The 144,179-nt window shown below is 37.3% G+C and overlaps 1 pseudogene; it reads left to right on the top strand.

Moving 5' to 3' along the window:
- The first annotated feature begins 24,608 nt into the window (after positions 1–24,608).
- On the top strand, positions 24,609–85,431 carry LOC107528689 (ferritin light chain pseudogene; annotated as a pseudogene).
- The last annotated feature ends 58,748 nt before the right edge of the window (positions 85,432–144,179 follow it).

Genomic DNA, 144,179 nt, shown 5'->3' on the forward strand with positions numbered 1-144,179 from the left:
AGAGACACAGAGACAAAGGGGATGGGAGACTTGTTTTGACTCTCACACTAACTTTATTAGTGTGAAATAAAGTCAGCATGGAAATGGGTAAGGGTTGGACTCCCTCATTAGAAGGGATTTTTCACATAACTGTATATAGTAATAGCACATTCCTAAATCCCTGACCACTTACATTAAGGGTGTATTTCCTGGCTATGCTGTGCAACGCTGGGAATGAAACCCTCACTGAGTTCATGATTTGTGAAACTTGGTGGTCATGCTGCCCAAGCCTTTTAACTTTCTTCTTTAGCATGCCTTGAGACCTGCATTCTCTTCTAATTTCCACCCATGAAATCACACATGAATGCTTTCTCTCTGCCTGGCCTTTTGGGACTGGTGATTTATTTGGATGTTGGACCTGGGCTTTTTAATTTTTTATATATACATCAGAGAGAGGAAGTCAGAGGGAGAAAGAGAGATAGAAATATCAATAATGGAGCATCACCATTGTCATTGATTGGCTGCCCCCTGTATGCCCCTGAATGGGGATGGAGCCCACAACCTGGGCAAGTGCCCTGACCAGGAATCGAACCATGATCTCCTGGGTCCTAGGTCAATGCTCAACCACTGAGCCACGCCCAGCCAGGCTGGGCTTTTTAATTTTGCCGACCAGTTTACTTACATCATTCTGTTTATCAGTAAGACCTTATATTACTGTATACTTTCAGGACATCAAATATCTGGCTGCACCCCCACTTATTCTGGTTTTGACATTCTGGGCCTTTATTGGCGATCAATGACTGGAAGCACACCAGTTAGGTAGTTGGTGTTAAGGGGGCCTTGGGCAACAGCATGGAGTTTCTACAGTAAGCTTTACCTGTCTTTTCTCACTGTGTCTCCAGAAAACTTACCTGCACAGAAATTAGAGCTTTCATTCCCAGTGTTCCTCATCAACCTGTTAGAACACGGGGAACTATTGCCTGATCAGAATTACTTCCAATATGCAAAGCCAAAGGTTGCTTGGTCACCATAACATATTCTCTCGCTATTTAGGTAAGAGATCATGAGCGCTCAGCACATTTGTCATGGTGCTCTCTTCTTAAATCCATGAGAGTGATCGCTAGTCAGTCACATGATACGGTATCACCACGAACTTGGCTGTAACCTCACATTCTTCACCGGAGTCCAAGCAGCTTCTAGCAACTGATAAGCACTAGGATGTAAGATGAAAACTACTTGCCATTTCAAATTGATGACATAGATTTGGCTGTCTGCCTGGCTCTTTATTTCAGTTTCGCTATCTCTTGGTCTAGCTCCTCTGCTTCACTTGCTGCGGCTCAGTCTTGTTTCCCTTTCAGGCTCCTGCTATAGCCTTCAGCAAGTGGATTTCACTACTCACGTTCCTCTCTCCCAAAGACCTGGACTTGTAATTAGAATCCTGGTAACCACTACACATTTCTCCCAGGATAAATAGATTTATAGTAATATATATATATTTACATATACCTTTATATATAAAAATATATATTTATATATTTCATTACCTCATAATCTGAAGGAAACTATCAATAAAATAAAAGATAAAAAGATATTTCATGAATTTAGAATAAGAGCAAAAATAAGTGAACATCAAAGCTAATCAAAAGAGAAAATGATTGGGCCAGATAGATACATGAGAAAGTGATGACGGCTATTGCCAGCATGTCTTCTTTGCTTCCTTTTATTCATAAAAGGATAATTATTATACAGTATAGTTCATCTCTCACCAAAAACAATTTTCTATTAAACATTAAACTTGTTCCAAGTAGCTCTATTCCCTCTCCATCTCGCTGGAGGAAATGGTAAGGGGAGAAAGGGTAGAGAGAAGTTATAAAAGGATTTCAATTTCCTTTAGTAGAGTACTCTCTGATTATTTTCACTAAGCTTCCCTCAGATAAATAGGCTCAGATATTCTATCTAAATCTTCTCACTCTGCACTTTGGCCCCAAAATATCTATCTTGCCTAAACTTTACTTTCAATGTTTCTTGTTTTCAGAGGTACAAATACAAAGGAAATCAAAAGAAGTCTTCCCTTAATCCTTTAATATATTCTATTAGAACTGAAAATTTCTTAGAAAAAGATACTATCTCAATGATGTTTCATGTCTTGGCTGTTTGGAATGAGAGGTCAAGAAAAAACCCTGTTATGTTGTGACCTTTCAGAAGTACATATTTTTGTATACTCCTGCTAACAGATTCTTTCTTTCAGTTTATGTTTTATTTGTGCACTGGAACATATTTCTCAAAATTAGGCTCAAAACCAGTTAGACCAAACTGATTAGATCTTTGACTTCAAACATGTGAATGTCTGCTGGAAAGAAACATTATAAAAACGTATTTCTACTCCAAATCTAATGACTATCATCACATAAACAAACATTTCTTATCAAGTAGAAATTTAGTCTAAACTTTTTTTCATTAAGTGATTTTAAAAATAGTGTTCATAGGTTATGATTTAGGTGACAGGGACTCAAGTCTTTTTTGTTTCATTTTATCATATTTCTTATAACCTGTAAACAAAGACTAATTTGACTTTGATCCTTTGATCAAATCACAGAATGCTAGAAATGTCAGATGAAGGCTACTCCTTAATCGCTTGATTAAATTATTAAAGAAACATTCTATTGTCTCTTTAATCACAAAAAAGACACATCACTCTCATTAAGAAGCAAAGGAAAGCAGAAACAAGGTTGGGATGTAGAATAAATTTTCTTGTGGCAGTAACAATTTTAGGGAATTAAAATTGAATTGTATAAGTGTATTACTTGAATTATGTCAATAATGTGATATTTGTGTGTGTGTACATTCATGTTATCTATTATTTAGGTACATAATAAGGCTCTAAATGTGGCTCACAGAATCTTTATTCTTTTCACGATTTATTTTTATGTGGAAAGGAATGTTGTTTCAAAAAAAGTAAAAAATAATGCGGTGACTCTTAGTAGCCTAATCATATCCATGTTCTCTGCTCCCTCTGCCCGTTAGGACTATAGCGAGGTTCAGATTAACTCATTAAGCACCAAGAGGTCCTTTAGCAGGTGAATGAAGAAATAAACTGTGGCACATCTAGACAATGGAATATTATTTAGCACTAAAAGGAAATGAGCTATCAAGCCATGAAAAGACATGAATCTTAAATTCATATTACTAAATGAAAGAAGGCAATCTTAGCAGCTAACATACTATATGATTCCAACTATAGCACATCCTGAAAAAGGCAAAACTATGGAGACAGTAAAAAGACCCCAAGTTGCCAGAGGTCAGAGAGGAGGTGGAAATGAATAGGCAGAGCGTGGAGAATTTTTAGGGCAGTTAAACTGTTCTGTATGATACTATTACAGCATTATCAGAATTACTTACGCTTATTTTCTTCAATTATACTTCTATTACATTTGGATTTCCTAGGGAGAACTTACAATCTCAAGGGTCACTGCCTTTTCTAAATCATCTAAACTGTTTAGTTAATTAAACATAAATTTTAGATTTTCATGTTTGTAGTTGGTAGTTAAAGAAAAAATTTGTATATAATTTTCATAAATAGTGAGGTGGATTTTCATGGTAATGAATAAAATAGTTAAATACCTTCTGTTATCTTTTATCTATATTCATTCTTTAATTTAACCGGCTACCAAGTTCTCACTCTGCTGTCATTATGGACTTGAACAATATTTTCATGTGACAATATACAAAGGCCACTTTGGAAAAGACATACGGCCTTGTTCATATCATACCATAAAAAATTTCTCCTCCACATAAGTACCCCAAATTCATCCAAGATGATTAATAATTAACAATCAGGTTTTATCTCCTAAACATTAACGTGTTTTGACCTGTGTTCTCTGGGCCTCAGACGTTAATAAATATTATATAAAAAATATATGTAGGAAATGCTGAGTAAAGTAGGTTTCTTTCTTACAGTATTTTCAAGATTCTTTAACTTGCTAATGTGCAAATGAATCTCCAAGCCAGGTCAGTGTAGCATATTTTACCATGGAGACATTTTTCTTTGTGAAAGAGAATCCTGCAAGATGAGTGTACCATAGGATTTCCTTTGGAAAATGTGGGTCTAGATATTCAGACAATTAATGTAGATGTCACTTAATTTTATACCATTTCTAAGTTATAATAGATTATAATTTTGAGTAGTAAAATCTCAGAGAAATGTCTTTCTTCTAAATCCTAACAAAAGTATAAAAGATTCCAAATCAATTTATGACTGATTTGTTCTGTCCCTTTGTTTTGTAAATCATGAATCTAATAAAAGACCTGGCTTATGAAACATAGCATACATTATATCTTAAGATTTCCAAATATTTTCACAAGAGTTGGCATTCTCAACTGACAAAATATAAACTTGCAGAGGGTAGAACATATTAGTATTCTCTCAGGAAGAGGCTGTTAGCTGCAGAAATGATGTCCAATTTAACATAATTGGTTTGCCTTGCTCTTCTACAAAAGGGGGATATTAATGTCTTCACCAATACTGTCAAAACTGAAAAACTGTATGCTTATCATAATTTTAATTGGAAGAATAGCAGATGCATTATTGTTCTAATCTTTACCACTATAAACTTGGAAAAGGACTCTAAAGTTAAACTATTAAAATCTATCCACAAGTGATATGATCAGCCATATGTGAAAAGGAAATCAGAACACTGAAATAGTGAGCAAAGTGTCTAGAAACTATCAGTACCTCTTATTACCACATACCAAGGAAAAGTGACCTAGTTTTAATCTCAGTGATTATTCACTATATATGATTTAAATTTACTATATGGAAATCTATCCAAGGACATCTTACTCTGGTGACGAACTACATGATTGCAGTTAGATTTTAGTCTAGAGGGTGGCCTAAAGTGAACTACTTATCAGTGTGTCCTTGGGAGATTATGAAAATATAAAAATGCCAGCGCTCCTCATTTGTAGATTCTGGTTTAGTAGGGTTGGGATGGCTGCCAAAAATTTGTATTTAAACCAAATCCTTAATGCATCAGCCTGGTGCCTTTTCTGTGAGCCTGAGTTTGGAGCCTCTGTGGGGTCCCAGGAAAGCCCAAAGAGCCAGAAGCGAGCAGCGTGTACCTATGAGTAACTGCAGGAGAGACCACACAACTGGGGAACGTAAATACACTCACAAGAAAACTACAGTCTGTGTGGGTCAGAGATAATTAATCAAGTCGCCAGGTATTCACCTTTCTTTGTTTTTATTCAAGCCTTCAGTCTACTAATTCAATATACTGAATTGTTAGGTAACAGGAGTGTTTCATCCTGGTTGTCACATGAGTCTTGTGGTCAAGTGAAAGTCAGATTCTCCATTATTTCAAATTAATAAAGTCAATTAACCTGATTCATCCACCTTCGGCCTGTCGACAATGGAACCTCGAAAAATCATGAGCTTAACCCTGGGTTATAATAAATCCCTTAAGAAAGTGACACCCTGGAGTTGGACATTGGATTTGCTGCTCAGTTCCTGAAGGGGAGGAAAAATCGCAGCTCACGCAGCTCATCCTGATCTCGTGCCTGCTGCTCCCTCCTCGTGTATCATCACAGGTTGGGGTCGCTGAAAAGCAGAATGAGATGGAGAAATTGGGCAGTTGTTAATATTATCATCATTAATTGTTATTCCAGATTTTTCTACCTGATGGTTAGGCAAAGCTTCCCTTTGGGCTCTTGTCACGGTACATCAATAGAATGCAGGAAAAAGTGGCATATTTGATCAATTTTGTCATTTCCTTTTTGTATTAGCCACAGAGCCAGATTATTGACCTTGAGCAACAGATGGAAACAAATTAGTTTGCTCTTGAGTCCTAGGAGCCCTCCCCGCGGCCTCTCGGATTTCACAGGCACCTGGCGGCGGCCACGGGCCTCCAGGCCGCGCTCCGGCCGCCGGGGCGCGTCAGGCTTCACGGCGAGAATATCTGGCTTCCAGAATCCATGTTCAGTCCTCGATACCACAGTACCTTTCAATTGCATTGTAAAGTAGTGAGAATGAAAAGGCAAGTCGTTCATTTATTCGTCAAGCATTCATTAATTTTCCCCAGAAGCCCAGCACCGTGCCGGCTAGGCGGGGAGCGCCCCGCACGCAGACGCCGAGCGCCTCTCTCCAAAGCCCTTGCGGGACAGGCGGGGGATGAACTGTCCGCGACCGGCCGCAGCCCGCTGCCCTCGATGCGGTCCCGGTGCCGGCCCCCCGGAGCGGTGAGGGCTGCTCCTCGCCTCTCTCCGCCTGCCCCGAGCTCTGCAGTTTCGGGGGCAGGAGCAGAGTGCAGGCTCCCTCGGCCGGGCGGCTACCGAGCAGCTCCAGCCCCGTGCGGCCTGACGCAGCGCGGGCAGGCTCCTGGGTTGCGGGTGGCGGCGCGCAGAGCGGGAGAGGGGACGCGGGAGGCCCTGTTTCAGCCACCCAGGGCCCCGGGCGTTTCTGCGTGTGCTGTTATCTCCTCCATGGGCCCTGTAAGACTGACCCTGGGTGAAGAGCAAAGAGGATGAACACAAAGATTTTTACAGGGCTCCTTTTCACCCATGGACCATTTGTTGGAATGTAATTGCATGGCCTTGACCTAAATGCACAAGGTTGGAAAATGTAGATACTTTGTGTTCCTAGTAGGAAGATAAAATGATTTTGTGAAACAGAAAGTGGTTTCTGCCCCATTGTTAAGTCGTTTGATTAACAAAATCATACCTAAAATGCAGATCAAAAATTAGTTTTCTAGGATGTACATAGGCATCGAGAAACCCTGGACTTCTCATGTATTAAAAAATGCATCCACCCAACACTATTCTCTCGTATTCCCTTATCTACTAATACTTAATTTCTTACGTAGTCTGAGCAGGCATGGCGAGAATTTGCATTTATGTTCAGCCTCCCACAATTCCCTGGAATGCACTGCAGGACCTTGAGGTTCAGAAGTATTCAGGAATCCTCCTTCATCTCTGTCTCAGAGAAAAGAGATCTGTCCAGTAATATTGTCTCTGCGTCATTTACTAATCCCCCCCAAATATATGTTTTATGTCTATTATGTATAAAGCCACACACAGACACACACACACACACACACACACACACAGTGGTCAAAATGGACATGATCCTTGCCTCTTGGAACTTACAGCTTAGTCAATGGCACTTGGGGGGGGTGCAGATATTAATCAAAGAGTGATATGAAATAAGTATAATTCTAAAAGCTGATATGTAGTATGTAAGAAATTACTGAGGGATGTGAGGTATATTAAATAATATCACAAGAGGGCTTATGTAACTCCTGAATGATGTTTGAGAGCTAAAAATAAATGACTGTTACTAGGAAATTAGGAAAGGGTCTTGAGCAGAGGAAATACTCTCCTCACTCTCACTCCCAGTACAAATGACTGGGGGCCTCCACTTACCATCTTCTGTGAAGCCACATATCCTACAGTAGCAATTGTGTGTCTAGATTTTCCACTAGTGTCACAGGATAGAGAAAATCATGCAAAACCTTTTGAAGTCTCTGGCGAAAGAAAAAATTATTCCCTGTTGATGAACAGGAATCTTTTTTCTCCTGTGAGTCTAATGCTTTTACTGTTTTGATCAGAACTTTAAGTCCTATTTAGGTTGGGTTTCCCTGACCTCATAAATCCTCTAGTGCCCCTTTTCTATTCACTCCTAAGTTTTGTTACACATTTTACAAGAAATGGCAGGAGTAAAACATTGATATAGTAGTTCTATTGACATTCAACTATAAGAGGATCCTAGAAATAAATAAGTCTAAGTGTTCATTTAAGTGCCATAAAGTGCTTCAAACAATGAAGAAAATAAGCTGTGGAGTAAGGACATCACTCCTCTAGTAGTCAAGCCAACACTTTACAGATAGGAAAAAGAAAATTATAATTATGTTTCCAAAGAGCTTTAGCCAATTGGCGTGGAGCTCGCTATTATTGATACCAACTGAAAGTCAAGAATTGATTAGGGATTTGAAGAATTACTTTTAATTCCTGTTTTATTTGTAGAAAATGAAATATTTAGATTCTTCAAGAAATGACTAAGCTGATCACAGGTACAAATAGCCAAAATACCACATTCGTTTTATTTCCAGCTCTAAAATATAAGAACGTAATTTTCTAGCAGGTTTATGAAACTCAAGCACAGTTGAAACTGTAATGCACAGCAATGACATGTAATCAAGGTTGAGCCTATTAGCTAAGTAAATGATTTTAATTCATGTTTGAAGTATAAACAGAGTGTAATAATGAGTTTAATTTGGTCCCTGCTTGGATACCAGTTGCATTTTGTCTTTATCTTCGCCATTAGCAGGGTGCAGGGAGGAAATGCTTCCAAATGTTTCTCTTGTGTTTCATTTTTGTTTTTGTTTTGGTTGTTGAAGAGATCTTTCTTTGAAATAATTTATAACTCAATGAAATATTTGATTTGACAGGATAACCGTGACCCACATTCCAAGCAATGTTTTTAAAACCTTCAAAGTAAAAGATAAAAGATGTTCCATGCAGAACATATAATATCAAACACAGAGATTAGAAAACCTGCTTCCCCCCCTGTGTTTTGGGGTAGAGCGTAAATAAGCCATCCACCAAGAGATTTCAGAAACATATTTTCCTCTTGAAGAAGTGACTGCCATTTATATTACGACATATTAGAATCTTTCTTTCATCTGTGACACGAGATGAACTTTCCTGGTTGTACCAAATATCAGGAGCTTGATTCACTGTCACTCTAAGGAAGGGTCTACACAAATCTTACCCTTCATGTTGTAAATAACAAAAGTCCCTGCTGAAGGCGGCACAAGCAGTAACTATTTTATTGGCTCATATAACTGAACCACCTACGGATAAAGCAGTGGGTTTAATTGTTCAGCATGTTTGCAAGGCTGAGACCCCACTTCTCTACATTCTTTTCTTTTGGGGTGCTGGCTTTGTCCTATGGTGACCGCCTTTCAAAGTAGCAAGGGGACTACTGCTAGTTTTAGGGCAACATGATTTTTGGTTCATACTCACCGAGGACAAAAGAGGGGTTTCTTTCACCCATAATAAGACTGCTATGGTTTGTGTTATTTGGACAAAATTAAGAAACTGTCATGAATTTAAGATTGAATTTATGATTCATCCCTAAAGCCCTAAGTGCTGTGAGGAGTAACTAACTGGGTCACCTTGAGCTCTGGGTAATCAATTCGCACAGGGTAAAAGAGGGGTGGTAAGTTGTGAACAATGAAAACACATGGCCTATCAAGCACTCCTTTTCCTGGCCAGTCCTGGATTTGGGGCATTCTATTTTGATAAAATCATTGCTAGACTTCTGCCCATAAGATAGAAAGTAATTTTACTATAAATTCTAAACTGGACAGAGCCCTCAAATTAATCTGGTATCCACTAAACCTGACTAACCTTACTAGTTGCAAGGTACACAGTTTTTGTGGTTTTCAGGTGAAAGAATGATACTGTATCACCAAAGATACATATATTTCCTCCTAATAAATTAAGAGAAAATTTAGAGAAAATCAGGTCTTAAGTGAAATTTGGTAATTTTAAAAAGCACATATTCTTGTTCCTCAGGGGGTAAGATTGGGAAAAGCAAGGAGAATTTCATTGTTGGAAAATAAACCTGTCTCACTATTAAGGTGGCATAACTGTCACATTGTCTTTTTGGAATTACTTTTATCTTGCCTTGAAAAGATAAGGACCTTTGAAATTTTTATGCACTTTTAAACTTTTATGTGTGGATGTGCTGGAAACAATTCTTCAGTGGCATTTAAAAGCAAATTAATTAAAGTTATGAGACACTATTAAAATTATGAGTTTGATCCTGCAGCACATGGAGAAGGCGAAAAGAGGTGAAAGGAAAGTGTCTCCTGGCAGGCAAATGGGGCCATAGCAGCTACAGCAGGAGGAAAACATTCGTGTGCTGCTCACAGCGACCACAGATGTTCCTGAAACAGGAACATTTTGCAAAGGCTACTTGGAAGTCCCCAGAAGCAAACAGCGGTGGTTCTCAAACAGGGGGAATAAAGTATTTAAGTGTAATTCGGGGTTTGTACCCAAATATACAGAGCAGACTTACATCTCTTTATCTCACCCTAGAAGACGTGCATCGTTCCTCTGGATCTGCATCTAAGGTGCAGGAGGTGTGGGTGGCACATTAGTTCTAATCGCCTCCCCCAGGGATTGTCATCTGGTCCCCTCCTGGGGAAACACCGAGTTTGCTCATCAGTATAGTCAGTCCTTGCTCTAAAATAGGACATGGCTTTGCTTACTTAGCCAGTGCAAAAAAAAAAGAGGAAAATATAAGTATAAAATTTATGGCTATGTCTCTGTTGGATAATAATTCCTATGAAAACACTAGTTGGAATTACTTCCCCAAGAGTTGCCTGGCAAGGTTTTTTATGTTCAGACACGATGCTCTGACTGCTAGAAGCAAATGTGGCTTCAGAGTCAGTGAGTGAAGGAAGCCTGAGTATCTCCCACATCTAAAGCATAAGGCCCAACGCCCTCCAGGGTCGGAACAGCCAGTGGGAAGACGAATCAGCTTCATCATTTGTGCCATGAAGACAAAGCCACCAGTTGACTTACTGGGTGAGAGGCAGAGAAAGAGGGGCTGAGAGAAGTGGAAGGGGAGAGGAGGGGGGCTGGGAGGGCAGGGGGAAGGGCAGGGAAGGGAAGAGAAAGGGAGTGAGAGATGGATGTGGGGGGAGCCCGAGGGGGGAGGGAAACAAAGAGGGGGAGGAAGAGGAGTCATGGACTAAATGTTCTTCTCTGTCTAATTTCACGGGTTATCTTTAGTCCATCTGCAAAAATTGAATATCTATTGTGCGTCCAACGTTTAATTCAGTCCTTTGCCCATTTTTTCTTTGCCCTTTTTCCATCCTGCTGCCTGGGTCTGGCAGCAACTTGAACTCCAAGTTTCAGGGCTCATGACCATCTCAGGGAGAGTGGTGACCTAGCACCCTAAAAACTTTGTGTGGCCAACACTAATTCCAGAATCGACATCTCTGGACTTTTTCAAAAAAGAACAGCACATTTCTATTTGCTAACTTAGTGTTATTAAGATTTTCTCTTATATAACAGTCATACTAAATCTTTAATGACAGAAGTGATCTATTTGTACATAAAGGAACCATGACAGACAATTTTTGGTTTGTAAATCTAATTAGTGTTATCATAGGAAACTTTTCTATCCATCAGAGGCTCTCAAATCTTATGGATAAATTTTTTTTTTTTAAATCCCACACACATTCGGCAATGATTAAACAATAACAGGAATATTTGCAGGTGGAGGTGAGGCTAAAGAGATAAAATTCAAGAAATAGAAAGGTTTATAAACTTTCTTGTGTAGTAATAAAAATAGGAAAGTTATTTCTAACAATATTTACAATATTTACAGTAGAGCATTAAATGTTTAAATATTTATATCACTTAAATGAAAAAATGTAGCCTTTGATTTGTGAATGATTAGGAAAGAGGTGCTTCCATGTGATGTTGCTTGTCACTCCTAGGTAACTGTTAATAGGTCACCTTTCTAATATAACAGCCCTGGTTGTCTACTAGATGTTTTAATGTATCGTAATTAATTTTCTTGGACAGAGAAGTAAAGAGAGTAAGACAAAAGCCTTACCATTGAGATGGGATGAGGGTGAGATCGTTGCTCAGCCTCGGAGGTGTTGTTATTTTGATGCAGAGCTCTCTGTCTAAGCATTCTGGAGGGATGATAAAGTGCAAAGCATGTGGCCTAGAGCCCTCAACAGAAGGAACACAATTTGATTAATGAGATGTGATGTATGGTTGATTGATTTCAAAGCACATTTGGTGGTTTTCATAAATGATCCATCTTAATTTTGGATGTGTTATCCATATATTTGGCAAATGTCATTGGTTATGCCTATTACACAGACATATTTTTCTATGAAAAGTCTAATTTTGCCCATAAATTATCATTTGCGTTTAGTTCAGATCCAATTTTATGTAGCTTCCCATAAATATTGATCTTGATGGAAATAAGAAGAAAAGCTCTTTTATGACCATTCTATATTGTTAAAGTTAAATCTAAATACTGCTAGACAGTAATAGTGCATCATTTATAGTGAGTTTCTTTTTGCTTTATTTGTATTGTCTTTTATTTTTTAAATGTTTTCCTTTATTTAAATTGATTGTGACTTCATTTTCATTGACTTTTTTTGCCTTTACTAGTTCAGAAGCCATAGTCTGTTTCTTTCACTCTAGTGTTCACACTGAAGGACTTTCACAACATGCATGATTCATTTATCAAAATCTAATGTCATTTGGTTATCGTTACCTTAACCCTTCTCATGGAAAATGCAAGGAACTTAGAAAATTTAATTATTTTTCACCTCCTGCTGACTTATATGCCTTTTCTGTGTACATTCATATATGTAAATGTATGTGTGTATATGCATATTTACCACCAACACTTTATTTTATGCAATAAATATGTGTGCTTATTTACATATTTAGCATCAATGTGCTGTTTCTTCCTTTTGGCTTATTAAATCTTCTATCTGATATTATATTACCTTCCTTTAGGGCATGCGTGCTGGTTGGAAATTCTCCCAGTTTTTGTGGCTTTTATTTCTCTTCATTCTTTAAAAGTATTTGGAGGATTATAGAATTATGGTTTAACAGTTGTGTGTTTTTCACACCACTTATGTAGTTCCACTACCGACTACTGCCTTCCAACATGACAGTTAAGGAGTCAGCTGTCACTCTTTCACTCTTTTGATTTTTTCCCTTGATTTTCTTTCTTCGTTTTTTATGGCTCTCCTATGATGTTTGTAGGGATGGGCTCCTTTTAATTAATGTCATTCGGATGCTGAATCTGTGAATTGATGTATTTCATTCATTTTGGACACTGCTCAGGCTTTTTCTCATCAAACATTCCCTTTGTGTCTCTTTCTTCTCTTCTTGTCTTCAAGTAGAGATGTTCGGTATCCTCGCTGCTTTTGTCGTATCCTGTCCTCTCTGTCTTAATTTTTAACTTTTAATCTCTCTGTCCTTCATTGTGAATAGTTTCTGATCTTTTTTTAAGTTCACTACTTTTCTCTCAGCTATGTTTAGTAGAGTATTAAACTTGTCCATGGAATTCTGTTGATTTTTCCCCCAGTCTATTATTTATCTTTTTCAGATTGGGTAAATTATATATTAAGTTCTTGAGTTTACTGAGTCTATCTCATCTTCACTTGATTATTGAACAAACGCAGTGAACTGTCATTTTGGTTATTGTATTTTTCAGGTCTATAATTTCAATTTGATTATTTCTTCAAATGTAATCTCTACATTTAAGAATGGATTTGGATTTACAGAAAAACTGTGAAAATAGCACAGAGAGAGCCCATATATCTCACACCCAGTTTTCCCTATTATTACCATCACACATTAGTATGGTAAATTTAAAAAAGAACCAACTAATGAACCAATATTGATACATTATTATTAACTAAACATCATACCTGATTCAGAATTCCTTACTCCTTACCTAATTTTATTTTTTGTTTCAGAATACCATCTAGGTTATTAGTTTACTTTGTTGCTCAGATATTTCTAGCTTTGCACATTGGGAGATCTGTCGGTTGTCTTCCAGGTCTCACTGACATATTCCCATCATCATGCACTTATTTTAAACACTTTACTATTTCCTGAAAGTTAGCTCCACGCTCAGAACTGCTAGACACCACCCAGCAGAGGTCTCTCTGTTGGGCCCTAGTGGAACCATGACCCATGGCAGGGGATGTGAGTGAGTGAGTGAGTGAGTGAGTGTGTGTATGTGTGTGTGTGTGTGTGTGTGTGTGTGTGTGTGTGTATCTGCAGTTTTTCCATTGGTGTTTCACTGGAGAATAGCTAGTATTGACAATTTTTTTTTAATTTATTATAAGAGACTCTTTTTCCAGTTTTTGTTTGTTTGTTCAGTTAGGAGGAGTAGGGGAATCAGTTTTTCATGAAGCTTCTTTTATCTGCGCCTGTTGGCTCTTCTGTGTCAAAGTCCTCTTAGTGCCCTGTCCAGGATATATGGGGGCAAAGAAGAAACTCAGGGATCTTAGAACTTGAGAAACAAGGTGACAGCCTGTGTGTGGTAATTTCAGTATCTGAAGGGCTGTAAAATATGTTACCATTTTCCTTGTCTGTTGTTTTTGCTAGGTCTCAGTCAGAGTGGCTTTTTCTCATATGTCTTTGTCATTTACATTGGCTTTGTGGTGGTTATTAAGTTAAAAAAAATATTTGTTTAAATATTTTCAATACTAGGATGATGTTGCCCAAAATAGTTAGTTATAAAGAAAGTGTTTCTTGACACAAGACAATGGACCTTATTTTGTCAAAATTTGATGGTTTCATTAAGAAAAAAATGCTGGGTCAAATTTATAAGCTGAAGACAACTGTTGCTCTACAGAAATAAAACCAGAAAATGCTATAAAAATTGAAGAATGTTAACTTTATGCAGAACCCAGCATATTTAGCAAATAAGTTTGAATATCTGAGTAAAAATAAGCCTGGCACTTCAAAGGGCAAATTCTAATACTTTTTATACTCTAAATAGGTTGAGCAAAAATATAGCTATAGATAAATGATTTAATGCTAAAAATAAGTTACCTAATTTTTACTCGATTAATCTCTTAAGGGAAAGTATTTTCTTTTAAATTGACTTTACAGAACAGATCAAGTATCATATTCTGTGTAGAATGTGAGTTCAAACTTTAGTTTCTTTACCTCATGTTTGAAAATATCCTTAGAAGCTTAGAAGAAAAAATTTTGATGGTATTTCCCAAATATCCTCAAGAGGAATTTAAGCTCTCAGAGGCTATTAGAAATTCCAACTTGAGACAATGGAATTGATTGTCTGAGGTAGAGAAAAGAAGACATTTTGTTGAAGATGAGAAAGTCAAGAAATTTAGTAGCTAGAATGTTGAAAAAATGAACTATTTTAGATGTTGAAGTCAACAAAGAAAATAACAAAATAGAGAAGGGATGGAAATCTGTAAACCAGAAACTAAGTCTTCAATAAATGAGAATTTACCCAAAGGTAAACTGGTAATAGCAAGAGGAGAAAGTGATACAGGCAGATAATTCCAACATCAAAGAGAAGGACATTTTCCAGAAGACGGGTGGAGAAAACATCTGGAATAGGCAGTAGGAAGCAAGAATACCAACGATACCTCCTGAACTTGAGATGTTTTAGGGAGGGAGAGAAAATAATCCTGTCCTTGAGAGGGCTTCCAGGGATAAAACAGGGACCCTTGTTTCATTTCAGGCAAGAAGAGAGTTTATGAGAACAAATTGAGTGTGTAGACATGTTGAGTTTACAGGAGGTAAGTTCCAGAGACCAGAGGGACAGGTTTCAGAAGAGAGGTAAGGACATTTCGGGATGACACAAGAAAGGAAGGGAAGGGGAATGCAAAATAAGGGTTGGCAGGATAGCCTGAGATTCGGTAGGTTAAATTAGAAGAAGAACATTAGGTTTATTGAAAACTTTTAAAATAGTCCTTAAAAGCACAATAGAAATTTAGTGCATTATAGTCCCAAAGCTTAGCTCACAGGTGTGAGGATTTGGCACGGGCAATGCCGTCGTCCCCTACTGCAGCACACAGCGACATAGCAGATAACCCCCACGCTTCCCTTGCTGACACACGACAGCTTCACCTCAGCAGGTAAGCATTAGGCAGCCGGAGATTCTCTTAAAAGAAGCACCCTAGGCTCTAACAGTAACAGTGTCTGGTAAAATCCACTTTCAAGAGAATATGTGTTGAGAACAGGAAGAGAGTGTGGTGGCTGGAAAAATGGAGTTTTAGGTCATTTTTTTTAAAGTCTGATCCCTGAATGTTGCTCAATTAGAAGAAATGTCAGTGGCCCTGGAGGCTCAATAATTGGCCACTCCATGACCTTCGTTCGAATAGAAAATATATATTTTCTCACCTTTCCAGTTTTGGGCTCAGCAAGGGTGGTGAGTGGTAAGTTTCAGACATTAACTTGAATGAGAATAGACTTCTGACTATAAATGATTTGGGCCTTATATGTGAAACCACTGTTGTTTTCTATGACGTGTTGCTTGAAAACCTAAGATATGTCCCAATTATTGACAATGGCTCCCATCACATGCTAGTTTTAGTTGCTAGAATCAGTAGCTGTTTTCTGGTTCGATGGGCTTTATTTCTTGCTTAATGATAAGAAGAAAAGAGCTTAGGTTTTGTTTTTTAATAAAGACTTGATTTCTTTTTCCATGTGCCTTTGAACAAGTTGTTTATTGTCACTATACCCAGTTTATTCAGTTTTAAAAAGAAGGAAATTATTCTTTTCTCAAACTTTATCTTGAAAATTGTTGGATAAAAATATAAACTACCCAGAAATAGTGCTAGCTTGTATTAAAGACTCAGTCAATATTAGTCTTTCTAACATGAATGTTTCTGTACCAATTACATAGTTTTAATGTTGCAAGAGTTAAATCTATATCATAACAAGCTCAGTAAAGCAAGAGATGATTTTATGGTCCCATTTCCAGTGAGTTATGCCTTCCCTATACACAAACATTTCAATGTTGAGCATCCAGTAATAGTAGTGTAATACTGATATTCTAAATTTAGAATTATAAAAGGGAGAAGTGGAGTGATGTTTGTTGCTTTTCTCAGGTCAGAGGCATCAATAAAGTTGTTTTTATAATTAGTTTAGTTAGAAACCTAAAGTATTGACAAAATCAGTAATATTATTTCTTCTTGTTGCTGCTGTGAAAATTAGATACTATAGATTCCTATATTTTAATGCAGCAGTTTGCAGTAGTGGTTAGTAATGAAAAATCATTCAGTTTAAGTATCACTGTTAGTTGTATGGCAATTAAGCTCACAAGGACCAAAGCTCATATTTAATTTGCATAACAAGCAGAAACATTAGAATGATAAACAAATTTAAAAGGTCTTATTATTCATTACTGAACTTATTGAGGCTTGGAAATGTCAAAGGTAAAATGTTATTGAATTATAATTAACTATCTTAATAACAGATAGTAGAGATTCTAATTTCACACAAGAACCCATTGTTCTGAGTAATTTTATAGGCAAACATTCTACCTCCTCTGTTTGTAAGACAAGCTGGTTCTAAACAGAAAGTATCAATCTTAACATTTCCCATCATTTATTCTTTTTATTAACAAATATTAAACGTAAATCCTCAACCAAATACTGTTGGATACCAGGGCTGCAACCCTGACCCTACATGCATGTAGGACCCGATTAAAGCCTATGATTAACCCTGTCCTTTGTGTGGCTAATAGGAAGGTAAACAAATAAAAAATATGAACTCACATGGTAATTGGAAATATATGCAAAATCAAATCAAGGATGGGGGGGAGCAGAGTAGGAGAGATTATTGATGAGTGGCCATGAACAGGTGAGACCCGCTAGTCATGCTAAGGCAGGTTGGGGCACAGATACTCTGAACATTTCTAATCTGATCTTATGATGCTGAACTTCTGGTTCTATAACTGACTTACAATCTTTTATTTGACCTTCAAGTTTTGTGTTTGAAATTGGCCTTCTGGCCTGTGATTTTGGCTCTCTGTAGATTCATTTTGGAATTGTATTTTCTGGCTTTGTCAGAGGACAGCTGTGAGGAACCTTGGGTATGTGCTCAGTATCTCAGGGAGCACCAAGGAGACCAGGTACCACCCCAAGTGCAGCCTCACATAAACTCTACGAGAGAAAGACTTATCAAGGAAAATCCATCAGACATTTATAGAATTAACAGGATGGAAAGTTCAGAAATAAATTCTTATCATGATCTGACACAGTTCTCTAGAGCTGTCTTTGAGGGGAGAAGGTGCTGCCGGTAATATTGCACAAATGCTATGGAGTCTTGTATCAGGAAGGAAAACAGGACTCGGGCGCTGAGGAAATTGTGGGGGAAGTTATTACTGCTTGATGCTAATGTATTCACAGGTTAAATAAGTTGGGTACTATGTTTAATTCATAATGGACCACCTTTTTCTAAATGCATTCATGGCTTGTCTAACTTGGTGTTGTAATTGTTGTCGTTGGGTTTTTTCTGGATTAAACTGGTTCACTTGGAATTGTTTCCATGAGACTCAATATCAGCCTTGGAGAGAACATCTAGTGAGCAAGCTGAATAATATTCTGAATTTTTAAATAAATGATGAGGTTGTTTGCAAACCTGAAACCAAATGCTTTCAGATTTTTTAATTAAAAAATTAATTTAAGATTAATTAATTAATTAATTAAATTAAAGATTAATTTTAAAATATGACAGAAAAATGTGTTATGGGGTTTTGAATTTATGCTCTGAGAAATATCAGAAAATATCATGGAAATTAAATAACATTGCCATTCATTACCAATGTCTTTATGAAATGAAATTCCAAATGTTCCAGTGGTCACTACTCCACATCAGAATGAGACCTATCTTTAGATACGGCATTCTTGACATCAAGATTCTACCTTTATCTTTGAAATGGGGGAACATTTATTAAGGGTTCAGTAAACCTCTTTTATGAACCTCTGTCTGTCCTAAGAGATCAAGCTGCTTTACTTAAAACTTTGAATCATGCTCTGTGACAGGATCCTTAACTGATGTCCCAGGGAAATTGATTGGAAAGTATGAGGTGATAAAATGTCTCACCATTAAAAAGGAAGGGCCAATAAAACATGTAGAAAATATAACCTCCACATCCCTTACTTACTTCCAATTCTTAGTTTATTTTCCTTCAAAAGAGAAGTAGTCTTTTCCCCCTATCTCTTTAGTTAAACCCTGTAGCACATAATTGAGTATTTAGGGTGAGGTAAAATAGCTAGAACCACAGGTGTGTGTGTGTGCATCTGTATGTGTGTATCTCTACATAGGCCATGGAAATTATTTTGAGAGAAAAACATCTTTTTGGGAGGGATTAGAAAGCAAACATGTAATATGGGGCACATAGCGAGGGAGGCTGCATTGGAAAGTACACTATTTCTAACACTAACTGATCCCCAGCAGGAGTAATTAACACTTTATAACATGGCACCCAACTTTATAGTCTTTCAAACAGCAGTTTGCAGTACACTTATTTTTATTTGCTGATTGGTGAGCCCTCTGACCCAGCAAATAGGATAACATCGATTCAAGCCTCGCTCCTCATTGTGGCCACGCCGCTGGAATCGGGGTGCCTTTCGGCCCTAAAGGGAGCCTAATCTTATTTTTCAACTACCAGCAAGAGCCCGCTGAAGGTAACTGGGAACTCGGGCACCCACGTGACTTAGCTCGTTGCATGTGGAGGTGGGTTTGTTCCAATCTCATTTGTGAAAGATGTTTTTGCTTGCTACATAAAATTTTAGGGTGATGGCTTAGTTTTTGGTCATTACTTTAAAAATGTTTCGCTACCTTCTCTGCCTTGTTTCCCAGGAGAAATCTACTATCCTTACCTTTCTTCTCCTGCAGACATGGTGCCTCATTTCTCTGACTGCTTTTAGATTTTTATCTTTATCGCTGTTCTCATGGTAATTTGCTTCTGATCTGCTTTGGTGTAGCTTTTTTTAAATGTTTCTTTCACTTTTTTAATTTTCTTTTACTTTCAAACTTGGATCATATGAAAGTCCAAAATAGAGAAATCTTTGGACACTTGGACTTTATTGAGCAAACTGCATCTGTGGTTTTATAGTTGTGGAAAAATTGGGGGGATTATTTCTTTAAATATTCTTTGGTCCCTTCTACTCTGAGGTCATATTTAGGCTGTTTGAAATTGTCCCACAGCCCAGTGCTTCTCTAATAACGTTTTTTCAACCCCCTCTCTCTGTGTGCTCCACTTTGGGTAGATTTTACTGCTAAATCTTCAAGTTCACCAGTCTTCTGCAATGTCTAATCTGCTATTACTCCAATCCAGTGTGTTTTTCAACTCAAATATTTTGGTTTCCTTACAGACATTTAATATGTATTTTTTTAAAAAAACTTCCATGTTTCTGTGTACTTGATTTTTTTTATAGCTCCTTGAACACAAAGGATACAGTTATGAGAAATGTCTTAATGACCTTGCGTATAAAATCCTTCATCTGTATCCTATCTGGATCAATTCCGATTGGTTGGTTGGTTTTCCATTCCATTGTGGATTGTTTTTCTTACTTTTTGCATTCCTGCTAATGTTTATTAGATGCCAGTCATTGTGATTTTTCCCTTTTGTATGATACACATTTTTGTTTTTCTATAAATATCCTTGAGCTTTGTTCAGGAACGTAGTTAATTTGCTTTGAAATAGTTTGATACATCCAGGTCTTGCTTAAAGATTTGCTAGATAACTTGGTTTTATTACAGAATTAAAATATTTCTGAGTACTTTCCCCAGTGACTGTGAATCATCAAGTTTCCATCTTAGCTGGTAGGAATAAATATTCCCTGCCCTTTGTAAATTCTGAAAATTTCCCTCTAACCTGTTGGATGTTTTTTGTCCCGTTCAGGTATATGGTATTAGTACTCTTCAGGAAATTCAGCAAGACCTGCAGATTGACAGGTTCTGTCTGTTCATCTGTGTCCTCTCCGGTACTCTGTCCTGTGTACTCTGGTTGGCTCGACCATCTCAGATGCCCAGCTTTATCTCCTCAATCCAGGGAGACCAACAGTCTCTGCTAGGTCCTCCTCCCTGCTCCGTCACCTAAAATCTCTGTCCCATAGTAACCTGGGGGCAGTTGTGGGGCTCATCACATGTGCCTCCTGCCTCTCAAAAATCGACTAGCCTTTATTGCCTAATGTATAGTGTCCTGAAGACTGTAGTATCATACATATTGTCTGGTGTTTATTTATTTCTAGAGGGAGGTAAGTCTGGTTCCTTCCACTCCTTCTTGCTCAGAAGTGGATGCTGTTGGTGCTTTGTTTTTGATAAAGATTCATACGGGCACTATGCACACCTATGAGGCAGTGAAACTGGACACTGAAGGTCAGTGAAGAGAGCTTATTTATCACAGACTGGAACTGTAAAAGTGAACAGGATACAGTCCTTAAGAATTCATTTGTAGTTCCAATAATGTCACCATAATGTAGGAGCTTATCTCCTTATAGTTTGGTTCTGGGGAGGAAATTTAAAGATTTTAATATTTGCATAAATTTCATTCCTAGACTTTTTTTTTAGTATAATTGGTAATATATACAAAAGAATAAAGGTAGACATTTGGAGAACAGCTTGAATGAAGAGAACTTAATTAAGAGTTTCTAAATTATATTTATAATGCAAATTTTAATATTTCAGAAAAAGTCATCTTTAGTTATATTTTCTACCAAGTCTGCAGTCTAATAAAGAATGACATTTTATACTATTTGTGTAACCTTTGCTTCCTTAGCGATATCATGTATTTCCTAAGTCATAAAATTCTTAATGGTAGTTTCTCTTTTAAACTCTTACAGAATCTTTTCTGCATAATAAAATTCATGATCTATCTATATATTCAGAACTTGATGCAATTATCCAGACAAATAAAATAATTTTAAATTTTCATTTGGATTTTTCTGTGCATTTCTAAAGAAACCTTTGGTCTTTAATTTTTTATAATTTTATCTCCATTAATCCCAGACTTCAGGTTAAAAAAATCACTGGTCTTTTAGCATACACAGTTCTGAATGGTTTTAAATAGCTTCCCACTCTGCCTCCATCTGCTAAATGCATTATGTTTTGACTAACTGATTGGCTTTTTCTGTGTTGTTTATAGGCATTCTAGTGGCAGGCATTTCTCTGCTTGAAAAAAGAAAGCTTGCTTTTTACATACTAATCAATAGAGAAGCATGTTTTCACTAATAACAAACACTTGTATAGACTTAAAAGCCCACACATTACTTTCATAAGCATTCCTCCCTGAACCTCCCCAACACCTCCAAGTTAGGTTTAATGATGACAGTTTTAACATGTGAAAGAATGGTGACTACAAATGGGAGGGTGATAAAATGACTTTCTGAGTTTGTGGCCCTGGGCAGATGATAGGCTTATGTTTCACAACTGAAGCTTCTGATTCCAGGTGCACTGCTTGTACTTTTAAAGTATACATAACACTTCCAAAATAATTTTGTTCAAGATCTCTTTGAACTGCTATTTTGTAAAAAAATGTTCAGCTTTTGGCCTACTGTGATGCCTATATACATATTTTTAATTTGGCTTTATCTTGCTCTCCATTTCCAAAATCAGTTCTCATTTTACATAAAAATGTTTCACATATACATCTGCACATATGAGACACCCTTTCAGTAAGATTTGGGTTTCTTGTAATACTTCCATCGAATTTTCAGTGATTATACAGGGTTTGGCAAAGGTATACAGTTGTTCATATGGAAAACAGGGCAATATTTAATAGGTAATAAAACAAGAATAAATTGTTTCATATGCTCACAACTGTAAACCTACTTTTGCCACATCCTGTATTTTACTTCTCTGCCTTTTAATATTTCCATGATTACTTGTCTTGAAAGTTTAGAGACATTCATAATTCAAAGAAGGAGAGACTAAGGTATAAAATATAACTAGAAAATTGAGTCATAAGCTACTGAGAATCATTTAATTACAAAGGACGCATTTCCATATATAATAATCTCCACACTCTTTCTAAAATCATCTTCAAATTTGACTCTAAAGGATATAAGATTTTTCCAACACTAAGCTTTAAAAACAAATATATTCTTTTGTTCAGCTTTAAAATAAAACCATAAATTAAAAGTATGATTTTAGTACGACCGTGAAATTTACTAAAGGGATCGCTCTAAATGGAAGGATCACCTGGAAAACCTAAAATGTAAAGACTCTTCTATTCAATGAATCTATTACTTACCTAGGAATTGTGAATGTAAATGGGTTCAAGAGTGTCCTGGGGTTTCTCTGTGGAGCCTCAGAGTCCAGTGTGAGACTAGAAGGAAGAAGAGGCAAGAACTTGAGGTTTCTAAACTAAAGACTTTTTTTAAAAATTGAAATATAATTGACATATAACATTATATTAGTTTCAAATGTACAACAATTATTTGATATTTGTATGTATTGTGAAATGATGGCCACAATAATTCTAGTTATTATCTGTCACCAGTTACAATTTTTTGTGTGACAAGAACTTTTAACATCTACTCTCTTAGCTACCCTCCAATATTTAAGGCAGTGTTATAACCATAGTCAACACGCTGTACATCACATCCCCATGATTTATTTTAACCTGAGCTTTATGGGTCCATTTAACCAGTAGGGAATATTCCAGGCTTTTAAATAGTTTTATTGTATGCCTTGAGGAGTTACCTAGTGCAGGAAACATTCTTCAGAGAACCATATTTCATAACATATGTGCAAAAGTGCAATAGGGAAAGAAGCCCTCTCCAACAAAGTTTGGAGATCATTCTGTTTACCTCATGAAAAATAGCTATTCACTAATTTGGGAAGTATAAAATCTTTATAAAGTATATATAACTATCTACTCTATGAAACTGAACTAATAACTGGTCAGTCTTTTTAACCTTCATGTATAGGTAATATTTGTATCTTAATATTTCTCCCAAATCTTGGACAAAAAAGTATCCTACAATTTTATTCAGAAGACATGGTTCTTTCAAGCACAATAATTTAGTTTCCTTAAATCAGTTGCTCTGCTCTGAAACTACTGTCCTGAAGAAAAACATTGCAAGATCACATAAACCTTGTAAGTAGATCATTGACGCCCCCATTTTTTTCATGATTTCAACATGGAAATTCACTTCACGGCTGTAATATGAAGTACATATACATGTATAGAGCACTACACCTGCCCTTGTTTCTTCCACCCTGCATGGCAGAGTCATTTTTCCCTTTTATAAATAGTATAAATGCTTTCACAAACTGTAAAAAAAAAATGATGTGAAAATAATTTGGAGAGCTCGAGCATGGTTTCCATGGCTACATAAAAGACTTTATTAGTGTACATTTACGATACTCTAGAAAAATGCAGTTTCTGCTTTTCCAATTATTGTGCCCAATATTTATTTCACTTGAATTTGAAAGAACTATAATCTTAGCGTTTAGCAGAATTTGGTTTAACAAATCCATGTACCATATATCCTTTCTGGTGATTAAAATCAAGAAAATCTTTCTTTTTCCTTCCTTCTTCCCTCTCCCTCTCCCTTCTTCCCCCCCTTCCCCCCCCCCCCCCTCCGGCCTTCCATAGGAGAGCTGATTGTGAAATCTCAGCAAAAGTCAGGCATTACCTGATCAGTTCCTACAACTGAGGCCTTGGAAGTGTGGCAACTGTATTTCTATTATGGACCTGGTGTGTTTATTACAGAAGCCTCTGGCAGCTGTTCTGCTTTGAGATCATCTCCAGTCTTCTCTCCACACACATTTTCAGAGATCTATGTAAATGCGTTTGAAGAAAAATAAAAGAGCACCTACATTACTGCAGGAGCAATGGTGTCTCCCTGTCACAGTGCCTCAGGAGCTGAGTGGCCGGGCTGGTCCTCTAGGTCAAGTTAAGGAAAGAGCAAGAAGGAAAGCTCATTGTTCCAACTTTATTATGTTGTTTATGTCAAGAATTCAAATTTGAAAATAGTTTCTCGTTTAGGACAAGCTGTGCGGAGTGGGACAGGGGCTTCCCTTGGTAGGATGTACACACTGCAACGCATGCAATAAGCTACGTGGCCCCAAGGGATTGCATGTCCGTTAGTGCCGAGGATACTGAGAAAAAGAAAAGGCACCACAATGCAAAGTTAAGAAGCATGCAATCTGAACATGGAGAAGAAGAGACTCTGGAGCCAGAGTGGCTGGATATTGCGGGAGAGAAGAGATGTGAGAATATCCAGGTATTTCCTGGTGGAGAGAGAGAGCAGAGGCCTAAAGCAGTGGCTCCCAAACATGGTTACCCAGTAGCAGCACCTGGAAAGCTTCAAAACAATACCCATTTGCATGTGTGATTTGCAATTGTGGCTATCATTATATTTCTTTGGGACAGCACTGGTCCCAAAGAGAAGAGCAAAAACAATTTCATTACTCTAGGAAAGCACCACTATTTCAAATACAGGCAGTCTTCACTTGTTCAAGTTCTGACATGTGTGGATTTCAGTTTGTGTTATTTTAGTTTAAATAATACTAGCCCTCAGCAACATGATCTAAGTTTTAGTTACCATGGTATATTAACTGTGAGTTATTACGTGAGGTATAAATTTCACTGCTAGCTATTCATTCCACAAATATCTGTGCACATCATGATCAGTGACCAGTTGTGCCAGTTCCTGCCTTCCCAGCCTCCTGGTGACTGGTCACTGCACATCTGATATTCAGTCAGCATGCACGGGCACTAAAGCATGGAGTTGTGTCGCCTTCTTATCTCTGAACGATAACTCACATGACCCCAAAATAGAAAATCAAGAGAGAATAGGCCAACAAACATGAACCTGCAGTAAATGAAGATAAAACGATAACGATGGAAGTGAAGTTTTAATTAAATGTATATGGAGTCATAAAAGAAATAGGTGATCGCAGAAATGTAGGCACTGCCATCATTTGAGAAATCCAGATATGCAGCCAGAGGCATTCAGTGAAGGCCAACTTACAGACTTAAATGGGGAAAGTATGATAAAAAAGATGCAGAGGAAGTGACAGCCAAAACTTCAAATCCCTGGGACTTTCTGAAGTTATTTTACAGCACTGAAAGCATGAAAACGATAAAATGTTGGAGACTGATGAAAATTTCTAAAGAAATATGACAATTTGCCAAAGCAAAGAAAAGAAGCCTATTCCATAGCCTACATTATAAGGCAAAAAGAAGGCAATCACTGTTCAAACTATTCTTGATAAGTTTTGTTGTTGTTTTTTTAACAAAGAAATAAAACACTTTAACTCTCATCGTTTCTAATGATACACTTAATGAATATTAGTTTTACTATTTTTTTCATTTCCTATACATTTATCCCTAAGAGTAAAATAATTTTAATGTTTTGACAAATATTTTTAAGGTTACAGAACAAGAGAAACAATAAAAAACATTTTCTATTATTAAGAGAATTTTGCAGTTTTAGCTTTGTCATTTTCACAGTCCTACGGTGAGACAAAGTGAGGACTGTGTGTATTAAGATGAGAGGAAATGTAGCCTAAGGTTTCTCATAGAAAGGTTATTGTTTAATGCAATGAAAGCATATTAAATCCTTGTGTAGAGTCAGTGTGCAGAGTTACTGCACTGTTCTTTGTTAACACTCACTAATACTGCCCAGTGGCGTCAATAGAATGGACGTTTTCTCCCTGATGGGACATTGTGATGAGATCCAGGGGGAAGCTCACTGATCATTTCTCATAATCCACTGATAGAGTTGAGACTAGACTATTGATTCTTAGGGCAAATTTTCGTCAACGGTTTGTCTGTTTTTTCATAATCTTAAAAAAGGAGAGCAGCACAGAGTTTGGGATTATATTCTGAAATAAGTACCTCTACGTACTGGGGATATTCTGTTATTAGTTCAGTACAAAGGGCCTTATGTTTTAATGATGAGCAGAGTAGTAATAATTATTAAAATAGATTAGCTATTAATTCAGTTACAGGGATATTGATGGCTTCAAATGGTACACATATTCTGAGAACTGACATTTTACTTCAGTTTTTCTTGGTTTGAGATGCTGAGTCAGCCAAGGAAGATTTGGGAGCAAGACCATGGAGTAGATCTATGGGCACTGCTCCTATTTGTTTTTGTTTCTTGTTTTGGATCTTGGTGAGTATCCCTTAATACTGATCAAAGCGAGCACTGTCTGGAGTACTTATTGGTTTCAATCTACCTCTTTTTCCATTGGGAATTATTTCACCACAATATGTGGGATCATATCTGAAAGTTACCTGCTTTCTCTTCTCATTAATTCTTCCCTTTAGCTTTCTTTATTATGTCTATGGCAAGTTTTTTTATTTTTAATATTTTGACATGAACTCACTCATAGAATCCTTACAGGGACAATGTGAGACAGGGTAGGCGTTTATATTTCCCTTTGTCACATGAAGAAAATGAAACCACAGGGAACTGGGTGACTATCTGTGAAGTCTGTAAGAATGTACCTGGCTGATTTCCAACGGCTGGGAGCATAATTGACTAAGGGCCCTGGCTGCTTCCTCGGAAATTTATCACAGGAATGCTACGGAAGGCTCATTCCTAGGTAACTCCAGGCTCCTCAGAATAGCTGACTTTGATTTGAGGACTCCCCAGTGGCTGTGTTTAATCTTCCCTGCACTGCCCGCCAGTCTAGGACACTTCTGCCCACCCTTCCTTTCCACTCCTTGACTCTGGGTCATACCATCTTGGTCTAATGGCTTTCTCAGCCTTTCTAGTCTTTGACCCATTTTCTTTCCTGCAGGCATTTCCACTAATAAAATTAGAGTAGGAAGAGCTACTACAGGCTTTCAGAAAGTGAACTATTGCTGGTTTTCAGAAACACAAGAAATGCAAACAAATTAACTTGATTCTGACGATTAATGTCCTGTAACAGCAAAATGTAGCATTTGCAGGAGGTCACAGGAAGGCCATTAAAAATCTATCTTACTCTATATGCCTCCACATCTACCTGCTGGAGGAGAATATGGCTTCTTTCCCTCTTGTCCTTTTCAAATTTAAGAGTGCCTCTCATTGATGTAACTAAATTAGAGCCCATCAGGCAAAAGAGCCTGGGAAGTGAGGTCATTTTACTAAACCCAGTCAACTTCATTTGTCCCATTTTTATTGTTGATTTTATTACTTTAAGTTGATTCAGAGTCAAACACTGAAATTCCTTAAAATATGATCAGTTTAAGGTTGACATCACTCCTTCTGTTACCTGGAGGTTCATCTTTCAGTCACTTGCATACATTGTTTTCTAGCTCACCTATGCTCTGCAAGTGACTCTGTGCTGAGAGGTAAGAGGAGATGGGTTTAGAGAGAGCAAAATGGGTCCCTGCCTCTTTATCAGTCTGAAGGCAAGAGGTCTTTATTTTCTAACTTTGTGTTTTGCTAACCTTTTTCAGGGGTTGCGAAATGGTGGTAATGAATACTTAAACATTTCATCTTCTACTGACAGCTTGCTTAACTTCTTCAAGGAAAAAATCAGAGTGTGGTCTGATGAAAAGCCAAGATATTTTGTATTTTTTCTTTTTATCATATCCTCAGCATGACTCTCCTGTTGAAGAATTTGTTTAATTATTGAACATGTGCCACCCTGAAGCCATTTATTATTCTAGACTCTGAGAATGAAGTGGAAAAGTAGGCAAACATGGCCCCCACTCTTGTGGAACTTTTATTTCTAGTCATAAGAGCCATCAATAAATGGTTAAATCAATTAAATTAAAAAAGAAAGATAGCCTGGCCAGGCGTGGCTCAGCGGTTGAGGGTCGACCTGGGGTCCAGGCGATCGGGGTTCAATTCCTGGTCAGGGCACATGCCCGGGTTGCGGGCTCGATCAATGATTCTCTCATCATTGATGTTTCTGTCTCTCTCTCTCCCTCTCCTTTCCTTTCTCTGAAATCAATAAAGATATATTTAAAAAATAAAAATAAAATAAAAAATAAATAAAAACGAAAGATAATTTCAGACCAGAGTGAAAATCTATGAACACAATTAAATAATGCAACATGAAAGAGATAATAGCTGGGTTTGGGCAGAGCATAATCAAGCATGTTCTGCCTCGTTAAATAGTTGCATTTATTTGATATCCAGAAGAAGTTTCTAGCTACCTAGGGGCAGAACATTCTAGGCAAAGGAAGCAGCTTGTGCAAACATTTTAATGCAAATTCCCTGACAGAAAAGAACATGGGATGTTTGGTAATTCAGAAGGTCAGTACGGCTGTTTCACAAAGGAACAAGGGGAGGGCGAGAGCTATGCAAGATGGAATTTGAAAAACAAGCCAGGACCTGCAGGGTTCTGTAGCCTCGTTGAGTTTGAGTTTTACTCTAAGTAAGTGTACATCATTGTGGCCCTGAAAACACAAGTGTTACACGCTCTCATTTGCATTTTTAATTAAAAAATGTGACTAAAATAAGTAAACCATGTTTGTTTTTTATCAAGCTTAACTCTATGTAATCACTACATTTTGAAAAACATTAATTTGCCATTATCTTTAAAGTAATATAATGAGTATTTTGAAATGGGTTTTGGTTGTATTGCTCTTAGTAATACATACAACACTCTGACATTAAAAATCTGAGAGTTGATTTTTTTTATGATTTCCAAAATTGTGCAAAAATTTGAAGACGATGACAACACAGAGAGTTTAATTGTTGCTTGTCAACTGCTTAAATATTAAAGATTTATTGATTACTTGTCCTGGAAGTCTCAACAGAGATCCAGACTGATTTTAAAGTCCTGAATGAATAATCTTTGCAAGAAAAATTGCAAAGTGATAAGAGGCAGAGAAAGGGGAGCGTGTAATATCAGGGAAGGGAAGTGAGTAAGCATTATGTGGAGAAATCCATCAGATAAAATTTTAGAGTTCGACACCGGAAATTACTTGCCTTGGCATGCTGGAAGATTCCCGTAAGAGAGAGAAGCACAAGCTTTACTTTCAGCCTCACAGCTCACAGAACGAAAGGGCCCCTCCTCGCCTAGAGAACGAAACCCAGCCCAGAGCAAAGGAGAAACACTCTTCCAGAAGCCTCGTCCCAGTGATTCGAGTTGAGGACAAAGGTTCATGAACCCTGATCCCTGTGCCAGGCTGTGGGCAGGGCCCCCCTCCAACCTGCCGCAGAATAATTCACCCTGTTGTACTTATGGCCACTCAGCAGCACAGTCCCTGCGCTCAAAGTCCTTCTCTTAGCACATTGTGCAGGGCAAATGGAGGTGTTTTAAGTTCCTCCAGGAGAAAATAATAACAAGAAACATTAGCCTCCTTTTTTCCAGACGTGGGTGCGAGAAGCAAGGTGGGCAGGCGGACACCTGCAAGCTGTGCCCACAAAAGGGCTTCTCCCCGAGCTGAATGCAATTTCCATCTCACGACTTCACTTTCACACTTTCTTTTCCTGTGTTCCTTCAGGAATATGCTTTAATTCATTCAATCAGTCAGAATTGTTGAACGTCTGCTTTTCTGTCAGGCAATTTGTTTTCAACATTAAGTGAGTTGAGTATAGAGTAAGTTGGAGTTAAGTACTTATGTGTTTGGGAGTTTGGGAGGGCCAGTATAGTTATTATTAGGGTCATATATTTACCAATTTATTATTTTTTTCTCTTCTACAACAATGTATTTCTTTTTTTCTCCTATAAGAGTGTTAAAAAACAGGTGAAGTGCTGCATAACAGAGGTATTTTATGAAAAGTAATATAAAGCTTATACAAATTGCACTTTGATTTGGGGTGAGAATAAAATTCTACTTAAATAGTTTCATTTCCTTTCAAAATGATCGTTATATGAAATGTAAAACTTACCTTTCTTACTTAGCATTTTATTAAAGATAAGTGCACATTTAAAAGAATTTTTTTTCAAAAGTGTAACTGCCCTTTTCCAATATTCTGCTTTATCCCATTGGACACCTACTGGGTAAATGAAAATGAGTTACCATTGATTCCAGCAGCAGAGACAGCACATATCTCAAATCAGTAAAGCATTTCTCCCTGAAAACATAACTTAAAGCCCTTACACTGCTCAGCCTCTAAACGTCTATATAATGTTCTTGCTCTCCTTTATTGCCAAAAGTCATACTTCTGTTATGAAATATATAACGAAGGGCCTTTTCTACTTTTGAGATATAATATCTCAGACTGGTTATTTGATTTCCTGTGTCAATCTTGCTTCTTGCTTTAAAATACAGATAATAATGCTTACCACTGGTCTGTCTTAAACCTTGTAGGTTGCCTCCTTCTAAGAATCAAGCATATGCTTTACTTTGGGGGTTCCTAAACGTTTTTATTCCCTCCTGTACCCCAACCTGGCTGTGACCCCAGGTTTCTGGGAAATTATGTTTGCTAAGCACACACACTGCTTCTGTATTCATGGAAACAGTTCAGTCTTCGTCGGGAGACCGCACAGTTCAGTCACCAAAGGGGACGCGGGAGAAGTCCTCTCAGCAGCACACGTATGGGACTGATGCCATTCCACATCCTCTGGTTGTAATCACTCCTCTAAGGAACAAGGGTCTGTCTGTGCCCTTGAAAATATCAGACCCTTCAGTGGTGGGGCTCATCACTAACCCAGGCTCCAGGGCTCACAGTCCTTGGGGCTATATGCTCATGACCTCCCCACGACCTTTTCTGTCCCTACATATTCAAACCACACACTTTGAGCTCTTACAGGTGCACCACTGGCTTTCATCTTGGCATAAGGCTCAGAGATAAAGTCTTACAGCCACTCCATCATCCATATTTTCCCTTAGAAAAGCTCAAGTAGTTAAATCTTAGGATTTTTTCCTGTTTAATTAACATAAGAAAAAGCACTGGGATTTGTTTAAAACCAAACCTCTAAAAGTCAGCATAACTTCTCTTTACAGAAAATAGGAGAAAATTAATTTGAACGTTCAAAAGTTTTGGTGACTAGTATTGGTGTTTGAATTTTTTCTCAAAAGATGAATCAGACCGAGCTTGAAAGCAACTCCCAAGGAGCAGTGGATTAACAGGCACAATTCTCAGAGCCAAACACTTGCAACTTTTTTCATGATGCCTTAATTTGAAGGAAAGCACAACAAATTATTTCTGACTGAAACTCACGATTCTTATTTACCCATGTCCCACACAGAAGCAGCGATTCCAGAATGTGTGTGTATGTGAAACACAGAAATATGATTTTAAAAGTGATTATGTTTTAGTTATGTGAAATACAGTTGCCAAACTTCACATGACAAACGTGCTTACCAGAGTGGCAGGGACGCCGCAATTGTTCCTGCACTGGTTTGAATTTAAATACCATGGGCCATTGAATTACGGATGGAGAGCAAGTATAAGGGGCTGCTGCTGAGGGGCTGCTTGGGGTGGCACAGTAAGGGCATCCTTGACGCTCACTGATAAAAACAGAGCAATCTTGGATAGAATTTGGGGGGAAAATTAGAAAGGCATAACTGAGATCAAACCAAGGATAGACATCTCCAGAGATCAGAAACAGAAAAGAGAAACAGAGCAGTGGGTGAGGCTGGATCCACACCCACCCGGACAAAGCTTTTCCCTGCAGGTCGTGGGACTGAAAGAGAACTGAGGTAGAGTCTCCAAAAGTATAAAAGTTAAAAATGACATAGCATTATTTTTCACCGAATGCCCTGAATCGACAGCTTTATAGGAAGCAGGGGGCCTAGGGAAGTGGAAAATACAGACATACTTCTGGGGATCAGGAACAAAATCGAGCCACTCTCTGGCTCAGCAAACTGATGTATGATTTCTCCAATGAAAAAAACATGGGAGAAATACTGTCATAAAAGCTGGTTATAGACAGGGAACGCTAGGGTTAAATGTAGGCAACTATAAATTATTGAGTAATGAGAGGTGAGTATAGAAGAAAGGAAGGTGAGGGGGCAGAGAGCGAGCGAGCAATAAAACCTTACTACTCAAAGTGCACCTGCACACCAAGATTCCAAAATAAATTCCTAAATAAATGCATAAATAAAGCTAACAAAATCAACAATCAATTTAAATTTACTCCAGGTTAAATTAGTTTTAGGAGACAGTGTGTAAAAACTTAAATAACATACTTAAGATGTTCATATATGAAGAAATGGTATCTAATTAAAATTATGAGGTAATAAAAATAAGATAATCATTACATCAGCCACATCATCATGTTAGAAGATAAAGATAGAAATATGAAAGAACCGTTAAGAGATATACTAATAAGAGTAACAGGAGGTAAAAGTGAATCAGTAGTGTCTGAGCAATGGCATGAAGCCTCAAGTGCGTGGGTGGTCTTTCCCGTTGTAAGTGGGGGGGGGTTCTTGGGGTACCGCTGGAACAAGCATTTCCGGAGGGTGAGATATGGTTGAAAGCTTTACTTCCATAGAATTTCACTCCCTCGGTAAAGCTAAAATCAAAGGCAGTGCCCAGAGTTTCCACTCCATGTTGCAGCCAGGTCCAGTTCCGCATCAGACTAGCTACGGCCTATGAGTCCGTTGTGTGTGGGGCACAGCCATGGGCCATGTGGGCAAAGCAGGGAAGTCAAGAAGGGGCACCCCCTGAACAAGAGTCCAAGGGCAGCCAAGAGGAGCCAAGGGAACCAAGAGCCAAGAGAACTAACTGTCCCAAATCTACTAGTTCTTGCAGTGGACATGCCCATTCTGGCTAATGGCCTGTTCCCAGGTGGGACAGACAGGAAGCACCTTCACTAGTCCCCCCAATTTACTGGGCATGTATCTATCTCCCCCTGCGCAATCCCTTCCCTCAGCGATCTGAGGGGAGTGAACTGGTGGCTCCGTGGCAAGTGCAAAGCTGCAGGTCCCTGGCAAAGCTGCCCAAATGACAGGCCCAAAATATTTGGCCTTCCTTTTGCTCCGTCCCTGTTATTAATAACTAGGTTAATTATAATGGTATCACTATTATATATATATTATACTAAAATCAAACAGTGGCAATTCAAGAAAATTACACATGAACTTCATTTATAAGCATAGATTTAAGCATTTTATGTAAACTAATAAACTGAATTTAGCATTTTATAAAAAGTTCATGTCAGAAATGCAAAGATTAGTGAATATCTGAAAATTTATTGATGAGTCGACAATTATGATTGGACAATTCACAGAAATGGAAACCTGAATGAATAATAAACATTTAAAATGACACTCAACCTCATTAGCAATCAAGGAAACGCAAATTTTTAAAAACAGTAACATTTAAAACCGTTAGATTGACCAAAATCAAATCATACCTAACTAAGCCATAGATGAAATAAAGGTGACAAGGAAGAGAGGCCTGTTTCGGAAAATTTTAGTGAAGCTGACAGATATTTTAAATAGGAGCTAATTGAAAATTACAATTGTCAAAACATACACAAACTCTTTTCCTTCCAATAGAAAAAGCCTGTGTTTGAAGTGTATTAAGAGAAGACACACAAAATAATTTTTATGTCAGGTGGGTGTGCACTTCTAGTTTAACAAGAATGCTCTCAGGTCAGGCTCCTTCTAGTCTCTCTGAAGTCTTTCCATTTTCCATTCTTTGACCCTCCTTCCCATTTCTGAGACTCCAGAAGGCTGCTGCTGCATCATTTTCTCTCTACTACCTTGAAACAGTGGTTTTAAAAATCTGCTTTGAAAAGCCCTAGGAATTGTATGCAGGTCCCTCCCTGATAAGCACCCGCAGTGAAAGAGAGAGATGGTGCCCACGATGCCATTCCACCCAAGCAGGTCTGCTTCTATCAGTCTTATTTGTTTATGCTTCTAGGCATGATTGTTTTTGAGTAAAAAAATAAAATTTGAGAACAAATGTGTTGGCAAGTCCCTAGCTAGATCCCTGGTTGTAACATTAGAAAAACATGTGGATACTTTGCTATAAAAATGATATCCATCTATAATATATCTTGCTGGAATTCATACAGTAAAATGAAAATCCATACTTTAAAATGTGAGGGGAAAAATGATTTCAAAAGAAAGTTGATAAAAGTTAGGTTTGAAGCTTATGGTAGAATTTGTATTTCTTATAGTTTCTCAGTTTTGATTCAACTAATGGAAGACTAGAAAAATAAAAAACTACGTTCTAGCCTGGTTGGCATGGCTCAGAGGTTGAGCATTGACCTAGGATCCAAGCAATTGGGGTTCGATTCCCGGTTAGGGCACATGCCCGGGTTGTGGGCTCGATCCCCAGTAGGGGGCATGCAGGGGGCAGCTGATCAATGACTCTCATCATTGATGTTTCTCTCTCTCTCTCCCTCTCCCTTTCTTCCTTTGAAATCAATAAAGATATATTTTAAAAAATAACAAAAAAGCCTAGGTTCTACATGACACTTAAACCCTCAAATTCCAACCAAGGCCCATACTGAAATAGTAGTTGTTTTATTAGTAATTATATATCTTATAATACAAGGATGGACAAAAGTAGACTTACCTTTGTGAATATGCAAAACAGCTTATTCTTATATTATTACTTATTAATTATGTATCATTTATTTGTGTTATAACTGTAAACCTACTTTTGGTCACCCCTGTATATATAATTATATATAACATATTATATTATATATAAATACATGTATAATTACTAATAATTATTATACTAATAGTGTCTTAGGTATATTTAAAACTGTGTGAGCCTTGTTATTAATATTCTTATATATGCATGTAAATACCCCACCAGGGCAAAAGGTCTGCATCAGGAATGTTCATGGCTGTAGTTTTGCATCCTGCAAAAAGAACTCTAAAATTTGGGTAGATTGGGAAAGAGTAGTGTGTTCTACTGACTTCTGAAGTGAATTATTTTCAAGATGACAAAGGAGAAGCACCATTTCCAGAATAAAAGGATAATCCCATTGCACTGGTAACCAGAACACAACTAAAATAGTGTTTTGTTCTTGACAACGGACATTCAGAACATTGACAAGTGGGTGCATGATCAGAGGAGACAACGAAGTTTATGGAGGGTCCGAGTGCAATGGGATATGCTGTCATCTGATGGGCGTTAGAAAGGTTTCAATGGAAAGTTTAGTCAAGAGAAGCCTTGGAACGTGGTGGTAGAAATTTTAGCTCTTTCAGTCAAAATAGAAGACTATAGGATAACTGAAGCTTATTAGCTGGAGGGAAAAAAGAAGACAAACTGTTGGAAGTTTTACAAGGCAAATTATACGGACAGAAACAAAAATCATGTGCATATACGTAAAAAATAGAATGTACTCCTTTATGAAGTCCTATACTTCACTTCTTTTCACACACACACACACACACACGCACACACACACACACGCCCCTAAACTTGGATTACATCTGTCCAAACTGTCGGAGAGGAATTCCTATCTTGGAAATGGATTTGCCCTAGAAAAACTCAAGGTCCCTTCTAACTCTGAACTTACATAAAATGCCATCAGAATTCTTTGAAAAATGCTGTTTGAATATTTTAGCTCTCCTTACAACTCAAGTATTAGAAAAGCCTGGGCTGTTTCAAGCAGTAAGTATACATTTATATATCCAATTATTTTATATACATTATCCCACCTTGTTCCATTCATCTGTTCATTCACTCAACAAGTATTTCCTGAACACTATCTGCTAACTATGCTAGGCTCTAGGTGGACACAGGTTGGGCTTCGGTGCCAGTTATTTGGGAAAGGTTTACCAGGGAATAGTAAGGTTGGACTGAGAAAGAGTGAAATGAAAGAAGACGAAGCCTGCACAGCACACAGGAGTGCATTCTCCAGGTGTCTTTGCTATAGGCACCTGGGACTGCATCTCTTTGGATTAAGAGTGCTGAATAATAATATATTTCAGAATTGTCTGCCCAAGAAGCAGAAGAGCAGAGGCTCTATCCATGCAGTCCTGTCCCCCACTGGTTAAGGGTGGCCCCATGGCGTGCTCACTTTCACGCATATCCCGACCATACTTGCATGAGGGCCTGGCAGGTTTTCATAAGCATTTTAGCCATGTAGTCAGGGGAGCCTCGGGGCAGAAAACCAGAGCTCCAGGGTGCAGCTGATGGCAGATGCTGCAGGGGACAGCTTCGTGAAGCTAGTTGCTGTGACCAGGGCTGGGTACAATGCTGACCCAGAAGACTGTGAGGGAATCTATGGGAGAAGAGTCATTCCACACTTACCCTGAAGCAGCTCTTACCTATCATGAGAATTTGGTCCTTTTACTTTGCCTTTCTCTGCTCTTTCCAATTTCATGTTTCTTATGAGGAAAAGATCCTCACATCTCCTGTAGTAAGGAAATTTGTGTGACCTCTGTCTACCTCCTGTTTATAAATGGCACTTGGGACTACTTTTGCACATCTGAGGCTCCCAGGCAGAAACTTTGAAATTACCACTACATTAAGCTTTAAGCAAACCACCTCCCTGCTCTGTTGTTATTTGGTGTGTGCAGCACCAGTGTGTTGGTGAGGTGGTGGCGATGTTTGTCTTGTCATTTACATAAAGAATGAAATAAGAAGACTGGAGGCTGATAGAAAGAAAAATAAGATGACTTGACATTATAGATTCAATATGGGTTGTTGGTCTTGAAAGAAAATAGGTACTATTTGAAATATCTAGGTATCTTGAAAGAAAATAGGTACTATTTGAAATATCTAGGTATCTTGAAAGAAAATAGGTACTATTGGAAATATAAGCATATCCAGAAATTGCCACTCCTTGTTTTGTGACATTGGAATGTTATATTCCCAAACATGACTTAAAAATATACAAGTTATCTTCCTTTGTTGTATTTTTGTGAAGAGAGCTTACATGTCTCTAGTTAAAACTGTATGTGGGTTCTGAGTAAGGAAAATGTGTACCCATTTGTTTTGCTGATATTCTGCAGTGTGAAATAGTTTGCAATAATGGAACAAGAAGAGTAGAAAAAGTTAATTACTATTATTAACTTCCTGTTAAGAATTTAGTGTTTTTAGAACATATCAACTCTTGAATATATAATCAAAATTACTCTTAATTAAAAATGAAAGCAAAATGACTTCTAGAATATTTTACAAAGTTACCTTCAGTGTGCTATGTTAATCATGGTTGACCTTTAGTGACATTGACACACACATTTCTCACAAAAGTCAGGGCAGAATTCCTTTACCTGTTTACTTTTGAAGGGAATGATAATAATTTCTATGAGCCATGATCAGAACTGTTATTTCTAGCAAGACGCATTAGACAACCATCCAGGTGTTTTTATTTTTAAAGCATAGCTGCATTCAGACAGGAAGGAAGAAAATGTCTTATGAAATCAGGAGAGGTACATGGGGTAAAGGAAGAAAGAAAGGAAAGGAAAGCATGAGTGGGAGTGAGCATGAGAAGAAGATGGAATGCGCTGGGTCTCCACAGAATAAAGTCTCTAGAAGCAGGAGGAGAAATCACAACTCCTTTTGGGGGTCCCACCACTGCAAGAGGGAGATAGGAAGTGTACATTGACTTGATTCCCATATATCCTGAATCTGAATGAAAATAGCCCTAAATTATCCCCCGTCTTCTACTTGTTTCAAATCCACTTTAGCACCCTAAGAAGCTTACTCTAATGGAATAAGAGCAGAAGCTGCCACCCAATATTCCGCTGGTTGAATTCAGGCCTGAGGAGTGTCTGGCCAGCATTCTACTTGTTTTTCATGGAAACCAAGTATGTGTTGGCTAGCTCTCAGCTCCCCAGTTGGCCTTCATTCTCGCCATCCCCACTGCTGCCCAGCCCGCTTCACTCATGCATGCATCTTGCCTGGACTCTGGAGGTCCTTGAGTTTCAGAGCTTTGTACAGAGAACAAATCACATGCAACAAAAACTAGATTGGTCTGTGGAAGAAACAGCTGGAACCCAACATCATCGTAAAGATTGCTTGGCCTGGAGATGGCAGCAGGAGAGCAAAGTCATATTAAGAAGTTAAGTTAAGCAGGGCAACCTCTGCTTCTTCAAAAGGAGGGGGGCCTCCGTAGACTCCACCCTGGTGAGAGCTCGGGCAACTGGAGCTGACTGTGATCACCGAGGCCCCAAGAGGCCCCCAGGAGGGCTGCGGACGCCCCTCTACCTGCCACGCAGCGGTCTGGGCGGGAAGGCGCGTGGGAGCAATGGCTCCATGGCCTTGGAGGCGGGGAGGGCAGGCCACTTTACACTGTGCTGCTCTTGTCTGAGATGTCACCTGTATGAAACATGAAACAGAGGGTATTTGTATTAAAGTTTTCTATGCTGGCAACTATTTATACACTATGTCAAATGTCTCCTAAGTAGCTATAACTTTAAAACACTCTAAACATTTTATTTGCCATGAATTTTTCATCTTTGTGTCTTGTTTCTTTGGCATAATTTATTAAAGTGAAGTATAGCAGTTCTTACAGTTTAATTTGATTTTCAGGATATGTCATTTCTTATCTACACAAAAATTTCAAATTAAATGCTACTTTGAAATAAGAATTCCAAACATATATTTTTTTCTGAGATGTGGACATTTATTAATAAAGTTTTCTCTACTTCTTACAAATAAGTAGGTGCAAAAAGACAATCAAATTGAATAATACTTTTTTGTGGGAGAATATAAATGATAGCTAAAAAGTCAAAGTTTATTTAAACATTGGTGAAGTATTAAATTAGCATACCTAAGACTTCAAGAGAACTTAAGTACCAGTCACCCTCAGAATCTTTGCATGGTGCACAGAATATATTTTTATCTTTTGTTGCTTACTTATCTCTCCAATTTAATCTAATCTTTTCACTACCCTCTGACCCTCTCTCACCCTGACTCCTACTTTATGGAAAAACTTATAGTCTATAGATGTTCCGGCTGTCTCTTTGAGCCTTTGCAAATGTTAATTCCCTCTTGGTTCTTCACCTCATTTCTATTCTCTCATTAATCAAGGTCTTAATCATCATTGGGTGAACTTTTTAAAAAATGGCTAGATAGTAATTATTTTAGGTTTTGTGGTCCAGAGAGTCTCTGTTACAACCACTCTACCTTCCTATTTTAGCAGTAAACCAGCCACACACATACGTAAATGAAGGTGCATTGATGTGTTCCAGTGAAACTCACACAAACAGGTGGCCCAACAATGGGTCATAGTTTGCTGATCCTTGTTTTAGAACTGAATTAAAATATAATTCTTCTGGTGCGCATTCACTGAGCTCCATATACAAACAGGCATCATACTCTATTGTAATTTTTGGATTAATTTTCAGAATTTCAGAGTATATTGCTAGACATGAGACACTAGAGGTTACAGCAAATGGATTAATAATTTCTCTGCCACCTGGCCAGTGTGGCTCAGCAGTTGAACATTGACCTATGATCCAGGAGTTCACAGTTCAATTCCCGGTCAGGGCACGTGCCCGGGTTGCAAGCTCAGTCCCCACTGGGGGGGTGCAGGAGGCAGCTGATCAATGACTCTCTCATCATTGATGTTTTTATCTCTCCCCCCTCCCTTCCTCTTTCTGAAAATAATAAAGATATATTTAAAATAATAATAATTTCTCTGCCATAGTATATGATAATTGTTCATTTGATATGAATAAACTAAGACACCTTTGTCTATTTTGAGGCATGAAGAATACATATGAATTCATCAAATTTATTTTTATTTCATTTTTTTAGACTTTTTATTGATTTTTAGAGAGAGAGAAAGGGAGAAGGAGAGAGAGAAATATCAATGCATGGGAGAGCGAAACGTCTATCAGTTGCCTTCTGCATGCCCCCTCACCAGGGATCGAGCCCCCAACAAGGGTATGTGTCCTGACCAGAAATGGAACTGGCAATCCTTCAGTGCAGAGGACAACACCCAGCCAACTGAGCCACACCAACCTCCAACAATAGAGTGTGGAAAAATAACAAAGCCAATTTTCAGCACTGCCTAGAAGATTACTATGTCTCAAATGAAGAATGTCCGACTGATCTTTTTCTATTTTGTGAAAAAGAAAAACAACTTTATTTTTTAATGTGAAAAAAATTTGTTGGAAGTTTATGATTATGAACTGAATTCTTCTCTAGAAATTTGGATTTTTATGCAGCATATATGGGGTGAGAGTAGTATTGGGTAGTGTTATCTAAATGTTATTTTAAAACTAGTTATGATTTTTTATCAAAGGCTGTAACAATTCAATAGAGAGTGTACATATTATGTATGTTGATAACACCAGGCAGAAAACCCCATTTAAATCCTAGAGGGAAAAGATTAAAATATTTCATTGACATTGGCAGAAGTATATAAAGAAGTTATGTTTCAATAGACTAAAGCACAATATGACTATTTGCCTGAGAAAAAGTAGACAGATACAAAATTAAAAATAATTCCCATGACCTGGTACAGTAGGAAGAGTTTCTATGGAAATAGAACAAATGGTGATTCCATCACAAACATAGAGCCTTACTGGCCACAATAATTAAAGAAGCCCATTTGACCTGGCATATTAACTACCTTCAAATACCTTTCTCTTCACAGAAGCCAGAGTGACATTTTAAAATCCTCTAATAAATGTCTATGGCACTTAAAATAACGCCTTCACACCACAGCATTCTCTCCCAAGCCCTGCACCACCTCGCCCTGCCAGGCTCTCTGATAAACACCTTCGCCTGCACTGCTTGCCCAGCTCCAGTCCCACCAGCCTTTTGGCTGTTTAGAAAAGGAGGCATTTTCACCTTAGGATTCTTCCTCTTGATATTTCCTCTATTTGATAAACTCTTTATCTAGATTTTTGCTCCTTCCCTTCATTCAGGTCTGTGCTTAAAGGTCACCTTCTTGGAAGACCTATCCTAACCAAACGCTTAAGGACCCTTTGCTCCTACTCCATAATGCATGACTTGAACACCATCTGACTTTATCTTATTTTGTTCTTTCTCTTTTTTACTTTCTTTTCTTTCCTTCCCTCACTCCCTTTAATGGCAAAGGACCTTCGAAAGCAGCAAGCATCCCTTGATTATTTGTAGCTATCCACACTGAGAAAACCCCCATAATTACAAGGATGTTTATGAGAGCAGCCCTGCTATTTCAGGGAATTACATTACAGCTCACACTAAAAATAAAAGGGCAGCACATTTTACATGCTGGAAGCTGGTTTCCCTTGATAGATGACTTGCTTTTTCTATAGACTTAAATTTGTCCATTACCATCTGCTCTTCAAGTACTCCAGAAAATACAATATTGCATTTTGAATTCCCTTGAAAGTAAGTTATTCTTCCTCCCTACAGATTTCTTTGCTGGATTCATAGCCTTACCTGCATACAAATGCCCAATATTTGAGGAGCTCTAGTAATTTTGTGCTTCATTGTAGAAAAAACTTGGGAGAGCATGCAGGCAATTACTCCCATAATGCTTTGGGTGTGATTGAAGAATGACAGAGGGATTTTTGTTTTAAGGATGGCTTTTTAAAAAGCATTATTGCTGAAGCAGCTATATAGTTTTTTTGTTGTTGTTTTTCTTTATTTATTCATTCTTTCAACAAAGATTTATTGAAATATTTATCCTTGAAACTGTTTTAGAAGGAAAGCATATCCTCTCTACCTAACACACTCTGCAAATCCAGGTGGTCCACACTAAAACTTTTTTCTTGGATATTTGGTCCTTTGGTTTCATTTAAAAGTCGCTTTGATTAAAAAGACCTAAATCTGCAAGTAGCCGTGTTAATTCTTTTTATGTGGTGAATTCCCTAAACAACAGGCTTCGGGGCAATCCCCAGGTCCTTGTCCTCAGAGAGGAGGAGAGAAGCAGGAGAATCAGGGTTTGAATACTGGCTGGACTAGAGCCTTAAATGTAGTCTACAGTATATAGGTATTTGTTGAAGAATATGAGAGGGTGAGCAGAAAGCACTAAGGTAAATCTTCCCTGTTGTAAGATATTGCTCTGAGCCAGCCTTTCTTCCAGGCATTTTGACTTTGCCTTTGACTTTCAATTCAACTCAAGTCCAACTTCATTTCACTCACTGGGCCGGGAATGAAGATGCTCCCTTTGCTTGTGACACTGATGACTTCCCAGGGGTTCTAAAGCATTTTCATATAGATCTCGATGTGAGGACAATCAAGGCATTCCTCCTGTATCATTAATTAGTCCTAAAACACTCTCACTTTAAAAAAGTTCACTAGAGGTTACTGTAAAGTTTGCAGACATTTAGAAATGGTGCAACTGGTGTGCCATGAATTGGTGAAGGGCTGAGAAAGTGAAGGAGTTTGCATGTGAGGTGCTTATCTAAGGATCAGATGAACCCGATAAAACTTCCCGATGTCTCATTTGTGAAACAGCAAGGGGTAGTTTAATGTCCCTGGAGTCACCTCTCACGCTGTGACTCTGATTGCAGCTCTCTTCTTCTCTTTAGGCATAAAACAGGCAAGTGTTCAGTGCCAAAAGCGAGGGAAGCTGCAAAAGCTCCCCACTGACTTGGAGGGGGGGGCTAAGGCCACCTGAGACAGGTTCCAACATGGGACCTGATTGCTGACCTCATTCCTGTGCAAGCACACCACGGAGAGAATCGCACTTTGCCACCAGCACTGGTATTTTTCTTTTCTTTGTTTTTGCATAGCAAATTAGAAAAACTCATTATTTTATTTTTACACCATTATTTTTAGATCTATCTAGAATCCAATCACTTTAAGGCTGAATGAGACCTCGAAAGCAATCCAGTCTTTTTCTAATGCATATATCGCTTTGTAACACCCATTAAACTGATTTATCAGCTCCAGCACTTTAAACGCCTTGGAACTTACTGCGTCATCAAACATCCTATCCCATTCCATTTAGCAGCTTTGAGTGTAGAAAGTTTTTTTCCTTTATTGAGTTGAAATCTGTATCACTTACCCCTCTGTAATCTGAACCCATTAGTCCTAATTTTGCTTTCTAGAAGTACACACTCTCTCATACACACACATACACACAGAATGCTCTCATTTACTTGGCAATCTTTATCATATTTTAAGCCATCTACTATATACTCACAGGGCCCTTTTAAAATAACGAATCATTCCAAGTTTCTGCAATCATTTTTTTTATATATATTCACATATACACACTCTTTTAAGAAATAGAAGAAATTTTAGAAATAATCTAGTCTATTTTTTTCTACATAGACATTTCTACATGATACTAATTCTGGAGATGGTACTAGTACAAAGTTCATAATAAGATCCTGATTTTTAGTTCAGTCTTCTTAGGCCTGTGATTCCTGACCGTGGACGCCTCATGCTGGAGTTATGTGAAGGGAACCTCATGATAAGTGACACCTGGAGGAGTGGTTGAAATGATACAATATGAAACTCTGCCCTGGTGAGTCTCTGTACTCAGATTTCTGTACCTGACTTCTGTACCTGGTCCACCTAATAGTTATTGTCTTTGAGGAGTGACATCCTGGGGGGAAAAAAAGTCTTCCCACACCTTCAACAGTTGATGGTTTTAAAATTATCTTTCCTTCAAACACCCCAAGTCACTATTGAGAGCACTCTAACTTTAAAATTAATATCAGTGCTTGTCAAATATAAAAAATACAAGTAATAGCAAGGATACAGAAAACAAAGCTTACTTAGGAGTAAATGCTATATAAAAAATGTTTTGAAAGGATACGAAAAGCTATTTAAGCTATATTTTTCAAATCTGGAAAGACAACCAACCATAAGTTAAAGAAATAAAGAAATATATAACTTTTGCTTAAAATTTCTTGCATTACTACTCAATACCTTTTCATTTTGACCTATTACCTGTCACCACTCTTTTCTTCAAAACCTGAGGTTTTAGCAGTGTAAGATAAATATCAAGAAACCATGGATATTTACCAACCTGATCCTACTTTTCCACATTTTTATCTACTTTTTATTTCCATGTTCCCCTTGATTTAAAAGCTTTAGCTTTGTGCCTGACAATGATATAATTTATTATAAACTTTTACATATATTTAGGTTACATGTAATGATGAAAAAATAGCAACTTTAAAAAATGTAAGGTAAATCTCTTATTATAGTCATTTATTTATTTTTAATTTTAAGGCTACCCTATTATGGGTTTAATTTAGAGTGTTCCAAAATTGAAAGCAATTTATTTGAATAAGTGTAAGAAGCACAGCCCTTAAGTAAAAATTGGACTATATCCTTTGCTTGTAATTGGATGTCTTCCAAATACAACTTAGTAAAAATTGGTTTATTCTTTGTATAAATTGGATATAAAATTAAAGGTATCAAAACAGTTTTAGGAATATCCTAGAGCTAAAGGCATGCCAGTTATTTAAGTTTAAAGATCATTTAACAGTACAACTATTAACATTCCTATACCAGAGAAATTCCTTTTCAAACACTGGATATAATTTTCTCTTGAACATCACTTTTATAGCATCCAGGCTGGGTGCTACACAAGTATTTATTTTGCCAGGTTGCCAAAATTCTCAAGGCATTTATTCTCAACTTTTTAAAAAACAAATTTGCTTTTTCCTAAATTGCTTCTGTACTCAAGAGAGCCTCAGTAGTTTATCTTAAGAAGTCTTAAATGTGTATTATTTACCACCCATTTTCATGTTGGAATTTCTTTTCCTTCTGGTTAATTGGCCATTAACACTAATAGTATGTGAACAATGGGCATAAAGCACCATAGAAACCTAGAGAAATTCTATGAGTATTTAATGTTTAATGCGTGTGTTACTGAGATTATGAAAACACTTGTTTACTGCAAGGCTCTTGGGGTCAAGGCTGACTATTTGTGGGAGGAGCCACGCTTGGCCTCGGCACCCCCCCCCCCCCCCCCCCCCCGCTCTCCCTCACTCCTGCAGGTGAGCCCCAGAGGGGATGCTGCCCTCCGCCCGCCTCTGGGTTGATTTATATCCATCATTTTCCTTTCCTGGAAGTGTCATCTGTCCTGCAAATCAGCACGAGGCCCCAGAATTAACAGCTGGGAGGAATAAACTGGTGTTGAAGATGAACAGCCCTTTACCTGGGCGTGATGTGTCACCTATAGTTCACTTTTCATCGTCCTGTCCGGTAAAGTTTATTTGGCTATTTGTTCTACGTTCCTGCGGTAGAGGAGCTAATTGACCTGCGGTACAGTTTGTTCAAAGGGTTATATCAGGAGAAGGTTTCTGCTCTCATTCATTGGAGGACCGCTTTTTCATAACCTTTCAAACTGAGAAAAATCTCCAAGATATTTTAAAAACAGGCTCAAAACTGTCTTTAGTGCCCTATAATTTGAATGAATTTTTAAAAATTAATACATGGATTCTAATTTATTATAACTTCAACTAAAAACCAAAATAAACAATTCCTCAAGTACTTATGCAGAAACAAGGGGTGAAGACATGGGGCCGCTCAGAAAAAAGGTGCATCCTAGACACCCAGAGGCATGTTCATAATAATGATCGTTCACAGCAGCATGTGAGCCACGCTACAGCAGGGACACACTATATTTACAAAGTAGTTGGCAGACGACTTTTTAAACTGCATTTACAAAGTAGGGCTTGGGGCAGTGATGGAAACTTCAAGAAGCAGGGTCGGCTCTGCTCTGGAAGCAGTTGGTAGGGAAGGGGTGCGTTTCAGGCCACAGTCGCTCCTTTTGAAGTAACTTCCTCAGGCAGGTCATCGACTTGTTCGGAATCTACTTGCTCTTTTGTTTGTTGAGCTGTTGGACATATCTGACTTCAGGGGCTTTCTAGCCAGACTTAGGCTTCATTTTGAGAACATTAATTTTAGACCAGCAATAGATGTTTTTGTTCCGCAGAGGATAACAAATTCTACCAACTCCGTGGTCACCCCCTTTTTTTTTTTTTTTTTGGTGAAGGGTTAGTGAGGGGGTGAAGGGTGGGGAAATTAGAGGGCAACACAGAAGCATCATATTTGGGACGTAGAAATTTAAGATATTTATGGACCTGAACAGCAGCTTGTCAGTTCAATGTAGAATTAGCAATAAGGCAACAGCTAAGGCTTTTCAATTCTAAGAAAAATAAGATTGGCCATTCACCCATTTTACAATGCCCCATAGTTTTAGAAAGGGGAACAGGAAAATGCCAAGTTGAAATACGAGCTGGGGAAAAAATGTGTAGCATAAATGCTTGAAAATCCAGCATGTTATAGGGTTCTGTGGTTATTTCTTCAAATTATTTTGAAATAATTTTAAATGTACAGAAAGTTTGAAAAACTGAACAAGACATTCATGTATACCCTTCACCCAGCTTCTACAAATGTTAACAACCTACATAGCCACAGTACAAATTTATAATCAGGAAATTAACATTGATATGGTATTATTAACTACACTACAGGCCTCATTAGCACTTCACCAGTTTTATCCTGTAATGCCATTTTTCTGTTTTAAGATTCAATCCAAAATTCTGCATGGCGTTTAATTGTTGTGCCCCTTTAGTCTCCCTCAGTCTGTGAAAAGTCTTCAGTATTTCCTTGCTTTTCATGACTTTGACTTTCTATGAGTACTGGTTAATTATTTTGTAGAATAATTTGGGATTATTATTCAAATCTGCACTCTCTGATGTTTTCTCACGGTTAGATTGAGGTTATGTAGTCTTGGCAGAATACCGCAGATGTTGACTCTCTCTCAGTAAATAATTTTAGGGAGTATAACATGTTGATATGTTTTATCACTGATGAAGAGATAAATGTTGGCAAAGATGTGAGAAGAGGGAACCATTATACACTGTTGGTGGCAATGTAAATTGGTATAGCCACTATAAAAGACAGTAAGGAGGTTTATAAAAAAATTAAAAATAGAACTACCATGTGATCCAGCAATCCCACTTCTGAATTTGCATCCAAAAGAATTAAAATTGGGATCTCAAATAGATATTTGCTCTTCTATGTTCATTATAGTATTATTCTCAATAGCCAAGATACGGAAACAAGCTAAATGTTCATCAACTGATGAATGGGTAAAGAAAATGTATTGTATACACATACAATAGAATATTACTAAGCCTTAGAAAGAGAAGGAAATCCTACCATTTGGGACCACTTCTAGGATGGGCCTAAAGGACATCATGCTAAGTGAAATAAGTCAGACACTAAAGGACAAACACTACATGATTGTCTGCAACCGACAACGAAATTAATTGACAAGCATTTAAAATGTAGCTTTTCTTTAAGGTGTATAATGTTATCACACTGTAGTTTAATTTGCATTTCCATAATAACCAAAATAATATGTATCTTTATGCACTTCTTGGCTATTCATGTATCTTCTTTTGAATTGTCTATTGATTTTTTTGCCCATTTTTATATTTTTAAATTGTAATGTATTTTATTGTTGAGTTGTAGGAATACTTTATGTATTCTTGATTCAAGTTCTTTGTCAGATACATATTTTCTAAATGTTTTCTTCCAGTCACTGATTTACACATTTTTTATTTTTTCCCCTCTAGATTGTGTGAGAGCTCAGACTTATTTAGAATTGTGTGACAGAACTCTACTTCAGCTCTTTGAAACAAAAGAATGTGGGTTTTGAGAATTTATTGTAAGAATATAACAATATCTTATAAACTAAAAATAGGAGATATTATCAGGTCTCAGGAAAGAACTAGAACAATACACTATGCAAATTGGCGATCCCTCTCCCTGTTTTTGTCTTCACACTGTCTTTACTGATTCTCATTTTCTGCATCCCTCTTCCACTTTTAATAACCATTCTGATTACCCTGAACACACCCAGATATTCTAGGATAATATTTTTATCTTAAAGTTAGCTGACTATACCCTTAATGCAAACTTAATTCCCCTTTTCCATGTAACATGACATACCTAGAGGTTCTGGGATTAAGATATGAACATCTTTGGGGAGCCACTATTCTATATACCAAAAATGAATTTCTCATCTCTAACACAAGAGTACTAATAATTAAATTTCTCAAAGTTTATAATTTAAGGTAGTAATAATATCTGAATCCAGCCTTAATTGATTTTGATACTACTTTTAGATTAAGAGGGGGAATTTTATACAGAATCATTATATATATAAAACCAAATAGTTTCTGGAAAATTTTTGGTTAATCTTTATGGAAATTTTGAAATGTCATTCAAATGTCCTGAGTACATTTATCTCTTTCTTGCAGGTGGAAATCTCAGGGGAGTGTCTCAATAGAATATTCATCAGCTTTCCAGGTGTGCTCTTTCAGGGTCCTGGTCTCCACTGACTGGTCAGTGCCAAGGCAGGGGGTCATTGTCATTGTGTCTGGTCCTGAGGCAGCCAGGGCACCACTTGTCTGGTTTTGCCACTTTTGGGGGCCTGGAGCTGAAATACAACTGAGGCCTAGATGTTATTTTTAGGGAGGAATGTTCAGGGGGGTCTAAACTGCATGACCAGCTACATGCTGGGGGTGGATAGGTTCCCCTGGGGACAAGGTTCTTGTTTTCCCAGTTTTGCCCCTTGCTAGGCATCCGGGGCTTCCTGCCCTGGGGAGTTTCTGTACCAGGGGTTCTGTACCTGTACCAACTAAAAAAATTTACTTATATTATTTTACTACTATCTTTAATGTATTTAAGTTTGTTTTATATTCTGAACTTTTTATCTCTTTGATCTTTACTCAAGAAAGTTTTGACTGATTTTACAGCTCACTAGTTTACTTCTCAAGTCTCTCCAGTCAGCTAGATAGTAAATCTATTAAAATATTTCATGTTTAATAACAATTTTGTATTATAACTTTTTATTCTCTATTGGTTGTTTTCACTCCTTTTGTCTGCAGAAGACATTAAATTGATTAATTTAATTCTTGGTTTTACTTTTATCTATGTCCTGAGTTATAACTATTTTGCTCAGTTTGTGTTACCTTTCCTTTGTTTTGGTTTTCCTCTAGTACTTTGTGATTCTTGGTTGCAAGGTCATCTTCAGACAGATATTCTTTTATTAGACATCCAGGGAATTCATAATTGTCTTAAAGATGCTTGGCCTTGACCTTTTATGACACAAAGTTCCCAAGACAGGTTTTCCATGGTTCACCTATTATTGGACCCTGATTCCATGTGGTTAATTTATTTCTGGTTTTATTTCATCAAATGCATTATACAATTCTAGATCTGCTTTATGTATAAGAGATCTTGCTTGAGTTCTCAATCAACAAAAATTCACTTCACTTGAATTATATTATAGTTTCTGTTTTTGCCTTCATGTATGTTTCATGAGAGTCCCCCAAATAAATCACAAATTCTGTTACATTAGCCCCACCCCCAGCCCTTTGATACTTGACCTAGCCCAGAATGTTAAGAAATGTGTTACTTCATTTCCAGTCTATGGAAATTTTTTCTCCTTTTTAATTATGGCAATTTTTGTTTGGCCATACCCATACTTATTCTTACATTTACATATGTTCAGGTGACATTGTGGGAGGTTTGAAAAGCTACAAAGTTTGCAAAATTGACCAGGAAGTCTTTTTGCTATAATTTTAGTCAGTTCTTTCTATATTTAAGTTTTACCTGTTTCCTCCATTGCTCTCAGGTTGTTAACTGTAACTTCCTTGTCATCACTGTGGCTAACTTAAGAGTTCTTTAATGCTGATTAATTTTTAATTCATTCATAGTCAAAAGGTTAGGTGGAATTTATAAAATTATCACTATGACAGTAAAAATTTTGAACTAAATATCAAGTGCTCCCTTGTACAGTCACATCAACAATTCAAGTGTTTTGTTAAATCAAGTCAAATCAAAAGATGTACAGATATCTCTTTGTATACTTATGGATCTTTCTTGATTGTTACCAAGTTCTCACTATTGCTCCAGATTGCTAAGTGTGCAGGGTAAGTGACCTTCGGGTAAGTGACCTTCAGATAAATGACATGTTACTGCTTTATTTTCTCTTCATAGGACATTTGAGACATGATTAAGTAAAGAATTTTCTACTGTAGAAAAAAAAAAATGCTGCACCTTTCCATTTTAGGTTTTATTCTAGCTATATAAAATAAAAATTATTTTCAAATCATGTATATATATTTATATTTTTACATGAATACCAAAAAACTCACAAAATTTATCTTATTCCAGGCACTGAATTTCAGCCAAGCTCATTTAAATAGAAGTTGGCTGAAATTCTCCTGAGCTAACTCAAATATTGGCTGAGATGATAATGTGTCCTCATTTGTTCAGTACAAATTCAATAATAATGTGGCAATTTTGCCACTAAAAAGCTATTTGCAAAGGTATTCAATGACTATGGAATATTTAAGGACCAGCTCAAACACTTCGTTTTAGTCACCTTTTTACTGAATCCATCTCAAGTGATTCAAGGACCTTGAGACCTGCTGATGAATGCTTAAGTGAGGAGCTTTGAGTACATCCTTAAAGTGAGGAAGCATTACTACTTAGTGACATACATTTAAATCAGTAGAGAATTAGAAATACAGAGTAATTATCTTCTACATTTTTTGCAATTTGTGAGCAATAATAGTCAACAATTATTGCATCATTCTTTGTTGAGTTGCTTAGGATCCTTTTACAATTAAAATTCATGTAAGTTGGAATAACCTACCTGGTTAAAATAAAACATGGAGAGCATTGTGTAATAGAGAAGATATACAGAAGGGGAACCTCAGGGTAGAAAAAAGGGAGCTCTTCAATTGGTCTCCTTAACTCTTTTTCTCCTTGCTTGGTCTTTAGTTTCCTAGGGCTGCAATAATAAATTACTACCAACCTGGTGTCTTAAAAGAAAACAAAAATCTATTTTCTCACAATTCAGAAAGCCAGAAGTCTGAAATTGAGGAGTCAGTAGGGTTGGTTACCTCTGCCATAATTTTATTCCCTCATAATGTTGCAATTTTGCTGTTAACAAGCTTTTGTTTTGTACGCTCAGGGGGAGAAACTTTCCCATGCCTTTCTCTTAGCTTCTGGTGGTTAGACAAAATACTTGGCACTCCTTGACTTGTAAACATATCACTCTAATCTCAGCCTTAATCTTCATATCACTTTCTTTCTTGGTCTTTGTGTCCTTTCTGTTCCTTATGAGGAAGGATACTATCATTGGGTTTTGGCCTAACCCTAATCCTGTATGATTTCTTCTCTTAATCCTTACTATAATTACATCCATAAAGAATATATTCCCAAATAAGCTCATGTTCTGAGGATCCCAGTGGACATGGATTCTGGGGGTGACACTATAAAACCCACTATACTTGAGATTCTCTTTCTCATTGCTGTTATCATCAAAATCAGACACATTGTGTGTGTGTGTGTGTGAATGTAGCTACACTGTTTTAGCATAACTGCTTTCCTGCTATAATTGATTGGCTTATTTGAAAACCTAGGTCTCTGCCAATAAACACTTCTCCTGTGGGAATTTAAAATTGAATGAAGAAACCCCACCTCTGTTGTGAATGGAGGAGTTGTAAATAAAACTATGAACGATCACTTTCTGCCAAGTGGACGAAAATAAAGAAAAGTTGGCACACGCAGAGAAGAATGAAGCCAAGAATCACAAGAGGCCAAACTCAAGAGAGGGAAGAATTATTATTTTATATAAAGTCTATTCCTCCAGTTCTTTCCCTAGGCCTGATAGCGTCTCCTCTTTTTTAAAGTCTCTAATAATATTGTTATAGCCCTACTCTCAATCCCCCAAACCCAACATCTTTTGTTACAGAGAGCTCCGATGGGGCTTTCTTTTATGATATTGAATAAGTATGAACTCTTAAGCATCCTTGTAAAGATGTGGACAAATATTACATATGGGAAACCTGTGCCCTTGGTCAGGTGAGGAGAGAACCAAAGTGAGTGAAACTTAAAGGAAAGTGCAAACTAAGAAGAGAGTTTGGTTCACTCACATGAGTGGCATATTATTCTAGAACTCTTCTGTGCTTGGTGATTGGAAGGCTCTATCCCTTTTCTCATTTTTTGTGAAAAGAGAGTTCATTTATTGAGACATACACATACCAGTAAGCCCACAGATGGCTAGTAGATTTCTGGGGAAATTAGTACTTATTTGTTTGATATAACATTTAGGGAACTTAGAATATCAATACAGATATTATAAAAATTATGTTGAATATAACTTGGACACTAACATTTTAAGCCCACTAAAATTTATTGTATCTCATAACAATTATTATAAGTCCATAATTTAACAATTAGCTAATTAAGAGATTCGATTCAAATTATGAAACAGTCATTGAGTACCACATATGTGACTGATGCTCACAAAGTACAAATCCTACAGAGTATAGTAAAGGGAAAACTGGAAATCTTAGGGAACTTAGCAGTGGCCAAATTATGAAGTATGAAAATGTCGTGACTCAGAAAAAATTGTTAAGATTTAATTAACACCTACTATGTGCCAAATACTATTCTATGGATTTGTGTTGTAATATATTTAATCATTAAGGCAATCCTAAGAAGAAGGAGATATTTATTACCACTTTATCAACAAGAAAACTAAGGCATCTAAAGGCTAAACTATCACAAAATTGAGAAGCAGTGGGAAAGATATTAGAACCCAGGCAGTATTTCTCCCAGCAATTTCAATATCTGATAAGAAATATTGGAATGGCAAGCTAACTCTGGCTGTGGGTAAGAGATAAGACTTCCTAGAGAATGCAGCATTCCAACTTAGTATTTTCTTTTTAGCAGCTTTATTGAGGTACAGTTGGTAAACAAAAAACATATTTATTGAATGTATACAATTTGATGAGTTGGGACATAGGCATACAACTGTGAAACCATCACAACTTAGTCTTTAAGAGAGGAATTTATCAAGATTTTAAAATTGAGTGAGAATAGTTTGGGAAGAGAGAACAGCAAATGCAAAGGCACAAGTAAGTGAACAAAAATTGACATATTTTTAAATAAGGAAATGAGGAAGAAGATTTAAGTCAGCTAATGAGACCACTACGCACTGATTTTGAACAGTAATAAAATGAAAATATGTTTTGAAATTTCTCTGTGTAGCTGTATTTCCATTGGTTTCATAACATTTAAATATTATATTTAATTATTTTTCTTTTAGCTTCAGTTTAGTTTAGTTTTTACTTTAATTTAGCAACCCTTACTTTAACAGTTAGCTTTGCAATAAACCCCCCAAATTATGCATCAATTCTACACACCTGGATTCTCCCACTGACAATGCTTAGTACAAAGTGTTTTTAATGTCTAAAAATGTATTTAGTGTTCATATTTTAAGTACATGCATTTTAATTGCAGTACATTGTGCATTGTCAGTTTATAGCACGAAGACTTCATAAGTGAACACACGTATGTAAACAGCACCCAAGCGATGAAGCAGACCACTACCAACATCCCCAGAAGTCCCCCTGAGCCCTTTCCCAGTCTCTATTCCAAATGGGAATCACTTTTCTTTCTTCTTAAGCCATATAATAGTTTTGCATGTTTTTGTATTTTACATAATTGGAATCATATATAATGTGCTTTTTTGTGTAATTCCTTTGGCTCAACATTATGTCTATAAGATTAATCCATGCAATTGCTTGTAATATTGATCACTTTTAATTTATTACAGTTTCCCATTTATCTCTTTTAGCAACTTAAATATATCCATTTTTTAATTTTTGTCAAGCTAGTCCACAAAATTAATTTTATCAGGAGTGAATACATGCATCTGTTATTAATTTGGTTAATTGGCCTAGCATTAGACTTCTTCCTGTGTTTGGAAATTTTGTGTTTCAGGGTTATTTTGAGGAAGAAACTTTCTAAGTTTTTTCTTCTTTTCTTTCCTATTTAAGAGTGGGATGGTTGTAGGGGATCCTTAACTTCCCTAGATCTTCAGGTCTCTAATCCAAACCCAAGTTTCCTTGGAATGTTTTAGCACTCCTACTCAGGTATAAGTTTGGTGGTTTTGATCTTACAAAAATGATTGTTTTATAACTTTGTATATGCTTATGTGGTTGCTGAAATTTGTATTTTGGTTGCTAAATGCCTTTGGTCTAAGTTATTGGCACTGTTTTCCAGGCATGGGAGCAACATTTTGAAATAAAACATTATCCCACAATTAATTTTTAATCAAGTTAAATTAAAACATAGGTGAATTTCTGTTCACTTCTGATTCAAAACAATTTTTGGCACCTATCCAAAAATGTCCAGCTTGTGGAGCAAGTATGTAAAACAATGATAAAATCTAATTTTCAATAGTCCATGGTTATTGCATTTAGACCTGTGTATTTACCATAGGTGATTTATATACAGTGCATTTTTCTCAGCTCAGTCTTTAAATTTGAGCAACTCAAGATGTTCCTTTACATGTGACCCTACACTGCCATGTATTTTAATTCACACTTTCCTTAAGCTTCTTCATTACAGCACATTTACTGTAATAAAGAGTTTTTCTTATCTTAGGCTCTCAGAAAAAATACGACACACAAATGTTATGTCTACTTTATTGCAGTCACCTGTCACTACCATATGTGTCACTATCATATATCATGAATTTGGCAGATCATGATATATTTTTCCATATACAAATTATTTATGTCATCTTATACAGAATACAGGTACAAAATTCATTTTCAGGTGATGACTAAAAATAATAAAACATATCAGGAAAAGTAAGATTTTTCCAGATTTCTTTTCTAGAGGCAATTCTTGATAATTTTTCCTATTTGTCTCTGTCTAGCTTTTAATTCGTATATTCAAATATCTCATTATTTAGATTTTAAGGAAAGCCTTCTCTGTTACTGAGTGAACTCCGCTTCCTTCAAAATCAGATCTGGTCAGTTTGCTGTGTTTTATTTTAGGGATCACAGTAGGGCCTTTAAACCTTATTCTGAACTATTCAGAGTTCACTTTGAGAATTTGCATAAAGACATCTCACAGAATAAGTTTGGAAATAGTGTTGCTGTGTGGTGTTAATATTCTAGAATGCTAATTAGACTTCAGAGGACTCTTGAATGTTTGGTAAATTCAGGGTGCATTTTTCTTCCACAGAGATAGATGAATGTGCCAATATCATAAACCATCTGAGAGGCAACATTATTCAGCCAGAAGTGTCAATTATTTTACATTTTACATATATTTTGCATCTCATTGTGATATAGACAGATTTTTAGTTATAATTTGAGACAAACATCATGTTTGTCTCCACAACATGTCAGGATTTCTTAAAAAATAGCACTTTAAAGCAGACTGATTATGATTTATTTTTGATAAATGTACATGGATTAGAAACAGCCAGAGCTGAAAACTATACACTCTGTGGATATACTGGCTTGATTTGCCTTTTGCTAAAACAGATTACATTTCACAAAGAAGACTAAACATTTTAATAAATTGAATTTGGAACCTCACTCTTAAATTTTCCATGAATAAAGTGGAATTAATACTTTAGCACACAAACAGGCAAATGCTGATGGTAGTCTCTCCTGTTCCAGCAGGGCTGTGTGCTGAATAAAGGTGTAAGTTAATGGATTTGGGTTCTCTTGAGAGAATGAAGGCATATCACTGAGAGTGGATAGCGGACACAAATTGTCAAAAACCCAACCTATATCTTTATTGGTTGGCAAGAAGTACCCGACAAAGGGAATTTTGCTTTTTAAATCAAAACAGAGCAGTAGACAAGTCCTCTAGTAAATGTGCTGGAAATAGTTGCCCAGTGGTCATGTAACTGTTCTTAGAGATTCCACCCTACTGTAGGCTCTGCGTCAAAACCTGCCCGAGAACCCCAGGAGCATGGACTGTCTCACTTGCTCTTCACTGCTTCCATTTTCCAATTTTGGGCTTACTTATTAACTCATTCACTGAGTGAGGAACACTTTAGGAAGAGAAACATGAAAAGAAAATACAAATCTTGCCTGGCCATCATGGCTCAGTGGTTGAGAGTTGACCCTTGAACCAGGCGGTCACTGTTCTGTTCCTGGTCAGGGCACATGGCCCTGGTTGTGGGCTCGATTCCCAGTAGGGGGTGTGCAGGAGGCAGCTGATCAATGACACTCATCTTTGGTATTTCTATCTCTCCCTTCCTCTCCCTGAAATAAAAAAACACAACAAAAATGTATAAATCTCTAAAGTATGACATGGAAAAGGCATAAATTATTAGTACCAGCTGTACAAATGGGAAACCCAAGAGTAGGGGGATTTAAAGAACTTGCTCAAAATCAGAGAATGGAAGTATGAACTTAAATTCAATTGTGTATATATCATCAAGGGACATATTCCTTACATATAGCATAGCCAGGAAAACTTTATTGTAGTGTTGAAAATGTTCCATAACCTGCTCAAATCTTCAGTTTACGGCATTCACTATGCAATTCTATGTGATCAAATTTTAGAAACATACTGATTAATAGAGAAGTGCCCTTTAATTTTACATCAATACCCTATTAATTCTACAAAGAAAAACAATGCTGCATTGCTGAGGGTAATGTAAGATTGTGAATAATAGATGAAGGTAATGGTTTTAGAGGACTGTCAATTCTTTGAAATCTCCCCTGCAACCCAGGAGTAAGCCTAAATTCTAAGGCAATGGAATTAAATTTATTTTAGAGCATTCATATTTTAATAGAATAGTAAGATTTCAATATAATTTATCCAAACATTGATTCTACAAAAATGACATACACACACAAATGTAAATATAAATTAAAAAAAATTATACATACACTCAAACTCAAAATATTCATACAATAGCTTAGGGACATTTTTATCATACTTAAAATGTTACATATCTTTGTATAATTATATGTATATAATTGTATATATTAAAAAATGCTAAAATTCAATTAGCCTTACCTAATGTTTATACAATTATATATAACCATTTTTTGAATTGCATTTGTGATTTTCTTAATTTAATAACCAAATTTGAATGCTAAGGCTATCCAATTTAAAATCTGTTTGATGTAAAAGTAATATAGCATGTACTATCTAATTTATAAAAACAGTCAAGGTGAAAAGATTAACCAAAATAATAGGGAGAAAGCAGAATAATACTTTTGCCTCACATAGGAAATATTAAAACAGTTATTATCCATATGTGGATAGATATATATATATATGTATATATGTCATCTATCTAGCCATTCTGTTAACAAATAATTCACTGACTCACCCCTTTCTCCATTTCCCTCATTCCAAGTAGCATACTTTCTCTCTCAGCTCTGGGTGAGCATGTGACTCAATTCCAGCTGATGTGAGCGAGGGAGATTTTCCAAGAGCATCTGGAAAGGTTCTGGCTCTTCTGATGAAATGAATAGATGGATCTGGCACTGCCCTTCCTCCTTACTCACCAACCTGAATGTGTTATCCTCAAGGCTGCACCAGCCGTCTTGATAATACAGAGAAAAGCATAGGGGGGGAAAAGTCCAATGCTAATAACAGAGGCGCAGAAGGACAGAAACTAGGACCTTGATGTTCAGTAGCAGAACACATGCCATGAAATCTCTGCCTCTGCACTTCCTGCTTTGACTTTAAATCATTATCATCAGGTGGGTTGTGTGCTGTTTGTGGCCACAATCATTCCAATTGATGTATGTGCGAGTGCTGGCTTGCATGTGTGGGGTGTGTACGTGTAACTTGTAATTTCTTCCAACTGCTTGATGCCTCGATGATTTGTGTTCTTTTTTCTTTAGCAAGGATAGTCATACTAGGTAAAACATTTGTTTTTAAATCAAATCTTTGTTTTTATTGAGTTTTTGTTCACAGAAAAACTGAACAGAAGATAGAGATTTCCCATACACCAACCGCCTCCACACATGCGTACCCCCCTCCCCCTTATGAAAGTCCTCCACCAGAGGGGTACATTTGTGACAATTGATAAATATACATTGACACATTGCAATTACTAAAAACACCTCATCTTAGCAAATTCTATTTTTTTTCCTCATTCACAAAAGAGAAAATGAGGTTCAGAACTGTTAACTAAGTGACTTGCCTGAGGCTGCTCAAGTAATAGTTGCCAGATTTGGGATTTCAATCCTGTTGAACTGGCCCCAGAACCAGAGCTTCCCACCCTGCGTTGCACGGGCCCCTACCATCGCCATCCCCTGGTCTCCTCTGTGAGCGCTGAAAGGAGAAGCCTTTCCTCTCCACCCCAACTGGGAACATGCATCAGGCAGCTCAAACTTTTCACAGCTCTGTGCATGTGAGCAGATGGCCCTGAAAGGGCACCAGGAGTGCTGATTTAGGGGTTATAACTATATTTTAGTGAGTAGGAAAATTTGCAAATATGGAATTTCCAATACAGAATGCCTGCATAAGGGTAGACTTTACTAACATTTATGTAGACAGGTAATAAATAGACTCTTCTGTGTTCTAAAATACTGTATCTCAAACAACGCAGGTACTTGGTCTTAATAAAAGTCAAACATTAGTCATTGATATTATTACCACACATTACCTGACATTTGATGGATTTAACTAAATTATCTTGTGATTTGGGCTGGATATAGAAACATCTGAAGTATTCTAGCCTTGTAATTACTTCTTTTTTGAATGGACTCATTGTTTTAATAAATTCTCTCTGCACCTGTCCTTTTATAAATGTCTTAGACTCTTCAACATATGATCTCAAATGTAATGCAAAACACCTGCCCTCAATTATTATCTTTTTAAAATTCATGTTTTTATAACAATATTAAAATGCACTTTAATTATGAAATTTCAGGTGTTTAATTTTAGCTAAGAAGTTATCTTTTGATGTTATAATACTAAGGAAATTACTCTACACTCTACACAAAATCGGAGGGATTTTAGCCTAGGAAGAGGCACAAGGCGTGTGCAGAGAGCACTCAGAATCTTTTCAAAGGTTTTTTAAAAGACTATCCTGGAACATCTTGATTTTGGAGACATACTCTACTTTCCTATAAAGAATAATTAGAATTTTCTTTTATCCATTTTCTTAAAAAAAAATTCCCTTAACAACATGCTACAGGTAATTTCCAACACTGAGGTTTAGGAGAGAATTTATGGTAGATGGTGTTATGTAGCCTGCATTGACATGAAGCCAAGATGAAGTATACTATTTAGGATTTAACCTTGTCTGCGGCGGATCAGCTGGAGTTTTAGGGATGGGTGCAGTGTCTGTCAACAGCGTATCACACTCGATCCTCCACTGTTGTTTCCAAGAAACAAATGAGGGTATTTCTGTCTTCTGTACAAGACAGGTGATCTGGGAATGATCAAACTGGATCTAACTTTCATGTTTCCTTCATACTTCTGGGTCTCCTGCAACAGAAGTCTCTTTTGAAACAAATGGAAGTCCACTTGTGGCTGATATACACAGGGTCAAAAAGAGGGGTGTTAAGGATATACCTCACTTTGTAGTTGCTGACTTTCTTGTTGTTTAACATAACAATGTTCTTAATCTTCCTGTGTTCAGCTTACAATTAGAATAAAAGAGCAATAAAAGGCACTGAGCTGAAACCAACTTAACAGTGACAAATACCAATCCCTCGTAACTGTTTTAGGCCCAGGCCTGATCGGTAAAAGTAGTTTTCTATATGAAACTTCCATACACATTCTTTGTGTGGTTTCCAACTGGGAACCATTTTGGGGTAAAAAGAGAGTAGCCTTAATGTGGTGGCAGTAACTCATTTGTCATAGATTGAATGTTTAGGTCCTCCCCAAATGTATACGTTGACGTCCCCCTTCTGGCCCCCGTGTAACAGTATTTGGAGATAGGGCCTGTGAGGAAGTAACAAAGGTTAAATGGGGTCACACGGGTAGGGCCCTCCTCCGGTAGGGTTGGCACCATTATAAGAAGAGGAAAACACACGGAGTCCTCTCTTCTCCGAGAAGAGGAAGGGCCATGGGAGGTCAAGTGGTCATCCCCAAGCCATGGAGAGAGTCTTCACCAGAAACTAAACCCTGTGGGGACCTTAATCATGTACTTTCCAGCCCCCAGAAGTATAAGAAAGTAAATTTCTGTGGTTTAAACCACCCAACCTATGGCACTTTGTTAGGGCAGCCCAAGCCGACTACCGTGCTCCTGTTCGCACTGCCAGCCAGACTAGGAAAGTGAATTACCTCCTAGAGAACCTCTTGGGATCCAGAACCACATCAGTGGAATATTTTCTTTCTTTCCTCAAAATGACTGTTTAGAGAACCTTTCAAAGAAGAAAACACCAGTTTGTTCTTTTCTTTTCTTCTCTTTATAACATTTTTATTTTAAAACATTCTTGTAAATAGGTTAAATAATGTTAATGAATATAAAGTATGAAAGTTCTCTTTCACATTGCTATTCTCATTACTCTGCACAGATGTAACAATAGGTATAACACTAAGGTATGGATTCATCTGGATGCATATTTATGCATTATATGCATAAAGCAACCTAAAATACTCATATATGTCAAGTTAAAATTAGATCATTAGGATGGCCGCTAATCCAGTATGACTGGCGCCCTTTTAGGTATGGGGGATTTGGACAAAGAGACGGGTAACACAGGAGGAGGACTGTGAAGTCACGCAGGGAGAGTGCCAGGTGAAGACAGAGGACAGAGGGACACGCCTGCAAGCCAAGGTCTGCCCAAGATTGCTAGGAAACCACCTAAGATTGCTAGGAAACCACCCAAGATTGCTAGAAAACTGCCCAAGATTGCTAGAAAACCACCCAAGATTGTTAGAAAACTGCCCGAGATTGCTAGAAACCCTCCAGAAGCTAGGGAGTGAAGGAAAGATTCCTTTTAGGTTTCAAGGGGAGCATGGCCCTGCAACATCTAGACTTCAGACTTCTAGCTTCCAGAACTGTGCGATAATAAATTCCTGTTGTTTTAAGACACTCACTCTGTGGTATTTTGTTTGGTCAGCCATAGGAATCCAAAACAATGTTATACTTCAATAAAACTGTTCTTTTGTTTAAAAACACAACCTTACAGATAACTGTTATCCTGTGTCTCACTCAGTCCTGGCTATGGAGAAGAAATAGTAAAATAAAAATTAAATACTGTGATTTAAGAAGTAAACCACACCACAGTATATATTTTGAAGATCCATTCATAAAATGGCTTTTATTGATGATTTCTTTCTTATTAAAATTCTTTACTTTCAAAACCACTTGGGATTTTCTCAAAAATACACAAAACGTGATTCTTTGGGTTCTTTAATTTCTAGAAAGGAAAAGTTACAGAAAGGGCAATGGAGGATCTTTCCTACTTTCCATTAAATATCAGTGAGTATCTGCCAATCAAAAGTAACAAGAAATTAAGATAAAATATCTCTACAATGAAAGTAGATGCCAAAACTAAACCAAGATAATAGTCCCTTTGCTTATATACTTGTTTACACAGAATTTTAGGAAGCACTCTGTTTTATAACATAAGCTACACCTATTTTTAGCTAGTAACATTTCACATTCTCATGGGTAGTGCTGTTTTTCCTTGAGAAACCACTAAGGATATCTGCAATGTTATTTTTATAAATCAAGGAATTATGAAATACCAAGTATGGCCCAAAAAGTATTCTAGACGCTACAAAGGAGCTGTTCAAAGAAATACTATTTTCATAGAAATGGTATTTTTAAAGTAATTACTACTACACTATCTATACCCTTATAGTGGATACAATAAGGAATTATGCCTTTGCCCATAATTTAACCATTTAATTCTTATTCTTCTTCACCTTCCCGAGAATTTCCTGGTATTGTGATTTGTTCAATTAATAAAGAATTTCTTGCTTCCTCCTAAATGCCCCTTCCTCATTCTGGCAGCTTGTCCGCAAATGGCTGTTTCTCACAGCACTTTCCACTTGCCCACGTCTGTTTACATCGACTCCTGCAGCTTCTTGCTTTCGCCTGCAGCTTTGTAGGTTCCATCCTGCAACCAGAACTTGGCACTGTCCCCTAGCCCCGACAGGCACTGCAGGCCACTGCAGGCCATACGTTGTTTATAAATGCCTCAGACACAAACAGTACACTCATTTTACAGATGCCCTTTAAAGCACTATATTTAAGCCTCAAAAAACTCATTAGTACTATTTCTGGGTGATAAAAATAGCATTATTGAAAGGGCTAGATTTATGTAAATCCAAGGGTAGGGAAATGGGAGGTACCCTTCAAGGGTGCAAACAGGAATTCAAATCTGAAGAGAATAATAATTATGAAACTGATGAAGATCAGCCACCCTTTTATCACTATGAGCCTGTAATTTTAAACTAAATATAATATATAAATGACAAAATGTTCTACTCCCCCCAAAACTGGGGTCTAAATTCTAAACAGTTGTATTTATTATTGGACACATACACTAAGAAACAGGATTTTTTTTTTCAAATTTGCACATTTTAAGTTATTTTCAAGTGCTTAGTTCTACATGGAAGTTCATTCGAAGTATCTACAGCTAAATCATTGAACTATGCCGCACACAGACTTTGCTACATACGATCCTTTGGAAATTAAGATCAGGCTTGGGACAAAGTTCTTTCCTCCAGTTCCCGTGGAGCTACGTACTCTGTTTAAACAGTCGATTTGAATAAACAATGATAGCACAGTGATTTCAAGATAAAGAAAAAGAAAATACGTTGCTGCAATTATGTTATTTTTATATGAACACTTGACAACTTTTATTTTTAAAACTTTAAAGATTGAAATGAAATGAAAACCATAAGATATATTTTGTGTGTCAGTTGAGTATTTTAGGTTCATATATAAGTGGGGGAAGGTAGAGGAGGGTAAAGGTGATAAAGGTGAGGGGAGACTTAACTTGGGGCAGTGAATACACAATACCAGATACAGATGGTGTGCTATAGACTTGTACACCTGAAACCTATACAATTTTGTTAACCAATGTCACCCCAATAAATAAAAATTTTAAAAAATATATTTTAATTTGAATAAGTACTTTAAAATAGATCTTCTTTATTAATTATTTTAAAAGGGGAAAACATCAAAAACTAATTATTATTACTGGTTACTACATGAACATTACTGAAAATAACTGTCAGATAGAGGAATTTTTGGATACCTCATGTTGAGTAGCTAGGTAGGCCGCTGCTCAGCTGTATGACCCTAGCCTCTCTGGTCTTTGGGAGCCTGGTTTTTCAGCCCCACACCCGGCAGACATTAGCTGAAGGTCATCCCCAATGTAGAGGGAGAGTAAACTTTCAGGCATCTTTGGATAAGGGAACTAACTCTCACAGGGGGCAATTTTTCTAGAGAAGGGGTAAGTCGAGAAGGCTAAGATGATAAAAAGCTGAGCTTTTATCAAGTTCCTGTAGATGGTACACTGGTCCAGTAAAAGAGGTCTAGGAAGGGCATGGGGAACATTTACTATGGATTGGATGGTGGGGAGGAAGCTGTCTTGCTTGCACGACTTCTCAGCTTTGGTAGGTTCTTAACTCTTTGAGGGCTGGACCTTCTTTCTATTCATTACTCTGTGTCTGTGTGTGCATGTGTGTTTTCTCTACCTAACGTTTAGTATTCAAGATAAAAATAAATGAATAAATAACTATATTAAAATAAAATTGAAAATAAATTGTTTTAATATTCCGCTGGACTTTTAGCAACTTGCAAGGATGCTCTTAAAGGGAACACTCATATAATGTTGGGGTAAAAGACAGAACCAATCATCCCTTTCAATTCTCCTGCACAAGAATAGCCCAAGAAGTAAGTTCAAACTACACAATTTAAGGAGAGAAAGTAAAAATTCAGAGCTATTGTGATCTGAAAAAATTTATAAAGAGAAGGAATATTTTCAATACTGTCAACAATTTATAAATAAGCATTTAAAGCTTCTGTCCCTGTGGTTTTACTCTATGACTGAATAAAACTGCTAGTGAGTTATCTTCCATCAAGAGATGTGTGAGGTTTGGCCCCTGGGTCACCCGTGTTGGCAGCTCATCTGTACACTTTAAATGAAACGAATGGGCCACTTTTGTCACTAAGAGGATTTTTGAAAGACATCAGAATCCTTGCAGATCTAACCCCTATTACCTCTCCCAGATAGATATTAGAATTTTTTTTTAAAAAAAAGAGTTCAATACAAAGACAGAACTTCTGGGGAAGACAAAGAAATTGACCTGGAACGAAGAAGAAAGTGAGCCAGAAGGCGAGGTCTCGTACAGGAGGAACAGCACAGAAAATCTCTGACCGCAAACTGAAACATTTGGTACAGTTTGGCTGATGTTTCTATATTAAAGGCTAAATAATGATTTTTCTAAGATCTGATTTCCCATGTCATTGATTGTACACATATTTTCCTCACAAGGAAAGATTTTTGTGAAACAAGGAAGCTATAACTTCTGGATGCTTTAAGAACCAATGATCATTTTATTAATGTAGATATGTATCCTATTTTGAGCAAAAGTTCTGAGAGATACTTTGGAAAAAAAGTTCCATTTGGAAAAATTTTGTGAACTTCTTATATAGGTTGATCTATCAAAGTCAGGAAAAGATTTTATTGCCTTAGGTGATAATAAAGCCTTCATAATATTATCAAAACATATTTTTAGAAGACCACTTTCCCCATTCAATTCTTTTTCCTACATTCTGTCCTTTATCATTAGAACTTCCATGAGCCTGAGAAACAACCACTGCTTTTTACTGTGTTCTACATATCAAACTCCAAATTTAGGGGAAAAATAATTGAAAAGAAAGAAACACATAAAAATGATAACCACATCGTCAAATACATGCGCAGGCCCTGATATTTTATGAGGAGTTAATACATGTTAGAGTCCTTTATGCTATTTGTTGTTTTTATTGGTATTTTTTAAGGTAACTTTTCTTAACAGGACAGGAGACACACAGTTTTGGACAAGACAAATCCAAGTGGCCAGGCAGAGCTCAGTTGTTAGGTGGATGGCAAAAGCAGCCCCGGCTCAGAGAAGGGCAACCTCTGCTTGCTGCGTGCTCACTTCTAGCAGAGGGCACTGCGGTGAGACTTGTCTTTCAGGCACATTTCAAAGTGCTTTGGTGGAAACGGGAAATGCACTTTTTTAAAGTGTCAGTGCAAGTTTTGTTTATTGGACTCTGTTAGATGAGCAAGTGGATTACCTTTGCGGATTATGTTAACTCCAGGGAAGAATCCTTGTGGTACGTGTGCATTTTCTAAAACTGAAGCCAAAGTGGTTATACTTTCCAAGGTAAGGATGAAACTACCATTATTCCCTCGTCAATACCTAAAGGCCCCTCAGTCAGCAGAACTATACTGTGAATATCCACAAGGGACACTAGAGTCTTACATACGCATGGTTAACAACTAAGTTCTGATTCTTCTCGTATTGACTGGACTCTCATATATTAAATAAAACGGCCTATGTAGCAAGTATAAGAAGCGCCTTTTATTTCCAATATGCTGTCCTTAGCAGAATTAACTGTCATCCTATCAGAATGTTTATGAATCATAGAAAAGCAACCTTGTTAGTAGTGTACTATATGGTAGACCCTTTAAAAATCCTAAAAGTGTGTTTTTAAAAGGAAAATTTTCTAAAGACGTTTCAGTTATGTAGGTCTAGTAAGAAGCAAAATATTGGGCCACATGAGATTCATTCTGTAAGTCAGAAAACAGCATCTTTAGAGAGTTTGTTTAATGCCAGGTTTTCACGCTAGGCTGGGAGCTCCCTGTGAGCCGGGCCCTGTCCAGCTCACGGCTGTATCCCTTGTGCCTGGCACAGCGCCTAGAACTTGATAGGCCCAGAATAAATGTTTTAGGGAAATAATAAAAAGTCAAATAGAAAATGTAAAATCATGACTAATGTATACTGAATGAGACAGCACTTAGAAAACATTATATATCAAAGTCCTATATATTAGAAGTTTTTAAAAAAATCTACATTGTGGTTGTCACGCACAGGGCGTAGTAATGCCCAGTCCCGCAGGGGGACCGTACTACAGAGTAGCGGCTAAGAAAGGGCGCGACAGGACTAATTTGGGGTGCCATGGCCGGCGAGTCTGAGTTCTTGGAAAATGCTTGTTCAGCATTTGTTCCGGGACTGTGCACGGTGACTCCAAAAATGGCTTAATGTCTCCACTGCTAAACACGCCTTAGGAAAGAGGATTATAATTATGAAAAGGAAAGCATCAGTGAAAAAGGTGACATGGGTGATAGCTGGATTCAGTATACCGGAACAAAGTGTCTATATTTTTAGTTTGGATTTTCTGAGTTGCTGAACTTAAAAATTAAATTTTTCACTTACTTGCTTGATTAAAATCACAGATTTTGAATCCAGTGGATAAGTGCCCTGACCGGTTAAGGATTCAGAAGGATTAGTAAGAGGGGCATGTCTACGCGGCGTCCCGAGGCGAGAAAGGAAAGAGCACCCTGTGTTGCAACGAGCAGAGGCTGTTTGTAAATATAGAAGGAATATGGTATGAATGGAAGCCTTCTATGCAAATAGTTATAGCTGCAGAAAAGAGGGGTGATTGTGACAAAGTAAATAAATAAGAAGCCGTGCAAAGGGTGCAAAGGTGGTAACCATGTAAAGAATAAGAAGATGCGTGTTGGGGGGTTGGGGGTTAGACAGAATCCTTTCTCTAGGATGCTGTCAAACCAAGAAAGAAGAAAATATAGGTGAATTAGTGGAAAGACCTCACAAATCCAGCTGCTTCTGTCTCATTTTTATAGATGAAGAGACTGAGGCCACAGAAGTAGATTAATCTGCTAACTGTCCTTAACCTTGGACAAGGGCCTATGCTTACAGAAGGGGAGAGCTGGTCCTCTCCTTACCATGTGCTGTCCTGTCATAGTTGTTATAACAACCGCTGCTGTCCCATCATCATAGTTCTGAGGTAGAAAGCATTATCTGTGCCTTTCTATAGTTTAATGCAGTGGTTTTTCCTTCTTAAAAAATAACATTTATTTAAAATGATGTTTTAGAAATAAATTTAACACAATAATCAAAGCTTCTTTACATGTTAATATTTATATTTTTAAAATTATTCCTTTAAAAAACACTACTGTTTTCTGGTCTTGATGACTGCATGGTGTTTTTCAGAATGTTTTAAGTAACATTTTCAATATAACACTAACGTGGTGTTTTATGTGCAACTTAAATAACTTTATGTTTTATTCTATGATTTTATATACTGCTCCTCTGACATTTGCTATCCATATTTGAACTCCCATATTATTGCTGGCTTCGTAGATTGCAGCTATAAAATAGTATGCAAGACTGAGCATTTACCACAAATTTCAAAAAGCTGCCAGAAGAAATAGGCTCCAAAATGTAATGTTTTAAAGTGACTTAGTAAATCAGGGATTTCAGTAAATTCCTTTTGTTAGAAAACTACTGTTAAAATTGCCCAGCATTTAGAATAACAAGTAGGACTAGATATTTGTAATTGCCCTGCCAATTTTGAAATAATTCAGACCACTACTGTTTTAGGTAAAGTCTTCTGAAATATAATTATAGCTTATTCTAATGGAGCTTATGATATAAAATGTTCCAGCTTAATTTTCTTGATAATTCACTTCTATTAAAAATATTCATAACTGTAATAAATACATTATCAATTTCCTTAATATAATCATGAGGCCATATTACATATCTATCTTCTCTATCTCTCTAAAATGCTTTCTTAACAGTACTTTTTTTCAGTGTACAGAAATATTCTTAGAGGTCATACCAATAAAACTCAAAATGATCTCTTAAAATTCCATTAAGTGCAACAAACTGAACTGAATTGGCTTATTCTGAATCTTTCAGAATAATAACTTCTAGGTTTGCGATTGGGCTTGCATTTATTGCAGACATTTATTTTGAGTTTTAATAGTCAGATCCTTTCTTATTATATATTTTTTTCTCAAATACACCATTTTACAAAACAAATAGTCAGAATATTAAGTTATTCAGAAGAATAAGAGGTCATCAAGTGTTATAGGGCAAGGATTGCTTTTTGAGAGAAATGTGTCCAGAATTGTTTTGGGGGTCAAGCAAAGTATAAATAACTAAAGCATAAATAAAAATAAATTACAGAAATACGAAAGTGCTATTTTAGACTAAATATGAGGCTTTATTTACTTGGTCTTACCATCCCTCTGAAGCCAATAATGACTGGAACATATTCGAGGTCCTTTTCAGTTTTAAAATAAAAGGGTTTAAGAATATGCTTGCATCACAGACTATTTAAATTAGACTTTGGGGTTTTGTGGTATTAAGATCTAATTTGACTTATGTGTCAACCAGCTCCCAGGATGGCTCCCAGGGACTTACACTTCTCATTAGTAACATTTTATGTGATCTCCTCCCGCTCTCTGGTTTTCTGCGACCCCTCAGTCTGGGAAAGGTGAGCCACCAGGTCATGAACAGTTTTATGTAAGAGGCCCATGCAGCAAGGAACTAAACTTTCCTGCCAACAGCCACACAAGTGGATTAAGAAGCAGATCCTCCAGCCCCAACAAACTGCAGCCCTAGCTGTTAGCTTGACTACAACCTCATGAGATTTTTCTGAGCCAGAACCATCCACTTGGGCCATTCTCAGATTCCAGACTCTCAGAAAATGTGTAAAATCATAATGTTTCTTGTTTTAAGTGGCTCTGTTTTGGAGTAATTTCTTAAACGGCAATAGGCAAGCAATACAATTGACAAAGAAAAGAGCAAGGCCTAAAATGTCACACCCTTTGGAGCAAATCGGGATCAGTGAGTTGGGCATGATTAAGTGGTTTGAGGCCCATGAGCAAATTATTTTGCTCTGAACGGAAATGGTTCTCATATGCATATAAAAGTAGCTGAACTAGAACCACCATATGACCTACAATTCCACTTCTGGGAATTCATCTGAAGAAAATAATAAACCAATAAACATAGGTTCCATGCCTCCCACTTCTGGACAATCCCGAGTTTATACTGACAAAAAGTACTAGTCTGTTTTCTGTTCATTTCTCCCGACCACTCTATTTTTCTTCATGTATTTCCTTAGCCCTAGCCATGCAATTCGAGAATGCATTTAAAGACACACACCGCCCCCCCCCCCCCCCATACCAGTCCATATTTTAAAAGGAAATACTTTTAGAAGCAGAGCTATAGCCCTGCCGGGCCTGGCTCAGTGGTTGAGCATCGACCTAGGATCCAGGAGATCGCGGTTTGATTCCCGGTCGGGGGCGAGCAGGAGGCAGCCCATCAAAGACGACTCTCTCATCATTTATGTTTCTATCTCTCTCTCTTGCTCTCTAAAATCAATAAAGATATATATATATATATATATATATATATATATATATATATATATTTTTTTTTTTTTAAACAAAAGCAGAATTATACACATCCCTGGCTGGACTACCCGGCAGTGTTGGTATGAACCACTTCTCACACAATGTACATTCTGGAACACGCAATGTACATTCTGGAACACGCAATGTACATTCTCATGTGTTGCCAGGCACCTTGGCGAATGGCCCATTGGAAGCAAGTGCACCAAGAAGTGGAACCATCCTAATCACCTTCCACTTTTATGAAACATGTGACCAGACAAGTCATTTTGCTTGGTGTTACAAATAAAAGAGAGACAAATAGATGAAAGTTCAAAATAAATTGAAATTTTATTTTATTTAGATAAAAAAATAAGATTTGAGAAACTCTTTGCTATGGTTTTAGTAAATTATTTTGTCCCAAGTATATTAAGTAGTTATCTGGTCATGTATTTCAGGTTGGGTCATGGTCATGGTTGACTATCTATAAGGCTGGGTCTTAATATCTATTTGATCTAATAATTGATTAAATATTTGGATTTCCTATCTTAAACTGAAGAGATAAAGTTGGTGTTGCAATTAATGGTGTGTGTTGGATGCAAAGATTCCACCACTGATTTATTTCATTAATTCAATAATCGTTTCAGCTGCAATCACATTTAGTCACAGGCAGCTAATGTGGCAATAATGACTTCTGAGAGAAACTAATGCTAGTAGCCTCTAGCCATCTTTGCAGATAAGTGTCATGACACTCAAAGATCAATCCAGAGGAGCATAAGACTTTGGTGACTTTCATAGCATAGCTTGCAGACAGCAATTGTACAGAGCGCAAAGACTGATTAAGGAGAAGAGAAACTAATCAGATTCCTCTAGTCTTACAGTTTTAAAAGACTATGAAAAATAATGGTCTGCAAACCATACAACTACAATTATCCTAAATTAGCTCATCTAAGGCCAAAGTAATAACATCAAGCATTAAGTTTTATTTTTCTTTTGTTTTACATGATTTCTAAAATCATTGTCAGGGAGGTAGCTCACTCATTCTAAAGAATAATGGAAGAAAGAAAATGACATAGAATTATTCTTAAAGTATTTTAGACTCATTGTCTTAATATGTATGAGAATTCCTCCCCTATCAAATAACTATGACATGGATAAACATGAATTAATGCTTTTTTAAAGAAAAGTGCATTTCTCAGACTCTTTGCCTTAAACAGTGGATGAAATATTTTTAGTACTTCTAAATTAAGACACAATTATTTTCTTCATAGCTCAATTACTTATAAGGATTCTTTATTATTATTATCACAAGTACTATGAAAATAAACACTTTCCTTCCCCCAGTAGTTTAACAACAGATGCCTGCAGGTTAAGGCAAGTGGAAATCTGTTTCAGCAGGGTTTTGAAATCAGTTATAGTGTCTGAGGCACTTTTTGTGTTTGTGCATATGTTTTTATGTTCCTAGATTCTCATGTACAAGTGGGAAATTTCTTTACTGTAACACTTTTATCGCATTGAGAATGAGTCATGACATTGAAAAAAAATGAGGTCACCTGGATGCTAATGAAAGACCTGTAAATTCATATTTCTTCCAAAACTGTGCCCTGAACTTCACACAAGCAACTACATATTTGGCATTTTCACTTACATGCTTAAAGCCATTTCAAATTCGAAATATAGAAAATAAAACTTATGCTCTCCCTACGCACTTCTCTCCTCTGATAAAGCTGCAAGACAACTATTGTGACCTCCAAAGTATTCTCTGCACATACTCATGCTGTCTGCCAATTGTTTCACTTCTGCTCTCTGAGTCATCTTTTACAGATGCAAATCTGATTATGCAATCAGTTCTGAAAACTCACTCAAGCCTGAGATCTGGTTCTTGACCATCCTGAGATTCTTCTATTTCGATTGGTGCCTAAAGATAAAGATCACATATATGCAAGTTCAGAAAAGCACACTTACCTTTTATCATCCCTCTATCTTCATTCTTTGGCTCATAAGGGAAAGCCTGTGATGGGTGGGAAGGACCTTGCTCTTAGGTGAGGGTGGGCCTCTTCCGGCAGAGGCCAGTGCACCTTAGGCAGGATCAGGAAAATAAGAGTTAGGCTCGTAGCTTGATGGTCCCTAAGACTCTGGGTCCTCATCCAATCAAAGGAGATAGAGCCTGGCCACAAGCTGGTCCCAGTGGTGTCAGAAGAGACCAGGGTGCATATACCCAATGGGACAAAATTTTCCATAAATGAGGTATAGCTTTTCTTTGTAGGGGAGGTTAATTTGTTATAGCCAAAGTTCAAGAAGTTTTTATTAGATATTCCCAGCTTGTTGATTCTCATTGTCATTAGGAGTAATTAGTTATAATTCTCATTGCCTCAATTTTATGCCCAGAGGCTTTTTTTAATTAGTTAATAGTCTAGGGATCAATTTAAAGGGGTCTTCTTACCTGATGTTAAAAAAAAAAAAAAAAGGCCAGGCAAGCCAGCACTGGTCTTTCTTCCACAGATTGGATTATACTCAATACTTTAAATTGCTTTTAAGGCAAGGGAAAAATAAATCCTACTACAACTTACAATGGCCTTGGCCCTTTTAAGTTTCTGATCAGTTTTATGCTTCTTTTAGCCTCAATACCTTTGCAAATGCCATTGTACTTTCCTTGAGACATCCCCTTCTGCCTTCGTGTGGTTAGTGCATCCTTCAAGACTCAGTTTTAATCATCTCCCCATCCAGGGTGAGGTCTTATTTCCATATTGCATATTGTGTCTGTGCACTACTCTTCTACTGCAAAGCATTTACTACTATGCTTATACATGTGATTATTTAATTGATGCCCATCTCACCATTAGAATGTAAGTTCTATGAAGCCACAGGGCATATATATTTTGTATGTGGTACCTTGTATTAAGTAGTGCTTGATGAATATTTGTTAAATGGATCAATTAATTTAAATAAGAGAACAAAAAAATAACTGGATCTTATAAATCTTTAAACATACACATCAAGTGTAAAAATATAATCTCTACTCAGGTATTAGTTATAGGCAGTCAGATACTGGAAAAGTAAATGCCCTTGTTATATACCATTTTAAAGCTAAAACTTATAAAGAAATGGGAATTATTGGACTCATACAAATAAATAATTATGTACCTTGATACTAACTTTAATCTAAAGAGTAAATATTAACTATTTTCATGTCCGGAAGTAGAGTATATTAGAAGAATGAAATGAAAATCAACTGTCTTCAAGATGTGTGTGATATCAATGTCTCCATTTCACAGGCTTCCCCAAGGACTGGCGCGAGTGAAGGCATTTATGTCATCTCTAGTGCACAGGTAAACTCCAGTCAAGACTTATCTTCACATTAAAATATTCTAAGGAAAATATTTTTGAAAGATGTGTATATCTTATTAGAAAAACATACACTACTCATGATAAATAACCTAATCTATGCATCAGTTAAAAGAAACAAATAACAAATAACTGCCCATGTGAAGGACAGTTTTGAGCACTACTTCTCTTTCCCTCCAATGAGAAAAAAATTAAGAAATGTAGGGCATTTGAAGATCTAACCCCCATCTGGACTATTTCAGTTGTATGACAGGTAAAGCCCAAGGGATTTTGACAGCATGTTTCCCCTACTTACTCTTCTGTATTACGCAGGATTCCTTTGACAACACAACTGAAGCTTATTTCACTACGCAACCAAACACTCAAATGGATTCTGAGGCAAAATTTGATGTCAAAGAGATTCATCGTCCAGTGCAAAATAAAATGTCAAGTTAAAGACATTTTAAACCTTATTGGGCTATATGGCAAATCTAATGAACACACAAAACAACTATTATCCTTTTAGACATAAATTCAGGGACCAGCGTTAAACATCATTAGTTTTGATCGCTTGAGGACTTAGAAATTCCTTTTTCTGAAATATTGTTTTGTAGAATATTGAGAAAAATTTTAATTTATTTCACATAATTAGCATGAGAGAGAGAGAGAAGAAAAGTATCACAATTTGCTGGATTATAAAAAATAAAAAAGCCAAGGCACACATATGCTAAGAAATTAAACTCTAAAAAGAATAACTGAACTTGAAGTGAGTGCTACACCAGAGATGAAGAAGTTACTTGGTGATAGTAGTAGATGAGAAAAAACATCTTGTTTCATCCAGTTTCAAATATACAACCTGGATTAACAGATTTAAGATGATGTCTGTCCTGTGGCAGATGTTCAATATTAGATGAGTAAAATGAACATTACAGATGTTATAATATGTCTTTTAATGTTAAAACTATATTAATCCTACCTAGCCTATAACATAACATTTTTGTGTTTACTTAAGAAAAATGATTTCTTATAAATATAGATATAATTTGTTATATCATAGCATTTTAGAACCTGACCAAAATACTTACACCTAGAATATTCTGGAAATTTAAGATATTTAAATTATACTTTGCTTGTGATATTAATTTTTCCTGTGATATGCTTTGCCCAACTAAAGATACAGAACTTTGGATATTTCATTTCTTACTTTTTGAGTTTGCATAATATTAAAATCTATGGTCTCTTTTCTCTTACTCTTTTTCTATGTACATTATAGGTAATAGCATTCAATTTATTTTTAGGGAAAGCTATAAATTGTCTAACAATTTCTGCCCACCTTTTTATTACTAAACTAGACCCTTTTCTTTCCAGCTCAGCAGGGAAAGACATTGTATTATGATAAAGTGGTATGTGAAATAAAATGTATGGATATTGATTTTAAACTCTAAACCCAACATTTTAGAATGGTAAAGAGGTTGACTTCTAAGCACAATATATTCCCTCATTGCTACTGACCAACTACTTCCCATTACAAAATGAGATGGTCCCAGGGTCCATTATAAATTTCTGTCAGTGTTTGTAACTCATCTAAAAACCAGGCTCTGAGACAGAAATTCAACAGATGGGGATTTGGCTCAGGAGTACTTTATTTTAAAATTTAGTTTAAATTGGTTCAGCTATTTCTAAGAGGCGAGTAGTTTTAAAAAATTTGGAATGCAGCATATCTATTTTTGCATGTCTGTAACTAGTAAATTAACTTTTTCTAAAATAAAAATTTTGTTAAAATAACCTTGAATGCATAAAGTTGGTGAAAAACCTAAGAGAAATTCAAAATATTTTTTTTCTTAAGATAATTTAAAGTCAATTCAATATTTATTATGGTTAGTTAAACTTAGTAATGATTCATTATACTGAAATTAGTAATTACAACATAGGTAATCCCATACCGATTCAGTATAATAATTCATCAAACTATATATGATATTATACACTAATATAAAATATAACATATTTATGGATTTATAGCTCCCCAACTTCACATATGTATTAGAATTACCAATTTGGAGGGGAAAATCATACAAATTACAAGAGTAAAAACTGAAAATTGTAATATAATCTCTCTTTCATCATGAGGTTGCATACTAATATGTCATTTAATCTCTTCTAGACAGAAGCTTAGTAGGGAAACTGTTTTGAATGACTTATCCAGCAATTGGGTGCAGTTAACTGTGCCATTCACGCCTTCCCATCAGTAGTACTTATATCTAGTAGGCTGGTTTAAGATGATAATCATTGACTGTGGAACACAGAAGAATTCAAGGACTCACCACATATTAGTCCCCCTTCACCCCACCTCCCCACCCCTTTTCCTCTGGCAACCACCAAGCTGCTGTCTGTCTCCATGAGTTTCAGTTTTGCATCCCACATATGAGTGAATCATATGGTTCTTAGCTTTTTCTGAATGACATTTCACTTAGCATGATATTCTCAAGGTCCATCTGTGTTGCTGCAAATGGCAGTATTTCATCTTTTCTTATGGCCGAGTCGTATTCCATTGTGTGTATAAACACCACATCTTTATCCAGTCCTCTATCTAGAGATACTTTGGATTTTTTATGTCTTGGCCACCCTGAATAATGCTGCAGATGAACATAGGGGTGCATATATCTTTGCAAATACATGTTTTTTAGTTTTTTGGGAAGATACCCAGGAGAGGGGTTGCTAGGTCATATGGTAACTCTATTCTTAATTCTTTTGAGGAATCACCAGACTGTTTTCCATAGTGGCTGTACAGGTCTACATTCCCACCGACAGTGAATGAGGGCTCCCTTTTCTCTCCAACCTCTCCAACACTTGCTATTACTTGTCTTGTTGATAATCGTCATTCTAACAGGTGTGAGGTGCTATCTCATTGTAGTTTTGATTTGCATTTCCGCATTTGCTAGTGAGGTTGAATATCTTTTCATATATCTGTTGGATATTTGTATGTCTTTTTGGGAGAGGTGTCTGTTCAGGTCCTCTGCCTATTTTTTAATTGGATTGTTTGTTTGGTGTTGAGTTTGATGAGTTCTTTATATATTTTGGATATTAAACCTTTGTCAGAGCTGTCGTTTGCAAATATCACCTCCCATTCAGTCGGCTACCTCTTTGTTTTATTGTCAGTTTCTTTTGCTGGGCAGAAGCATTTTAGTTTGACATAGGCCCATTCATTTATTTTTGCTTTTATTTCCCTTGCCTTTGGAGTCAAGTTCATAAAATGTTCTCTACGACCAAAGTCCATAAATTTAGAATCTATGTTTTCTTTTATTTAATTTATTGTTTCAGATCTTATATTTACGTCTTTGATCCATTTTGAATTAATTTTTGTACATGGGGACAAACTGTAATCTAGATTCATTCTTTTAAATGTGGTTTTCCAATTTTCCCAGCACCATTTATTGAAGAGGCTTTCTTTTCTCCATTGTGTGTTTCTGGCTCCTTTGTTGAAAATTATCTGCCCATATACATGTGGTTTTTATATCTTGGTTCTCAATTCTAGTCCACTGATCTGTGTGTCTGTTTTCTACCAGTGCCCTACTGTTTTGGTTATCGTAGCTCTGTAGTATAATTTAAAGTCAGGTAGTGTGATGCCTCCAGCTTCATTCTTTTTTCTCAGAATTGTTTTGGCTATATTGGCATGTAGTTTTCTTTTTTGGTGTATTTATATTTATAATATACATGCAAAATATAGGTAATGCTAATATTTTTAAAATCTCATTCTTTTTAGATAGCTCTTCTTATTACTTTTTAATTTTACTTTTATTATCTAATTACTTCATGACTGATTTTGTTATTTCATTCATTCATTTTCTCATTCTCTGAATTTTAATTATTCTAGTCAGAAGAACCTACTTATAGATCCTACTAGTTATGTCTTCTGAGTAATATTAACTGTCATCCTTATAATTTTCTTGCTCTACAGTTCCTTTGGACTGGATTTATGGCTCATTTTATAATTTGAATGATTTGAATACATGACTAATATTTTTTATTCTTTTCCTCCTTAATAAGGAAAGCATGTAAAGGTCTGTGAGTATTCCCCAGAGTAAATTTTGATAATATACTACAAAGGTTGAGACACAACTTTATTTTTTTTTTTTCCAGATAATTCCTACATCATCTTAGGTACAATTATTAATCCGTAAAACTGTATAAAAGTTACATCTGTAAAAGAAAAGTTTGAAATAAGACTTGTTGACAAAAAATAAACTAGATATGCTAACATCTGGGAAGAACACATCTGGTAAAACTACTGCCAAGATCCTAACGTGGAAAAAACTTGGCAGTGTATGGGGAGAACCAAAGCCTTACAATGCATTCATTCCCATTCCCTAAATCAAGCCAGGTTTTTTCACTCATAGACCTCCTTGAAGAACCTTTACCTAAATAATTACACCAATTTCTATTTCAGATTTGGTATATTTCTCGAAGGAATGTGAAAATAAGTTAATAAGTTCCAAAAAACAAATCCAATTTCTCATTGAGCAGACAAAGAAAGAGAGTAGGCCATTAAGGAGGACCATGGTAGATATAGTTAAGAGAAACTTGCTCTCTTTTGTTAAGGGACAACAAAGTAACAAAACAATCATCTCCCTAGTCAGCATGGATGCTTTGGCCAAAAATGGAAATAAAATCTTTTGGAGAAGGGATAATCTGAAAAGGAAAAATCTAATTAATGCATTTTCATATTAAATATGATTGATTTTTGCCAACTACTCCATGTGAATTTCTCCAATGAATACTCTTAAACGCCAGGCATTAAAATGAGCTCATCTTGATGTGCCAGACACTATCTTCCACCCCATCAAAAACAGAAGGCAAAAATATACTTATACTTTATTATATATTCTATCCTTTTACTTTCTCAGTAACAAAAGCAAAGGATAATAAATCTTTAGAATCAACACTTGATTCAATACATCAATGTATGTGTTCTAATATTTTAGTTGTCTCTTTGATTCTTTATTGACCCTAATTCTGATGAAAACACAATACTTAAATGTATAATAGAATAATGTCTCAGAACCTGAAAATAAAATTACTTTTTTCAAGAAAACCCAGAGAGTGTTAGATATTTTCTTAAAAGTCATTACCTCCCTCATTAGTTTTCCAGGTTACTGTAACAAACTGCCTCAAACTAACTAACTAAAGAAACCAAAAACCAAAAAACCAACAACAAAAAACACAAAAAAATTATTCTCTCACAGTTTTGGTAGCTAGAAATTGAAATCAAAGTCTCAGAACTATTGGTTCTTTCCTGAAATCTCTGAGGGAGAGTCTGTTTCAAGATTCTCACCCATCTCCTGGTGGTTGCCATCAATCTTTGGTTTCTAAATGCATGTCCCTCATCTCTGCCTCTGTCATCACATGGCAGTCTCCTTGTGTGTGCCTGTGTCCAAATTTTTCTCTTGTTATAGGGACTCTAGTCATTGGACCCTAATCTATTCTGATATGTTTAATCAGGGTTCAAACATATCTCTTTGGGGAACACAAGTCAACCCACAACACTTCTTCTTTAACTTCTCTTAGCAGTTGTGTTAGGATTCTGAGACACAAAACTAACAGGATATATATGTATATGAAATAAATGTGTAGCTGGAAAAAAAAAAGTGTTGGGGCTAGCTGTAGGGCCTTGTCAGATTATAGTTAGGAATATCTACATGGCTCTGTAAGCATCAGGTATTTATAGCAAGGAAGTTATTTTTATCAGCTATATGTTTTTGAAATGTAGCTGTTTTGACATGCAGAGGATATATTGAGGACATTAGTGGCTGGTGTCAGGGAAAATTAGTAAAAGGTTATTGCTATGGTCAGTTAAGAGAAGATGAGGGGCTGAGCTACTGGAGTAGGCGTGAGAATGCAGGAAATGAGATGAATGGGAAAAACCTCTTTCATGAGCCAGGGCATTTCATGTAATGTATTGAGTGCCTATTAAAACCTTAGGTAGTAAGTGAAGCACCCCAAAAGCTGTTGGCAAAGAAGGCAAATTTATCATTCAATAAGTGTCAAGCATTTCCTCCCTATAAAGCATTTTATAATGACATGATCTGATATTGTAAGTGTCATAATGTTTGCCCAATCTCCATTGTCTTCACCTTCCTCTAACTTACCTTCAACACAACAACTACAGAAGCAGTGGCTAAGGAATTTAGGCCAAGTGGTGGGAGCTGGAAGGGATGCTCAGGGTTAGAGCAGGATCCAGAGAGGTAAAGTAAAACAAATAAGGTATTTTGCTGACCTTAACTCTCCCAAATAGGGTTTGGTGAAAGGTGAAAATAAAATCATTTTTAAGAAGTGTCTTCTAGTTGCTATGTAAAATTTCAGTAATATACATGAGTTAGTCAACCTCAGACAAATGCTGTAGTATCATTTTTTTTAATTCTTTGAAAGTGATAAATCATAGTTAACTTCAGAACAACCTAGCTTTCTAACTTCAAAAATCTGGGACTTGTTGCTAATTAGCATTGATAACTGCTAAATATAACTCTCACATTACTCTTCAACAACTCAGCGAGAACTGAGATTTTTCAGTAATGATCTTTTAATCTCCTCATTTCCCTCGATCTTCTTTTAGCATGAATTTTCCGCTTTAGCCTTGAGTTACATTTCCAGATTTTTATTTATATTAAATTGTATGCCTTTGTACTCTGTAAGAACATTAACCCAGATATATTAGTATGCAGTTACATTTCTCTTTGTTTGCTTTCTTTTCCAATTAGCCCCTTTATTTAAATTGTAAAACTAGAATTTCATTACTATGTTTTAATTAATTAGCTTTAATGTCCACTGTAAAGTTCTACCAACTTTCCTGGCATTGTGTCAGAAGTTTGTTTTTATATATCATTGCCAAATGTTCTATAAGTTAGTAGTTCCCAGTGATGCATCACACATTTGATACCAGAAGAGTTGATAAAACACCATAAGAAACAAATGTAAAAAGAAACTTGCAATGTAAAAAAAGAATGTTTATGGAAGCACATTCAGCAGAGGTGTGAAAGCTTCCCTAATGTTTGCATGAGACTGACTGAGGCGTGTATGACACTGGTTGAGAGATTCCTTTGAATACACAAACTCATGTGCCTGTAATTATGCATTTTTAAATTATGCATGTGACTCATTGCACATTCTGCATTTAAGCATCATTACTACTGATTCATAAAGTTCTGCTGTAAGACTGAGGTCTGCTTTATGATTTAAACATCAGGGAATCTGGTTTTCCCTTGGCACCCCTCCTCCACCCCCCTCCCAGGGCTTCCTATCAGCACTTTCCATGTGGCAATTTGTTACTTTAGCAATAGAAAAGCTATAGGGATGCTGGCACTCCCTGGAAGTAGGGTACTGCTGTAACAAATACCAAAAAATGTGTAAGTAGCTTTAAAATTGGGTGAATAGAAGCTGGAAGAAGTTTGAGGAGCATTATAGGAAAAGCCTAGCTTTCCTTAGTCTGTAGTAGAAATATGGGCATTTAAAGAGGCATCTAGTGAGGGCTCAGAGGGAGCAGGAAGCCTAGTAGAGGAAAACCTATGTTGTCCTAGAAAATAGTTAAATCATCACAAAAAGACTACTCACATAAATATGGATATTAAAGCCACTGCTGATGAGAGTTCAGAAAGAAATAAAGAAAATGTTATGGAAAACTTAAGGAAAGGGTATCCTTGTATATAATGGTAGAAAACTTAGCTGAATACAGTTGTGTGGAAAGCAGAAGTTGTCAGTGATAAACTTGTCTATTTAGCTGAGGAGGTTTCCAAATAAAGTATTGAAAATATGGCTTGGTTTTTTTCTTGCTACTAATAGTAAAATGTGAGAGGAAAGATAAAAATTGAGGGATGAACTGTAAAGCAAAAAGGAACCAGGACTAGATGATTTGAGAAATTCCCAGATTATCCAGAGTTCAAAAGATGCTAGTATTAGGGATTCGTTGTCAGGAAAGCATGATATGGAAAGAAAGCCAAAGGTATGGCTAGACAACCTTTTGTTAGTGCCAGCAGGGCTCAAAAGATGAGAGCATCTAACCACACAGAAGGCTTTTTGAGTAGGCTAGGCACATGAATCACGATTTCCCTCAGTCTGTCAGCAGAAGGCTGGTTATGATAGGATTGTCCAGAAGAACAGTGGAGGAGCCTCTTGTCTAATAGAATGACTTACCTTGATGTAGGATGGGGACCATCAAGATTCTTGAGAATCTAAAACCAGCAGAAATGCTGCCTGCTTGGACTGAAAGGAACAGAGAGAGGAGATGTGACTACAGAATCAGAGGTGAGAGTGTTGCAACTACAAGCCAAGGAATGTTGACAGCCCCTAGGAGCTGGGACAGGCAAAAAAGAAAGAAGAAATCAACACTTCCAACACCTAGACTTTGGCCCAGTGAGACTACGTCTGTACTTTTGACCTTCAGATAATGTGTAACATAATGTGTGCCTGTTTAAGTTACTCATTTTGTTATAATTTGTTACAACAAGAGCAAACTCTTAGAGATTTTTATTTCCCTGGGACTTGTTATTACATAAATGGATAAAAGAAGGCTTGAGTGGGTCCCTGACAGTGGATTGTGGGTAGGTTTGCTGTGGAAAATACATTGCTAACGATTATTTTTAATAATGGTATCAGGTTCTTTTGCCAGGTTATTGTCAAGAAGGTTCAATCCTGGTAAGAATGTAAGCTCCCTGAGGGAAAAGGCTCTGCCTCTCTTATTCTCACTGTTTCCCCAACACCAAACTCCAGGATCCGGCCATGGTAAGCACTTAACAAACAGTCATTGACTGACATATTTGAATTAATTAATTAACCAATTAATTAATTAAATGGTTTATTATATCTCAAAATTTTATTTCACTCTTTTGCTTTGGCAAAAAAATTCCATTCTTGGTTAACCTCTAATGACTTCATATCTTAAGTAATGGAGTTCCATCATAATCGGGCCCCTCAACTTCTTTTCTCTCTACTCTATTTTCCTTTCCAGATTAATCTTTTAAAACAGAGCTCAGATATATTACTATCCTGTACTTCTTAACTGCCATTTAAGGTCCTCTGACTCTAGTTTCACCCTACTTTTTTAGCCTAAACTCACTGTCCCCCTATAGATAGTCTATTCTAGTTACTTTTCCTTACACTGAATTTCCCCACCTCTTCATCTTATGTACTGGGAACATTGTGTCCTATCACTACCATCTCCACCTGTCAAAATCCTACCTAACCTTCAGGTATCTCCTTTAAGCCGTGTTTCTTAATCCCCTCAACAGACACCTTTCTTTTCTTAGAACTTTCAGAGCAGAAGAGGACCCATGTCTTACTCATCTCGTTATCTCTGAGGTATTTGGAACAGCAGGTAGAGATTTTTAGAAAGTTCAATCCTGGCACATCCATGTATTTCAAGAGTCTAAATTCTGCCAATCACTCAGATTCTAAATTATCCTATTGGTACTTATCCCACATGAGAAGAATTACCTTTGTTTTCCCATCTGTGTGCAAGGGGGCAGGGAGGAGGGAGAGCAATTGCAAAAAAAAGTAACTCTGGGAATAATTGAGAGCTTCTTTTTTTTTAAGCTTAGATCAGCATTTGGTGAAGTGAGACCTTCTATTTCATGCTACTCTTTTATTAAAATGAATGTCAAACATTTTAGAAATTCTGGATTTAGGCATGTTGTCAACCAGACATTGAGCCATCACACCACATTTCATGGAGTTAGTCCTGGAACGTAACAAGATACGATGTATCTTATCCAAAATCATAACCTGAGTCATTACATTAAATAGTCTTCATACAAACAAAGAAAATCTCTGTGCCTTTTATACTATGACAAATTGGATTAAAATTTAGAGAAAAAAAAAATAGTCCAAAGTGGGAATTTTAGTGTTATTGGTTGGAACTCAAGACACTGAAAAATTTAGGTATATGGACTTGAGCAAACTCTAGGAGTTGTTTATTTATTTATTTTGAAATGTACAAAGCAATGTTCAGCTGATATCAAATCTATTTTGTTCACATGGTCACCCACTGAATAAGAAAATTGAATACCGCACAAAATTAGGGCTAAGCAGTTTGCTCTCTCTCCCTCAAAATGTGTTAGCCCAGCGATTTGTAAGAATATTCTATAAATATTTACTTCTTAACAGAGCAATTTATTAAAAGGCATGATATATATAGAAGAAATTTTTAAACATAATCAAATTTGATCTTCTCATCTTTTAAGTGATACATTTTTTTTTTTTTTTTTACTGTTAGCTGGTCCCCAAAGCATATTTATCAAAGACCCTGTGAATAATAGTGAACACAGGTTCATAATAATACAACAATTATCCCAATATCTATTAAAGTAAATTTCCATTATTTCAGGTCTTATCAAATAATTTGGAATCCAGATCAATTTAGTTAGGCACTGTGTCGATATTTGCCTTATCTTTTGTATCTCCAGAAAAGTTTGTTAAAAAAAAGAAATAATAGAAATCCAATGTAGAAGGAGAAGAAGAAATTTGATATATTAATTTGTTTTCAACCACACAATATAGCAAAGGAAATTCCCAGGCCCTCACGTTGAGAAATTGAAGTGGAATGTTGAAGCCTGACAGCCTTCTGAGTGATGATTCTATTTCTCTACTATGAGGAGGCTCCAAAACAATAAATCACATACACACATTGTTCAACATTCTGGCAAATTTAAACTGTCAAATTATTGTGAACAGCGGGGAATTTTATCTTCCTTAGAATAATCCTGGATGTATGATTTCATAAACAGCTTTTCTGCAGGTAGTTTATAGGAGACAGCCTTTGTTTATGTCTAATTAGGCCCCTTGAAAGCTCTCTGACCTTGGCAAAAATCCCTTTATTTATCCGAGCTCACTTTTCTCATCTGTATAACATCTATTTCCTTAGAGATGTGTAGTTGCACAACTTAAAGTATATTAAAGTTGTTTAGACCATTCATGGATTCTAGTATTAATAATCAGAAACTGTGTACAGGTTTTGTATTCTTTAAATATCTGTACTGTCTTGGGTACAGTTAAGTTCCCTTTGAAATAAATCATAGTAGGAAAAGCATTCCAAAGCATTTGTAGTTACTTTGCTGCATTTAAATCCAGCGGTAAGACAGATGGCAAACACAGGATAATGGGATGCTGTGATCCGACGGTGTATTCCATAGAGGGAGAGGATGTGCGCACCGGGGGACTGCTAATAAGTAACTACTTTTTCATTACAGGAGCAGCACATTCCTTCAAAAACAACTGGTATTTCTATGGGAAGTAAATGCAAATAAAAATAACAGCAAGTGAGGACCGTATGAGATGTTGCGTGTTTCACAGGCAGCACCCCTGCGTGGGCCAGCATGCCTGTCACTCCTGTCTGAAGAGCGAGGGAAGGAGGGCCGGGGGACCCAGGTGCATCGCTCACCTCTCTCAGCGACTAAGTGGCAAGTCTGTCTTGCTCAATGCCATGCTTTTATCGCTATGTTATGACACTGCCCAAGAAATGTATTTGCATAAAAGAAAGTAAAATATTGTGTACTTCGGATGATGGATGAAGCATTTTATTAAAGAGACAGACTTATTTCTGCATCTCCTCAGCACTTTCTGTAATAAATCTTTCCATTTTGTAATAAAGTTTCCATTGTCTCATGTTTTAAAATATTACTTTTTTTCTAAGACTGAAATTTAAGAAAAGATTGCCACCTTGAGTGATTTATATGCTAAAAAATATAAAATGCACCTACAAAAATCAATTATTCCTGTTTCAGGTTTTTAAGGAGCCTAAGGTTCTGAGAGACTGTATTTCTCTCTTTGATGCTATTCAGTGATCACACTTGACAATGTAACTATCTCCATAGTTTGTTTAATTAATTATGCAAAATAGAATATTTGCCCACTCATTTTAGAAAACTGTTTACTCGTGTTTAAAACAAAACAAAACACTTTTGACAGTGCCCTTGGCAGTCCCCCAGATCTGTTTCTTGCTTCAACAGTTTGAACAGTGCAGACTCAGCGACACCCCTCCTTCCAGCCTCTGACCACCCTCCGGTGTCTTTTCCAGCCACCACCTTTGGAACCACCTCGGCCATCTGCAGCCTCCGAGACCAGCCAACATCATTTTTTGACTTTAACTCTTTATTGCCAAACAGCCACGAGCTCCCAAATCCGTCAGAATTATTCCACCGAGGCAGAGGCTGGGGCCAAGCGCCTGGCCGGCCTGCGTCTGGGCCCCCACACCTGCCTCTCTCTGGGCTTCTACTTGGAGCGTGACCATGTGGCTCTGGGGGGCTGGGCCACTTCTCCCTCGGGGTGGTGGAGGAGAAGCGGGAGGGTACTGAGCGCCTCTTAAAGATGCAAAACCAGCTCGGTGGTGTTCATTTCTGGGACCTGCAGAAGCCGTCCCAAGGTGAGTGGGGTGAAACTCAGGATGCCATGGAAGCAGCCATGGCCCTGGGGAGATCCACAGCCAGGCCCTTTCGGACCTGCGGGCCCTGGGCTCTGCCCACGCAGACCCTCGGCTCTGTGATCCCTGCACAGCCACCCCCTGGAGGAGGTGAAGCTCATCACCAGATGGGCGACACAGGACTCACCTCCAGGCTGGCGGCCCCCAGGCTGGGTGGCGAGTGTCTCTGAAACGCTCACCCTTGGAGCCCAGAGGCCTTGAGGAGCCCCCTGCATCCCTCTGGTGTCTGGCTTTTGCCTGAGCCTCTCCCTGAAACCAGCAGGCATCCTTTTAACCGCCCTGGAGCCGTCTCCCACACATTGGACCGAACGGAAACAACAAAGCTTTTTGCAGATAAAAAGGAAACACACACACACAACCTTTTAACACATAATTAGAACTTATTTTTTAAGTAGAAGAAGGGAAATAGGCTTGATAGAGTGCTGATGAATCCAAAATATTTGTGTTTCAATCTTTGCTATTTCTCAAGTTCAGCTAACTAAAAATTGGTATGATTAAACAAAACACATAAATAAAAGATTTATTAATTTAGCCTAGGAAAGATTCTTTTATTATTGTTTTTCTTAGCTTTTCACTGTTTTTTTAAGTAGTGAATTTCCTTTTATGGTATGAACACTAGCCTTGAGACTAAAAGAGGAAAGATTTTTATTTTGTTATATTAAACATGCTATCTGTTAAACTAATTCTCAGCACTTATAGCTTTGAAATGTATATTCCACATTAGAGGTTTCCTAAATTTTTTGTGTTAGTAAATCTCCAAAATTGTTCTATTTGCATATTTCTATGGAGCTCATCAATATTATGCTTTTAGTGTTTGCATATGTATTTGTGTGTGTATCCCATGTGGACAACAGGAATTTGCTGATGAAAATACACGCACTATCACTCTTTTTTCAAACTGAAGTACCATGATAAAATGGACAGTGGACCTACATGATTACTGTTTAGTTGCTCACTTTTTACTTACTAATGACCTAGATAATGAAACTGACGTTTGAGTAACCAATGGATCCTTAATTTGGCATATCGTGAATATCACTGGTTTACTTTTTGATCTAAGATTCTAAAGCATGTATATACATTAGTGACAACTTTAAAAACAGGGCAATAACTTTAAGATTCTGTCAACGAAATCTCAAGGCACTTTGCCCCCTGTATAGACAAGGATGGTTGTTCAATAGCAAATAAGGTTATGGTGGGAGAGTAATAAAAACGTGTAGTAAATATACACTGATCTAGGTTCGCACTGTAGAGAGAGGTGGAGAAGGGCTGTGAGGCCCAGGCGCTTGTGGCCCTGGTAGCTGTGAGGCTGCGGCCTCTTCCGAAGCTGCCTCAGCTCTAGGAAGCAGCCTTGCCCAAGTCCATAGCCTTCCAAGAGCTGGCCAAGCCAGTTACTGCTGGGTCAGAAGCGTAAGGCTTGGGCATCTGTCCCAGTGCAGGATATTTCTGATGGATCATTTTAGCTCCACAGCTCCCTACGGGGCTGGCTGAAACTACAGGGCCTGCCTTGTAACACATCTCCCTTGGCCCTAATAATCAGCCCCCACTTTCAGCTCTGCCGGAAATTCTGCTTCCCTGGAGAACAGTCCAGCCTGCAACACAGAGATCAGAGAGCTGAGGGCGCACAGAGGAAACAAGGATCCTATTGTGGAATTGTAAAAATTTTTTTACATTTTAAAATTATTCATTCCACTTTTATTCCTCAGCATTACATGTATATGTATATGTATATGTATATGTATATGTATATGTATATGTACATGTACATGTACATGTACATGTACATGTATAATGTGTGTATGTGTATATATATTCATATGTATATGTAGTTTTAAGCAAGCTTTTAAAAAATTTAATGTCAGCCGTGGCCAGTGTGGTTCAGTGGTGGAGCTTCTCCTGTGCACTGAAGGATTGCCTGTTCCATCCCCGATTTGGGGTGTGCAGGGGGCAGCCAATCAATGTTTCACTCACAGTGATCTCTTTCTCTTTCTCTCCTTTCTTCTCTCTGAAAACCAATTAAAAAAAAATCTTTAAAAGATATAAATAAATAAATAATTTAATGTTATATGTGAGCATTCTATGAGATCAGTACGTATTTTAGACAATTTTGTGTAAGTTTTAGGATAATACCATGCCAACATATATTTAAATATGTCATATTATTTGGCACTCAATTTTGCTTCCTTCAGATTTCTCTTATTATAATCATGTTGCAACAAATTTCCTCTCTGTAAACTTTGTGCATGAATGTTCCTCTTTAACCCTTCCTATGCAATTCTGATTATTATAAGATTAAATTTTTTTTATACGTTGAAAAGTAAAATAATTAAATATTGACTTGTACATAAAAGAGCTACATTTTAAAATATAACTTGGTCCAATAAAATGTTAATAAAGAACAAAAACCAGAGCCTAAATAAAATTCAATTTATTATAATAGATTTTGTGAATTATAAGGGGCATTAAATTAACCATGAGCTTTTTATACAGGCCCTTTATTTTAGGAAAAAGGTAGAATTTTCTAAGTTTAATCTCTCTTGCCTCCAATTATTTGTATTTCACTTTTTAAAAGAAATTAATGTGCCTTGGAAACTATAAAACTGTTAAGGCAACCTTTTTTCAAACTGTTTGAATTAATTTTGCCCTATTAAAATTTTTCTACAACTTATAATTGGCTTCACTAGCTTTTATTGTCATCTCTAATACTCAGTTTATAACCCAGTTTAATGGTGTTAACCTGAGTTTCCGGGTGATCTGTAATGCCTGGGATTGGTGGTTTTCTAGTACGTGTTAGAGCTATGTATTTTTAGCCTTCTAGGTAGATGACAAGTTGGTAGGAGTTACCTAATACTGATGCCATTGTAAGGAACCTAATCGTTAATAACAGGAAAGGGGGGAAGGGAAGGCCAAATATTGCAGGCATGTCTTTGGGTAGCTTCATCAGGAAGCTACAACTTTACACTCCCAGAGGTCCAGCAAAGGGAAGGTAGATGCATGCCCAGTAAAGTTGGGGGGACTAGCAAAGATGCTTGGGGTCAATCACACCTGGGAACATTGGTCATTGGCCGCTGCCAGAGGGGGAGATTTGGGACACTTAATTCCCTGAACAAAGGAATTGGCTCTCTTGGCCCTCTTGGTGCGCCTGGTCTCTCTTGGCTCTTGGCCTGTTGCTCTTGGCTCTTGGCTCGTGGGGCTCTCTCACTCTTGCTTTCTGTATTAGCTCACACGGCCCATGGCCATGTGGACCCCACACACAAAGGACTAATGAACTGCAACTAGCCTGATGCTGAACTGGACCTGGCCGCACATGGAGTGGAAACTCTGGACACTGGCTTTGATTTCAGCTCTACTGAAACCCCATTTACACTTCTTCCAGGACTGGGGTAGGGGAAATGGGACTTTGAAAACCTGGGGATGTAATTCCATGCAAATAAAACCAACTCATCCTCCTGTACGAGCCTCAGAAAATTCTTTTTCTCAAGATATTGTAAAGACTCCACCCTTAGCACTCAGTGGGGAAGATGACACCCCAACTTTCCTGATAACAATACTACCTTTTTTTATTCACCTGATGTGTTGCTGATGGAAAGGTCTAGGTAACTTAAAATAGCTAAATCCATAAATTTATGTGGATTAGGAAGGGAAAGCTACTTCCAAGAGATTCAAAAAATATAAGTCTGCAAAGAAATCCCTCCCTCAAATACTTCTGCTGATGTAAAGAAAGGGAAATTCCCTCATTCAATTCCCCTCCCATGCAAAAGCATACAACCAAATCCAACAGCAAATAACATCATAAACACAGAATGCTAAAGCTGTCAATATAAGAAATCGTTTAAACCTGTGGAGAATTTTTCTGAGTCTATTTGGGCCAAACAGATGACAATTGCTGGGAAGCAAAATCTCAATGGATTGAGAAAATGCTCCTGAGAATGGCAGTTTTGCACTTTATTTTATACATTACAATCAAAGGTGGAGGTATAAGGTTACATGTGAAGGGGGGAAAGCAAGGCTGGGAAATCACTGGGATTGGATAAAAAGGAAAACAAACAGACACATACTTCTTTTACATTTGTGGGTGTAGGAGAGTTAACAATTAGCATGATAACAATAACAATGAGAAGCTCTGTGGTCTCTGCTCTGGTGTAGTGAGGAGTCCAGGTAATAAAAGGAAACTACTGTCATTCCAAAGGTATGTTATGGACAATGGACAGGCTCAGTTAAGGTAAAGATTGACCTTTGTCAGGAAAGATACCAGCCTAGGACTTGACTACTGGCCATGACTCACTGTTAGAAACTTTTAATTTGAGATCATCCTATGTGTTTCTTTTAGGTCTCTAAGTTTGTAAGGCCTGCCATGTGGGCCTCCCCTGAGCTTGTCAGATTTAGTATGTGGCCCCTTTTTATCCACAAAGCCAAACCATTGAGAACAGAAGCCCGGCGGGAATACTTACTGCATGAGGTCTGGAACAATTTCTCTTGGGCCCCAAATGACTCTACCCCTATTAAACATACTCCCTCACCAAGGAAAAAATCTAGTGGCTGCCAAGACTTTGGAATCTATTCCATTCACAGTCCCTGATATGATTCATTTGGCATCTGACTTTTAGAAACCATGAAACACATGGACAATAAAGACTCCTGCAGAATCCTCCTGTGTTATTAGTCTGGAATCATTGCAGAGGGTTTGGACAAATTTGTATGTATATGGACTCTTGGAACTCATGGGCTGTCTAGCTAAGGAATGTGGGGCTGAGGCTTGTTCCCACTCGGTGTAAGCCCACTCAGCTAACCATCTTTAAATTGTGCTTTTTCCTCTGGAAGTTTCTGGGACAAATGGCTTGGTTGGCCTGTGAACAGATCTTTCATCTGAAATCTCCTTTCTGTTTCCATTATCTTTTAAAATGATTTTGAAAATGTATGTAGCCACTCATATATTTTAAGATGAGTGAAAATGTTTTATTAAAATTTTTAAATAGTTGGAAAGAATACATAATTTGTAACAGAATATTATATCAGTTTTTAAAAAATACTCTGTCACATAAAAATATCATAGTTCCTAAGGTCTATTTTTATTGATTTAGATATATATAAACAAAATGTTTTCACAGTGATATTTTACGCTGCTCTTTTTCTTCTTTAACACATATTGCCTTTGCAATCTAATATATTTTGAGCTCAGAAGTCATTCTATCCAGCAGCAAAGGTGACAATCTGGACTTGCAATTGACATCTGAAGGGGGGGGTCTTGTGGGACTGAGCCCTTATCTTGTGACATCTGACACTATCTCCAGGTATACAATGTCAGAATTGAGTTAAATTATAGGACACCCAGCTGGTATTGTAAATAATTGCTTGACGGGGGAGCAAACTCCACACATTTGGTGACCAGAAGTGCAGTGCTCCGTGTGAATAACAAAGGAGACACAAGAGGACAAACTTCTTTCTCCAAAACACAGGGGTGGGCAAGAGTAGGTGTATCTAAGTGCACTGTGCCATTCTTTTGAGTTAATAAAGCTATTGTAAAAATCATAACCTGCATGTCTTTTTTCACAACTGTAAACCTACTTTCACCCACCCCTCTATACAAACATTCAGAATTAAATACATTGTTGCTATTATTATTTTGATCAAATTGTTAACCATTATATCAGTTAGCAATTAGAAAAGTAAAAGATTTTATTTTACCTTCATTTCCTTTTAATTCTTTGTTCACTTTTAAGAAGAAAAACATTTGTCTATAGCTAAAAGAAATTTTGCAGTTTATATTCAGAAGATATACATATCACAGAAATTCTCATTAAAAATAATAAAAATAAACATTGTACGAGATGTTAAATGTGGAGCTACTTCCTAAACAGAGTTCTATCCCTTGAACAATAGAGCAAAGGCATCTAAGCCACATGTGCCATTTTGGCTCTCCCATCTGTTTCTTTAACAAAAAGTTTCATCAGTAAAAGAAATCTAAAAGATAAAACTGAATAATAAAAGATCATGCTTTAGCCCAGCCAGGCGTGGCTCAGCGGTTGGGCGTCCACCTAGGATCCAGGAGATCAGGGTTCGATTCCCGCACGGTCAGAGCACATGCCTGGGTTGCGGGTTGCGGGCTGCGCCGATCAATGACTCTCTCATCATTGATGTTTCTATCTCCCTCTCTCCCTCTCTCTGAAATCAATAAAGATATATTTTTAAAAAATTTTTTTTAAAAAGATCATGCTTTATACTGACAACGTATTGCTCAGATATATGGCTTGAGTGCTAACAGGGCCTAAAAAACGTGTAGATAACAGCAAGTGAAATGGATAATCTTTATACACTTTGACCAAACCTATTTACAGAGAGAATGGGATTTGGCAAGATGGGGTATATGTAATTGCTCTTCTGAGCACAATTTATCTCACCTAACAGTATAGTTAAGTCCACAGCATTCCCTTAGCAATAATCATTGCTGAGTATTCCAGAAATCCCAATCGCCCATGCATAACTCAGGAAAACAAACAGGTTCCTTTGGATTTTCTTTAGTGCAAAATCTAGATCCAGATTTACTGTTTTATGAACTCAATGATCCCACCTCACTGATACGTAAGAAACACATGTATTTACCTGAAACGCAAGGCCGAGGTGCTTTATGCTTTACTTTCCTGCTTTATGATTTTGTAGTATCTCTTTAATAGAAACAGCGATATCCAACATGGATGGACAATTCAGATTTCAAATCAGCAAACACATTCATCTGGGCATTTATTAGACACATTTAAAGTTAGGAACATTAATCTTCTAACAGTGAAATTCGGTGTATTAATCCCTTCACTGTTAGAATAGCATGGTGGACCTCCAGTAGGAGTAGGTAATATAAATCTGTTTCAAGTGCCGCTTTTTACTGCTTGTGTAATAATCTTGGACGAGTTGCATACCTTCTCAGACCTTCACTGTTAACCACACATGTCAACAGGGTAATTTTAGCCCCTGTGCTATTTACGCCATAGGCTAATTATGATTTTCAATTTTTTTAAAAAAAGTCAAAAGCCTTTGCACTTGATCCTGACCTTGTATTACTCTGTGAATGTACCCTAAGCATCAGTACTCAATCCCATCATTTTGTGGGTCACTAAGGGTGTGGCTTTTGACCGTGAGCAGCAATGGTTGCCCTTCTCTGTGTCACTGTCTTCAGCCTCACCAGCTCTCCCTGCTCCTCAGCTAATTATCTATTACAATGTTGCTGACCAACCCTTGTGATTAGCACCTGGTCCCTCATAGTTGTCACCTCGGGCCAGGAAATGAGGTGGGATGACCACTCTTCAGTTTCCGTGCATATTCCTCAGTGTCAGTGTTTCTCACAAGCCCAAGGCCATGTTTTCACTCTAGGTGATAAGTTCTTGACCTCGGTGGAGCTTTAAAAATTGCTGATGCCCCAACTCCAGATTCTGATTTCATTGGTCTGGAGTATGGCATAAACCTGATAATTTTGTAAAGGTCCACAGGACATTTTAATGTGCTTATAATGATTAAAACTATAGCAGGTTCTAGAAGGTCTGAGGAATTGAAACATCATGTTATTATTCCTTAAAGAACTAGTTATATGTTTTATATTTGTATAAAGTCCCAGTTTTCAGGCAGGAAATTACTGAAAGATGCCTACTGTTTTCCCCATGAATTCAAGTAGGTAGAAAATATGTCATATCTTAGAAACTGTTCACCCTCTGATTTCACTGTAATAACAGTGATTTTTATAACTGCTATATACAAGCCAGATACATATGTTATATTTTGACCTACTGGGAGTTTTGAAATTCCTAGAGAGAGAAACATTATGAGAAAAAGCTGTTTCATATGCTACTGAACATTTTAAATAGCTTTTAAAAAACTAAGTTAGGATGTGGTATAATACACATATATTTGTTAATAATGTTGTGTAATAATATTATTCTTTGCTGATGTGTTTGTTGGATATGATGAAGGGCTGAGGAGTATTGTAAACAGATTTGGATTGAATAGCTTTTACCCTAGTTTTCATTCATGTGCTAAAATATATTCTGTTTATCATAGGGGTGTATGGGCCATGCACAAGGTCCTTAAATAACAGATGTAGAGCATATAGGGCGTGTGGCTGATTATACCATGAGTTTCAAGATGACAAGACAATATGATGAGCCTGAGTGCCCTTCCTGTCTTAAGAAAAATATTCCTAAAATTGAAGAATTTCTACTTGTAGATTTTGTTTTTCAGAGACATTTAAAAAGCAGATATTTGTCATGTGGGAACACGGATTAACATATCAGCACCAACTGTGACAGATTATCCAGCTGTCACCTATCAGAGCACAGCGATGTGGACAAATAAGGCACAAGAAGGTGATATTTTGATGGAGAGTTTGGATACAAGAAAGGTCCAGAATGTGAGACCCGCTTCAAAGAGAGTGAACAGGGGGTGGGAGTGGGCAGTGTGTCAAGGCGAAGGGGAAGAACCCAGGGATCTGAGCAACCAAATCTCAGACTAAGAGCTGACGTACAGAGTTGGAGAGAGTAAAAGGAAAGGATAACCTCCTACTTCATGGGTAAAGGTAGCCGTGTATTGGGAGGGGAATAAAGAATATAAAAGCTCACTATCTAATAATGGTTTCTGGTGTCCATTAAGGCCTTTAATTGTGTGTAAGAATTTTCTAAAAGAGAGAGAGAAATTTAGCACATTTTAGGACTTGGAGTTAAGAAAAAAATGAAAATTGCTCTCAATTCAAAAATCACTTTTAATCACTTTCACCCCTCCTTGCCTGCTTATCAATTGTCATCCTAATGTCTATTCCAGATGACACTGTATGCCAGTGCTAGGCTGTACTCTCCTCGAGAGCAGTGGCATCTCATGCATCTTTTATTTCCCTGGTCTTTACAGAGTCCCTGACATATAAAAGGCGTTCAGTAAATCCTGACATTAGCTGAACCAAAAGCACCCTATCTCCGCCGTGATCTCCTGGTTCTCTAAACTGAGTGAAACTGGGCATAATCATTGTTTCCCTATGAAAGCTCAGGTGGTGGCACCTCAGAGCCTCAAGCGAAGCACCATCATTCCACAAAGAGCTAGCATTTTGGTTACAAACTGTACTTGCATCTATTAATTCAAGATGGCCTAGTCGAAGTAGCAAATATGTTTGAGAGCATAGTAAAGTAATAGCCATGAATAATCGTTCTGCTTCCTGTCATATCGATAAAGAGAAAAGGAGAATACTGTGGTTTTTTTTTTTCTGAGATAAAATGCTTGATCTCAGTGTCAGTGGTTTTGTGTATTAAAAATCTTGACATTAATATTAAAAAAGGAACATCATTGAAGCTATCAGGAATCTGGACCATGGCGAACTTGTGAGTTGCTGTTAAATACATGACATGTTTTCATAATTGTAATCAGTTAAACTGCATAAGTGAGTGATACTGTTTAAATTAGGAAATGAAAAGTCTGAATTATTCTTCTGTAAATTTGCCACTGCTTCGTAAGGAAGCTAAAGGCTTGTTGAATGCCAGAAGTCTCCATAGCCACTGATTGTGTGCTGTTTACAATCAATCTATAATATGCATGGCTGCTTCCAATAAAATATTAATGCAATCAAGCCCGAACTGTTCTCTTTTGCATCCATCTTCTCATCCTGGGTCAAGCTATAAAGCTGTTTTATTAAAATGAGCCAGGCTGTTTAACTGCATATGTGTAAGCTTGGAAATCTTATCCTAAAACATTCAAGAGATTTTTGTGTGTGTTGGGACTGACTCATCATCTGTAAATTTTTATTTTCAACAAAGTATTATTGTTGATATACTTTGATTTTTAACACAGTTATACCAGGCAAGATAGTATGATTTGGGAGATGATAAACGTACAAAGAATAATTATATGAACAACATGCTCTCAAAGGAGTGCTACGGGCCATTGTTTCTAAAGAGGAGTGGTGCTCGTTGAGGGTCTGGGAGAGTGTCAGGATACACAGGGCTGGGGAGCAGGGTGGGACCCCCTTCCCCCCAGTGCTTCTGATCCTGCCCCCTCAAAGGTAGAGAGCCTTTGTAAAACCAGTTTAGTAAGAGGAAAATATCATTTATGTTCAAATGGCCAACTATCAAATTAGAGAATTTTGTGGTACCTGAGCGGAAGTTTTTAAGACTGGAAATTGAACAATGGAAAGCTAAAGGGCAGGCACTTTCAGCTGCAGAAAGAAAAAAACAAGGAAAAAAACACACAAACCAACAACAGACCTTTGGGAATGATTATGACCTGTAATAATTGAGCAGGTGTAAGTGAAAAAAATGATGAAAGTAGTCTCGCACAAATGGATTTAGAGCATCTTTGAAAGGGAAAGATAAAAAGCTTTCTGTCTCAAAAATAAATCCCATGAAGGCTGAGATGGTGCTGGTAGAACTTTAATTCCCAGACATCACAGAGATTATACTGGGCCGAGAATTTCTTTTTCCTGGATATGATTAGAGCAAACCTAAACTTCCTTCATTGGCATCAGATATTCCACACTTAGTAGCAAGAGAAGCCCCAAACTCACTTCACACTGTGTCCTGCCCATGTGTTCACTTAACGGGGTTACTGGTTTCTGTTCTAAGCGGCTAACGGACTACTGCAGTTAAACAACTCCTCTCCTCATTAAACCAACAGTCTAATTGATACTGATGCAAAAACTAATGCCTTACCAAATAGTCTTTGGTTTATGCCTCATGTCAAAACAAAATGCAGCTCGGCTGACATAGTTCAGTGGTTGAGCATCGACCTAAGATCCAGGAGATCGCAGTTCGATTCCCGGTCAGGGCACATGCCCGGGTTGCGGGCTCGATCCCCAGTCAGGGGCCTGCAGGAGACAGCCCATCAATGACTCTCTCATCATTGATGTTTCCATCTCTCTCTCCCTCTCCCTTCCTCTCTCTGAGATAAATGAAGATATATTAAAAAAAAAACAACAAAAAACAAAGGCCACCGTATCTGACTAAACAAAGCTGAGTTCACTGATTATTGGGCAAAGAGGAGCTATATCACGTAAGAAACAAGTTTTGTGGGTCTCCCTGTAAAGAAATGTAAAGGGTTGTTGGTTCAAGGTTTCTCAAGGTATCACTGTTGACATTTCGGACTAGATAATTTTTCATTGCGAGTGTATGTATGTGGGGGCCCTACATGCTGTAAGATCTATGCAGCATCTCTGGCCCTAGACACACTAGGCGCATGTTACTTCCGCCCTCTAGGATGTGGCGACCAACACTGTCTGCAGACATTTGCCAATGTCCCCTAGTGAGTAAAGTCACCCATGTTTGACCATCACTGGGAAAGATAAAAGACAAAAAGAATACCAATTTAGGCAATATTCTGAGTTTGTCTTTGGTTGATGTACGAAACAGACTGCAAACTCTTTTTTACATACAGTCTTTTTTTTTTATGTTACAAAACTAGGTGTTTAATAATTAGAGATCACATTTTACATTAAAATAATTACAATCTTTCATAATTCAGTAAGAAAAAAAGGGACTTCTCTTTCTCACCAGTAACTGTTAAACAGCCAGTGGACTGTAAGATAATACTTCTTTTTTTTAATTTATTTTAATTTTTGTTTAAAGTATTACAGATGTCCCTTTTTCTCCCCAATGACCCATTCCCCGTGTTCCTTCCCCCTCCCCAGTCACTCTCCCCACCATTGTCCGTGTCCTTGGGTTGTGCATATATGCATATAAATTCTTTGGTTACTCTCTCCCCCTCCACCTCCCTGTCCCCCTCCATCCCTCTGACATTTCATCAGTCTCAACTATGCTTCCATGGCATTGAATCTATTTTGCTCATCAGTTTATTAAGTTCTTTAGATTCCAGGTATAAGTGAGATCTTTATATGATTCAGGTGTCAAAAGCAAGGTTACAGCTCTCCAAGAGGTCCAGAGATGAATGAGACTTGACAGGCAGTTAGAGATGCATGATTGAGGCTTGACATTTTTTTCTTTACAGCCTACTTTATGGACTCTTCCTATTCCTGAAAATACAAAGGGGCCAGCATTGGGTTATATGTTAATAGCTTCCAGGTCTTCACCACTATGTACATTATTACGGGAAGATGTTCTATGAAGTGGACTTAGATGGATGTTCTAGCATTCGGTCTCAGCGGAGCAGCAGAAGTTTCTTCTCCTTTTGATAAAGAAGGAGTTTTTGTGCCATCTGACAAAAAAGCAGTTATACAGTGTTAGTTAAGACTCTGGAAACCAGACATCTGAAGATGTGCAATGGATGAAAATAACTACAGTCATGTGAGCTGGAACTAAAAGATGCTCAGAGCCGCACTGAAGCTTCCGCGATCTTGAGGAGAACAGGTCCCAGAGACCTTCAGTGTCTATATTTTTCAGGCAAATGCTTTATTATACAGCACTGACATTACATAAAATTGTTCAACATATATAACCCTAACCCTAACCCTAACCCTAGATCTAACCCTAATGCTAACCCCAAACGTAACCCTAACCCTAACCCTAACCCTAACCCTAACCCTAACCCTAACCCTAGGTGTAACCCTAATCCTAACCCTAACCCTAGTTCTAACCGTAACCCTAACCCTCAACCTAGGTGTAACCCTAAACCTAACCCTAACCCTAACCCTCATCCTAGGTATTGAATCTAACCCTAATCCTAAACCTAATAGTAAACCTAACACTAGGTCTAACCCTAACCCTAACCTTAACCCTAGGTGTAACCCTAAACCTAATCCTAACCCTAACCATAACCCAAGGTATAACCCTAACCCTAACCCCAACCCTAAACCAAACCCAAACCCTAACCCTAGGTCTTACCCTAACCCTAACCCTAAACTTAGGTCTAACCCTAACTCTAACCCTAACCCTAACCCTAGCCCGAGTTTTACACCTAACGCTAAGAATGTCCATAACCCTAACCCTAACCCAAACCCTAACCCTAGGTATAACCCTAACCCTAACCGTAACCCTAACCCTAAACCAAACCCTAGGTCTAACCCTAACCCTAACCCTAACCCTAACCCAAACCCAAACGAAAACCCTAGGACTAACCCTAACCCTAGCCCTAACCCTAACCCTCACCGTAATCCTAGGTCTAACCCTAACCCTAACCCTAACCCTAAACTTAACTCTAGGTTAACCCTAACCCTAGGTCTAACCCTAGCCCTAACAATAACCCGAAACCTAACCCGAACCCTAACCCTAACCCTAACCCTAACCGTAACCCTAACCCTAACCCTAACCCTAGGTCTAACCCTAACCCTAACCCTAACCCTAGGTATAACCCTAACCCTAACCCTAGCCCTAGCCCTAGCCCTAACCCTAACCCTAGGTCTAACCCTAACCCTAACCCTAACCCTAGGTATAACCCTAACCCTAACCCTAGCCCTAGCCCTAACCCTAACCCTAACCCTAGGTCTAACCCTAACCCTAACCCTAACCCTAACTCCCTAACCCTAGGTATAACCCTAGCCCTAACCCTAACCCTAAGCCTAACCCTAACCCTAATGCTAGTTCTAACCCGAACCCTAACCCTAGCCCTAACCCTAACCCTAGGTCTAACCCTAACCCTAGCCCTAGCCCTAACCCTAACCCTAACCCTAACCCTAGGTCTAACCCTAACCCTAACCCTAACCCTAACCCTAACCCTAACCCTAACCCTAACCCTAGGTCTAACCCTAACCCTAGCCCTAGCCCTAGCCCTAACCCTAACCCTAACCCTAACCATAACCCTAACCCTAGCCCTAACCCTAACCATAACCCTAACCCTTAACCTTTCTTCAACATGCACAAACTCCCCCTCCATCTTCTGTCTCTTCCTGAAGTGACCACCACTTCACATTAGCAGACCCTTGGCTTCCTCCCTTGAGGACATTTCCCATTGGGACTATGGTGGAAGGAATCCCATTCACTTCTTAACTAATACAGAATTTTATTATCACCCATCTAAATTTCTGAGTTTGATATTAACTCATTTACACCATGCTTTCCATGTTCTTGTTTTAATCACACCCAAACTTCAATGTATAAATCTCTTTTCACAACAATTTGTATGGAAAGGAAAAAGAGTTCTACCAATTTTTCTTATTATAGGTTCAACTGTAGCAATAATATGGAACTGCTACCTCCATAAGGCTAATTTGTCTGGGGATTGCCAAGATAGACATACAGTATAGATAAATAGGGAGATGGTAGCTCCCAATTTACTTTGAAGTTCAATGTTTGAGGTTGCCTAAGCTCTGGCAACCACATTTAAAGAACAAATGTCAAAACCTCAAGACTGTAGAAGGGAGGAGAGCTAGAATGGTGGATACATCTAGAAAGCATGTGGAATACGAAAGATATTGTATTCAAGGGCTATGCTTTTTCTACTTAGTTATATTTCTATCTATAAAATTTAAATATGTATTTCTTTGTATTTAAGTAGAAAAGAGAGCTATGAACACTTAGGAAAAAAAGAAGAAAAAAAAACTGTATTAAGGGCAGGAAGAAATTGGCAGGTGGCTAAGCATAATAACCAGGTAGGAAAGGGTCTAACAGGGTGTTCCAGAAGGCCGGGTCAACCACAGGCGGTGAGAGGAGAGTTTACAACAGCGGTTCAGCGTTTCCTCTCCTGAGAGACAAAGCCTCTGATGACTGTGCTAGCAACAAGGCCTTGCTAATCAGTCACAGTGACTAAGGGGCAACATTCTTTGGATGAGGCTTGATGGGTTTAGGGGAAATCTGGGAAGGTACCAGAAAGAAGTTGGAAGTAAGAAAAGCGCACACACACATCTGTACACTGCCCCATGGCGAGGGAAAGGAAATACCCCCCCCCCCCAAGGTGACGAGAGAAAGCCTACAATCTCTACAGGGTAATATTTTTTCAAAGTATTAAAAACATCAAAAGGCTAAAGCTTTATATCCAAGAAAATTACTTTGATTATATGTGAATGAAACCGATGAATGAAGTTGGTTGTTTTCTTTAAATCCTATGAAAAACCTGCTGAGTAGTAGCGTAGAGGTGAAGAATAGGAAACCGGGACAGGCCCAGCCGGCATGACTCGGGGTGAGCCTCGACCTAGGACCCAGGAGATCACGGTCCGATTCCGGGTCAGGGCACATGCCCAGGTTTCAGGCTCGATCCCCAGCAGGGGCCGTGCAGGAGGCAGCCGGTCAATGACTCTCATTATTGATGTTTCTCTCTCTCCCTCTTCCTTCCTCTCTCTGAAGTCAATAAAGATATATTTTTTAAAAACAAGCTGAGATAGTATCTGAAGAAGAACAGCAGGGTTGATCAATAGGGAAAAAAAAAACTACTGGCACATACCAAGGGCACTGACTACTAGGCTGAATTTAATTTTTTTCTAATTCTGATAGAATAGAGCAATAAACAGTTATTATTACTCCCATCACCATCACTACTAACTGTAGTTAATGTAAACAGAATAAACATGGAGTCTCAGCACTAAATGATAATTCTGTAAATCACATATCACCCTAGTTAAAACAATAAAGCATCCTATATACCGAATGCATCACAATTTATTATTTATTCTGCATTTATTAGGCAACCTTCTTATGTGCTCTCAAGTCATAAGAAAACTGAGGTGACTTAAAATTTCTAGTCTCTCACTATTTGTAAGATTAAAGGTGTTTATTTGCCTATTTGTGGTTGTGCATTCAATAAATTAATCTAATCAGTAGGAGAATATGTATGTTCTTTGATGCTTTTTATATGGATGTGAGACCCAAAGTGAAGTTGACAGAAATTACAAAATAACAATAGTAATTAACATATCAGCACTGTTGTGGTATTCTCATTTTATTTATGAGAAAGCTCAGGCACAGAATTAATAAGCCTAAAAATCAAGCAAGAATAGGGAAATTTAAAAAAAGTGAACTTAAATCTTCCAGAAACAGATATTTAACCTATCAAACTGGCTTCTTCAAGTTACAGTTAATTCAGGAACATGTAAAATTTTGGAAAGTGTCCCTATCAAACTTTCCCAGAACTGGAAGATGTCTCCTGGGAAGGAACTCCCAGTTTCTACATCAAGGCCTTTGGCTCCTTGGCTGAGTGCGGAGGTGCTATGCCCTGCCCTGTAAACACCATCATGAAATTCTCTGACCTTGCCTATGACAGTAGATGCTACACACAAAAAGTCACATGGGGTCAGGGAGGCACTACTCTGCCTAAGAGGAACTTTTCTTCTTTCCGGTTGTTTTTCACTGGGCCCGTTTCCCAGGGTGGGAGCACTTACCATAGCTGTAGGAACCAAGGGACGTAGAGGGGGGCATTTCACACCCTTTTCTGTTATTTAGAGGAAGACGGCAGAGCAATAGATATAACCAGGGCTAAAGTGAATGGTCTATCCCGCTGGGCCTACATGTGTTCATATTCTTTAGAGCCACATCACAGCAACATCTGACACTGTCATGTCCTCAAATTTTTTCTTCACCTTCCCAGTTTCACTTTTGTGCATTCTTACCAGAGGAAAAACAGGTAGAATGCTAGCCTAGAAAAGGCTACAGGGGATAATTTAAAGTATAAGGAAGTCATAATAATGCCAAAAGCTGAAGAAATTAAAGGAGATAAAAACTGGCAAGTGTCCATTAAACTTTAGCATATCATAATTCAATAAATATAAAGACTGAGGAGAAAATAAGAAATGATAGATAAAAGTGTATATTATTGTTTAAAATAATTTTGATGAACTTGAAACCAACATAATATTGAATGCCAACTGTAATTGAACAATGAAATAATCTTGAGGAGGATGAGTGGTAAGATAGAGCCCTAGCTAAAAAGGGTAGTAAGCTTGGGCGTAGTTTCTTGTTTTAAAGAACCAAGAAACTTGTTTCTTGTTGGTAGAGACTTGAGTATAAAAGGTGGACAAACACAGATAGAGAGAGGAGGGTGACGGGGTTGTCATATATAGCAGAGGTGCCAGACAAGTTTTGGGTGGGAGGAGGGACATTATTTCCAAGAAAACCAAAATGAAACAGAGAGAGCCTGATTGGATGGGCATGGACAGGCATGGCAGTGAGAGCGTGAGGATTTAAGGGACTTCATTAAATTTCCTAATTTCCATTAGGAAACAAGAGCCAAGGACATCTGCTGAGAGTGGGAAGAAGGTGGCATGGCAGGGCTGAAAGGAGTGGCGATGATATAAATTACCAAGTGAAGGAAAAGTTTCTAAGAAAATCTGAGCACACAACTATAGCTGGAGATAATGAGGGTTTAATGACTTCAGGCCAGACAACTGTGGATCTGTTCCTCCAGGACTTAGCAACGTGGGCGGAAGGATTGGAGAAATGAGCTGCTGGATTTATACGCGGTTGTTACTATTTTTCTGGACACAAATGGGTATTTTTAGGCAATGTATGCTAAATTCAATACGGAAAATAAGTGAGAGAGATAAATTCAGAGTACCTGCAGCTTTGACTTCTGTTGAAGGACTGTGTGCCAGGTGCTGTGACAGAGGAATGTCCCCAACTTCTCAGAAACCGCACCTTGAACCTACTACCCAGACAACTAACAAGCCAGGATCCCACCGCGGTTACTGGCAGGGGCGCTGCGGCCAGAAGGCTTGGTTTCCAGACCTGCCTCTGACACTTCCCAGCAGCGTAGTGTAGGGTCAGTTTCTAACTGCTCTGTTTCCTTACCTTGAAATGAGAAATAAAAGTAATTGTCTCCATTATCTCATGAATATTCATTGAGCAATATCTAGAACTGTGCCTGCCAGGTTACCTTAAGCATTCTATAAATGCTGGTAGTAATTAGACTTTAAGATGGTCACTTTCTTAAATTCAGTGCAATCTCCAAACGATGAAAGCAGAAAGTTAAACATATACAAGGAATGAAGCCAAGAAATAATTATTTGATTTTTCTATTAATTTTATAAATAACATATGGAGTATTCCACCTCTCAATTCCATTAACTACTGAATTGAGGATAAGGTTCAGGTTTAATTTTTAAAAAGCAGTTAGTTTGCTCCAGTAGTGACAGAACCTATTAACTTATTGCCACTTACTCTATCTCTTTCCACATGGACAAAATCTTAATTCAACTCTGAATATAGCTGTTCCCAATGGCTAAGGGTTGGTTTATTGCCAGCTCATTAGATCGGTTTTGAGATTTCCTGCTGAAATATGGTATTTTAATGGCAAAAGGTCTGCATATGCTAGGTAGAGCAGGGTATTGAAATTTGAAGAGAATGCTCTTTCCTCTCTAATCAGAAGTAATGAGGTGCTTAATTAAGAATGATTGGCACACCCTTATAGCCGTTCATATGGCAAGAGAATAGGCAATCGATTCCTAAATGCCCCATGTTCCCCCTGTTTTATTTGCCCACTAGTCTTGGAAAAGTGTGTGGGTCTGTGGTGGGTTGAAGAGGTGACCTTGCATAGAGACTACATTCAGCAGTTGTGCTCTGAGTAATTGGACCAGCAACCCCGGCACTGCCTGTTAGAGATGTGAAGCTGGAGGCCACGTTTAAGATCTACCCAGGCAGTTCTGTGTTTCAACAAGATCCCGGGGATCCACATGCATGTTAAGGTCTGCAGAGCCCTGCACAGCGAAGAGCTCACACTTGCTGGGGAAATGAAGCTGATTGAAGGTCTCCACATTCTGCCTTTTCCCATTCTTTTGGCTTCTGACTAACTAGGAAGACTGTTGAAGCAGATCTGGGAAGCTGGAGAACAAGTCAGGAAGGCGCTCCACCCCACCTGCCTCCGTCTGACCTCTCTTTTTCCACATCCGAGTAAAAAAGAGTGTGTGTTCACAGGCTCCCTGACCTTGCTTCAAGTGATGGATTTTTGGTTGAAGAAATAGGGTGCGAAGGCTGTGGGTACCAGTCCAACTCATCAATTCTGGCAACCACCGCTCTGAAACAGAATCATAAAATATGACCGAACCTACAGTTTGAAGACCAGGGATAATTTTTCCTATGACAAGAACATATTTTAAACCCACAAGTTTGTACTGGGTAATATGTGCTTTATCAATAAAGACAGTGGTTGTGCCAAGCTGTCAGCTAAGTGAATTTAAGGGAACAAGGAGGGATGGGACAACATAGCCCAAAGATATTTGTTTAAGGTTACAAGTTAAGTATTCCTTGTTTTGTTTGTGTCACTGGCTTGGAAAATCCTCACACTTAGTAGAGAAGGGGAAATAATAATTTTGGTTTTCCAGAACAAGATTTGAGATTGAAATTGAGTTTGAAATGGCACTAATCATCTCAGATGATTTTTAAATAATAAATCAACTCATTTTGAAGTATTTCATAAAGCTGAAGTCCCACACTGGAATGTGAACAAATTTTTTCTTCATCAAGTCCAAGTAGCATATGTATGTCTGAAGTAATTTTTAAATAGTATTTTCCTCCTGGGGACTAGGGTCTTTAAATACAGCAGATAGTGGGCTTCCTGTTGCTTTACCATATCAATTTCTAGAACCACATTATGTTATCTGTGTTACTGTGCAGATGAATTGAACATTTTAGAAAGTTAACCCATTTTTCTTGTCTTGATATATCTTTTGTGGATTAATTTCCATCTCAAAAATTACTCTGAAGCTCAAGGTTAAGAAACAGTTTGAGAAAAACGAAGAAAGCCAAATGAATGAGACAAAAAAATAGCATGATTATGAATAACTTGTAGTAGTTAATTGTCAGTTTTATTATGCTATCCATTGAGAATTTGGATGTTAGATAATCAGACTTTGGGGATTCAAGAAATACTTGAGGTTTGAGGTTGAATGTTTACTTTGTAAGGATAAACACTATGTTACATGGTGATTGGGAGCAGTGCCTTTCAACACTGGAAGAAATGCAGGGTACAGACCTGCTCCAGCTCAACTGAGTCAGAATCTTTTGGGGTGTGTGCCAATGCATCAATATTAAAAACGAACAAATAAAAAGCTCTCCAGGTAATTTTAACTACAGAGTTGGGACCTACTTCCATCTGTTGGAGGACATTGATGGACTTAGTAGTTGATGTATATAAAAGGCAATTCTAACTACAAATTCCTAATATGGAAAATTCTATTTATTTATTATACATAATGTCTGGGTATAAATTCCAAGTGGGTAAAAGTCATCTTACAAGACTGTGATAATAAAATCTCTGGTTGAGTGAAATACTGGTTTAATATATAAAAATTACATCCTGATAAAATATATGAAGGCATTTCTTTTTGGAGAGATCACTAATGTCATTGTTTCTCACTAGTCCAACTGACATTTTATTGACTTTTAAACTTTATACAAGGGAGGATATAGTCTTATAAGTGTCCTTCTAAGAGAAATAGAATATAGCTTTCAGCTTGCATCACTCCATCTACAGCATAAAAATATACAGCTGACCTTGAACAACACGGGGGTTAGGGGCACCAACCCTTGTGCAGTCAAAAATCCACAAGTAACTTTTGATTCCCTCAAATTTAACTACTAATAACCTGATGTTGATTGGAAACCTTACCAATAACATAACATCAACACACATTTTGTGTTACATGCATTATATACTGTATTCTTAAAGTAAGCTAGAAAAGAAACTGTTATTCAGAAAATCATAAGGAATAGAAAATACATTTATAGTACTGTACATATTTACTGAAAAAATCTAGGTATAAGTGGAGCTGTGCAGTTCAAACTCTTGGTGTTCAAAGGTCAACTGTAACTGAAGTTCAGGATTTGAAAAAGAATTATGTTTTGTTTGGTCTGATGGTCATTAACTAAAATGTTATTATTTACTTTTTCTTATAATGTTCAGGTTTTAAAACATGGGCAAGTTTAATACTGAAACATTTTGGATGACAGCTACTGTCCCAGCTTATGGCTTAGTGAGTTATTCTATGTTTTGACGAGGCAGTGGAAAAAAATAGGTACTTTGTCCATTAGTTTACCAAATTTTTTTTGGAAACACAGCTTCTCTGAGAGGTAGGTTTTATTGATATTCATAGTAAAGGAAATATTTGGAAGCACACACATCTGCAAATAAATATAGACCTAAACTAAGTAAAACAATATACTCTTTATCTTTAAAAGCAGTTTTGAGGATTTGGTAAGGCAAAGAAACAAAAATCCCACTGGAACAAATTTATCTTTTAAGACTATAGACTGTATATTCTACTTAAATTTAAGTAACATATAACAGTTTCATTGGTTTTGAATGACTTAAAGGTGTTATCTGAAGTTGGGTAGGGAATACAAAGACTATTATTATTTTTAAATGGGTCACTGTAGAATCTGGTATGTCTAGTATAATATAAAATATATAGGCAAAGAAAGTACATATATTTAATTTAATAGGGGAGATAGCTAAGATACATACAGATGAAAGGAATATATGTATAATTTGTAAATCATGTTCTACAATTACAGGTCCCTAGGAAAAAGAGGCTGATGACCCTGGGGAAGAAGAAAGATATGATATCTGGGGAAATCTTTATTGGGCAGGAAGTGAAAGTGAGAGGCATTCAGATCAGAGGCAGTAGATTTAAAAGAGAATGGAGACCAAGAGAAGGAAAACAGGCGGCAAGACACTGATGTCTTTACCCCTCATTTATGGGTTGAAAAAGGAACCAGGAATGTGTCAGGTAAGACTGTAGGGAAGTGTTTACCGCACTTCTCTGTATGATGCTAGTAGGACTACAAGAGTCTAAGCGTGGGCCTGGGAGGGCAGCTCCTCAGACTTGCAGTTCTCACGGGTACCCAGAGTTCCCAAATGCCCTGCAGAGAGCTGCTGAAGGCATCTGATGCTGCTGAGGGATGAGCTAGTCAAGATGTTACTGTGGCTCAAGAGAAGGGCTCCTACAGCTCAGCTTCACTGGGCAGCACATCTGGGTTTAAGATGAAGGAGATGTCCAGCCATTCTTCGGAGAAGCCAAGCCAGGGAGAGCTAAGGTGGGGCCTGGCTGAGATGGCCGGTATCATTAACAGGTTAGCAGCTACAGGAAAGAAGTAGGTACTGGGAGAGCAAGCAGTGACCGAAGGGGCAAGGACAGCCCTGCCGTGGGGGCCTTTAAGCTCTACCACACGCCAGAGGTCCTCTGTAGAATGAGAAGGGAAGGAGCCTCAAAACACCATTCACAATCAGCTGAGTTCGCCAAAAGAGCTTCCTCAACCCCCAGGGGCCAAAACATGGCTGCACTCCAAGTTGAAAGTTAAATTCTAAGGGGGGCCAAGGGCTGGGGTGGGAATTTTGATGGTAATAACAGCGCTGGCAGAAACAGAAGTGCACACTTGAGGTGTATGGCGACTTCCCAGCGTGTTTGTAATTATAGTTACCCTTCCACACGCAGCTTCCGAGAAAGCCCTGGTCATGGGGGAGCGAAAGGGGCTGAATGCTGTTCCCGCGTTTCTTCTCCCTAGCCACTGCGCAGGTGGGCTTTCACGTCCGAGGGCCAGTGGCGGCGGCGCACTTGCTTTCTCTTGCCATGGCAACAGTGCTCCTCCTGAGACGAGGGCTATATATTTTTGGTTCCCGTTTTTGAAATCACATGTTTCCAACAGATACAGCTCTTTGATGATGATCTGCAACTGAATTGCCTCAAGCAACGTGCCTTGGACACTGTGCCATGCTGCCCAGATGGTCCCATCAGGACCGAAGGACAGTGTCACCCAGTTCTGGGGTGTGTTGCTGTCGATCCTTTGGAAATTGTCTTCACCTTAAGAAAGCCTCCTTGTTCAAGGTCATGTCCCCATCCCAGGCTCAACCTAAATCCCGTGACTGTTTAATAAAGGATTTAAGACTTGGTTCATTACTCCAACTCAAAACAGCTCTGACTATCCATTCGTTTCAGAGCTTACGAGAGGTCAGCCAGGGCCCAGCTTCTCCCTCTGCTCAAGCCTGACCCGTCTGCATTCCCCTCAGGTGTCAATTCCAAGGCCACTGTCTGCTAAATGCCCTGCAAGAACACCCCCATCCTGAAGCCTGCTTCGCTGGCAACTTGACCTGCGACAGCTGCCTCTGGTAAGAGACCGAGAGGGCAGGTGGACTGGGTCACTTGCTCTCCAGCTGATAATGAGGCCAGGTCGCCGGTGGTGGGTGGAACTTGGACAGCATCTGTAACAATATATCTAGTGAAATTGTTAAAACTTTTATCAGTGGTGATCTAGAGAGGTAAACTGGCGAATGGCAATGCGTTAGCAGGTATATTGTAGCAGATGCTTGAGAAATATGGGAGGAATAGTATTTATAAGGATAGTGGACTTGGACCATTATTTCTGGGGTTGGACAATTCTTTGCATAAAGAAAATGAAGATCTGGTGGTTTAATTTTCAATTAAAAGCTAACAGGAATAGCTAGAAGAACTCCTGGGCAGTGTATAACAGCTTTTATTCCTATATACTAAGGACAGAGAAAGTTCAGGACTGGGACCAGGACCTAAAGGAAAGAGAAGCGCAACTCCAGACAAGGTTAATCACTCAATCTAGACCATGTATAAAGTAAAATCAGCATTGCATAAAGAACAAAAGAATAGTAATATAAATGCATTTTTTTTTCAGACTACAGTGATCCTGATTAATATTATTGGTTCTATATAGAATCCTTTTGAAGGAAAAAATGAGGTTTGGAAAAGTCACTTCTGTTCTTCGATTATGGGATAAGGGGCACATGGGCCAGCGTGTCAGGAGGGACCATGCGGACTAGCGGAGAGGAACTTCTGTAAAACAAAGAAATGTGAAAATATTAATCATTTCCAACGGGGCAGAGACTCGGTGGAAGTCTTCAGGACAGTGGAGAACAGTTGCTCAGCACTTAGCACCTACCTGCCTGTCTCTCTCCCTCACCTTCCTCCCGCCTTCCCCCCAACCTGCTCCACTTCTCCTTTCTCTCAAGTAAAGATACTTCTGACTCCCCACACCCCATCCTCTCAAGGAACTAAGATGTTCTTAAAAGCCACAAAAGTTATTTGTTTGTGGACAATCTCCACTTCCATCCCTGCAAGAAAAATCTCCTTAGGGAAAACAAACCAAAATGATGGCTACATGCTTGGCGGAGAGAGAAAATGTACACAGATTAAAGTCTCAATAAACTTTGTGGCCACACATTATAAAACTCTTCTCAGCAACATTCTCAGGTAAATATCATTATGAAATACAAACAGCTTGGTCCCCAAACATTTAGGGAGTGTGAATATAAATGATTCCACTTACAGGAAAGCTAGCTTGGTGACCTAGGGTCATTTCTCAGAGCCTCAGATTTCTCCTTACAAAATGAGGATGTTAGACCAGGTGATCTCTAAGGACCCTTCCAAGCCCCAAATCTGTCTTTTTACTATTAAAACTGTATGAAGAAAAAAAGCTCAGTGGGACAGCAACTTATAAAACATTTAACTTATTCCAGCCAGAGACTCTTCATCTTTGCAGGTTTTATGTCACGACGGGAACAGATGCCGTTTGACTTTGTAATTTGAATTTAATTGATTTACAGGCTTACAGTGCTCTGCAGTGCAGTGGCTTCTCCAAGTAGGAGATAATTGCTGCTCTAGAAGATCTTCAAATTCTCTGATATGAAATTAAGCGTATGCTTCATGCTGAAATCACAATTGCCTTCCTACTTTCCCAAGGCCCTGCCCTTGGCCTGGTTCTCCTCCAGTCACTCTTGTCGTGCCCTTTCCTGGCATCTTCTATCACCTCTTCTTAGAGAAGTCTCAAATTAATTCTCTCGAGTTCATCCTTCATTTCCATCTGCTTGCTGGACAGCTCCACTCCAGTTTCAGGTGCAGAGTACAACGGTCAGACAATCATGCACTTCACAGCGTGCTCCCCCTGATATTTCCAGGCCCCGCCTGGCACCATACCTAATTATTACAACATTATTGACTGTAGTCTCTATGCTGTACTTTACATCCCTGTGACTGCTTTGTAATTACCAGTGTGTACTTCTTAATCCCTTTACCTTTTCTACCCAGCCTCTCAACCTCTCCTCCCCTCTGGGAGGTAAGTCTACTCTCTGTATCTTTGAGTCTGTTTCAGTTTTGTTTGTTCATTTATTTTGTTCTTTAGATTCCACATATAAGTGAAATCATATGGTATTTGTCTTTCTCTGACTGACTTATTTCACTTAGCATGATACATTGCAGGTCTATCCATGCTGTCCCAAAAGGTAAGATTTCATTCTGGTTGTTTTGTTTTTTTTATAGCCAAGTAATATTCCATTCTATATATGTACCACCACTTTTTTATCCACTCTTCTATTAATGGGCACTTGGGCTGCTTCCATATCTTGGGATTGTAAATAAGGTTGAAATGAACACAGAGGTGCATATATTCTTTCAAAATAGTGTTTTGGGTTCCTTTAGATATCTACCCCAAAGATGAACCACTGAGTCATAAGGCAGGTCCATTTTTTATTTTTTGAGGACCCACCATACTGCTTTCCACAGTGGCTGTGCCCGTCTGCATTCCCACCAGCAGAACACGCGGGCTCCCTTTTCTCCACACCCTCGCCAGCACGTGTCGTTTGCTGATTTATTGATGATGGGCATTCTGACAGGTGTGAGGTAATATCTCACTGCGGTTTTAATTGGCATTCCTCTGATGATTATTGGCATTGAAAATCTGTCTATTGGCCATCTGTATGTTCTCTGTGGAGAAGATGGACAGCTCTACTATTACGATCCCTAAGGACTAAAACTCAACATGTCAAAAACAGACGCACTCTGTCTTCCTTCATTTTACTAAGTCATTTCTTGTCATTATCTGCATCTTCCCAGTCGCCAAGGCTGGGAAACTTCTTTCCCACGCCTCCCTGTTAGTAATGGAGTTCTAGAATAGCACAATTGCTGAGACTACCAGCTCTGCACTGAGAGTCTGGTTCAAATCTCAGCTGCCCTGTTCCCCTGCTGTGTGACCTTGAGCTCAGTTAACCTCTCCAGTACTGAGCCCAGAGCCCTTCTCTTAGTCTTGCCATGAGGATAAGATTAAGTAATGTATGTGGAGTTCTTGGCACAGAGTAATCATCTAATAATTAAATGATAATGATTATCCTAGTTGAATTCCAAACTCCTCAATATTTCTTTCAATCTACATTCCCACTTGTACTAAGATATCATGAACTTTCTTTGCCTCACACATAAGTTTTCATTGGTTCCTTTTGTGATTTTAACCCTGCAATTACCATATCAGTCTCTGGCTTTCCCTTTCCTACAGAATAGTTTCCCATTTTTTATTTCCTATTGAATTTAATCAAAATTCTTTAGTGTTCATGGGCATTCATGATCTGTACCTAATGTGCTTTTCCAAACTACCTGCAACTTAAATCCAAACAACTTTAAATGCTTGTCTCCTTCCAACCATCTGTGTAATTTGCCAGGCCTCTTATATTTACTCTTGCACGCTCTGCCTGCCAGTATCTCCGTACCCAGGAAGAAGTGCAAACACTAGTTAGGTCTTTATGTCTCTCACCATCTGGGAGTGTTATCCCCTCTTTCAGTTTCCCACATTTAACCTGTCCTCTCCATACAATATTCATCTCCTTTCTCACTTTCATTCAAGTTGCTCATGTGAGTTAGCTCACCTTCCTTATTTAACTGCAAACTACTTCAGGGAAGGAACCACTCCATTTCATACCCGTCTACTCCAAATAGCTGTTCCACTGGAAATGCAAGTGGGCAACATTTTTAAAGAATGAAGGAAGGAAGAGTGCAAATAAACAATGAATGGATAAGTGAATGAATGAACTGCCAGACAATACTTATTTACCCAGCATATACTATAGAAATGGACAGAAAATTGGCAAAGCCATGCACCAAAAGAATATTTGGGTAGGAGGCATTTTTTTTTGAAAGTGAAAATTAACTCAAGAAATCATAATGTAAATGTCACCACTGACAGTGTGTGACAAATGGAGAGTAAGAAAATGTCAGCCAGGGCAATTAACATGGAGGGACTAAGCTTTGCATCTACCGTGTATCGGGTTTGTTATGTTAATAATGAAACACCTTGAATTCACCATGGAGCAGTCTGATTAAATATTAATAATACTATGTAACATGGTACACTGTCTTATAGTTTCCATGTGTTTTTATGTACATTGCCCCATTTTTAGTCTTCTCAGTGATGTGATACCAGCATTTTCTTTACTCAACAAAGGGATTTGGATGTCAAAATGATTAAGCTGCCCACCTGCTTAGTAACACAAGATCTGGGACCCAACTCCAGAGCTGATACGTTGAAATCCAGATTCTTTTATCCTTTCCTTTCTGCAACCCATGTAGATAGTTCGTATTCAGATTCAGCAAAACCATAGTGACAAAGTTGTATACTATCCCTCTAAAAACGTCCTCCCACTCTGATCCATGCCATTTCTAAACAAGATAGTAGGCTCAGTCTGTCAGGGCTGAGTACAGCCTTCTGCATGCTGCTCACGCTCCCCGACAGGGAATAACGGCCCCTCTACGGGTCTCTCGCCGGAGTGTAACGCGCCTGGCATGTAGAATCTATGTGCCAACTTGTTCTGAGGGATTGTGTTGTTCCTCTATAATTTGTTTACTTTCTCCCTGGAGTCCATTATCTGCGGATGATTTTAGTTCTGAAAAGAAGGCAGAGGTAGCAGCAGGCATGTGGATGTTTGCTGATAAACGCCGCTTTACTGTTCTGGACACAAACACATAATACATGGAGGAGCTGCATATTGTAACGCTATGCAAAAAAATCATTCTTTTCTAAAAAATAAAGAATATTGAGAAGTAAAATGTATTGATTCAGGCTTTCTCAGTCTGGGTGAGACAGACAATAATTTATTAACGAATGTAATCTGTTGTATTTCAAATTATTTCTTTTATTTGGCTGCCAAAAGAGCTGATGTTTAGTTAAAACTGTATTTATACATTTTTTTGGTCTCTGTTGTAAATGTGGGAGATAAAATTGATTTTTATTAACTTTATATAAATCACATATAATTTATTTATATATTACCACAAAAGGCATCCAATCAAAATTAAATGCAAAATTCAGCATGTTAAATTAATAATTTGGGAATCTGAAAAAAGTGGGAACAAATTCCAAATGCTTCACAAAGCCTGCCCATTAAAATACCTACAAAGGGCAGAAAAAGACACAATTGCAAAAGAGTGAGGGGAAAATCAACCTGAAAGTAAACTTATTAGCAAATGGCTCGCCAGGTAAGCAAAGTACAGAACTGAATTTAAAATCACAACCAGTGAGAAACATTTGTTTTGCTCCTACAAGGACTCAAACTTGCCAAAACTGAAAGGTCTTACTGGAAAACTCAAAGCTTCCTCCACCTTCTGTCTCTCAACTTACAGTCTTAGAATCATCAATAACAAGAACTGAACACTCACCACCCCCTTCATTTTCACTCAGCAAGAACAATACTTTCTACCTTCACACATGCCGTATCCCATCAATATCTCTCCATCTGTATTCATCTGTAGATTGCAACACACGCATTAGAAATTAAGTGTAGACTTGTGTTTCTTGTATTTTGGAGTATGAGAGACATGAAATGCTGATTAAAAAAAAAATATTTCACAGGGAAGAACACAGAACTATGAGAGAGTAGCGCAAGATGGGAAGCGAGGCGCTTGTGCAATCTGAGGTTTTCATGATCAAATCTACCAGAAAAGAGCTTTACTGAAACTAGAAAATGTCCTATACTAGAAGCCTGTTTAATAGTACACACTGGTTTTGAAATGTACCATATGAATAATCTTTCTGTACTTTAATAATGCCAATATATAGTTAATAGTGACCACAGCTTAAGGGAAGTCTAGTTCTTAACTTGATGGTACATATAGGTCTGGGATAAACCTCAGCCTTTTCAAGAATCAGTACACAAATAAAGGAAATAATCCACAATGAGACATACGTCAAATACTTTAGCTCAAGGAAACATTTAATATTCCCCTCAATAGCTCAAAAAGTAAAAATAACATTGAAAATTATTTCTCAATAAGAATCCAAGTAAGAAATGGAATCTATTTGATATTCTCAATACAATACAATTATACATGAATCACAAATAATACTTGCTTAGAACTGGACATGGAACAAGCCAACGTTCAACAGATTTTAACTCCTCCCTTTTGTTTGGTGTACCTGCACCGCGTCTCTCAGCGTATCAGATCATGCCATCTACATACAGAGGTGTTTTACTTCTATCCCAGTTTAGGTCCCTTTTATTTCTTTCACTTGCCTCATTGGCTATAACCTCTAATATTCTGCTGAATAAAAGTGGCAAGAGTAAGCATCGTGGTCCTGTTCCTCATCTGGCAGAGCAAGTTTATACCCTTTCACTACCAAATATGATGTTCCCTGTGGAGTTTTCACAGCTCTTCTTTAGCAGTCTGAGAAACTGCACTTCTATTCCAAGTTTGCTTAGAGTTTTTTCTTAAATCATGAAAAGGCGTTAGATTTTACCAAATGTTTTTTGAGCATCTAGCGAGAGGTTCATGTAGGTTTTTTCTCTCAATCCTGTTAGTACGGCATGTTATGCCGATAGGTTTTCATATGTTGGAACAGACTTGTATTTCTGGTATAAATCGTACCTGGTCATGATCTATAGTTTTATTTATCTGTTACTTAATTTGGTTAGCTAGTATTTTGTGAGGATTTTCATGTCCGCATATTTACCATTTCTTCCCATATTTATGCTGAGAAGCTCACTTTAGTAGCCATTGTTTCAAAACATATTTACATCAGCATCATATTTTAATATAATTTTGGCTAATTTTCATTGCCTGAATGAACACCACATGGATAGGGGCATAGAGATAGATATACTCATTCTAAAATTTACGTATACTTGGGTAGTTTCCAACACTGGGCTAATATAAAGAGTGACTTCCGAGTCCCTGAAAAGCCTATACAATTCCAGTGAGATAAAACCCAGGCTGAAGATGATAAAAGAACCCAATCTACCCACACATCAAGAATTTATCTGAGAGTCAGCAGGTTTTATTATTGTTTGGGATAGATTTTGAACTTTAATTTATTTGTAAGTTTAACACATAAAAAAGCATGGTACTGTGTTTTTATAAGTTGGTTCAAATATTAATGTCTTTAGATATTACTTTTTAAGAGAATTTAACTTTTGGACTTTTATACCAAGCACTTCTTACTGAAAAATAATTTATATTCATATTTCAGACTTATCTTTGTTGTTCCAATTCTTATGTATGTGCCTAAATTTATTTAATTTTTTTAAGTATCTTTATTTAATATTGAAAAACTTCGGTTGAGCTGTAATGGGCTACACCTAATTTGTGGAGAGCAAAAGCACATGGAATGGAATTGTCAGCCTTGTGTACAAAGTGCCCTTGGAGATCATTAAATCAAGGTACTGTTGTAACACATGCAAGAGATGTCCTGGGAACTCTAAAGTCTCCATTACATGCTATAGCCCCAAAAAGACACATAAAGCAGCTGTCGCTGACAATGGGAACGCGGGCTCTCGGCGCGCAAGCTCTCGTGATTTCCTGCTCTGAGGCAGGCGAGACGGGCCTTGAGAAGAGCGCACGTGCTGGGGAAGCCCACCAGACAGGAACGCACACAAGTGCTACTCAGGGGGGACCCCTTTCCTCTAATGTGATGATGCCACTGGAAGAGAGCCACACGAGATGACAGTTTTAGGTTTCTGTGTGTGTTTAATTCACTCCTCCCTCGCGGTGAATTTGGTGAGCTGCGTTAGAATTATGACAGGCCACCCAAGATGTCCACATTCTAATCCCTGGAGCTCGGGGATATGTTGCCTTGGCTATGTCACAGGCACTTTCAGAAGTGACTACAGACCTTCAGATGGGGAAATCGTCCCGGATTATCTCAGTGAGCCCAATGTAATTGCAGGGTCCTTACACAAGGGAGGCCAGAGGGGCCGAGAGGGACAAGACGACGTGACGAGAGAGGCCCCATCTGGAGTGACGAATTGAAGACGACGGAGGAAGGCGGAAAGGACACAGGAAGGCAGGGGGCGCGCAGCCGCTAGGAGAGGCGAGGGCGGGTCCCTGGGTCCCTCCCCAGAGCCTCCCAGGGGCGCAGCCCCGCTGGAACCTTGATTCAGGCCTCCGCACTCCAGAACCGTAAGGTAATCAATGTGTGATGTTTTAAGCTAATAAGCTTGCGGTAATTTTTATAGAAACAAGGAAATGATACAGAAGGTTGTATCAGGTGTGTCCCCTCCTTCCTTTCTCCTGTTTTGTTTCCCTTCTCACCTGCCCGCCTACGGGGGAGATACATCCTGTTCTGCTCTTGTAGGACACATATTGCTCAGGCAGATGGCCCTGGAAACCACTGGTTTTTAAACCCTGTGAGGGACGGTGACTGGATAAACGTGTCCAATTTAGGGTTAAAATATTAGCAACTGTATTGGCTACCGGGCTTCATGCTCTGCTCTTCACATAGACAACAGAAATAACACATTGATTTTTACATACATCCATTTAATCCCGAGAACTATTTCTTACTTGTTTCCAACTCAGAAAGGTGAAAAGTTGATGCTATCCACCAGCTCTCTCAAACCCCCGCAATAACCTCCTAGGTCAGCTGTTTCATGGCGACTTTGGGCACGTCACTCAACCCATCTGCTTCTCTCCTATGTAACTAATAATACTTTCAACTCAGGGTTGTTCTGATGATGAAATACATTGATGTTTGTAGAGTGCTTAAGTCAGTGTCTGCCCTGCGGTAAATGCTGTATCAGTGTTCTCTACTCCTCGGTTAGGGGGTAAAGCCCTACAGGGCTTCTTCAGGAACCAGCATTACAGGGCTTGGGCTGTAACTCATGAGCTAAGTACCTGTGTAAACATGACTCAGAAATGATTCCCTTTAGCACCGAATATTTCTAAACAGCAAAATCTCTCAGATAAGTTTTTATTTTATAAAATGTTTCAAATAGATCTTTTCCCACCTGCCAATTAGGCTCACTTGAGGGGGAAAAAAAAATCAAAAAACGTCAGGCCGGAAGGAACGTTCCCCAATTGTGTTTCCTCTTCGCTCCCATAAATGCTCAGCCAGCCTGGGAAATGATGATTCACTGGAAACAGTCGATTTCAACGTTGAGTACGGGGGGAAAGCAGCAAAAAAGGTAAATCTAGCTAAGAAATCATACCAGGAGGAAATATTTTGGAAAGGAAAAAAGCCAAGGTTTTTTCATATAGCTATGAGTTCATTCAGATATGTTCTCAAATATTAAGTAATGCATTTAACAAAATCAGTTATCTGCTTAAATGAGAGAAATGCTTACTTTTCTAGTCTTACCTTGTTTACTGACAGAGCAATTTAAAAGTCACGAGGCAGAGGTAATAGCGTAATCATTGTAATTATGATTTTAAAGTATTATTGAACATAGTGTGACAATTGTTCACGTCCAGCAAATCTGGGTAAAATTGTTAAAGAGCAGGTTGTCTTAAAACAGTGTAATGCTCTGGATAGCTGTCTCTTTGCATATAAGTCATAGACGTTTATCAACCTTCTTTGCCCTGGTCATGCTGACAGTACAGATAGTCTAATACAATATACACATGCTAGGTCCTGGGGCTGCTTGAGAGTGAATTAGAGGCCTGGGAGGACCTCACAGGGTCACATTAAGTACAGCAGTTCTTTTACTTTGTCTATAGCTCTTGCCTTAGGAAAAAGCTTTCTAACTGATTTATATTTCTCCTGTTTGCACTCAGTACTTGATAGGAAGTCAGGAAATAAGCCAGTATTATCTCCACATATCTACAAACAGGACTCTGGATCCTATTTTACAACCAAGAATTTGAATAATCTTGGCAGCCTTTGCAACACAAGTTCAGGAATTTAGTTTATTACATATTCTAGAAATGATACCTTTATCCAGTTATTGTTTTAATATACTCTTTTTGAGAATTTATCTCAGTATAACAAATGTTTAAGAGACTGGCCAGATTTGAGTTGGTGCTAAAATTTTTTGTTCTGTTGAAAATTAATTTAAATAGGGGACTATATGAAGAATTTTTCTCATTGATGCAAAGTAACAAAACGATCTAACAATGTTGGCCATGGTTGACAAGGGCTGACAGGTGGCCTCTGTACCTGGGCAATAGAAGTGAATGTTTGTCCATGGGATGCATTAAAAATAAACGGCATTCCACTTTCTCTCTGGGGGACCCAAATTCTCTTCCTTAAACTGAGCAGTTATAAAATACATTAGAACATCTCTTTTCCCTCCTTTCTTCACCTATCAACCTTACTCACACATCTAATGTTTGAGAATTGCAGCAATTCCCAGTGTATTTGTAAAGTCAAGGTCACGTCAACATCCATATGAACTGGAAGGTGAGTTGTAAACAGTTCTCTGAAGAATATAAGGTGGTAAACCTCTCTGTTGAAATAAACTGGCACTTGCTTCTGGTGAGTTCTCCTCTGATTAAAATTATATTTAACTGATGAAAAGAAGTATATAATAGCTCAAATGAGGTATACGATCTAAATTTTAGATTCTACAGTAGTATTATTCCTTATTTGGCTCTACTTTTCTTTCTGTTCCACGGGCTTTGAAATAAAGACTCAGGCGCTTTCACTCTGAGTCAGTTTGCTGCAGCTGATGTTAATTAGAGATTTTCAACAATTTTACAATTTTTCAAAGCTTTTTAAAAAAAATAATTTACCTTTAATTGGCATGACGTGGTTTATCAGTAAACTTCAGAGGCACAGCAATGTATTGAACTTTCACTTCAATCAAGATATGTTTATTCAGTAGGCTCGGGAAGCAATCCCAAAGGCAGGCCTCTGTGTAGCAGGGAAGCTTCTTCCAAGTATCGTTTCCCTGCTTCAATCTCGCAGCTCTGCATAGCAAATCCCGTTTTTGCTATAACAGGCTTGGGCTGTGAAAGAGTTTTCGAGAAAGCTACTGGGCAGTGTTTTCATTACAGCTGAACTGACACATTTCGAATTGCTGCATTTACGTGTTTGGAAAATAATAATACTATTATTATAGCATAAAAGTAATATTAGCTAAGTCATCAGCTAGTAAAGACTGGATCTGTATAATTGCAGAATTTGCAAATAAGAAATCTCATTTTCCTATACTGACTCCGATTCACCAGCCTGTGATTGCTAATTCAAAGCCTTCATTTTCACCCTAATATCTGCCTCCTTATTGCCATATATATTCCAGTCAGATGGTCGTTCCAACATCTTGGACTCTAAGACCCTTGACTGCATCATTATATAAGGGGTGGAATGGCACAACTTAAACTTAGGATCATCTAGGAAGGCTAACCTCACTGTGACACAGCCTCTCCTCATTGTCCTTTCTGTATATTTATTTATTACAGTTTTTGCTATATAGGAGAAGGCCCATCTCTTTTTTTATCAGCCCATTTTTTCCCTACTGGCTTTACGTATTGACCTATCCACCAGTTTCCACTGGTAGTCATTCAACCCAGTATGCTTTGCTCTATGCAGGACTCACTTTGCAAATTACCAAACCTGAAAGGGACAAACAACCAGTCTACATTTCGGTTTTCACGCTTTGGAAGATGTCAAACCAGCCTTAGTCAAACTACGTCCTTGAGTTCCAGACCTATAATTCCATCTACCTACTGAACACTCCCGTTTGATGTTTCATGGACATCTGGAAATCAACAGATTCAAACTTTCCCCATCAATACCCTCTTCTCTTCCAGTGTTTCTACCTTTGGTTAGTAGAAGGAACCACCCCCAACTGTCAGCAAACTACAAGATATTGCCTATAACAGTAAGCCCTTATTTAAGAAATGGCATTTTAAAGTATCTGTTTATGCTTTTATGTGTAGTTTGTCCCATTTGGAACATCTATTCAAGTGATTATAATACTAGTGTCACTTTACAAATATTATGAAATGTCTATTATAAAATATTTCTAGTGAGTAATAATAATAATTTTAGAGCAATCTAATATCATGCATGTCTCAGAAATAAGAATAAGGAATTGCATTTAAATAAGAAAGTCAGTTATATTAAGGAGTCTCCCAATCATTAACATCTACTTGATTTTACATACATTTATCATAGATATTATTTACATTTTTCTTTTCTAACAGGATTTTAGATGATGGCTTTACACTGAGACACATTCATTTCCAGAAGAAGCATATATTAGTTTTGACAAACTATTCTGAGACATGTTCATAATTTTACATAACAAGTAATAAACAATTTTTTTCAAGTATGTTATAACAAAATCCATCTTCCAAATCTCAAAGATGATACTCCCCCAAAAGAATCATTTCTTAATTTTGGTTTACTTCACATTTTGATTAATAGCCCCATACGTGAAGAAATAATTTTTGTTTAAAAGGAATCAGCCTTTACATAAAAAGAAAAAATTATAGCATTAATGTATATACCAAATATTATTATTAACTTATGTCATATCAAACTTAGAAAAAATTTTAATTCTTGTTCTGCTAATAGAGATATAGAAAGTCATTAAAACTCTCAAACACTTTTAATTTTTGCTTGTTAATTTTTCTTACCTTCTGTGGCTTTATAAGTCCTACAGTTTTATAAAAGAACTGTGTCCCCTAAATCATTTTTCAGATGATTTATTTCTAATAAAAAGGTGCACAGCTATCATTTATAAATAGCTTAAATGCATGCAAACTCATTTACTTAAAAGCAGTAATATTTTTTAATTTCCACATATATGTCAGAAACACAGTGCTTAAGATACACGATTGTGACCCCTTTTAGTTTTTGAATTCTGTGTCATTCACTGAAACAACCTAACATTGATTTGTGCAACACTTTTCAATCCCCTAGGGATAACTTATTTTCTTTCCATGATGGGTGTTTTCCTTCAAATATTATTTCTGAACTTCAATCAGGAAACATAATGTTGCCCTGGATGTTCTTTTGCCTTTCAGAAATAGTAAACGATGCTATATCCGTGCCTGGAAATGGTACAGCCTTAGGAGCGCCGTGTAAGGACTCTGCATTCAGTCAGCCAGCTGGTTTCGCTGTTCCCTAGTTGGGTGGCCTTTGGCAAGTTGCTTAACTTCTCAATATAAAATTGGGATAGTAGTGCCTCTGTCACAGTCTTCGTGAGCAGTAATATGTGTTAATATATGTAAAGAGCTTTGAATAGTGCAGAGCACATAAGTGCTCAATAAGTATTAATTAATATTAAGTAAAAAAAATTAGATAAATAAAAATATGAGCCAGAGACATATTCCAACTTCTGTCATTTCTCATTTGCCCCACTTTAAGAAGGACCTTTAAATCAGATGATTAGGTTCAAAATTCTTCTTTCCAACATATGTAAATTGTGGGCAATGACTTTGTTCTTCATTTCTATTTCCCTAAGGACAAGCTTTGTTTCTTTATTTGTATCCGGCTTACAGACAAACCAGTTAGGGGTGAAGAGAAGAACGAATAATTTCCCACAGATCAAGCCGGGACTAAGTATTGTCACAAGTCATCTGCGAAAGGGCCATCTAAATTACCATAGAAAACTTAGAGCTGTTCACAGTCCTAGGCACACATGCTAACACGCAGGCCCTGGAAAAGGAAACTAGGCCCTGCAGATCGCAGCATCAGCATTTAGAGCCGGATGTGGAATTCAGAGCAGGCAGTGTGAGGCAGCTCAAGCTAACGACCCATCGATGCATCGAGTTTATTTCTGAGCTCTCAGTTCCGTTTCATTGATCTTTAAGTCTGTTCTTATGTCAGTACCACACTGGCAAGTATCACTGTCTTGATTAATACTGCTTCGTAGTAAGTTTTGAAATTAGAAAATGTGATTTCCTTATTTTGTTCTTTATCAAAATTGTTTTGGGTGTGCTGGGCCTCTTGTAATTCCAGATGAGTCTTAAAACCAGATGATCAATTTCCACTAAGAATGCAGGTGACTGGTTGGATTACTTCAGTGAAGTCTATTTCTTCTTGGCTCCCCACTCCTGGTGTGGAATTCCTGCTCTAAAAGCCAAGGTGAGAGGGAAAAGGGACTCAGGATCCTCAGCAATGTCATGCCCAAGGTAGAACCTTCCTCTCATGAGCAAGGGCTGGGTGGGGGAATTCACCCCCAACCCCCTGTACCACATTCCCAGATCATAAGCTCAAAAACAAGTAGCAGCTTCTCATCACATTTATGGAATGTTCCAAAGCCAAAGAATTGAAAAAAAAATTACCATACTATTTATAGAGTTCCCTGGAATTAAATATATGAGCTTTCAGGGTTAGTTTCTTTGATGTATGAACACCTCTGAAAATTTATATTAATATTAATATCCAGGTATTAAAGTATCTGCTATCTTCAATAACACCTGGTAGAACTATAATGACTGTCAATCATTCAGGGAGTGATATAATTCAAAGGAGATCCAGCATTCAAAGTGATGAACCCTGTGAAAAATGTTTCAGTAGCAGCAAGTATAGATTGCTGAAGTGTGTGAGCAGCCATCAAAGAAGTTAAGGCTACTATAGCTTACAATTCATTTCAAAATAGAAAGTTACTTCTTAAAAATAATTTCCCCACTTGTATTGGGTTCTTACTTGTAGGGCTTTCTTATACATTCTCCTGTATTCTAAATGCACAATGTATCTACATTTAGCTTAAATGTGGTACTTCCAAGATAATCATTTCCAAAACACGCATGCACAGAGCTCTGTGATTGGGGGTACAGCGCACACTGATTTAAGGTGGGTTGTCTTCTCAGAGGGAGCTTACAGATGGAGAAAAAGGCTGTATATATCACAAACAGTGGGAAAAAAGGCAATGCCAATAGCAATAATATTAATAATAGAAGCAATTGTTTATGGGAAGCATTCTAAATATTTCATGAAGGATATTTATTAAAATTGAATAACACCCTTAGGTATGTATTATAATTCCCATTTTATAACTGAGAAAACCAGAACTCATAAAGATGAAAACAAGCTACCTAAAGTCACACAGCTATTGCACTGCAGACCCTGGATTCAAATTTAGTATATTTCTCTATGTACACTCTCATTAAGAGCTGGGACTTCTGGTTTCTCCACTTTTTGTTTTATAGTTTTCTTACTTTTCCTGATAATGTAGAACGTCTTCCCAATCTTTTCCCATTCTCAACAGGGTCATCGCTTTTGCTTGATATGCTTCTATCACATTTCGCATGCTTCCCCAATTTATTCTCCACTGTCATGACTGGTATTCTTATAAGCTGAGCAGATTAGGACACAGATGGAAACAGAGAGACCATGTGAGGACCCAGGGGAAAGGCGGCTGTCTGCTGGCCCACAGAGGGGCCTCGGAAGGAACCAGCCTGGCAACAGCTTGGTCTTAGATCTTAAACTCTGGCCTCCAGAACTGTGAGAAATACATTTCTTTTGCTTCAGCTGCCCAGAAGGTGCTTCCCTGTCATGGCTGTTCTAGAAAGCTAATACTTATGTTCTTCTTAAAGGAATCTGTCACATAGGAATACAAAACTGAGAAGACAGGTATGTCAATGATTGCCAACTGGATACCAAGTGTGCTATTTTTAAAAAGAGAAAATATTCCATATTTTTCTTATTTGGAAAGTAAAGAGGCACATTAAGTTGTTGACATAAATAGAAAAAAAAGTGGAATATGTGGAAAGGAGCTCTTGTTAATGAGAAAAACAAGCTTCAGAATAATAACTAAAATATAACCCAAATTGCATACATTACAATAATAAAGCCTCTTCAAAGGTGGTTTTGCTCATTTCACATGTGTGTTCTCTCTGATATCACTGTTTTTAACAGCACCATGACTTACAATCTGCTTCTAAATAGAATTTACTTTCTGAAAATAATTTTCAGTTAAATTGGTTCCCTTGCTCACCTCTAGAAAGTTTATTTGTTATTGCTGGTTATATACTTTATTGTATATAATCTTTTAAATGATCTCACACAGATTTTTCATCATTTTATAAAATTTTCCAATTACTTTACTCCTTACTCTATGCTCTTTATTTTTACCAAAATTAGCTTATTTTTCTCCTAACCCTGAAATCCCTCTGCTTCTTGAGCTGGTAGGGTGTTAATAAGAAAGTTAAACATAACCAGAGGAAAATCAGAAACTCATGTCTGTTTCATTGCACTGTTTCAAGCACTGTGGGTGATTTTTGAGTTACTAGTGTAATCAAAAAACATTTAGTAACCCTTTTACTTCCTTGAGTCTATACTGAAGACTATAAGCTTGAGGACAAAGTCCCCATCTGTCTTTACCACCCTACCTCTAGCACCTCAATCAATGCTTGAATATAATTGGTTAAATGAAGAAGTAAATAAACTTTGTAGATAGTTTTCAAAATGTTCAAAAACTTTACTAAGCAAAATTCTCAGAACTTACTGTAATTGATAAGAATATTTTTATAGCCATATTTATAATTTTAAGAGAAACAACTTGCTGTCTCACTTGGAAGATATTTGTGAGGCGTATGAAACAATGGGTGAAAAATATGAAAGGAAAAATTGTGTCATTCAGGCTATACATGCTGAAGGACCTTGGTATTTAAACTGCGGTCTGTGGACCAACAGTATCAACACCACCTAGGGAGTTCTGTGAAATGCAGACCGTCAGGCCGATCCCAACATATAGAAATAGAATCTGTATCCTCATAAGATCATTGGGTGATTTTTATGCAAGTTAATGTTTAAGAAACATCCTGACAGACATCAAATAATATAGATATTCAAAGGGGCCAAAGAGAGTCAGGAAAGATTTCATATAGAAGGAACTCAGTGAAGTCAAGTAACTATATAATTTTAAAGAATAATAGACATGTTCCTGAGCTCTAATAACTTTCCAAACATAAACTAAAATTGTTAAAATCACTGGATTTCCTTATATTTGATTTACATTAAATGAAACAGTTTATTTATATTCACTGGAAAAAAAGAAAAAATGTCCTTGTTGTGTGGCATTAATGCATGAACCATGTATTATAATGTCCTGAATGCTCCCTTATCTGAAACTTTTCAATTGATGTGAACAGCAATTAGACATCATTTGGAACTGCATCAAATGAATGGTGTAATGAGTTGATGTGAAATTAATGAAGACGTAACAGAGACAATGAACAAGAAGAGGATTGATGGCCTTAAGGTTGGCACAGGTAAGTCGGAGCTCCAAGTCCCCTGAAACTATTAATGCCCATTAATCTCTCATGAACATACACTAGATGCATGTAGCATTATATTTCTATTTGTTTATGTTTTTGAGGAATCACATATTTGAAAAAGGCATAAAACATAGATCGAATCATAGAAGTTGAGTATAATTTTTAGACTGCTCTTATTTTGTACTCATATTATCTTCTAACAGGCTGAATAATTTTTACAAAGGATCTTAACACTGATAGCCATTTAGGAAACCTCTGCTCACTCTAGCACAAGTTGTTGAAAATAATTTAACCAATAACTGATTAAATAGAATTGATGCTGTATTAGCTATGTATTGTTGGCTCAAAACTTCATAAAGCCAGTGTTAACTACACGTTAATTCTAAAGAATAATGAAGAGGTAACACAGAATCAAGACTACTCCAAAGTCCCTTCGTATTTTTCACTGAAACGATTTCTCAGAGGGAAGACAGGGGTGGGGAGTGGGGGGGGAGGTCAGCCAAAGAACTTTTATGCTTCTAAGCATAACCTGTGGACACAGACATTGGAACGGGGAAGGCAGGGTGTGGGGTAGATGCGGGGTTGGGGATCAATGGGGGGAAAAGGGGACATCTGTAATGCTTTCAACAATAAAGACAAATTTTTTAAAAATGATTTCTCAAATCTGACTTGCCTTTTCAGTTTGCTTCTATAAAGTAGTATTAAAATGAAATTTTAATTTCTAATTGATACAGCATAACATGAGAGTTGGATGTTTACTGGAAGCGTATAATGAATGCTTGACTACATAGAGTGAAGAAATTAGGATAGAAATTTTTGATAATTAAAATAACAACTGTAATAATTTTATTATCATTGTTTATTTATGTTAGATTTAAAATAATCCCTAAAGAAAGATTTTGACTGATAGGAATCACACTAAGATTCTGCAAGAAAGTTAATCTTAGACAGGTTGATATCATTCCTGTATATGCTTTATACTTAGGAATAAAATAATTTATAATGAAGACCTTTCTAAACAAGGTGTCTCAAACATTTCACAGTTGTTGCATGTTTCCTTATTTGTTATACAAGCTTTTCTTCAAAATACGGTTTTCAAAGTTTAACTATTGTCATTATAAATGAAGATTGTTTTGATCTATTATAGTTTCTATACAATGAGTTTTAACCGATAATGCTAGGATTTGGGGCATTTTTTAAAGTGATACATGTGTTTTGGTGTTATGCTCTCATCTTTTATATTATACAACTACTATCACTCTTTAATTAGTTATTTTACATTGAAATGGAATTGTACTTAATCTTTGTCATTTAACTCTCTGCTCTAATGTTATATAGAAAGAGCAAGTATTAACTTTATAAGCATTCATCAAACAACCCTCCTTTAATTAGTTGATATTAAATTGTCTTATAATGTCATGATAGTAAAAATAATGTCAATGATTAACCATGAAGCAGCTAATTAAGAAACTAAGTCAAAAAGTAAGCTCATTTTAATAGGAATCCCTTTTTTTAAAGCAAAACTTAAATGAAAACAAATGGAGCCTGACATTATAAATTATTTTGCCCCCTTGCTTTAATATTTACAAATTTAAATATCCGTGGCTTTTCGTTTTGAAAAACTAGTGTGAAATCACCTACATAACCCAACCCTGGTGATGTTACAGAAGTAAGAGGGAGTCTCTGGTATCTCAGAATCCAACAACAATTTGTTAAAAAAGGAATCCCCTTAGGAAGCAGAAGCGGTAGCTGAGGAAAGGTAAGCTGTTACTGATGGCAATGGCAAGTCAAGAAAGCAGCAGTGGCAGGCCAGGACAGCCAGGCAGACAGGGAAATATCAGGGCATCCCGGGACCCCGGCAGCCCGTAACAAGAGCAGATGAGCAGGCCCATACCTGAGAATCTGCCCTTTCCCATTCTCCACGGTTTAATCAAAATGCAGCCCACATTTACCCGAAGCCTTCCTGGCATCCCACTTCCTAAACACCAAGAACACACGCGAGGTCGCAGGGTTCGGCCCCTTCCCAGAGGTAGCACTATTCATCGTGGAAGCTGGAAATGGCAAAGAAATATGAGGTTAAGATGGAAAACAATGTGTCGCTAGTGAAATTTCAAGCTCTACGGGAGACAAACAACTAACATATAACAGAGTTCCCTAGAAAACAGAGCTTGGGGCCGAATTTCTGTTCTCATACGACTGTAATGTGCAGCCCGGGGCAACGTGAGCGATGGGCACTGGGAACGAGGCAGGAGCGCGGGAGCAAACGCGGCCTGGTGCGTTACCACGCTGGCCGCGGCGCAGCCTCCAGAAGCCACCGCTCACGCAGGAGACAGCAAGGGCTCTGGGCCTCTGAGGGCAGTACCAGCTCAGGCCCCGTAGCAAACGGCTCTCCGAAGGTTCTCAGGTTCCGTCCAGTGGCCGCAGATACTGGTGGAAGTACTAGAGCAGGCACTTTCAGTGGCTCTGATAGCACCCCTAAGAGGGCAAAAACTGGTTTCCGGTGGGGGGGGGAAAGGGTTTGCAAAAATATCTTACGCTTCAGTATGATGTATGTAAAAAAACAACACACCCGGATAGTCACGCAGTTAGGGCCAGCTGCCTCAATCGCAATGCCCTTTGCAAAATGAAAATGCAGGGAACCTGTTCAAACAGCAGACGAAGAGTGCCAGTGAATATACTCAAATACATGACTTTTCCCTCTTATCTGCAGTCTGGCTCTTTACTTGTCCTAGTGTTATTTGCTATTTAATGTCATTCAAAGTAAAAAAAAAAAAAAAATTAAATTTAAATTTTGGATAAAGTTTTTTGTTTCATCTTTATATTGTAAAATCACAGTTTTAAATGCAAATATAAGGCTGCTTAACTCCTTTGCGGAATCACTAAAATGACATAATTTGTATTTCACAGCTCATATATGCATATGTATTTCTTTTTTCGTCAGAATGCTAGAAACATTGCACAAAACTGCCTTCCACCGTGGCTGTACCACTTTGCGTTCTCACCAGCAGTAAAATAAGAGTTCTTCCTCCACATTCTGGCCAGAACTTGGTGTTGTCAGGGTTCTAGATTTTGGCACTTCCATCTGTGCCTCTTTGAATTAATCACTTGTGGAAGGTTAAGAATTGTGATGATATTGAGTGTGGGCTTACCATCCTGTTTTCCAGGGCACTGGGGCCTCCACTTTTCCCCTCAAGCCACAGAAGGGTCCTGAATTGAACTGCTGATGGCAGCTGGCTTCGGAAGCTCTGCTGCTAATCACTGGGGTCGCCACTCTTTCACATGCATAGGCAAGTGGTCTCCAAAATCTCAGCCTGAGATTCTGTTTTCTATAAACAGTTCTCATGGTCTTGGCCCAGGTTTGCAAGAAAACAGAGCTGGAAGCAAGGCTTATACTCTAATATGCAATTGGGAAGTGCAATCTCAATGCAGCAAGAATGAAGGAAAAGGGAAATAAAGCGGGTAAGTCGTGAAGCAAACACAGGTGGCACATTTCCGCACCGGCCACTGTATCACACAAGCTACGGAGGAGCTAAGTTTGGTAGCTGCGCTCTCTGGGTCCCCATATGAGGTTCCATATGGGCTGTCATTTGGAATATACCATCAGAAAAAGGAGGGGAGTGGGGATTTATGTAGTGGATTTTTTTTTTTTTTAAATCTCCTATTGATCAAACATTTACCTGTAATAAGTTAACTCTCTACACAGTCTGAGTTCCATCACCTGGCCTTTTCAGCTACTGATTAAAAATGTATATACCCCAGGCCTTTGGGTGTGGTCTTTCCCTTGAGTGAAGAAGTCACTGAAAAGGTCGGAAATTACTGTTATGCAGTTGGTCCCTATGGAGCTGCTAAGCAGTGTAGCTGAAAGGAGCTGCCACCACGGAGGAAACCGAGATGGAAAAATTAATCAAGGGATTCAGAGACACCGAGGCCAAGAGGATATGGTTAGGTGATCAAGCTGAGCCTAATACACAGAGTAGGCTGCTTTAAATGACCAGCCAAAGCAAGAATTCAAACAAAGGTCAATAAACATACTGCGAGAAATAAGAAAAAACTGGAAATGTGAAATAACAGCAAGCAGATATAAAAATGAATGGGAGATACTGATTAGAAAATGTAAATGCTACATGCAAGGGAAAAAATGCAAGGCTGGAAAAGCTGGAGGTATAGTGATTCAGGTGAATGTCAAGTCAAGTAGTTGAGTGGGAAATGATAAACTCAAGCAGAAAGTAATACAAATATTAAATGAGAAAAATTTAATACATGTGGAAACTAGATGTTAATCAGTAAACATCTCTTTCTTGAATGTCCAGAATGATACAAAAGAAAAGGTAAATACAGTGGAACTAGGCCTTTGTGCCAATTATTCTGACAAAGCAACCAAGAATGATGATACACAATTACAAGTCACCTTGAAGTCACTGAAAATCTTACTAGAAAGTAGGACTTATTAGACTCCGCAGCCGGAGAGCTGAGCGTGGAGGCTTGCGCGGCCCTGAGAGCGCCCGCCCGGACTTGTCGGTGGATGTGCGGTTCCGCAGAAGTGGGGGACACGGACACTACGGGGCTCTGGAAACCGAGGAAGAGTGCTTCTTGGTCAAATGTTTTGGTCACTATCTCTTTTCATTTGTATTTTCTATTTGCTATTTTGCTACTAATTTCTAGTTTTATTTCTTTGTTTACTTTATTTGTACTTTTTGAAAAGTAGTAAGGATTTTTGCATGAATACATATAGTCTATTTTCATGACTGTTCACATGCTTTTAAAAAGAGGCTTTGTTCTCTAGCTTTGGTGCACCAAGTGGGACAGGATATATATTATATATATCTTTAATATATAACTTTAAATTATGTCATTAAGAGCTCCTTCAGCTTTTTCTAAATGAAGGATGGTATTCTAAAATCTCCTGTTAACAGAAGCCCCATGGTTAAGGCCTAATGGATAAGGCACTGGCCTCCTAATATCCCTGCTTATCATAAATCTTATATCTTTATTGTAAATTTTGTCTTTACAATGATAAATTGTACTCCTTTGTCTTATTTAATGATGCTTTGCTTAAATTCAGCCCTGCCAGATATTATGTTTGTCATCCCTGGTTCTTTTGGTGTTTTCTTTTTTTTTTGGGAGGGGGGGTGCATTTGCTAAAAAATTCCAAAATAAAAGAAATGATAAAAATATCACACGCATATGTCCACATTAATAATTAGACAATGACCTTCAGACAGAAAACATTTATAGAGATATGCAAGGTTATTCCATAAAAAGAAGTGCATTTTATCAGGAAAACAAACTATTTTGAATTTACATATCTCTAATATGTGGTCTCAATATGAGAAAATTAAAAATTATTAGAAGAAATATAAAAATTAATTATACTGGGAAATATTAATACACACTTTTTAGTAATTGATAGAAAAGTTACGCAAAAATCAAGGACAGACTATTAACAAACCTAGGATTTATATAGAATGCTGCATCTATAACTCTTTCAGACTGTGCATCTTTATTTCACACTCACAGGGAGAATTTACAAAGATTAATCATATGCTGCTGGGCCATAAAGCAGTGCCAACACATTCCAAAGTGCTGAATTCATCCAGAATATGTTTCTGGCCTCATAGAAATTAAGCTAGAAATCGATGACAATAAAAAAAGGACCCCAATGTCCCGATGTTCGAAAATTAATAGAGAAGACCTTACAGGGATTGAAGGTCATGATGTGCCCTGAACAGAGTGTATTTCTAATTCGATTCTGTGTAAATGAGAAGGGGCAGGAGGGGGTGAAGGGAAAGAAAGGGACACAGCAAGAGAGCCAGAGCCGGGAGGAAGGGAAGGAGAGGGGAGGACAGGGGAGGGAGCGAAGGGAAAGGCAGGGCGAGGGGGGAAGAGGGGTAGGAAAGGGCAGCCATATCCAGCCCATGAGAGACAGGCCTGACCTCTTCTGTTAGTGGAAATAAAATAAAATTTACTTACACCTTTTCTCTACTCTGCTATCAGAGGCTATACTCGCCACACCTTGCCTTTAGACTTTTTCAGATGTCAGTCAGGTATAATCCCCATGGCTCCTAAACTCTGGTGACACTTGTCAAACTTTTCAGGTGGTTCTCTGAAGTCCCCTTCACTTGGCTTACTTGAAAGAGAGAAATGCCTCAGATTCCTAATAACTCTTATGATATAAATCCTTTCTAACCCTCTCCTGACCCATCTCCACAACCCTGGAAGCACCCAAATTGATGAGATAAACCACTTGCTACAAAGCCAGTTTCACGATTGGTTACCATGCTGTAGTAGATAATTCAGCACCCAAATTCCAAGCATTTAGGAAATATATAGTTCTGATACAACAGGAAAATGGCAGCTAACTTCTGATGAAAAATAGATACACACAGATTTACATGTTATTACATATACACAGGCACGTGTTTCATAAGCTATCATATACATATATACGAACACACAGACAAACACAACACACACACAGTTAATAAACCAGTGTAACATTTGGATGTTTACATGTAATAATACATCAATGCATCACATGAACTATTGAACTGACTTATGAAACTTTAGAGAGCTGTTACCATTACAGAAATGAAAACTGCTTATCTTGTTAGTCCACCTGACCCTTGAAATGGGGAGGATTGGGTCGAAAACTTGAAAATATGCAATGTAAAAAGGGCAATTTATTACGTATCATGTTAATTTTAGAACATCAATATTGGTAGACAAACAAGTACACAATTTAACAAAGTTGGGTTTAGTCATCACAAAATTGGGACAGTTACTCTGATTGCATTATTTTTCATTGGGGGAAAAAAACACACCATTCACCCACCAGGTATATGTTAATTCAAGTGGGTAGCCTCTGACCTATATAAAGCTAAATACAATACAAGCCAGAAGCCCTAAATCCAAAAAGTATAAGGACATCGTGTGCACAGATGGAATAAAGAAGTCGTGGGATTTTACAAATTCTTAAGTTGGTTTACCTTGAACTTGTCATCAAAACCTGAGAAAAGATTGGGTTAATAAAGAAACAAATAAAAAATAAAGCTAAAATAAGATAATAATTTAACACGAATTCTTTAGCAAAAGAGAAAATACACAGTGCATATTATATGTAAAAATTGGTCAACATCATTAGAAACCAAATAAATAAATAAAGCTAATGAGATGCCCTCTTTTACCTGCAAATTAGCAATCAGAGCAAAAGTGGGCTGAGGTGGGCACTTTGATACTCTCCTTAAAGGAGTGTAATTGCTATAACCTTTCTGAAAGGCAATTTGACAATCAAGGACCTGAGAATGCTTCATTATCTTTGCCACAGTAATTTTACATCTAACATGAGGAAATAACTCTAAACAAAACCTTAAGAATAAAAGCATCTGTTGAAGTTATTTTTAATAGTGGAAACAGTCAAAATGTCCAACAAGAAAAGAATACTTAATTAAATTGTTATACTCACATTAGGAATGTTATGCAGAAGTAGTTATACTATGAGAAAGTATTTATGATAAAATTCATAACAGACACAAATTATATAAAAATATGATCCCAATTATAAACAAGTAGGCCCCCATCACTCCTGGCAGAAAACATACAGAACCTCTCTGCAGAAAGGTAACCTCAGCTCTCTTAGTCTCTCACAAATGAATTTAATACAATATGAACTAAAAAAAAAAAAAAAATTATAGAATGGAAGAGCTAACCAGTAACTAAGAGTAAGATTTTTTCAGATACAATTACTTCCATATATAGAGGGTAAAAATACCTTTAGTACCTTTGAACAAACAACAGAGAAGAAAAATGATGGCCAGGAAATAAGAAACCATTACAAATAATAAGAAAATAGGATGAAAGTCAAATACAACCTCTTGAGTAAAAATATATATGGTATATAATTTATAATAATATGTAATGCAAAATAAACCTGCATGCATATTTAAATACTGCTGAAGAATTAATAACTAGGTGACAGTGCTGCATTTTACAACGTTTTCTCTCAAGGTGGCCCTTTATTCCCAACAGTGTACAATATTCATAGTTGAATTTAAAAGCAAAGAAACGGATTCTGTAAATAAGAGTCGCTCCGCTTGGACTCACATGAAGGTATTCTGAAATGCTGCTCTCTTCGGTCCTAATGATCTTATATTAAGACTTCTCTTCCTGCCGTGCTATGGGCAGAGCTGCTGTGAGAAGCTGCTCTGTTTCCATGAGTGATCTGCACTCAGGTGCTCTCTTTGCCTGGGGCCTAGGTTTGAATCTATCTGGATGTCAAAATTGATTCTGTCAAAGGATGCCTTTAGAGGAGTTCATTGTGACCTTTCCCACGGGACGTGGAAGTTCACAAAAGTGTCCATGTAAACCCCTAAAATTGTAGGGCTGGAATATAAAGACTGGATCTGCAGTGTAAGCAATAACCTCTGACCCAGTTACTCCGTCGGTTCTGAAACGCGGGTCTTGGAACTACAGCATCCCTGGTAGTAACAAGTGGGGCCTCAGTTCTTCACACGCTCAACAGAAGCCATGGATGAAACATGCAAGTGACCTAGAACAGCCTTAACGCACAGCATTAGCCTCTTCAAAAAATTAATAAATAAACAGCGCCTTGTGCGCCTGAAGGCAGCATTAGTTCAGATTTCTGTAATGGGGAAAAAAAAAGTTGGAAAAAACTTATGGACGTGGAATCCTGGATTGGGTCCTGAAAGAAAAAATTATATTAGCATGAAAATTAATGACTCTTGACTAAAACCTGTATTTTAATTAATTATATGACACTATGGTTAATTTTCAGTTTTGTTAGTTGTCCTGGGATTATGTAAGATGGCAACATTAGGGAAAATGGCTGGAAAGGATATGGGAATGCTCTGTACTTTTTCTTTTGTTTTTTGCTCCTTCTGTAAATCTAAATTTATCTCAAAAAAATGAAAAAGGTTTATGTAACCAAGATACCAGATGAGAAAAATAAAGCATGATTTCACTTACACTAGGCCATCATCACACTGCTCAGTATCCACACCTTCACACTTGACTCAGGTCTTGGCCACACGATTTGAACTGACCAAGTGACAAATCAGCAAATACGAGGCCGGCCTGAGCGCTGGCATTTTCCTCCTGGGATGGGGACAGGTGCAGGGGAATGAGGAACCCCAGGCGGCAGTCATGGCTACACAGCAGACGTGCGAGGGAGAGTCTTGGGTGACCCAGCCCCAGTCCAGTTACCAGATGGCAAAGTTGCATGGCAGATCCCAGACAAGAGCGGCAGAAACACCAACCCGCTGATCCAGCCCCAATTACACAATTACAAGGAAATAATGTACGTTTCTCTTAAGCCATAGGCATAGATATTATGTATTGTGGCAACTACTCAACTATGTATGTAACTTGACGTGTAATTTATGTTGAATAAAGTAAATGTGGTTAGCAATACCTTGAAAAAATGGGTATGCATAGGTTTTAGTCTAACATAACTAAGGCCAGAATAATGGTCACGCTCCCTTGGATGCCCTGCATAGGTGGAGATTTTCTGAACTTCTGAACAGTGAAAACGAAGAGCGTCTCTAAGCAATGGACCACTTTTTGTGGATGTCAGTATGTTACTAGGTGAGGAAAGGGCTCATCTCTGTGGACTGGAAATAGTCTCTGCCTCTGGTCTACTGGCACTGACATCTGCCGTACCTTACTTAGTGCTCTTGCTATAAAAGACATGGTGAGTTAATAAAATATTCAGAGTTGTTGCTTAAAGATATGGCCTCTTGACTCTAACAACAAAAACAGGTTTAGTCAAACTTGCATACTTTGCTCAGTACTTTGTCTGGATTTACAAAATCTCAGAGATATCACCCCTATCTTCAAGTTGGTTGAGTTCTCCCAACAACAACTGTGCAAGGTTTCCCTGACAAGCTCTGATTCAGGGAACAAATGAGGTAGGTTTCTTTCAAGAAGTGCAGACAGCTTGTAGCCTCTGGGGACATCTTTCAGGTATTTGGATTGTTGCTCTTTTAACCCTGTGCCTCTCTTGGTCAATGTCAGTCTTCATCAGATCTTCTTTGAGGGGAAACCCTTGGGTTTCCCTGAAGCCCAGATCTGAGGAAGAAGACCTCAGCTGCTTCTGTCATCAGTCATCCCGTCTTCTAAAGACACAGAGAACTATGCATTAGATGCTTCCCCCAGGCTCCCTGAGATAGACTTCTCCATCACCAACTCTTCTTTTCCTTTTCATTTTAAATGTGTTTTTGCTTTGAGAAATGTTACCATGCTGATACAGAAATAATAAAAGGGGAAAATAAATTTTAAAGCATTATTTTTTTTCTAGATGGTGTTTTAAATGCTACAGTCTTTCACTGAAGAAATCTTATTTAATAAAATGTATAAGAAGTTGAAATATAAACCCATCATTTTCTGCAGATGATGTAATGATACTGTACATTAAAAATCCAGAAATATCTATGGATCCATTATAAGTAAGAAGATAGCAAAGTTGTGGGGTAAAATGCTGATATACAAAAAACATCAATTGTATAATACTATCAACTAGAAACAAAAAGTTTGAAAATGACATACTAAATGATACCATTTATAATAGCTTCAAAAATTATCAAATGCAAAATTCCAATGAAATACTACTGCATGTTAGAATTTAAAACAAATAAAAACATCAAATATCAGTGAGAATGTGGAACAACTAGAATTCTCAAAGCTAGCCAGTTGATAGATATGTAAAGATATATAGATACAGATATATTCTCATAGGAAAATTATTCTTAATAAATAAGCAAAGTTTCTTAAAAGTTCAGAGGTATCTGTATTATCATTAACTTTCTATTCCTAAGAAATACAAACACATGTATAAAATAACAAAAACTGAGCTTAATTGTCATTTGTAACAAGTACTATTTAAAAAGTCTAATAAGCTTTCAGAATATAACGATATTGAGGCAAATTGTTTTTTCAATTCCTTCATATCCATGTACATTAAAAAATAAATTGAAACATACCGTTTTCTACAAAGTGTCAAATAAGACAACTTGCCTGCAAATAAAATAATTATACTCTAATGGATTTCAGTAGATAGGTTTATTCAAGTATTAAGTATGAAAAATGTGTTTGTGGCAACAAATTCAAATACATTTTTCCTTCACTCATGTACATTTGATACAAAATTGCAGACAAATACACCTCTCCACATACATTAGTCAAACAAGGTTCCCGTGTTATCTAATTTTTTGCCACAGTTTCTCTGTTTTTCAGAAAAAAATATATGATTATTAAGAAGCTAAATAACTCGTAGCTACCTTATCTCTCTCTCTCTGACATTTGGTCCATGAATCTAATTAGAATCTCTTTTTAAATCAGTCATGTGCTTTATCATTTTTTACTATAAAACTTAATTTTATACATCCATTATTGAATATAATATAAAGAATAATGAAAGATTCCTACAAGAGTACCTGACACTTTGAAGGGGAACAACAAGAATTTGCTAAATGAGTAAATGTTACTAAGGGAGCTATAAAATTATGTTAAATAATAACAAAGTAGAAGCACTCAGGAAATGAGTATATGTTTTTTTATTTAATTTAGTCCATAATTTTATTTGCATTCAGAGAGATGCTTTGTCTCTCAGTATTAGAATTTCTGCTTCTGATATAAGACCAGAAAATGTGTTTGATAATGTAGAAGCTTTTAAATTTTCTAATTTGGCAAAAATATGAAACTCAGTTCACATGGCTGAGGTCTTTTTCCATATTTTATTCCCCAAGATAGACTCAATCCTTTGGCTATTACTTCACAGGCCCATCCTCTTTTACAGGCCTTGAAGAACATAAACTGCATCTCTGTCCTGTTAATAAAGTTAGAGCCATCACAAGATCCTGCTTACAATTCATGCTTATCTTGATCAGCCTTTACCCTCACTTTGCCCTCTGTCTTTTAGTTTTGTTTGGCTTGGTTTAGTTTTGCTTGGCTTAATTTAGCTTTGTTGTGTGTGCACGCATGTGCATGTGTGTATTTATATATGTTCCTAAAAGTATGACAGTTTTTAAATTGGAATTTCATGTTTTTTATGAGATATAATACTTATATGTTAGAACTGTCAAATATTCCTGATTCATTAATCTGTCCCTCAAATGCCTCCATATTCTTGCGACAAGTGACTTCTTTCATGCATTCATGCATTTCTTCATTCATTTGTTCATTCAGCAAGTGATTATTGAATAATTACAATCTTCCAGGCTCTGAGCTACTTTCTAGATATAAAATAAGAAACAATATATTGTTTAACAGTACATTTTAGTTTTTCATTTGTGAACTTCCTTTAGGCTCCATTGAAATATTAAAAAGAACAAGCTTGCATAACTGCTCATGGCATCCAGCAAGCAACTAATATTTTGTAGAAATTCTCATACATTCTTTTTTCCATTGTTGTAATGGACACAGACATGAATAACAGTGGTGGGAAGGGGGTGGGGGGGTGGAGGAGGGCATAAAAGGGATAAATGGAGATGAAAAATAAAATGAAATAAGAATTAACTGTTTAAAGAACAAAATAAAAAGTAAAATGTCGAAAGAAGAAAAAATTATGTCAATTAGAATTCTACATCCAGTGAAACTATCTTTCAAAAATGGAAGTGAAGTAAAGAATTTAAAAATAGAACAATTGCCGAGAGAAGTTATTGCCAGAAGCCCTGCCCCCCTAGAAATATTACAAAACATCACTAAGGCTGATGGGAAATTATACCCAATGGAAATGTAAGTCTACATGAGGCAAAGAACTCTAGAAACAACAGGTAAATGTATAACTAGAAGATTCTTTATCTTCTTAATTTATGTAAAATGCAGTTAGCTACTTCCAGCAAAATAATAACAATGTATTTTAGGGTTTATAGTGTATACTAAAGTAAAATATGTGACAATAAGAGAACAAAAGTTGGGAGTTGAATATATGTATGTATACTGTTGTAAAGTTCTTAAATTTTACACAAAGTGTTATAGTAATTTAAAGTTAGGTAATGATAAATTAATTATGTACATTATTAATGGTTTGTGCTAACAATAAATATATAAAACAAACAAATATTTTGGCTAATATTTTAGTAAAGGAGATAAAATAGAGTAGTAAAAAATACTTGATTTATAGAAAATAAGGCAAGAAATATTTAACAGAGAACCAAAGGCCCCATGGAACAAGTTAAAAAACAGAATTATGGTGCACTTAAAGCAACAGCTTCAATAATTATATGAAATATAAAGAACTAAAACCTCACTTTCCAAAAAAAAAAAAAAAAAAAAGAAGCAGAGATTGTCAGATTGGATTAAAAATCCCCAACTATATGCTGTTTTCAAGAAATTATCTGCAAATATCAAGGGCCAAATAGTTTAGATAATAAAGGACAGAAGATATATTATGTATATTCTAATAATTTAAAAGAAGTTTGGCTACAATAACGTCAAATCATTTATATTTTAAGAAAAAATAATTGCTGTAGATAAAGACATTTCATAAAATGTTAAAAGGATCCATTAATCAAGAAGTATAACTCTTGCCTTAGCCAGTGTGGCTCATCCTGTGCACTGAAAGGTTTCTAGTTCGATTCCCCATCGGGGCACATGCTTGGGTTGTGGGGCTCAATTCCCTATAGGGGGACCCAGGAGGCTGGCACAGACTGTGGCAGGCTGCAACTGGCACCAAGCTATGTATGCAGGATGATTAAATATCTTGAAGCAGAATTAAATATGTACATTTTGTTAGCAATACTATGGATAATACATGGGAACAGAATCAAATACTAAACTTACATAGTCTCTATATTTTTCAATTGTTTGACACAAATCCATTAAGAATTTTAAAAGTTATATAAAAGCAGTGCAGTGTGTCTATTAATGCTGATTCTTTATTGAACCAAATATGATTATTTGCTTATAATTCTAATTATAGTCTTTCAATGTGACACAAATTAGTGTAATCATCTAGAACTGAAGTTTTCATTTCTGAAGTTAGAATTTATTGAGTGAATAAATTATGTAATAATTTTCAGACCATTGGGGAATCTTTATTCTTTGTCTGAGAGTACTCACAGGAAGGATTAAACTTGATTTGCCAGAAGGCACATAGAAAAAACATTAACTATCAGGTCAAGTTTGCAAGCATCCATGACCTCTTTCAGTAGACACCAGAAGCTGATATGAATCCTAAAATTTTACACTTTAATAGGGTCTTAGAAGAAAACCTCTTTTTGAGCAAGAAGTCTGGGTCTCAGCATGGTTAAATTATATGATAGAAAAGAAAACAGCATTCCATTTATTGAAACAATTCTTTCTGAACTTGGTTTACAAAATATTTCTCTGTGTCACCTCTTCTAAGATTTTTGGATGTTTTATGAGTGAATGGAAATATCATCAAGCTGATGAGTATAATTTGTATCCAGAGCTGACAAAATCACATAGCAAAAATATCAGTAAACCTGAATTCAGAAAAGTCATGTACCTGTTTTGCCTTTATAGGTAAGAATTATTGTGATCTTGTGATGGTAATTTCATCTCTTGTACTTCATTACTTCATGTGTAAAATAAAAGCATTGTACCAGAAGTGCGTTCCAACTGTATGTTTTTAATGTATTCTTGTGATGCAGTTGCAGATTAATGAAAGATCAATGAGGAAGAAATAACATTTATAATAATGGAATAAACACAAACTGTATTATAATAATTCTTTGTTCAAGTAACATTTCTGGTTAATCACAGTAAAGTAGATTTTCCTCATGATTGCTTTTCTTTCATTGCATCCACTCAGATGCTAATCTAAGAAAGTAATTATGAGTCTACAGTTTCCTTTTCCTTTCATACATTTGACCTCTAATATGTTTCTTTTTTCTTAGTTTTCCTAAAGAGAAACCCACTGAATTCATAAATTAACATGAGAACATGTACAACTGAATGTGCTTTTCCATTTTCAGTGACCTTTTCCTGGCAAATGCAGTGAAGTGCACTGTCTGTGACACCCAGGAGTGCGCAGGAGAGTTAGTGTGTCCAGGAGTTTGGGAAAGGTCAGAGATTTTATTGCTACTCGCTTGACAATGTTTTTTTTTTCTTACTTTGTTCTATAAAATTCATTGTTGTTAGTAAATGGTTAATCAATAGATTCATTTGTACAGCTTGGTCTTCAGATTCAATTATTTATCATTGTAATTTAAATCTTTTTGGAAAATTATATTTCATATTAAAGATAACAATTCCAATAAGGAAGACATGTCCAGAGGATAGCAAAAACTTGAAACAAATTAACTGTACTCTAAGTGAATCTTACCCTTTTTCTATTTTTCTTAACATAACCCCAAAGTACTAATTTGACAGTACTTTATTTATTTTTTTTTACTTAAGTCATCTGCTTTATTGGGTTATCCATAATTTTTAAAATAAAAATATAATGTTCTAAATAAATAAAGTGTATCAAGATCAATTCTTTCTAGATTATAAAATAAATTCACATTAATTTTTCAATCTAGAAAATGATCTGTCTTAACTTTCTGCTTATTCTCTTACGGGTTTCTTGAAATTGGTTGCAAATTTTAGTAAAGGTTAAGTAAACTTAACTTTCAACATACTTTTTATAATTTAAAAATAAAATAATTGCATCATTAATTGTGATAAAATAATTGCATCATTAATTGTGATGTAAAAGTTAATAAACTTTAAATTTAGGGCCAAAAAAATATTTTGTTGAGTGAGTACTGAAATTTAAAAATTATATTTCATTTTAAATACCTATAGCTAATGAAGGTGCTTATTTAGTAAGTGCCCAATTTAAAGCTTTAAGTCTTCATTAGTGGTTCTATTTAGAGCCTGAATTCCTTAGTGACTTTGAAATAACACCTGCAGGAATGTTCTTTTGGTAAGAGTTTTTTCTTTGCTGACTTGTTCCTACAATTTTTAAAAATCCACAGAGAAACTCTTTATTTCTTTAGAATAGTTCATTCTATAAATCAAAAGATAATATAAACATGCTCTAAAATTTTAGTTAATTTAGATTCAACTCTCTGTTAAAATTTTGAGTCTTAACAGACCATAAAAATTTAATGATTGATTTATCAAGAAAATGTCTATTAAAAAGAACTTGTTTTTTCCTACATCAGTATTATCAGTACTAAAATATATAAACAATAAAATTCTTAAAAGTATATAACTTTAATATAACTTATTTGATCTAAGGTGCTTTTATACCATTGATTGCAAGACCTAAGCTATCCTATTTCTATGTACCATGAATAAAGAAAACAAAGCTCATAAACTATTACATTATTTTTATAAAAATATGTCTTCAATGATTTCAGAGAGAGAGAGAGAAAGAGAGAGAAACATGAGTGATGAGAGCGAGCCATTGCTCGGCTGCCCCCTGCACGCCCCCGACCGGGGCCTGTGCCCTGACTGGGAATCAAATCAAGGTCTCCTGGATCCTAGGTCGGAGCTCAACCACTGAGCGAAGCTAGCCGGGCCTATTACATTAATTTTAAGATACAACAGAGACACTAGAAAGTGGAAAATGTGCATTTTACAATCAATTAGTGATAGTATTTATCATTTCCATTTTATACATAAAGTAACTACAGGAGGAAAAGCAGGGTTATGTAACTTGCCTAATACCAGAGCTAGTGAGAGGCGTAGCTGCAGTCTAACTTCAAGGTCCTCAGATACTAACCACTACCCTGCACTGTCTGATACAAAAAAAAACACAACAGTTTAATTTAACCTTATATCAGGAGTCGAGTCAAAACTGTCTGGAAGAGAGCAATGAGGCCAAATCGAGTGATGCTATGATAAAAATGATTCAGTATCTGACATTTAAAAATGATAAACAAAATCTTTTTCAGGAGGAGTTTAAAAATTCTCACACTGAATATGGTTTTTAGGTCAAATCATCTGTAAGAAAGCTATTTTATGTCAATTAAAAATTTTTTAAGATGGTTGACTCAGATGAAATTTTATTGAAATGGAATGGTGGAAATGATTGACCACAAGCAGATTGTAAGACAGGACATATGGTAATCAATAAAATACCAATGTGATGCCACTGAATACACAGCTGGGAAAAGGTGGGCACAGTTAGGTCTGGGAGGCAATAGAAGCCAGTTCCAGTACCTCTTACGCAACTAAAGTGTTCACTCTGGTGCTCTCTGTGTAAGGGAAATGTGAAGATGAGTTTATGGTCAAATGGGAGAGTTACTGCTGGTCACTCCCAGAAAGGTATGCATTGGACAGACCTTTTCAGAACTTCAAAAATCTATCCTAAAGCATTGCTTAAAAATAGTCTGTGTTAAGTAGCATTTTACTAGGCTGATATTTCTTCCAAAATCTCTGCAGCATGGGGATAAAAGAACATCTTTTTTGGTTGTTTAGCACTTAATGTAAAAAGCCTTTTCCATATTTATAGCTTTTTGCCAAATTAAAGACAATTCAGAAACTAAGTATATTGTTTGTTCCTATTATGTATGGACTTGTGCATATATCTATACTGTCTTCTCATCATAAATATGGAAGTGAATTATATGTATTCAAAGACATAAAATCTCAAAAAATATGCTTTAGGAACTTTGAAGATTAAGATTCTCTCATGATTGAGTGTATTTATTTCCAGGGAAAAGATTTTATATGTGTAATCTAGAAGAAAATGGAATTATATACAAATTATGCAACCTAAACAATGCTTTTTAAAGAAGAACAAACAATAAATATTTAATAAAAATGGAAACATGAAGCCAGGCAAGGTTCAATTTCAGCAATAATTTTAAACTATATAGCTTACCTCAAGCATTAGCTCTTTAACAATTCATCCCTCCATCAGAAATGGTGGCAGTGGAGGGGATTTTAGGGGTGAGGAGAGGAAAAATGGATAAAAATGAATTATTATTTCTGAAAAGTGAGTTACTTTTTGTGCATTTCATCCCTCCAGGACAGTCTTATTTATAGAGTGCTGTTGTTTTTTTCCAGGAGCAAGCACAATGCCTAACAATTTCCATCATATATGAAATATAATGTTACAATGAACCCCACATTATTTAAGCAATTACTCCTGTCACAAACAAATACAGAATGTTAATTATTTCTTTTGAAGAGCTTTGTATTAGTACTTTATAAATTTTCAGAGCTTTGAATTGAAAGCAATCTTAGTTTAGTTCAGAGTGAATCAGGTGATGGGAGAGATCCTGAGTTGCATTTTAATACGAAGGTGCAATGACCAAATGAGTCCATGCCTAAGATACAGGGGGTAAGTTTTATTCATGCCTGTTTCTGATTTAATACAGTTAAACTATTAAATGCTGCCTTATACTCATGAGTGTGCTATATGCAGATTAAATGTTTACACATAAATAAGTTCTATGTCTAAATATGTAAAATATCTTTGTGTCCTAAGTGTCCAGTGTGGCCTCTCCTGCCCTTTACCTCTCCTTTCTACTACTGCCCTGATCCTAGAGAGATCTGAAGCTGAGTGGGCAGGGATTTGGAAGCATGAGGAAGACACGCAGGACAGAGGTACCCCAAAAAATTCAACTGTGAATCATTATTCCTTGCAGTCACCAGCCCGAGAGAAGATTTAATAGTAAATCAAGTTTGAAATTTGATTACTACCATACTACCTAGAACTAGGTATTCTAGTAAACAAATTGAGACTTTATTGTGTTTATTTATTTTGTGAATTAAAAGAACCACAAGCGTCTTTGTCAGTTTAGCTGCTACAACAAATTATTATAGCCTGAGTCGCTTATAAACAACAGAAACTTGTTTATCAGTTTCTGGAGGCTGAGAGGGGATCAGGCGCTAGCATGGTTGAGCTCTGGTGAGAGCCCTCTTCTAGTTTGAGGGCTGCCAACTTCCCTGGGGGCAGAAAGAGAGGGAGCTAGCACTCTGGTCCCTTACAGACAATCATCTTTCTCAGGAGGCCACAGCCTCACCAAGGGCCCCACCCCCAAATACCATACATAACAATGGGGATTATATTT

Source organism: Miniopterus natalensis, chromosome 13, assembly GCF_054644295.1.
Source record: "Miniopterus natalensis isolate mMinNat1 chromosome 13, mMinNat1.hap1, whole genome shotgun sequence".
Taxonomy (NCBI): Eukaryota; Metazoa; Chordata; class Mammalia; order Chiroptera; family Miniopteridae; genus Miniopterus; species Miniopterus natalensis.